Source organism: Stenella coeruleoalba (assembly GCF_951394435.1).
Source record: "Stenella coeruleoalba genome assembly, chromosome: 8".
Taxonomy (NCBI): Eukaryota; Metazoa; Chordata; class Mammalia; order Artiodactyla; family Delphinidae; genus Stenella; species Stenella coeruleoalba.
In genome coordinates, this window is record NC_137154.1 from 6603381 (window position 1) to 6735574 (window position 132194).

A 132194-nucleotide genomic window follows, 5' to 3' on the forward strand; every position below is an offset into this window, starting at 1 on the left:
TCACCCCAGAATTCTCTGTCCAGCTTTCCCATTGACCTGCTGGGTCACCTTGGGCCAGTCCCTTCTCCTTTCTTGACCTCAGTTTCATCCTTTTACATTGAGGAGGTTAGACACACCGACCCTTGATTCTGGACTGTAGCCCAGGAGGAGGCATTTGGGAATTAGGTCTACTAAGAGGCCTGTTTGTGACATCATAGAGGGGAGAATTCCATGAGAAGTCAGGCTTTCCTAGAAGCCCCAGTGCCACGGCTTAGGCAAGAAAGGCAATCCAGGAAGGGCTCTTAGGCCCACATCTTGAGCTTTCCTCAATCCGGGGTTCACAGCATAGTCATGGATCAACCCTCGATGGCTGAAAAGGCTCAAAGTGAGGCAGACACTGATGACTCGGATGTGTTCTCTCACCCCAGTTCACCAACCACACACCACAGGCCAGGCCATGGTGGAGTCCACCGCCATCACCGAAGGGTGTCCCGTCCCCATGGTGAGTCCCACCATCATGGCATATCCCCTCATCGTGATGGATCTCAAGACTTCCATGACAATGCCTTCTCCCGCCATTCCCACCGTTTCCACCGCTCCTCATCCCTCTTCCCGGATACCTCCTGTGGCGCTTTCATCTCCCACCATTCCTATGGTGAGGACCACTGTGATGACGAGCACCACCACAGTAGCAGGAGACATCACGGGAGGCCCCACCAACAGAGGGAGTCCTACCACCATGGGAGACTCCAGCAGCACAGGGAGTCCCACCACCATGGTGGGTTTCACCACCACAGTGAGGTTTCCCACCATAGTGGGCTTTATCACCAAGGTGTGCCTTACAACCATAGAGACTTCTCCCACTCTGGTAGCCCTGCCCAGCACAGTGAGGCCCATCACCATGGCGGGCACCACCATCATGAAGCCCATCACCACAGAAGGCCTGCCTCCATGGGGTCCTACCACCATGATGAGCACCAGCACAGAGAGCACCAGCACGGTGCACATCCTCGTGACTACCTCCACCGAGAGCACCACTATGGGGAGTACCGTCGTGATAGCTCCCAACTCTTTGGCCCACACACGTCCCACAGTGCGGCCTCAGCCTCCCTCGGCTCTGCCTGTTCTCGTCAAGTAGCCCCCCAACCTAGCAAGCCAGATGGACAGAGCTCAGCCTTCAGCTTGGCTCGTTCCCTGAACACAGCGTACTCACACCCTGCCCAGACCTCCAGCAAAGTCCATCCTCAGGGCTCCTCCTCTAAAACCTCGGAAAGCTGGCCCGAAGAAGACGAGCAGATCCAGAAGCACAAAAGTGAGTCTTGGCTTGCCCCCCACCCCCCAACTCCAGCTGCCTGGCCCAGATTCCAGACCTGAGTCAGGCCCTGAACGTCCTTCCGCAGATCACGAGGCTTGCTCTCACCTGCAGGTGTATCCCATTGGCTATTCACTCGCCTGACTGTTCACCATCCAATCTTTTATTCCTGGGATTAGGCACTTCTCCAGACCGTGGATTCTGTTTGTCCATGTTTCCCCCACTGAACTGTGAGCTTCTTGAGGCCAGAGGCTGGAACCAGTGCCTGAATGAGGGCCTGGTTAGAGGGCAGGGAGGGACTTTGGCTGTTAACATATGATCCCCCAAACTTGGCCCCTGGTAGTTCCGTAAACACGGCATCAGCTTCACAAACAAGCAGTGAGGGATGAGTGTCTAATTGTTTGTGGGCAGAAAAGTCAGCCAACAGGGGTGATGTTTCAGCAGAATCTTGGAGGGAGAAGGAGAGTTTACCAAGAGGATGGGGTGGCGAGGAGGATGGGGTCTTCCGTGTGTAAGTTGCCATGTGACTTAAAGAAAAGCATGGAGGTGTAGGAGCGTGAGCTCAAGCAGACCTCAAATCCCAAGCAAGCTGGCACCTGTAGGGGAAGGGGTCAAGCCTGCGGCTCCTATACCAGCGCAGGACTAGCATGGAGGCACCTGAGTGAGCTCATGGCAGGCAGGCCTGGGAGGGAGACCGGATCGCCGTGTCCCCTTCCCCCATGGGCTTGGCTTTCTGGCCCTTTCACAGCTGGCCGAGCCCCACGAACCCACAAGAAGCTGCACACTGTGGACCTCTTCTATTTGTTGTGGGAAAAATTAAGCCACCTCATGTGGGGCCTTTCGAGAATGCTCAGGAAACTGACTGACTCCTTGGCCTTTGAAGCCTTCATCGTCTTCATCGTCTGCCTCAACACCATCATGCTCGTGGCCCAGACCTTCGCTGAAGTCGAGGTCCGGGGTGGTAAGAGCCAGGGAGCCCTGTTCACATGGAGAAGGCCACTGATGTTGTCCCAAGCCTCCCGTGGGCCGGATCAAGTGCCGGGGGATTTATATCGCTTATCCCATTTGATCCTCACCCTGGGAAGTAAGCGGCATTGCCCAGCAGTAGAGTGAGGCTCAGAGAGTTTTGCTGAAGTCAACCAGCCCGCCAGAGGCAGAAAAGCCCAATAAATTTGAGGTTTGCTGTTTTGGACTATAACCACCAGGTGGCGCATCAGCTCTAAGTACGCTGCTTTGCGGGAAGGATGCCCAGAACCCAGGTCAGCTGCAAGGGCCAGGAGACTGTGCAAGCAGGAGGCCCTGGAGGGATGAGGGTGGGAAACCTGGGAAGATGGTCCCTAAAACCCTGGGGAGCAAAGTGAAGGTAAGGACCTGCCACAGGGCCCATAAACTAAGGGGAGAAGAAGAGTGATGTTTCTTGCAAGCTGTTTCAGGCTCCATTCTAAGCCCTTTACTCTGTGAAAAGCAATTTTTTTTTTTTTTTTTTGGCCGTACGCGGGCCTCTCACTGTTGTGGTCTCTCCCGTTGCGGAGCACAGGCTCCAGACGCGCAGGCTCAGCGGCCATGGCTCACGGGCCCAGCCGCTCCGCGGCATGTGGGCTCTTCCCGGACCGGGGCACGAACCCGTGTCCCCTGCATCGGCAGGCGGACTCTCAGCCACTGTGCCACCAGGGAAGCCCGTGAAAAGCATTTAATGCTTGTGAAAATTCTATCAGGCAGACTGTTATTATCACCATTTTATAGGCAAGAAGAGTGAGTCACAGAGCAGTTAAAACACACAGCCATTCGGCAGAGTCAGCTTCTCCCTAAATGGCTGAGTGTGAGGTTCCAGTGGGGAGGAGGAAGGAGAGGCTGGATTGCTGGGGAGACCCCTGAGTGAGACCCCCCTCCCCCGTGTCCCCCACAGAGTGGTACTTCATGGCCTTGGACTCCATCTTCCTCTGCATCTACGTGGTGGAAGCTGTGCTCAAAATCATTGCTCTGGGCCTCAAGTATTTTTTGGACCCCTGGAACAACCTGGGTGGGTAGGGATGGGGCATGTGTGTGTGTGTGTGCGTGTAGTGGGAGCCCCTGAACTGCCCAGGGGCGACAGGAGCAGGGGGTGTTGGCACTGGGAGGTCTGTGAGCCTGGGCAGGAGCCCATTACACCCAGGTGCCCCTGTTTCTGTAGATTTCTTCATCATGATCATGGCTGTGTTGGAGTTCATGCTCATGCAGATCAACTCTTCCTCCATGCGCGTGGTCTACAACCAAAGCATCTTCCGCATCTTCAAGGTCTTCAAGAGCCTGCGAGCCTTGCGAGCTATCCGGGTCCTGCGGAGGCTCAGGTCAGCGGACCCACAGCTGCCCACAAGGAGGCTGCAGACTCCAGCCTGCTTTTCCTGCCATCCACTAGGATCAATCTCTTTATTTTCCAGAGAGGGTCTGGGACACCCCCCGCCCCAAGTCACTAGCAAATCAGGGACCTCCCACCCCTGTAATCAGCAGTCTGAAAGCTGTAATCAGCTCCAACTGCTAGACACTGATCCCCACCCCACTGACTCAGCCTCTTTCTCAACCTCTGCCCACAGCTTCCTGACCAGCCTCCAGGAAGTGACCGGGACCCTGGCCCAGTCCTTGCCGTCCATCACCGCCATCCTCATCCTCATGTTCACCTGTCTCTGTATCCTGTGCCACGGGGGCTGGGGTGGGAGAGTGAGATGTTGCAATGGATGGAGTTGGGGGGAGAGACCAGGAACTGGGGGTGGCAGGGAGAGAGGAAGAAGGGGTGAGAGGACCCTGTGAGCCTGGTTTGGTCCTCAACAGCCAGTCCTGTTCTCTGTGGTGTTCCGGGCACTGTTCCGCTACTCTGACCCCAAGCGCTTCCAGAACATCTTCACCACCATCTTCACCCTCTTCACCTTGCTCACCCTGGACGACTGGTCCCTCATCTACCTGGACAGCCGAGCCCAGGGTAGGGCAGGCCTCAGGCTGGGTGGAGGGCAGGGGCTGGCTGAGTGGGCAGACCCTGAGGGCTCAGTTACCCCATCTGCAAAGTGGGGCTTCTGAGCCTTGCTGGCAGGGGTGTGGTGAGGACCGGCAAGGAACTCACAGCTCGAACGACCCCCTCTCTCCCAGGCGCCTGGTACATCATCCCCATTCTCATGATATATATCATCATCCAGTACTTCATCTTCCTCAAGTGAGGCCCCCACGCCTGTGCTCCCCAGCTTCACTTCCCCCAGCCTAACCCCGGGGCATCCCCTCCCCTCCCCTCTCACCATGGCTCTGCCACGATGAACCCAGAGGAGGGTTCAGGGCCTCCCCTCCAGCCTCCTCCTGTCTCCCGCCCCAGCCTGGTGATTGCCGTCCTGGTGGATAACTTCCAGATGGCCCTGCTCAAAGGCCTGGAGAAAGTGAAGCAGGAGGTAGTGAGGGAGTGGGGCAGGGGGACGAATCAGGAAGACACGGGGAGGGGGACACATAAGCTGGAGGGAAGGAAGGAAGGTGCTCCAGGGATGGGCAGACATGGGACGCTGGCAGAACTGAGGCCTCTTCTTCGCAGAAGGCCTCCCAGGTCCATGAGAAGCTACTGGATGACTCACTGACAGAGCTCATGGAAGCAGGTACCAGCAGCCTGCTTCTTCCCAGGCAGGCACAGAGCTCCAGGCTCAGCCTTATTTATTTATCTACCTATCTACCTATTTATTTATTTATTTTTGGCCATGCTGCGCGGCTAGAGGGATCTTAGTTCCCCAACCAGGGGTCAAACTCAGGTCCCGGCAGTGAAAGCGCCAAGTCCTAACCACTGGACCTACTGCCAGGGAATTCCCGATGCCCAGGTTTAGAGTCTTAGAACCTGACACTCAGGAGAACTTTCAGAGCTTAGAACTTCGGTCCAAAAAGCTCCAGGACTAACCGTCAACAACCAATTAAACTGATAGTCAATTCTTGAAAGACCCATTTGCAAAACAACTAATTAGCCAAATTATGATTCACCAAACGTTCGTTTCTGTTAATAACTTACAAAGTTTGTAGCAGTTGGTCTTATATGAGGTGGCTTCAACTGTTTTTGAGGCTTTTGTCAAGGTGTTATACCCACTTGTCCAGAGTCACTCAAAGTGTCTATAAAAATTGAGTCTACAAAAATGAAGTTTTCTGTACATGTTCATCTTTACACACCTGACTTCCTGGGTAAATAGATTTTGAGCCAATTGCTTTGCCTCCTGCTTAAAGACCTTCAGAACTTTAGAATCTGAGCTCCAGAATCCCAGGATCATCAACACCAGAGGACTAAGGGCCCTCAGGGGTCACCTGGACCCCCACCTGCCCTCTCCATCATGAACACTCAGTGCAGAAAAGCTTAAGCAAAAAGACGAATTAACTGTCTTAAATTATTAGCAACTTGAGAGTTCATGGGCTTTCAGGAACGGCTGGATCCAGGACCCAATGATGGTTGAGATTTGGTCTCCTTACAGTTCTCTGCGCTGTGGCTCTCTGTGTGGTTTTGTGCTTAGGGTGCTCTTCCTTTGTGGTGGGAAAGTGACCACCTGCAACTCTAGTCCCAAATCCTCACAGTTTAAGTATCCCAAGCTCTCCCAGCAGGGGTCCCCTTCTCCCAACGGTTCGAACAACATCCCAGAAATGAATCTCCTTGGCTCAGGTTGGTCACCTGCCTATTTCTGAACCAATCGCTACGGCTGAAAGGATAGGCTATTCTGCTTGGCCAGGCTTGAGTCATATGTCCTTAGAGCTGGGGGGTGGGGTCAACCCCAGCTAGGCAACGTGCACCAAAAGGGGTGGGAGTGGTTCCCCAGGAAAATTGGGAAACTTTTACCAGAAGAAGAGGGAACGCATGCTGGATGGGCAAACAAACAAAACACACTCCATGCCCGGAGAAACAATCTCTTTGGGGTCATCCTGGACAAAAACCCCTTTAGCTCCTGTTTGACTATCTCCATGACACACAGGGTTTCCTCCACCTTCTCTCAATCCAGGCAGCGTCTTGACCTCCCCCTTCTTTCCCTACATGCAGAGCCTGAAGAGGTGATAAGTGGACACACTATACAGAAGCAGCTCATTGAGAAAAAATTTGGAGGCATGACTGAGAAGTAAGGAGATGCAAAGGGAGGGGAGGCCTCAGGTCTAAGGGGAGAGGTCCGGGGGCCAGACCGGTGGACCGCCGTGGGAAAGGGGCATTGCCCGCCTCTCTGGAAGGGCGGTAGAGCCCTAAGGCTTATGTAGAGCCTGTGGGTGGGATGTGGAGGCCTTGAGTGGCTTCTGCTCACTCAGAGTCACCTGGTACCACCAAGAGAATCCCACCAGCAGCACCTGAAGGGCCACGAGAGCCCCTCTGAGGCCGAGGGCCCAGGGCAGGGGCAGCGGACAGAGGCTGCAGGAGCAGGGGTTCTGCTCATCTTTTTGCTCCAGAAGCATCCCTGATCCTTGCTCTGGGCCAGGTTCTGCGAGGACTCCAGAGGCCCAAAGCGGACACAGACTAGCACCTGCCCGTGAGGGCCCCCTCTAAAGACCTTGGCGGGGCCACGTAGGGTGGGTGGACTCCAGCCGGCTTCAGGGATGGGGAGGGTGGGTCGGGAAACAGCTTGGTAAAGGCCTGGGAGGCAGATGTCAACGCGAGTGGCTGGCTGGGCCAGGACAGCTGGGGACTCGTGGCCAGGGGTCCTTGGCACAGACTCCTGCGCCCTGGCTCTCAGGCCTGGCTCCCCAGAGAACCAGCCTGACTGCTGGCACCTTCCAGGCTCTTCTTGGCCACCGACAGAGCTTGAGCGCCAAGCCCTCCATGATCACGGCCCCACCCCACACCTCCAACACATCCTGGCTTTACGTACAGCACAGCACATACTTCTCCACCTTCAGGCCTTTGCCCACACTGTTCTCTCTGCCTGGAATGTTCTCTGGCTGCCAACACCAGGCTCAGGTGATCAAGAGCCGGAAAAGCTGAGGTCCAATCCTGCTCGTTTCATCTCCCGGCTGCCCTCCCAGCCGCCCTCCCGGCCGCCCTCCCGGCCGCCCTCCCGGCTGCCCTCCACGTTCCAGATCCTGGTACCTTTGCCTGGGCTCCTCTGTGATGCTTTCCCTGGGGGTTTCTCGGCCTCCAAACTCTTCTCCACTGGCCCACCTCCACCTCCACTGAGAGTGGTCTTGTTTTTGTTGTTTAGTTTGTTTGTTTGAATCTTTTTTTTCTTCCTTTTTCTTTTTAATGATTTAGAGACTGATCTTTGTTAAAAGTAGTTTTGGCTTTCCCTGCCTTCCCCGAGTTTACAGCCCTACAAGGCCTCCTGTCTCCCTTAGCTTAAGGTCCGGGCGCCCTGCTTTGACCTCCCCTGGATGTCTCCACCTTGAATTCATCCGTCCCGAGGCGCACTCCGGCCCCCAGTACACTCCCTGCTGCTCACAGACCTTGGCGCACCAGAAACCGGGTCTGAGCTCAGCAAACCCTCAAGTGTCTTTCAAGCTCAGCTCAGTGACGCTTCCTCCAGAAGCCTTTCCTGATCCCCAGTACTTGGGTGAGGTTTTCCTCCTCTGGGCCCCTCGATGCCCTCTGTTTATACTTATCACAAGTGTAAACACCCTTGGTTTGCTTTCCTGGCTCTGCCACAGACTGAGCTTCTTAAGGGCAGCGGCTGTTTCTTATTTGTTTCTATGTCCTTGGAGCACCGTGCAGTGTTCATTGATTTCAGGGTTATATGATGGCTGGATTGATAAGACAGGCTGGCAGTGAAGGAGTTAATGAATGGGTAGTGGGTGGGGCTGGGGGTTTAGGTGGATGGCTGACTATGAAGGGGTGGGGGGCGGGGCCGGGGAAAAGCAGGTGGATGGAGGGATAGGTGAGTGAGGGAAAGGGCGGGGCGGCCCCATGGGTGAGGAATGGCTAGATAGACGGGCAGGGATGCGGGTAGGTGGTTGAGCGGGTGCAGGAGTCAGCATGGGGTAGCTTGGACACATGGAGGCATGGGCGGTTTGGAGGTGAACAGTTTAATCGTCAGAACCCTCTATGGTACCGGCAGCTGGTGGCAGCAGGGGCGCGGATATGTGGAAAAGGAAATATACCGTGGAGGGCCACACACAGAGAAGTGGCGCCCGTGGCTGGAAATGGAGGCATGGGGTGCTGTGAGTGGGGGGAGAAGGGGGCTCTGGGGGCTGAGATGGCCCAGCCTTGCCTCCCCCCTGCCCCCTCCCACTTCCCCCCTCGCCCCCCCCCCCCCCCCCCCGTGCCCTCAGGCAGCGGGAGCTCCTGTTCCACTTCCTGCAGCTGGTGTCCGGGGTGGAGCATTACCAGCAGAAATTCCGCTCCCAGGCAGCTGTCATCGATGAGATTGTGGACACCACGTTTGAGGTGAACCAGGCAGGACCGGGGAGGAGCCAGATGGAGGGGGAGGGCACTGGAAGGCCGGGCCTCGGGGGCTTTGCCTGGAAGCCGCCCTGAGTAACAGTGGTGTGGGCCTCTGGGAGGCAGAGGGCTGGCGCCATCACCTGTCACCCACCCCGCAGGCTGGAGAGGAGGACTTCAGGAAGTGATCCCCAGAGTGGCAGCCCGAGTCCAGGCTTCAGCCTCTGGCAGGCTCTCCCCCGGGTCGGGCCAAGTCCCCAACTCTGCTGGAAAGATCACTGGGCCTGCAGGGCTGGGCCCCAACAGAGCTTTAAAACCCCAGGTGGCTCTGTGTCCTCCCTGGCTGGGCCCGAGCCGCAAGGGAACCTGTGGGCCTGCACGCACGTGCATCCTCGAGCATGTGTGTGCGAGTGTTTCAGGTGAAAGGCTCTGTCCTTGGATCCCTCCCTGCCCCACTGGGGCCTGGCATCCTGGCCTGGCAGGGCCTTAACAGCAGCCAGCGGGGTGACGTGGCATGTGGGCCAGGCTCAGTGCTGGAGGGAGAGGGAGCGGTCACCCTGCTTTGGGGAGGGAGGCCCGTCTGGCCCAGGAGACAGGAGAACAAGAACAGGACAGGTGTCAGGGCCCGAGGGACCAGGATGCTCCAGAAACGAGGTCTCGGAGCCCAGGGCTACCGGCACCGTCAGCATCCAGCAGAAGGGCGCCAGCTCGATGCGGGCAGCCTGAGCTCGGAAGGCAGAGGCCATCGCCATGCCCTGCCCTGCCTGGGGTCAGGCTAAAGAGCCTCAGTGAGGGGAGGGAGGGTGGAGGCTGCTCAAGTCCTTGTGGCCTCGGGGTGGGGGGCCGGGTGTGTGTGGAGTGGACAAGCCTCTGTTAGAGGGAAGCAAGGGATGAGTTCCCCTGCTTTTAGCCTGAGCCTGGGCAGGATGCCCAAGACGGCGGCGGGGCACTGAGCACTAAGTCAAGCCCAGCCAGAGGGAGGGAGGCCTCCCACCAGATGGGGAGTGAAGCTGGCAGAGTGAAGCTGGAGGGGATCGGGACGGAACCCAGGAGTGGGAGCTGAGAGGTGACAGACAGTTTTGCCAGCCACCCCCCTACCTCCAGTGCGGACCAGACAGTGGTGACGTCTACGGGCCCCCGGACAGAAGCAGCGCGTCTCCTCCCTGGCCCGGCCGAGGGTGCGGGCTGGCCCAGGGCCCGGGCATTGACTGTGCGGAGGAAATGCCATCTGGGATTTGGGCACAGATTCCGGGGGTGGAGAGGCCACCCGGCCTCACCTCACCCCACCACCTCACACACTGATTCAACAAGCATTTCCTGCCACTTCTCACCCCGTGGCAGCCACCCAGGAGGCTCCTGCCGGGTGGCACATGGGAGCTCTTCCAGCGGCTGCCCCACCGCAGGCCCCCGGGCTGTCTGCGAGGCCATATCCGACAGGCTTGAGCCGCTGGGAGGCTGGAAGTTTTCCCTCCATCCCTCATTCCTGTCACACTCAGCCCCTCAAGCTTCCAGGTGGGAATCAGTTCATTTGCCATCTCCCCATTGCCACCCCATATGGCCTCCCAGGGCTCTAGAGGGCAGGGCCTGGGAGCTGGGGCTGTTCCTCAGTAAGTGCCAGCATTGGCAGGGAGCCAGGCAGGCACGAGGCCTGGCCGGCCGGGCCCTAGGGTACTCTCCACAGCCACCCTGTCCAGCCGCCTGGGCCTAGGGGTACCCACACCTCGTGCTCCCACAGGATCTGCTTCCTGCCCATCCTGTCTCAGGCGTGGGTGTGTGTCTGTGCATCTGAGGAACAGCTCCGGCTGGGGCAGGTGTGTACCTGGGGCTGTGTGTTTTGGGGTGTATTCTCCAGGTTATCCTCGGGATGGGGGTATTGCTTCTGTGTGTGTGTGTTTCCGGTTTGCTAGGTTATGTGTGTCTTTTTCTGGGTATATGTGTGGTGTCTGGGAGCAATCTGAGGGTGCATGGTGGGTTTATGTGTCTGTCTGGTGTCTTGCGAAGTTCTGGATGTGTGTGTGTGCATGTGTAGTGAGCGTTAATTCCAGCCACAAATTCAGGTGCGCAAAAAATGTTCCATCTCTTCTTTAAATGACATTGAATTGCATCTGTCCCCTTATCCCTCCTACGGACAGTGGATTTGACCTCGGTCCCCTTCACGCTCCCTGCCAGCCCCTTGCAGGCGTCTTGCTCAGGACAAAGCACTGGGGAGTCCTTCCGGCATGTGGTCCACAGGGTCCAGCCTTCGTGGTCTCTTGCCCTGCAGGGGCTCTGCCATGTCTGGGCCACATGCTGGTATAAGAATCTCACAGGCTGAGAGCTCAGTGCACTGGGGCCAGGCTGGCTAAAACTCTCACGCGCCACTCTGAGTCGTCCTGGCAACTGAGAGGAAGCAGAACTCAGGTGCGGCTCAGAGCCTTCACTGGCTCCCGTCCCTTTCCAGTCTTGGGGCATCATCCCTCTCCTGTGACTTTGTCTCCGAACCCATAACTCTGCCAATATTGGGAGTCTCTAGAGGTTCGTTTCTCTACGTCTGTGATGCTGGGGTGTTCGGGGGACCCCAAATTTGGGAGCTGAACTTTGCACCCTTAGCACCGTCTGGGCTGAGACAGCAGAAGCTCAGCTGTGGGTGGTGTGGGCACCCTGTCAGGGGGGTGTTGGGAGCTGGAGGGGGGTGTTGGGAGCTGAAGGGGGGTGTTGGGAGCTGCCGAGAGTGGGACTGGGGAACAGGAGAGGGAGGAAGAGTGAGGCACTCAGAAGAGACCAATGCAAGAAGCAGTGCTAGCAATTTATTGCTACATATATGGTCCAGGAACCTGACATGCCCTCCACCGACGCGCTCACTCCTGCCCAGACCCGCCCGCTCCCTCCCTCACCCAAGCCCACAGGGGTCTACTACAGTGTCACACAGTCGTGCTTTAGAAGTTGGAAGGAGTTCTGCCAGGGAACCGTAAGGATCTCAAAGTCACAGAGCAGCTTCTGCAAATAGATCATGAGGAAAGAAGGAGGGGTGAGCCCAGGCCCCAGGCCGCCTGCTGCCCACAGTCAGCCCTGTGCCTGCGGTGCTCCAGGATGCAAGGAGGAACATCAAGTTAGATGCCAGGACCAGAGCCCAGATCTTTCCAGCCCAGCCCCTCACTCCAGGGGGAGCCCCAGTCTGCTCCTCTCTGCACCTCACACTGCTCTCAAGGCTGAGTCATCCAGGAGGCAGGGACAGGGCCAGCCAGACCGATTGGAGCTGTACAACCCGAGGGCCCGGCCGCTGGCCACTGGGTGAGCTGATGCCTGGCTGGGGGCAGGGCTGTTACCTCCTGCTGCACCCCTGCGGCCAGGGGGCAGGTGGTGAGGTCTATGTGGTCTCCAGCCATGGCATTCTTCCGACAGGCCGTGCTCCCCATCTCCACGGTCAGGTAGTACTTGATGCCCGCCACCAACTGAGGCAGAGGTGGGGGCAGGTCAGGGGTGCCGGGGGACAACCTTTGACCTGGACCTCTCACCTCCCTCCATTTGCTCCCATCTCCCATTACCTTCCCTAGGACATATCCGGCACACTGCCTTTGGGATTCAGGTCTGGGAGGAGGGGAGAGGAAGGATGGGGAGGGGGCGGCAGGCAGTTCTGGTGGGGAGCCCTGGGGAGAGGGGCAGAGACTGGGCCACGCAGGAGGCTGAGACCCAAGTCCACACAACTGCCCCATCTCCCTCTCCCCCCCTCCCCAACTCGCCCATCCCGGCAGGGACTAGTGTGAGGCTAGTGAGGTAGCCATGCAAATTCAGGGTTGGATCTTATTCGAAATTTAGATATTCTGTTCCGCAAGAAGTTTTGGCATTAATTGGATTTTGAAAAATATGTTGTATTAAAATGCCATGCTGATTACTCTTGTGTCGCCCCCTCCATCTGCTGCCCGGCTGGGGTCGCGCTCGCCTCCCACGGCCCGGCCCCGCCCCGCCCCGCCGGCCGGGCGCACCTGGCTCTGCGCCCGGAGGATGGTGGTGTCGCGGAAGTAGTAGACGCTGTTGCTGCCCATGTTGTAGCTGGCCATGGCCGCCTGCGTCGCCTTCCGCACCTGCGGGTCGTTGGGCGACAGGTCCTGCCGCTCTCCGACCTCGCGATCCCCCGGCCGGGCCCGGGCGTCGCGGGGCAGCGCCAGGAGGCAGAGCGCGAGCAGGGCCAGGCCCAGCGGCAGCAGAAGGCTCGGACGCGCCATGGTTGCCGGCGTCGGTGTCCAGCCGCGGGCCCGCGCCGCTTTTACGGGCTGCGCGGCCCCGCCCGGCCCCGCCCGCCGCGTGCCTCCACCGGCGGGGAGGGATCGCCGGGCCTGGGCAAGGCCGCCTTCCGGGCGCCGAGGGGGACAGCGGACAGCCCCGAGCACACCTGTGTATCACGACGCTGCGTGCCCTCCAGGCACACCTAGTCCGGTGAGGGCAAGGGCAAGGACAGCCCCCAGCAACAAGTGCCACCAGTGGGACAGTTCACAGAGGCCCATCACGTGTGAAATACCAACAACAGCTACCAGCAAGCTCTTAACTGTCTCCACTGTGTAGCCTTGGAGAAGTTACTTAACTCTCACGGCCTCGATTTCCGCCTCTGTGAAACGGGTTGCTGTGAGGATTCAATAAGTAAAGGGCTTAGGGGAGGCCGGGAGCTGTATAAACAGCAGGTAAGTAGGAGATGTTACTGCGCCGAGCGGGGCAATGTTTAACCCTCACAACCAGCATGACGTGGGGATCAGTAATGTTTCCACTTTACAGAGGAGTGAACAGGAGAAAGAGGGAACGACTGATTTTGCCCAAGGACACCGACTGGCAAAGAGTAAACGGTGACACTGGCTTTTGAGCCCCAGCAGTCTAAGCCAAATCTGTGCTCTCAAGCCAGACTGAACCCAAAGAATGAGAACTGGCCAGAAGGAGGTGTGTGGGTGGTCCCAGCTCTGCCGTTTACTGCCGGGGGGACTTCCAGCAAGTCCCTGGACCTCTGGGAGCCTCAGTGTCCTCATCTGAAGAAATGTGACAACTCTTGTCTTCTAAGGTTGTGCTGACAATAATGGCCTGAGACTGGGTCACCCATAGGTAAACTGGGCCTGTGCTGGAGGTACCAGCAATATAGGGCTATGATGTTTTTTGGAATAATCTGACAATCTATAAAAAACAGCATTGAAGTAGTCAACACGGGAAAAGTGTGGCTTTTGTTGGGATGTTTTAGAATTAGTATTTTAGAGTTCAGGGTCGTTTGTACTTTTAATCACTTGTTGCCAGGGGGAGGTGGGGCTTTTTGCTCCTGGGACACAAAGATCTTATTAGTGCTTAGGGCCTCCAAGGATCTTACCTGGGGTTTGGGACAGGCTGTGGTTTTCAGTACCCAACAAAGTGTTGGTGCTTAAAAGTGTTGGTGCTTAATAAGTGGTAGCTATGATTGTGATGAATATTATGAGAAAGCATCCAGCATGCCCCCCGGCACCCCCACCAATTCTCGGCCTCTCAGAATCCCAGGGCCAGGAAAGGCACTGATTTCTCCCAGGGAGACCAGGACCAGTGTGGTCACTGCCCAGTCCAGCTACTACCCTACCCCCTCAGCCCAGCTGTGAAAAACAATCTTTGGATGCCAAGGGACAGTCTCAAGTTTGTTGTGGGCTCAGGTGTCTGCCTTAAAGGGACAGACCCATTTGTGTGAGAGCTGGCAAGAGCTTGGCTTGATGAGGAGGCCAAGGTCAGGCAGGAGCCCAACCCGAGAGAAGCTGGGAGTGGGGGAGTAAGAGGCCCAAGCCCACAGCCCAGGGGAGAGGTGGAGAGGTAGCCCCAGGGGGCTAGGAGTCTCCTTGGGTTCTCCCGGATCTGCTCTCCTGTTACTTGGAACTCAGCTGTGGCCACACTTAAACTCCAACAGCTCCCTGGGAAATAAGCCAAGGCCCAGTCTCTGACTCACCAAGGGCCAGTGGGTCCCCAGCTCACTTGCCCCTACTCTACCTGTTATTCCTTTGTGCTGACACCAGCAAATCTTCTGCATGCCAACCTAACAATTTTCAAAGACTTTTCACCCACTGGTCTGTTCTCGTAAGCACCCTGAGTAAGCATCATCCTCATTTTGCAGATGAAGAAAGTTAATCAGAGAGGTCAGGACACTTGTCTAAGGTCACTCACTCAACTAGATGTGGTGTCCTGGTGAGAAAAGAGGGATGGGGAAGGGAAATTAACAATTATCAGGCTCCTGATATGAGCCGGGCCTTGCACCAGGGACTCAACATATGTTCTCTCATCCTCATAAGAGCTCTGCAGAAGCAGTGATTATTACTTTTTACAAGGAGGAAATGCAGGGTCAAAGGGGAAGGGTCAGGGGTGGGCGCTGGGGGGCAACCATGTGCCAGCATCCTAGTGTGTGAGTTCTGGACCACTCCACAGGGATATGAGGTCTGCTGTGCAGAGGGAGGCTCCCTGGGGGTGCGGGTGCCCCGGGAAGGGTTTTCCCAGGGCTGGGTCTCATCTGGAAAAGAGTCTTAGCCTGGACTCCATTCATGCTTAGTCTGGACCACTCTGGCTTCCAGAAGGAGGCCTGGGCCAGGTTTGAGCTCGGATGGGCCATCCCCACTGGCCACAGGACACAGCTTTCAGTTTTGCTGTGACCCAGACATCCCAACCCGGGTTGCCCACGGCACCCCTCTCTTGTCCCTGGCTGATGGGTCTTGCTGACCAGGGTGGGCCCTCGATATCCCCTTCACCCCAGGATCATGTTACCCTGGGCCTTCACGCTGCTCCCAGAACCCTCTTCCTTGAACCTTGAGCTGGGCCGCAGTTATTCCCTGCCCAGGGCTCGTCTCCCCTTTCCTGATGGATCATGTCCTGGAAAAGGGGCTGTGTGGCAAGGAAAGCTGCGATCCGACCGTGATTAAAGCTGCCCTCTGGGGAGAAGCTCTCCCAAGTGCCCTGGGTTTTGCGTTCATTAGCTGGTTGAATCTTCACAAACCTGCACCAGCTGACAGAGGAGGAGACTGAGGCTCAAAGCAGTGAAGCAACTTGTTCCAGGTCGCACGGAAGGAACTGAGCACAGAGCCAGGCCTGGTGGGCTCTTTCAAGCTACCATCCTTCAAGGCCAGAAGTGACAGTAGAGAGAGCCCTGGGTCCCTGCAGGGAGGAGGCAACATGGAAGGGGGGTGCATGTACTTCACACCTTCTGGGCACGTACTTCACACGTACGCGTGTGACGGTCACGAGCACGTACTTCACACCTTCTGGGCTGCTACTGGGGCAGGTGGCAAGGTGAGTCTTGGGCTTGGGTTTGCCCTGTAGCCTCTCCCTACTTCCTCCCCAGGGGCAGCAGGACCCCTTCAGGACCCCGGAGTTCATGGGTTGGGTCCACCTCAAGCTTTGGGGCAGATTTGAGAACTCGTGATAGACTGGTTCAGGGCGTCAAGCTCTGGCTCGGGTGCAGCAGGGAGAAGGAAAACTGGGTCAATATTTGCTGATTTCCAGGCCCACCCATGTCTCCGGCCAGGCACATCCTGTCAGGCAGTGCGGGCTGACATCTAGATAACCCACCTCCTACCCATCCCCACCCAGGTCTGCTTTCTCCAACGTTCCAGGCCTCGTTCCCTTTGTCCTGCTGGCTGAGGTGGGGCTGGGTCTCTGAGAGGCTGCTGTCACAAGGAACATTCCAGATGCCATTGGTCTCCTACAGCTCCAGGACTGATGCGGGAAGTTGGGTGCGACGCACGAAGAAGACCAGATTGAGGGTTCGGGGCCCACCAACCTGTCACAGATACTGCCTGGGCCCGAGGGTGAGGTGAGAAGGCAGGCTTCAGCCCCCTCACAGACGAAGCCTGTGCGTGAGGCAGGGAAGCCTGTCCCACAGGGCTCCGCTGGGCGGCCCCCAGCAACCAGCAGGGACAGGAGCCACAGGAAGGGTGTCGTGGAAGAGGAGGGAGTCTCCATTACCTCACAGAGTGCCAGTGACCATGTGGCAGTACCAAGGCTGAGCAGGGAGAGGCCGTGGCCCTGCCCAGCCCCTGCCTAAGCACACCAGGCCTGTGTGACAGCATCACAGCACATGGGTCAAGGCTGAGGGGACTCCAAGGTGACCCTGGACCCAACGAGAGTAACATCAGAAACACAGTATGGCCTGAAACTCCAGGGACAGCCCACATTACCACCTCAGTCTGGTCTTCAGACTGGCACCCTCCCAGGCAGCAGCCTGTTAACACAAGCTGGGCCCAGGTCCGGCCACCTGGTGACCTTCCAGGGGGGCTTCTCACACTTCCCAGACCCAAACTTGCACTGAACCTTCATCTCTACTAATAACCATCATACTTTCTGAGTAATCACCTACTTGCTCTATCCTCAGGTCTTTTTGGTTTCCCTTTTATCTTTCTTCTACTGCTCTGAGACGTAGCTAATGTGCAGAGAAGTACACAGAACGTATCTGATCACCACCACACAGGTCAAAAAGTGGAAACTGCCACTCCCGGCCCCAAGTGCTCCCAGGCATTACACCCGCCTCCCTCCCCCAAAGGCAATCACTCCCAACTTCTTTTTCTTTACCATCGACTTCTGCAATAAGCATTTTTTTTCCCCTCTAGTTTTACCACCCACGGAGATCCCTACATAGGGATCCAGCTGGGGGCCCTTATATACAAAGCTGCTGTGAAGTCGCTCAAGTGCTGGTGCAGGTGTGCGTGTCTTCAGTCACAACCCTGGGAGCGTAATTGCTGGCTCACAGGGTCTTCAGTTTTACTGGCAAACGCCCTTTTCCCCAACTGTTCATACCAATTTACACTCCCACCAGCTGGGTATCTGATCCTGTTGCTCCACTTCCTCATCGGCACTTGGTATCCTCTGACTTACAACTATACGTGAGCGTATGATGGCATCGTGTTTGCATTTCTGACTACGAATGTGATTGAACACCTTCTAACAGGCTTATTTACCACTTGGGGATTCCTCTGTGGCTGCCTTCCACGTCTTTTACCCATTATCCTGTTGTGTTGTCTGCTTTTTCTTGACTGCAGCTCTGAACTTGCTCCAGAGAGTCCTTTGTTGTCGATGTGTGTTGCAAATATTTCCAACCATGGGTTAGGCTCCTCACTTGCTTTATGGTATCTTTAGATGACAGAAGTTTCTATAATGGAGTTGAACTTAGCAACTTTTTCTTAATCTTTCCCTACCCTGAGATCATGAAAATCTTTTCATATTATCGCAATGTTTGTATTTATTATCTGTCATTTCTCTCCTCACCAGACTGTAAACCCTCTGAGGATAAACAAAGCTGCTGTGAACATTCGCTGAGGTGCCAGTGCAGGTGTGCCGGTGTCCTGAACAATTCCAGCACTGCATCTGATCCTTACAGCATCACTTTCCAGGAGGGGAAACTGAGTCTCAGAGAGGCCAAGCGCCATGACCAAGGAACACAGGGCTCTCAGGTTTCCATATTATGTTTTGAGGACCAGTCTTCCTCACCCATAGAAGAGGAAACAGTCACTTGTTATTGTGAAAGAAACAAGTGTTTGCAAAGATCTTAGCTCTGGACCTAGTTCATACCAAATCTTCAACGAAATAAAGATGAAAATATACCAGAAAAAAGTGTATCTCACTCAAGCCCCTACCCCAGTTGTGATGCTCACATTCTTTCTGCCTCCCTAAGAGAACAGGGCAGACTGCAAGAGCCCTGCCCACTCCTCCCAGAGGCCAGGAGAGCACAGGACAGTTGGCAGGTAAACCTTCACCCACATCCCAGCCACCCTTTTCCTAGTAGCTCTGACTGCCACTGACTTTTCCACCAGGTGCTACCTAGCCCAGCTGTTGACCACATGGACATCTGGATCCCAGGAAGGGATCAACCCACACTCTCTCCCACATTACTAAAGGACTGAAACACGCCAAGCCACCTGCCCAAGGCCCGTGTGGCCAGGATGGCTGCCCTCCAGAGTGGGAAGGAAGCTGCCAGTTTCGATCTGCACTGATAAGGAGGGCAGCAAACCTGGTCACTCCCGGAGGAATAGGCCACTCCCAGCCCGCCTGCTTCTCATATACAAAGCCCAGTCATGAAGGCCACTGACTTTATTGATTTAAAAAACTTTACAAGGACAGTGACTGTTTTGCCAGAAAGAGGGCCAAATGGCATAAAACAGACCAGAGGTGGGAGCAGGGGGGCGGGGACAGGGCCAGGAATCACTCAGAAAAGCTGGTAACTGCTGTCACGAAACTGGCAGGGAAAGGAAAAGGGGGATGCATGCAAGGATAAGAATTCCAAAAAAGTTGAAATGGTGAGGGGAGAGAACTCCCAAAAGACCCTGGAGTCCATGGGACGTGCGCACGACAACAGCAATCTTTTCCTTTGTAGAGGACGGGGGAGGAGTCCTCACTTGGCTGCAAACTCTGGAGACTCAGTGCTGGGGCTCGGGGTCGGGGGCTCCCCAGAGAGCATCACAAGAACGCGTCGCACCACTCTCGAAGGCACCCGAAGCAGTCCCGGGACTGCTTGGCGTTCGCACCGCACGTGTCCTTCAGCCATTCCCGGAAAAGATCTTCATCTTTCTTTAGCACCAGAAACTGACCAAGGACCACATAGGCCTGCAAGATGGGCAAAGCAAAAGGCGGGCTGCTGAGCGCTCTGTAGAACTAAGACAAGAAGGCCACTTCCGTGCCGCTCCCAGCACAGGAGCCCAGGAGCCCAGGAGCCGGAGCAGGCGCCAGCCTGCGGGCTCTGCAGATCTCACACCACCGCCCATCCCCAACAGGTACACGCACTCTCCTCACTCCCCAGCTGCGGGGATGCACTGTAGTCGGCCACCCCCAGCCCTCCCCGGCTGCACGCAGCCGCCCCACACCTTGTCAAAGCCCCTTTCCTCCAGCTTCTTGCCCAGGACTTCGCCAATCCCGGCCAGGCTTCCCACTGGCTTTTCCCCCATGGGCTCTGCCACGAAGTCTCGGTGCTTTTGGGAGGTTGTCATCTTGATCAGGCTTAATCTGGGAATCCTAAGAAAAGGGAAGTTACGGCTAAAAACCCGGGAACTCTCGAAGGCCCACTGGCAATCTCACAGTAAAAGACAGCTAGAGCATCCGTTAGGAAGGCTTTCTCCATTTCCCCCAGTTTACCGATGAGAAAACAGAATCAAGAAAAGTCTTTTCCTCACTGTTCAAGAGAAAGGTCTCTGCCACTCCCTGCGGGAGCTGCGTTTTCATACCGCCCCACAGAAGAAACTATCCTGCCCTAACAGGTGGCGCACGCAGGACAAAGAGCGTCGCTCAGTACCCAGAGCCCATCCTAAAGCTGTCACTGCTCTGTGACCTTGGCTGGGCAAAGGCGGCACTGACCCAGAATGGAACGACCACCTGGCCCGAAAAGCAAATGAAGGGCTCTCCCACCCGCCCCACTGGCTGTTCACAGAGCGAAGGCGTAGCGAGAGCGCACACACCCGCTCAGCCAGCCCCTCAGCCTCCACGCCACCAGCCCCCTCCGCGTCCCACGCCGCCGGGCCCGCCCCAAACGCGCCGCGCCCCGCCCCCTCCCCGTGCCGCAGCGAGCCCTCCCACAGGGCACGTCCGAAAGCGCATCCTCTGGCCCGTCGCAGCACTTGCGGCCCCTCCTCTCTCCCTCCTCCCTGCGCCTCCTCCGACCTCCAGCCCGGGCCTTGCTCCGCGGCTCGCACTCACCCACAGCTCCGGTTCCGTAACGGGTTCTCCCGCCACCCGGCTGCTCCCGCCGATCCCTCAACCCACTAGAACTTTCTTCCACTTCCGCTTCCGGGTCGCTTCAAGGGCCGCCTTAAAAAAAAAATCTACATTGGGCACTTCTAGCCGCTTAGAATCACCGAGTTGAGGCACCACCCCCCCCCACCACCCCGGACCTCGAGGGCGCCCTTAGTAGGCGCTCCTTTCCGGTTCCTTCGCGGGAGGCCGGGCTGCCTTCTGTGGTCTCGCTTCTCGGGAAGCATTTCCGGTCTCAGGGAGCAGAGGTCTGTGACAAGAAAACTTTATTTCTCTGCTGCACGGCATCCGGAACCTAAAGGACTTACCCTTGGCCGACCTGATGGTGGGAAGAGTTAGAGGGACGGACAAGGAGAGAGACGTGGCCGGGAGACTTCCGGGAGAGCGCCGGAAGTACGGTGTGCGACTCAGGCTGACACGCGCCGTTCTCCTCGCCGTCGGGCTTGCGAAAGTCTGACGGGAACCGGAGGCGTAGGAGACCCGAGTCCAAGACGACTCCACTGTCGTGACCGCCGACAAGTCCTTTTTCTGGGCTTTCATTGGCTCAGCTGCGAAGTGAGTCGTGGACGAGTCGATCTCAGCGTCCAGCCTGGAGAGCGGGGTCTTTTCAGGCAGCGCCCGTGGGATTCGAGGGCCAGAGAGTAAGTATGGGGCTTTCTCTCTGAGCGTTTTTCCTCCGTAATAGGGAGGCAGGAGGGCAGGTGTCGGCAGCTAGGGATGACACGTCGGAGTTTCCTTTGGAAGCCATCAGTCTCCTGAGTACGCATTAGTCCTTGTTTTTTCAGTACCCAAGTCAGAAACAGTAGATGTCGAAGACCAAGCCAGCCTACCCTGACCTTTAATTAACTCGTTCCTGACTTGGATTCTCCTAACTTGTCTGTGTCTGTACTGTGCTGAGAGATTGAGCATCTGTGTTGTGAGGTTGTGCTGCACCTGGGATGTATAAGCATGTTGAGGAAGAAATGGTTTATCTTACTCCTTCCCCAAGTGGTTGCCAGAATGATTGATTTTTCTAGAACACGTATTTATTTTTTGTGGTTATGTCAGTACTTAAGAATAATACGAGTTTTTTTACGTGCCTCACACTGTGCTAAGTGTTTTGCTTACGATTATTTTTTTTTAATAACTGTGTTCTGAGTTAGCTACTGCTTTTCTCTGAGGTCTAGAGAAATTGAACAGCCAGGAAATAACCAAGGTAGGGTTTGAATCCAAGCAGTTGGATTTCAGAGCTCATGTTCTTAACCAGGACACTGTGTCACTCCTCAGTAAAAGGCCTCTCCCCATCTTCAAAACAGTCGTGCACTCTGAGCCTGCCATCCAAGAAACTCAGGAGGAGGAGTTGATAGTCTCTGCATCCCTCACCGCCCTGGGACAGGACCCAACATGTCTCAGGCCACCAAGAGGAAGCATGTGGTGAAGGAGTTGCTGGGGGAGCACATGGTGCCCTCCGACCAGCAGCAGATCGTGAGGGTAAGTGACATTGGGGACCAGCTGCTCTGCCCCCGCTCTCCACTCCTGTTGGGCCCCTGGGGTGGGGGCAGGGTGCACCACAGCTCAGTGGGTGTTGGAACCGGCTGATGAGGCTGACTGGTAATTGGTCTCTCCTGGACCAGGTACTCAGGACCCCAGGGAACAATCTGCATGAGGTGGAGACAGCCGAGGGGCAGCGCTTCCTGGTGAGCATGCCCTCCAAATACCGCAAGAATATCTGGATCAAGAGAGGTGAGAGGGGCAGCCCTTTTGGAGACAGAACCGTTTCCTATGGCCTCAGCTTCCACCACTGCAAGCAGGACTGACTGTGCTTTTTCTCCTCTCTACCTGCAGGGGACTTTCTCATTGTTGACCCTATCGAAGAGGGAGAGAAGGTGAAGGCCGAGATCTCCTTTGTGCTCTGCAAAGACCACGTGCGCTCTTTGCAGAAGGAGGGGTTCTGGTAGGATGGTCCCCTTGGTCACTGGCTGCCCTACTTCTCTGGAGAATTTACTTCCTAGTTGTGGATTTGGGGGAGGGAAGATCATGGCATCTCAGGCAGGAACAGCTGGAAACAGCTTTTTTGCTGAGGAGTTTCTCTGTCCTTTCTTACTTTGGCTCTTCTCTTGGCACAGGCCTGAGGCCTTCTCCGAAGTGGCTGAGAAACACAACAACCAGAACAGGTGAGGCACAAGTCCTGGGGTAGGGAAGACAGAAAATGGGGCTTCAGGCCTTGGTACCTTGAGGGGAAATAGAACCTTCCTTCATTCCTACACAGGGTGCCTGGTGAGAGCTTCTAAATTTGTGGTTGAAAGTATGATTTAAAAGTCAGATCCCCTGGGTTAAAGTTTCGGCCTTGCGAGTTATAACTGAGTGACCTTAAGCAGGTTAACCTATAAAATGGGAACTTTGTAAGGGTTAAAGAGAATAATGCTTGTAAAATTGCTGAGCATAGTACCTGGTAAGCAGTGTGGGTTCATTGAGTGTTGGTTGTAGTAGAATCATTATTATTAAAGTCAGTAGCTCTAGCAAATTTTTTTTTTTTTCTAGCAAATTTTTGAGGTGAGGGTGAGGAGGAGGTAGTTTCTTGCCGCTTTTTCTTGGCCAAGTTTCCTGCGATTCTCTCTGTGTCTGACTCGCTGAGCCCTGACTGCTTGGCCATATGGTCCTCCTTTTTGTGGGGCTTCTTGGTTTTCCCAGAAGGCCTTGGGCTAATTGTCCTTTCCCCCCACCCCGATGCAGACAGGCTCAGCCAGAACTCCCAGCTGAGCCACAGTCATCGGGAGAAGAGTCCAGCTCTGAAGGTGATGCTGACCTTTTTGTTAACACCAACCGCAGACAGTGTCATGAGAGTGAGGAGGAGAGTGAAGAAGAGGAGACAGCCTGAGACCCCGGGACCCTCTTCTCCTCCTGCTCAGGGAATAGTCCTTGGCTGCTCTGAGCTTGGACATGCCCAGGAGCCTCTGTGGATCTTTCCCCCTGGATGGGGACAAGGCAGGGCCCTTCTCTGAACTGACTTTCTGACATAGGAGAATTAAACCCCTGGTGGGTGGTGACTTACGCTGGTGTCGGAGTGGCTCTTTGGAGGAAGGAGGAACATGTGATAAAGTTAAAAACTGCTCCTAGGTGGTGTCCTCATGGGCAGGTGGGCTGAATGGGCAGGAAATGGGAAATGGCTGGAATCTTTCCTAGTTTCTCCCTCTCTCGTCGGGCACTTAGTAAGTGCCAGGCCCTGTGTGCTTCCTTGCATGTACTTAGTAAGTGGGAGCATTTCCACCTCATTGCCTGCTTGCAGTTAGTACTGGTTCAGGCATTCAGGATCACAGTGGGGCTTAGTGCCCATCTGCCTTTACGAGACCCTCAGGATGAATTTCACAGTGCCTCGTGAGCTGTTCTCCCTGCCTTTCTAGTCACTTGTGACTGCAGGAGCGCCCACCTCCATGCTGCTGTGTACATCCCCTGGTTGGTGGCCTCCTCATGGCTACTCAGACCGTCAGTCCTCAGCCCTCGTGCAAACCACACCATCCCACTTCTCCTTAGAAGCTTTTTACCTCTGACTGTGCATTCTCCCTCTTCATTGCTGGCATTCACCTTTTAGTCACTGCTCAGACGTTGAAGTTTACCTCCTGGCTTAGAGTCTTCTACTTGTGCTTCCATCACTGTTTTTCTACATCCCATGGATGGGCCCGTTCAACACTGTGGCCACCTAGGTCCTTGATGTCCCCATCACTAATGCCCTTGTCTTCTATTTCAGGCCTGTTGCCTATATCTGTAGTCACTCTCTGGACCCCTGACGTCACTAGAAATTGCAACGCCATTTGAATTCAAAAACCTGTACAATCACCACCTCCAGGCCTCCTTGCTCAACTACCACCCCTCCCGCCCCCCATAGAAATTCTTTATCTTCATCTTCCAGCCCTGCCACATTCTCACCATCATTCTCCTATCTTCACTTCCTTCCCTGTGCAGCATCAATTCCGTGGTCTACACCCTGTACTCCCTTTCTTCCTCCATCGTGTTCATCTAGTAAAACCTAACCTTGGGTCAACCCAGTCATTCACCTCTGTGCCTGTACGCAAGTAAGTGTCAGAGAAAATAGCCAACCTGGTTCATTACGAATTTTTACCTTAAATTCGTAATTACAAACCTCAGATGGCCACGCAGCACTGCCTGGCAGATCTACCCTGGGATGTCGTATTAGAAAACTTTTTTTTTTTTTTTTTACCAAATCCCTCTTAGCCTGATAGTTACAGACTGCAGCTCATTCTTCATTAAGAAATAGTAACCATTGGAGGGAACTTTTACCTCTCTGTTACCAACCCTACAACTGTGCTCATGGATCTTCCTGTCATTTTACTGCCCATTGTAATCCAGTGGGACTTAAGCCTTTCCTCTCGTGCTTTGGAGCCTGTCTCTCTTTACTTAAGGAGTTTTGGTGAGTTTTGGTTTTTGTCATCCTGTGTACTGGGTATGTTAGCATCAAAGGTGCTATACAATCTCCCATCTGAAAAACAACCAGAAAAAAAACCTGTCCCTGATCCCACATCCTCTCCAGCTACCACTTCATTTACCTGCTCCTCATTCACTCTTTTACGCTTGCTTAGTGTAGTCTTAAATACGTATATACACGTGTGTGTATGCTTACATGTGTATATACGCACGTATAGAAATGTGTGTATATACATTCGTGAGCAAAAAATTAACCAGGTAAGTTGAAGATGTGAGTGTATTTTTAACTCATCTGAAGTTTATTTTTGTATGGAAGATGGCTAATTTTTTTCCCTAAAGGGCTAGCCACTTGTCCCTATACCATTTATTGAGTGGTTCATTCTTTGCTCACTGGTTCAAAATACCTTTTTTAAAATAAATGAAATTCCCGCATATATATGGATCTCTTTGGAATCTGGCACACTGATTGTGTGTGCACACGCCATATTTTATAGCATGATTGATAACTCATTCTCCCTCACCCTTGCCCCATCGTTCCTTGGAATTTTCCTGTTTTCTTTTACATAAAAACTTTAGGATGAACTGGTCATTGCATTTAAAAGTTCGGTTGCAATTTCCATTGGCGTGGTTTTAAATCTCATAGTTTGATTTGGAGAGGAGTGGTACTTAACGGTTGTTTTTGATCTTCCTATACAGAAATTAGTTATGTGTGTTCTTTTATAAGATGTTATCTTTTGGGAATTCCCTGGTGGTCCAGTGGTTAGGACTCTACACTCCCACTGCAGGGGGCACTGGTTTGATCCCTGGTTGGGGAACTAAGATCCTGCAAGCCATGCGGCCAAAAAAAAAAAAAAATGTTGTCTTCATATGGGTCTAGTTCAATGTAGTCTTAAGAATTTTAGAGCTATTTGTTGTTATCGATGTGTTCTTTTGAAATTACATTGCCAACTATCACTGGCAGGTAGGAAAGCTGTTCATCTCTGTGTGCCCACCTATTTATCTAACTGAATTCTCATTAGTTCTAAGAGTTCTTCAGTTGATTCTCTTGGCTTTCTGGATAGAGTGTCAAATCATATTCTACCAGCGGCAGTTTCATCCTCTCCTTTACACTCATTTCTTTTCCTTGTGAATTGTGGAGGCCAGGACTTCCAGTATAATGTTGAATGCCACCCTTGTTTGTTCCTCTCTTAGTGAGAATTGTTCTCATGTTTCATCATGAAATATTATTCTTGCTTTGAGTTTCTGGTTGATAAACTTCATTAGGCTGAAGATGTTTCCTTCTGTACCCAACTTACTGAGTGTTTTTTTCCTGTATTCAACAGTGATGAATTTTGACATTTATGAAATAGTCAAAAGATTTTTTTTATTATTGCACTGATTTACATGATTAGGTTTCCTGGTGTTGAACCATTCTTGAATTCTGATGTAAACTCTGCTTAGTTTTATATTTATTTATTTAGGATTTTTGTGTCTATCCTTGGGCCAATTTCATTTTTTATTTTAATGATTTCTGTGTCCCATTTTGACAACAGCATTATGCTAGCCTTGTAGAATGGGTTTGGAGACATTTAATCTTTTTCTTTGGACTGGAGTAATTTATAGAAAAGGAGTTGTTTTGGGACTTCCCTTGTGGCACAGTGGTTAAGAATCCTCCTGCCAGTGCAGGGGACACAGGTTCAATCCCTGGCCCAGGAAGATCCCACATGCCGCGGAGCAGCTAAGCCCATGCGCCACAACTACTGAGCCTGCGCTCTAGAGCCTGCGAGCCGCAACTACTGAGCCCTCGTGTCACAGCTACTGAAGACCGTGGGCCTAGAGCCCGTGCTTCGCAACAAGAGAAGCCCCTGCGACGAGAAGCGTGCATACCGCAACGAAGAGTAGCCCCGCCTCGCCACAACTAGAGAAAGCCTGTGTGCAGGAATGAAGACCAAATCTAGCCAAAAATAAATTTATTAAAAAAAAATTTTTTTTTTAAAGAAAAGGAGTTGTTTCTTCAGGGTTTGATTGAATTTTAATTATAAAATCTGTGCTTGATTCCTTTTTTAAGGGTAGATCTTTGCCTTGTAATTTTTCTGTGGCATTTTATTCAAGTTTTCTATCCTTGAGTCAGTTTTGATAATGTATATATTTTTAGAATTGTGTGTTTTTTGTATATTTAAGCCTTTTTTTGCAAAACATCATGCGTACTATTTGTATCATTTGGGACTGTCTTACTTAAAAGTGACAAAAGTCTAATTCAAACCAGCAGAAGCAAACAAGAGCTCATTGTTCTGCAGTCTCAGGGCAGAGCTTTAGGCAGAGCTGACCTAGGCCAGCATAATTTCGTCAGGGCTCTCATTTATTTCTTGGATTGTCTGTGCTCCTCTTGGTTCAGCAATCTCTTTCTCCCTATAGGTTTTTTCTTCAGGAAGCTCCAGTTTGCACTTGGTCCTGACAGACAAAGAGTTACTTCTTCGGGATCCATGAACTTCAGGGAAGACCGACTGGTCTTGCTCTGGTCACTTGCCCTCTCCTGGCAACCACTCTGGCCAGGGCTGAGTAGGGGGAATAAGGGGAGGCGAGATGAACCTCCCTGATCCATATGACATGCGTTTCCCAGGGAAGAGAGAGGTTCTTTTACCCAAAAAGGGGGCAAGGGGTGAGAGCAGATAAAACAACAAACATTTGTGGCTTTTGTTTTGGGGAGGGTTTTTTTTTTTGGCCATACTGTGCAGCTTGTGAGATATTAGTTCCCCAACCAGGGATTGAACCCCAGGGCAGTGAGAGCACCCCGGAGTCCTAACCACTGGACTGCCAGGGAATTCCCAAAACAACAAACGTTGTCCTGAATTCTGTGTATTTTGTTTTCTTTGACTAGCTTTGCAAGATACCTGTCTACTTTATTAGCCTTTTCCTTCTGTTTCTTTGGGGTTATTTGCTCATTCTGACTTCTTGGGTTGTATGCTTAGTTAATTAATTTCAGACTTGTTTTCTAGTACATTTAGGGCTAAGAATCTTCTTTTAAATACTCCTTTGTTTCCTGCTTTTTTTTTTTGGCCGAGCCGCATCGCTTGCGGGAATCTCATTTCTCCGACGAGGGATTGAACCCAGGCCACGGCAGTGAAAGCACTGAGTCCTAACTACTGGACCAGCAGGGAATTCCCTGTTTCCCACTTTATCGGGTGTACTTGTGTGATTTGGGGGGGCATTGTATCTAAGCATGGCCTTCTGTTTTTCTCCAGCCCTCAGTGATTCTGTGATCTACCTAATAACCTCTTTTTTCTTCCTAAAACCTTTTAATCTCGACTTCCTCTCTTATCAGCCATTCAACTCCTGGGGGTCATACCTAGGAATTCTGATGGAGGTAGAGTCCTTGTATTCTGTATACTGTTCCCCTTTGTCATTCTCCAAAGTTGAATTCCACCTCTATTCTCCCAACTTAGTAGTGGAGTCCAACCATATATGTATAGATGTCCCCGAATGAGCTGGCTTTTAGGAACCCTCCTTCCCCAATGCCAGTGCCAGTCCATGTGATCTGTTGCCTAATAGTACTGACCCCTGCTGCAGTTAGGTTTAAGACTTGTAGCCCGCCAGACTCCGCACGTCTATCACTTTACAACCAACCTTTACAGCCAGGTCATGTCCATTGGAGCCCCCCCCATGCAGCCCAGCTCGCTTTCCTCCCTTGTCATCCAGCCACACATACATGTGTGCCAAGGAGCACCCATGGCACTCTGAGCTAGCCGCATGGTTTTTCTCTCGTAATATGTAAACGTGGTGAGATATCTTGACACAGTTTCTCATGTTGAGACATCCTTGCATTCCTGGAATAAAATAGCCATGATACATTTTTCAGTGTATTGCTGGATTTGGTTTTCTGATGTTTGGGAGGATTTTGGCATCCAGGTTCATAAGTGAGATGGTTTAAGCTTTTCCTTTCCTGTGTTGCCCTTGTCTGGGTGGTTTTGTTTTGTTTTGTCAAGGTTATGCCAACCTCGTAAAGTGAATTGGAGAATGTTCTCTCTCATTATTAGTGTTTGTGTAAGATTGGGATTTTACACTTCTAAAATTTTTGGTAAAACTGCCTGTGCCTGGCATTTTCGCGGTAGGTTTTTTTTTTGTTTGTTTTGTTTTGTTTTTGTTTTTTTTTTGCGGTGCGCGGGCCTCTCACTGTTGCGGCCTCTCCCGTTGCGGAGCACAGGCTCCGGACGTGCAGGCTCAGTGGCCATGGCTCACGGGCCCAGCCACTCCGCAGCATGTGGGATCTTCCCGGACCGGGGCACGAACCTGTGTCCCCTGCATCGGCAGGCGGACTCTCAACCACTGCGCCACCAGGGAAGCCCTCGCGGTAGGTTTTTAACTCTAGATTTTTATTGAGTGTAGGATTGCTCGGGTTTCTGTTCTTGAGTCAGTGATATTTTCAAGAAAAAATATTTTCTTATTTTATCTGTGGCACAGAGTTATTTGTAGAATTGCCTTTTGTTCATAATCTTGACTGTATCCAAAGTTATATCCCCTTTTTTATATCTAATACTATTTTTTTGTGTTTTTTCTTTTTTAATCTTGTCGATCTTGGCAGAAGTTCATTTATTACTCTCTTCAGGGCACTGGCTTTTTTTTTTTTTTTTTTTTTTTTGCGGTATGCGGGCCTCTCACTGTTGTGGCCTCTCCCGTTGCGGAGCACAGGCTCTGGACGCGCAGGCTCAGTGCATGGCTCACGGGCCTAGCCGCTCTGCGGCATGTGGGATCTTCCCGGACCGGGGCATGAACCCGTGTCCCCTACATTGGCAAGCGGACTCTCAACCACTGCACCACCGGGGAAGCCCAGGGCACTGGCTTTTTTGTTATCATTCCTCATTGTTAGTTTTTTTTCTATTTCATTAATTTCTGCTCTTACCATATTTCTCCTTATACTGCCTTCGGGTTTATTCTGTGGTTCTTTTTCTAACCCTTTTGGTTTGGTCCTTAACTCATTGATTTTCAGCTCTACCTCCTCCCTCCCCACAAAACTAGTTAGGGAATTTTCAAATCTGAAGAAAAAGTAAAATAATTACAAAATAAGTACCTGTGTACCCTTCAACAGGGTCACTAATTTATAACATTTTGTCATGTTCTACTTCTCTATACATACAAAACACGTAGGTTTTGCATTTAGTTGTTACATCTCTTTGGCCTCTTAATTTAGAATAGACTTCTTAACATTTTTTTGGTTTATTTTTCATAAAATAGACTTTTTAACAAGTTCAGGCCAGTTTTCTTAGAACAAATGTCCTGGGTTTGGATTTGTGTGATTATTTTTGTATGCTTAGATTTGAGTTAAACAATTTTAGCAAAAACCTAGAGCTGATGTGCTTTGACCACATCACCAGGTACAGAGATGATGTTCATCTATTGCAGATCACAAGGCACGTGATACAGGATGTCCAACTATTGGTGATGCTAATTTTGATCACCTGGTTAAAGGGATGGCTTCTAGGTCATTTTCTTATGAAGGTATTATTTTCCCTTTGTAATTAGGTAATCTGTGGGACAGTCTTACCTTTTAAGGCTAAAATTTCCCTTAATGCAGCTCTATAAGTATTTGTATTTGGTTTTGTTTGTTTTGTGTGTGGAAATTTTTTTGTGTATGAATTTTTCATAGCCGTTAACAACTCCCCATTTGCCCTTCCTCCAGTCTCTGACAACCACAATTCTATTGTACCTTCTGTTTCTTTGTTTTGTTTTTTTTTTCTTTTCTTTTGGCTGTACCACGTGGCTTCAGGATCTTAGTTCCCTGACCAGGGATTGAACCCAGGCCCTTGGCAGTGAGAGCATGAAGTCCTAACCGCTGGCCCGCCAGGGAATTCCCTACTTTCTGTTTCTATGAGTTTGACTAGATACCTCAGATAAGTGGGCTCATTCAATAGTTGCCTTTTTGTGACTGCCTTATTTATTTCACTTTGTATAATGTTCTCAAGGTTTATCCATGTCATAGCATATGCCATAATTTCCTTCCTCTTTAAGACTGAATAATATTCCATTGTTTGTATGTGCCACTTTTTTTTTATCCAAGAGTCGGTGGACTCTTGGATTCTTTCCACCTTTTACCTGTTGTGACTAATGCTCTTATGAACATGGATGTACAGATCTCTCTGAAACCTTGCTTTCAGTTCTTTTGGATATATACCCAGAAGTGGAATTGCTGGATCACAGGGCTATTTTTAATTTTTTAAGGACCCACCGCCATACTGTTTTCCATGGTGCACAAGTTTGCATTCCCCACCATCAGTGCACAGGGGTTCAAGTTTCTACACTTCCTTGCCAATGCATTATTTTTTATTTGTTTGTTTGCTAGTAGCCATCCTGATAGGTGTGAAATATCTAGTATTTTAATTATACTTTAGTTTTGAGTGTTTTTAAATTTCCATCATGATGCCTTTTTTGATCCATAAATTTTTAAATTTTTTTTTAATAAATTTATTTATTTATTCTTGGTTGCATTGGGTCTTTGTTGCTGTGCATGGGCTTTCTCCAATTGTGGCGAGCGGAGGCTGCCCTTCATTGCGGTGGCTTGTCCTGTTGCGGAGCACGGGCTCTAGGCCCGCGGGCTTCAGTAGTTGTGGCTTGTGGGCTCTAGAGCGCAGGCTCAGTAGTTGTGGCGCACGGGCTTTAAGTTGCTCCGCGGCATGTGGGATCTTCCCGGACCAGGGCTCGGACCTGTGGCCACTGCATTGGCAGGTGGATTCTTAACCACTGTGCCACCAGGGAAGTCCCCGCACCTTTACTTCTGTCTTCCATATCTCTTAGCTTTTCTTTTACATTTTAAAAATTCTCAGTCCTTCTTTGAAGATTTTCTCAATCTGGTCTTCCAATTGACTGATTCCTAAACTGTGTCCCTTCTATTGTGTATCCTGTCTATTGTGTTCTTTATTTCAGCTCAAGATGAGTTCTCTAGCAGGTTTAAACTACAAGTGACTGTACTGGAATTTTCCTTTATAGAGAACTCTGGGATCCAGTGTCTAATACACTTTAGCAATAGCCCCCTGGGGGAGTGAGTAGACCAGGCTTCAAGGCCACTGAAATTTGGCCAGCACGCACGTGTCTATCATGTTCTGAGAGGATACGCGTGAAATTCTGGAGTGTGCACTGCTCAGCAGCAGGAAGAAGTTCACAAATGCAAAAGCCCTGGGGCCAATAAGTACTGGAGGAATATAATTTCCAAAGCTGAGACGAATTCCATGGGGCTGAGTGTCAGGGCCCCTGCACACTGGTCTCGTCTGGTGACCCAGTTTAAAGGCTTTAAATGTGGAATATGCTGCCTCCAATGTACAAAGAAGCCAAATTGGTGTAGGGCCTCTTTGTAGTTTGAGGAAAAGGACAGCAATTTGTCCTTAGTAGTTGCCCAGATAGCCCCTTAGGAAATCCCTTGGGTTGCGGGACCCTGGATTTTGTCTTCATTCAAGGCCCAACCAACTCTGCTTACCTGTGTCTGAGGAGCACGTAAAGCAGCATGGGCAGTTTCCTCAGTAGGAACCACTCTCAGAATATCATCAGTGAGGGAAAGTCGGGACGCCAACAGTGGCTCATGTGCTCACGTGTGATGCATTGATGACATACTTGGGGGAATCCAGAATCCCTATGGAATGTGTCAAGGCCCATTGTGCACCTTGCCTGGCGACATAGAGGAATAAACCGTTAGCAGTGCCCAAGGCTGTCTCCCAGGTGGCAGCAATTTCTTCAGTTATTGTTACGATAGAATCTGGTGATGCTAACTTCTTTAGGTAACCTTTGCTCGTTCACAGTGAGGTGCCAAGCACCCGAAACCCTTGTTTCTAGCCAGCGCAGCTTGTTGAGCATGGAGACAGCGCTGTGTATCACTCCGTTGTCATGAATTTCTGTATGAGAAGGGTACTCTTTTTCTTCCTGGGGTTCGAACTGCATGACCTTGGCCAAAGTGAGAGGGGTGTAATCAGTTCCTGGCTCCACATTCAGTCAACGTTCATAGAAGCTGCCAGCAGGGTCACAATAAGCACGTCCACCAGTAAGTCAGCACTTGCCCTGGGTTGCAGGAGCCCAACGGGTCCACTCGGATGATACAATCCAGTAACACAGTAGCAGTCTCAGTCCAAGCATAGGGTGCGAGGGCCCCAAGAGCAATTGCGACTGGTTAGCCACTGGTAACAAGTTCCACAACAGAAGAGGGGAGTTCACTTACCCAGGCGTTAGTCTCCCAACCCTCAGCACACAGACTGGAGTATGTGCTCAAGAGCACTTGGCGAGTGGTGGGGAGCTGCCCTAGTCCTCTTTCAGTTCTAAAGGACCCAAATCAGGGTGCAGAGGAATTCATACAGCAGTATCTGCCCGGACTGATCTGTCTCACACAGAGCTTTGCGGGAGGGGGCCTCTGCAGGGAAATCCTCCCCTTTTTCAGTTTCCCTTTCTGTCGAAGGCTGACAAGTCAGACACATTTTGGGACCCCCTCCTGTCTCCGCCCACGCCCGCAGGGGAGCATATATTGACACAGAGGGCAATTTTGCCTTTCTTAGTGTCCCCAGAGCAGGTGTACAGAGGAGGGAAAGGGCAGGGGTCTGAGGAAGGGCAGGTAACGTGGTCTCACTGGGCAGGGCCATGTTGTCTGGCAGGTACAGGCCTGGAGTGCCAGCCTAGGGGGTTTTGATGGGAGTCACCTGAGATGGCAGGACCTGGTGCGTCAGGAGTCAGAGAGGGGGAAATGGGTGTCACAGGAAGGGCTGGGACCCACCGGAGTGAAGACCCCGAGTGAGGCTGACTACCCAGGGCATTAGGGCCTCGCAGAAATGGCCGTGGGGGAGTGACTTTGGCTCTCACCTCCGCCCTGTGAGCGAGGACAGCCATCTCCATCCTATACCAAGATGAAGACATTCAGAGCAGCAGAATATGGTAGTTTATCACTAACAGACAGAACTTCTAGAAGACAAACTTCAGAAAAAATTGAAAATGACTCCAGAGGAGAGATCTGAGCGGCAAGAAGGAACAAGGAACAAGTTCATTAATGATGATGATGTCTGACTAGGGGGTGGTTCAAGATAAGGTCCTGGAGGATAAAAACACCTAAGAATAGGGACTTCCTTGGCGGTCCAGTGGTTAGGACTCTGCGCTTGCACTGCAGGTGGCACCAGTTCCATCCCTGGTTGGGGACTAAGATCCCGAAAGCCATGTGGCCAAAACTAAAAAAAAAACAAAAAAACAAAACCCATGTAAGGATAGAGAGGGAGCAATCATAATTAAAGGGTTCTAAAGGCCTGTATAGTTTGAAGGGAGATAGATCTATTGACCAAGTTTAGACTTTAATACACACGTTGAAACGTTAAGGGTAATCTCCAAAATAGGAAGAGTGGATAACTTCCAAGCCAGTAAGAAGAAAAGGTGTTAAACACTCAATCACTCAAAAAGAAAGCAAAGGAGAAAAACAAGAGAAACAGGACAAAGTATTACTTGTATAGAACAGAAACTACTGTTTAAGCAGAAAAGGGATTTTCTAGACCATTTTAGGTGACTGTGATAGTTAATTTTGTGTGTCAACATAACCGGGCTCAGGGATTCCCAGATGGCTGGTAAAACGTTACTTCTGGTATGTCTGTGAGGGTGTTTCTGGAAATTAGCATTTGGAGCAGTAGACTGAATACAGAGGCCCCCTCGCCAATGCAGGTGGGCCTCACCCATTGCGCCCTGAGAGCCTGAGGAGGACGGGGAGGGGGCGGTGAGGGCGAGTTTGCTCCGTTTGAGCTGGGACACCCGTCTCCTCCTCACTCCTCAGGCCTTCAGGCTGACTTGAGACTCACACCACCGGCTTTCCTGGGTCTCTAGCTCGGAGATGGCATATCTGGGGCTTCTCATAATCACGTGAGCCAATTCCTATAATAAACCTCCTCATACATGTGCATATCCTAACGGTTGTTTCTCTGGAGAACTCTGATACACTCACAGAATCCCAGGGGGTCAGAGAACAAATCTCGGAAGGGTGCCTGAACTGGCAGGGCCCTACCTGGGCCTCCAGGGTAAGAACTGGGGAGGCTTCATCAGGCAGCCCTGGGGAGGGGGAGGGGAGAAGGCAGGGGACACCCTGCTGCTTCCCAGTGCTGTGGGGAAACGACAGAACTGGACCATGAGCTGACAGGAGCCACAGCCTGGGTATGGCTGCTGGGGCTTGAAGGGGTTCAGTGGACCTGGGCAGGGTGTGGGCACAGCTCAGAAGGAGAAGGACCACCTGAGTGAGGAGGGGACCCATCCTGCCCGTTTCACTTGCAGGCCACACCCACTCCGGATAATCAGCTTTTGGACCGAGGTTCCCATCACCAGGCCCAGAAGAAAGGGCCTTCTTGGGGGCTGGCCAGGGAATGAAGCGGCTGGGAGTGGTGAAGGGGTCCTGGGCAGGCCTTTATACCTTGGTGAGGGTGCCACGTGGGCCGGTGGCAGAGAGGCAGATGTATGGGCTTCTGTAAATTAAAGCTGGGCTCTCTGAGCCCCTTTGAAGGCCTTGTGTCACGTGGAAGGGCATGGACTCCCCCCATCCCCTTCACGTCTGGTGGTGTCCTTGCTCGACGGCTGCTCACCCATCAGATCCTCACGGGCCCAGGCAGCCAGTCTGGCCCTGCTCCTTACCCTCAGGCCCAGCAGCCCTGATGCTCAGTAAACATTTGCTGAAGTAATGAAAGGATGAACGTTCTTAACTCTGCTTTACACCAGCCCTGGAAGTCTGAGATGAAACACGGACTCAGTGGTAATTCGCCCGAGGTCAGACAGCTTGTGAATAGAAAAGCAGTCCAGATGAGTTAGTGCCCCAGCCAGCTTGCCCCCAGGCCCTGGCTAAGACCTCAGTGACCCTCACACCAGCCTGTGCGGAGGCATCACTGCCTGCAGTTCCTGAGGGGGAAAGTGTTGCTGGCAGGGCCCCACCTTCTCCCATGGTTCTTCCTGCGCTGGGGGCTCAGGCCTCAAAAGATTTGGTGGCCCCCAGCCCCTCCCACCTCCAGGGAGCTGAACTGACGCCTTGCTGCTTCCCAGCCCCCGGCAGGGGCAAGCACAGCCTGGGGAGGGGACTAGCTAGCATGCATTTGGGCCGGGAAGGGCAAGCACGGGGCCTGGGGACCAGAGGCCACAGGATGTCTCAGAGGAAGCAGACGGCCAAGCAGGGAGGCTTCCTGGAGAGGCCCCTGCGAGTCCCTGGAAGCCCCTCCTAGCCCCTGGTGCACTATTTACTGTCTCCTCAGTCACAGGGTCAGCGTTGGGAGGCATCCTGGGCCAAACCTGGTCAATTTGACCCTGGTCCACCGTTGCTTTAGGCCTTGGTCGTTTCTGGCTCTGATGATGGTGACAGCCTCCTAACAGGCTGCACAGCGTACGGTGTGAACTTTGACAAGAGCTCGGCCAGAGCTGGTGCTATGCCACCAGGGACACTGGACTGCCCATCCGTAACACCGGACGTGCCTCAGAGGCTTCCAGGAGAAATGGACTGAGAATCCCCAAATCCCAGATCTGGGCTAGGCATCCTACGGGGACCCTCCATGAGGAAGCAGCCCAGATGAAAATTAAATCAGAATCAGACCTCAAAACGAGGAGATGAGCGCAAGAAAGCACGAGGGGCTGGTGCTTGCTGGGTCTGCCACGCAAAAACTGTCATCAAAGGCAATGTGCTAAGCAACTGTATTTTTGTCCCTTGCTTACATTTCTCTCACCCTAAAGTTATCCACTCTTTTCTTCGTTTCATTAAAAAAAAAAAAATCTGTGAAGCGTCTGGAATGCATCCGGGTGTACGTCAGGGTGGGCGCTGGTTTGGTCGGACTCCCATGGGAGCCAGCTGTCACCATTCCCTTGATTCAGGCTCTTGCTCGCCCCTCACAGAGTTCTTCCCTGCTTAACTGGACACAGCTCCCAGGAGGTGCTCCGAGGAGCTCTCAGCCTCTCGCTCCACACACACCAAGGCGGTACAGGATCACGGAGCAGCCTCGGGTAGCACCTCCGCCCTGCGCTGCCCCCAGTCCCTGCCCCGCCTGTCCTGGCCGGGGAGGGCAGTGCCACTTGTGGCTCTGGAGGCTGGGAGAGACCAGAGTGACTGAACTTCTAAAACACCTTCCACTTCTTACCCAAACCTCTAAAACACCTTCCACTTCTAGCCCTGCAGAGGATAAGGCACGGCCTTCAACAGACGGCCAGGACCCATGCAACCACACCGGGGAGGCCAGGGGAGGGGGCGAGAAAATGAACCAGCTGGCTCCTCTTTAGCTGGCTGGGGCCCAGGGTGGACTGGACAACCGCCTTAGAGGATCCAGGCTAGCTTTCTCCCTGCATCTCCGTTGTTATTTGTGTCACCTACGACCAGGTCTCACCTGGCAGAGGCCATCACTCTAAGCCACCTCTGAGGGGTCTTGCTCACCTTCGCACTGCAGGTGAATGAACGAATGAGTTCATTTAATTGTCACAAGACATCCTGTGAAGCAGAGGTGTCTTGATGGTACAAATGGCAGAATTAAAGCCCAGAGAGGTTCAGTGACTTGCCTGAGGTCACAAAGGTGGTGATGGAGCCTGAGGGCAGTGTCACTGATGCTCCTCCACCTGCCCTCCTCCCAGGTCTAACCCTGGAATCTGCACCATGACCAGGGGGGGAAAAAATAAGGAGGGAACTTTATTTAATATTAAAGTCGGGAGGGGATCAGAAGGGAGGTCGGCTTCACTTGGTAATGGTGTTCCTGCGGAGAGAAGAAGGGCGTGAGGCTGCAGAGCGGCTGCGCGCCTCCCCGACCCCATACGTGCACCGCGAGGCCCTGTGCCCACCCCGCCTCCCCACTCACGCGTTCATGCTCTTGCCACTGCCGCTGAGCACGATGTACGGTGTCTTCTGGGCCTTCTGCTTCTCCTGGAGCAAAGCCACGGTGCCCAGGGGCGTGTCGCTGGAGCTCATCTTCTTCAGGAGCTGCGGGGGCAGGGTTGGTCAACACGGGTGGGAGCGGGCCTCGGCACCTCAGCTGCCCGCCATGCGTCCCGAGGCCCCCCCGCGACCCCTCGGGCACCCACCGCCTCCTCGTCCAGCTTCTTCATCCGTCGCTCCGTCTTCATCTTGCCCGAGCCCTTCCCATGGAAGCGGTGGGACAGCTGCCGGAAAGCCTGCGATGGGGGAGGGGGGCAGGACCGTGTTGGAGCCGCCCAAGCCGCACAGGATAGGGGAGGGGCAGCGCTAGGCCCAGGGTGGGGTGGGGTGGCTGGGAGGGGATGGGAGAAGGCCAGCGGCCCCAGCACCCTCTGGGGCCCCCAGCAGAGTGGGGGGGATGGACTTCGTCGGGGCACCGGGGCTGGGGCTGGAGCGAGGGGGCAGCACACCCAGGGAGCATGTGGGGAAGAGTGCTGGCGGGTGGAAGACAAAGAAAAGATGGGAGAGTCGGCCGCCCCGCGAGGGCCGCCGGCGGTGAGAGTGAAGGGTCAGGCCAGCAAAGGCACCCTCCCGCCAGGCCCGCGAGGGGGACCACCGGGCCTGCCAGAGACACAGACACCACCAGCCCCCAGCCCAGACCCTGGGGTGCGGCTCTGCCTCGCGGCCCCGCCTCAGAGGCCCCGCTCACCTCCTTGGGAGTGAGTTTCCGGCCCGTCTCGTCCACGTACTCTATCTTGACGTCAGGCTTGTAGCCATCCTTCTCCTTGAAGTCCTGGGTGAAGCCTCGGTACTCCTCCCGCCGGCTGTACTTGTCATCGATGGCCCTGCCCGAGACGGATAGGGATTCAGTGTGAGCTGCTGCCCCCCCCGGCCCAGGCTCCAGGCAGTACGGCCCCGGCTGGTGCCCCACTCACATCTTGTCCTCAATGCAGTACACGGCTGACGGCAGGGACTTGTTGGGCGCCTTCACCCGGGCCACCTTCTGCACCGTTGTTTCCAGCAGCCCTGAGGACAGGGGTTATGAGACTCCAGGCTTCCCAGCACCCGCCAACAGCACGGGGCCACTGGGAGACCCTCAGAGCTGTGCTGTGGGAGTGGACAGACATCAGGCCCATTGTGCAGATGGAGGAAACAGAGACAAGAGTCAAGTCCTTGTCAGGGGCCACTGGCCAAGTAAAAGGCAGGACTGGGATCCTAATGCCAAGGCCTCTGTGCCACAGCCTGGACTGTTTCAGCTCCCCACACTCCTCCCCAGAGGAGACACCAAGCCTCAAAGGATGCTTTGCAGGGGAATACGTGAGCACGGGCATTGAAAATGGGGTGATGCAGCACAGAAGGCCAGCTGCTACTAAGACTGCCCTGGAACCAGGGTGCAGGGGAAGGAGTGGCTCATGGCATCAGAAACGAGGAAGAGGCAGCAGAAGGGACCAGGGGAAGCCGCGCCAGCACCTGCCTCGCCTGCCCTTCCCGCCACAGCACCCAGGCCCCAGCAAGGCTGCCCCGAGCCCCTTACCTTTGTTCTGACACAGGAGCAGGGCGGCTGCCAGCCCTCTATTCACGATGGGCTCCTCGTCCAGGATGGTGGTGGAGGAAGCAGAGAACTGGGGGTGGCACAGAATGATGGGGGTTGTAAGCCACACGGGCTCTTCTGACCCTCCAACCCAACAGTCACCCCCCACTGGACTGTGGACCTCTCTATGCACCAGGCCCTGCATGACAAGACGTCTCATTTAATCCACAATAACCCCGTGAGGTTTATACACTCCATTTACGCATGAGGAGACCAAGGCTCTGAGACATGGAGGCCCCACGGCTAGGAAGGCACAGAGCTGGGCCTCCAGCCCAGCTCCTGACCCCAAGGCAGCGGGGTCTCCACTCCCGTGTCCTCCCGGCCCCAGCCCCGTTCCTCCCTGTCCTCACATCTTGCTGCTGCTTCTCCTCATCCAGGTTGACTGTGCTCCAGCCAATGTTCTCCTCCCCATCAGATTCGGAGCCGCCGTTGGCCGATCGCTCCTCATCCCGTTCAAAGTCCTAGAGGACAGCTCAGGCTCAGCCCAGGCGGCCCAGCCCTCAGCCGGCCCGTCCCACCTGAGCACTGGGGCTCAGCACTGAGGACCGGCAGGGCCGACACTGCCGCCCACGCTGCGCCCCTGCCCCCGGAGCAGAGCAGGCCAGGGGAGCGTGTGGGCGCTGGGCTGCCGAGGACCCACCATGAGCTCTTCCTGCTCCTCCCGGTTGCCGGCCAGCCCGTAGGTGGGGATCTCCCCCAGCGTGCGGCAGAACTCGGATGTGGCGTTGAACACGATGGCCCCCTTCCGCTCCGGATCCTCCTCCTCCTCCCAGCCCCGCTGGCGACACTCCAGCCTCCTGACGATCTCCACCACCTGAGGGAGGGAGTGGCTGTGGGCAAACCCGCAAGTTTCTGGGGTGGGGCCCAGGAACCCAAGACCCTCCGTGGTGGCAGTATGACAAGCCATTCCCACTGCTCACGGCAGACCAGACCGGTCTCTACTTCTCCCTGACCCCCGATCTGCTCTGCGCTCTGCACCGATCTCACTGGCTCGCTTCCCTCCTCCAAAGTCGTCAATGGCTCCCCACTGCCCTTTGAATTAATATCCAAAATCCCACACGGCCCTTCATGACCGGGCCTGGGCCGACCCTTCTCCAGAGCCCCTCAGCTCACTCCTGCAGCCTCACACGCACGCCTTCCTCCAGGGCCTCTCCCGCCACTCCTCTGCCACCCACTCTTCACCTGAGAAACTCCAGTTTTAGGACTCGGCGTAAACATCCCTCCCCCTGGAGCCCTGTCCCTGAGGCTGCAGGCTAGATGCTCTGTTGACCTTCCACCTGCTTCTGGCACTGAATCCACCAGCTACCCACCCTGCCTGCCCTCCCATCACAGCAGACGCCCAGCCCTGCTCCCACCTCAGGCCACCTTACCTGGCACGGCTCCAAGGGCCCTCAGAACTCTGCTCCTGACACTACCCCCCTCCTGACTACACTCACTGTCCCCTCTATTGTGTCATTCCCACAAGCACACAGGGATGACCTAGGATCTCCCCTCTTTTATTTTTGGCTGCGCGGCATGTGGGATCTTAGTTCCCCGACCAGGGATCGAACCCACGCCCCCCGCAGTGGAAGCACAGAGTCTTAACCACTGGACCGCCAGGGAAGTCGCTCTCCCCTCTTTTAAAAACTCCTCCTTGGACTTCCCTGGTGGCACAGTGATTAAGAATCCGTGCTTCCACTGCAGGGGACACGGGTTCGAACCCTGGTCTGGGAAGATCCCACATGCCGCGGGGCAACTTAAGCCCGTGCGCCACAACTACTGAGCCTGCGCCCTAGAGCCCACGAGCCACAACTACTGAGCCTGTGCACTTAGAGCCCATGCTCCACAACAAGAGAAGCCCCCGCAGTGAGAAGCCTGTGCTCCACAACGAACAATAGCCCCCGCTCGCCACAACCAGAGAAAGACCGCGCGCAACAAAAACCCAACACAGCCAAAAATAAATTAAAAAAAAAAACAAATCTCCTTTCAATACCACAGCCCTCCTGCTCTGCCCCCTGACAGCAAACTCCTCCGAGAAGTTTCTAGTCTCCATGTCCACTTTTGCAACCCTTTTCATTTTATTATGTTACATTTTTAAATGAATGTCATCCTACACAAAAAAGGGTTATTTATAATACATTCATATTTTTAAAAATAACAACCACCAAACAAACACCCATGTCCCCATCACCTGGCTGAGAAACATTATTAACCTCAAGTGTCTCTTCCCCACATATCTGTGGCCATGATTCACTGGCTTTCCTTTATAGTTTACCACATAAAGACCTATCCACGAACAGTCTGTTATTTTGTTGTGCATTTTTCAAACATTATGCAATCTGAATCGTACTGTATGATTCTACTATGACTTGTTTATATATATACATAAGTATATATGTATTTTAAGGTTAATCTTGACACGAGCGGCTATATATAGTTCATTAGCTTTGAACTACAGAATCATATTCCGTGACACGATCATACCTCAATTTAGTTCTAGTGCACTAAGGATGTTCTTCTTCTGTTACCACGAGTAACGCAGCTGAAGCAATCTGATGCAAGCATTTCTCTGGGGCACACGTGAGAGTGCGGACCGGTGAGTTGCACGGAACACACTCACTTTCATTCTGCAAGGTTCGTCATTGTCTTCCCACTGATTAGACTCGTTTACACGTCCATGAAAAGTGTGGCTAAGAATTCTGGCTGCTCCACATCCTCACTGACATTTGATGTTGTCAGACTGACATTTTTGCCAAATGATGCACATGTGACACAGTCTGTCATTGTTTCAGCTCACCTTTCCTTGATCACTACTGAGGTTGGGCCTCGCGGGGGATTCTAGTGGTCATTTATCCTTCTAATTCTCTGAATGCCATTCTGCATATGGACAAATATCTTCTCCCTCTGGCCTGTCTTTTTACATTCTTTATGATGTCGTTTTTCTTCTTTCCTGGCCACGTATCGAGGCATGTGGGATTTTAGTTCCCCGACCAGGGATGGAACCCATGCCCCCTGCAGTGGAAGCGCGGAGTCTTAACAACTGGACGCCAGGGAATTCTCCTTCATAATGTATTTTAAATAAAACAAAATTTTAAAATTAAAATTAAGGGGCCTCCCTGGTGGCACAGTGGTTAAGAATCCACCTGACAATGCAGGGAACTTGGGTTCGAGCCCTGATCCGGGAAGATCCCACATGCCACGGAGCAACTAAGCCCATGTGCCACAACTACTGAGCCTGCACTCTAGAGCCCAAGAGCCACAACTACTGAGCCCATGTGCCACAACTACTGAAGCCCGTGCACCTCGAGCCCGTGCTCCGCAACAAGAGTAGCCACTGCAATGAGAAGCCCACACACCACAACCAAGAGTAGCCACTGCTCGCCACAACTAGAAAAAGCCCACGTGCACCAACAAAGACCCAATGCAGCCAAAAATAAGTAAATTTTTAAAAAAAATTAAAAATTTTTATTTCTAAGTAAAATGTCTGTTTTCTTCTTCATGGGTTATGCTTTATATCTATATTGTAAGAAATCTTTCTCTTGAAATAATCCAATCACATAAAAACAAATACTCTATGATTCTACTTATAGGAGGTCCCTAGAGGAGTCAAGGTCATAGAGACAGACAGTGGAATGGTGATTGCCAGAAGCTGGGGGGAAGGGAGAATGGGGAGTTAGGGTTTAATGGGGACAGAGTTTCAGCTTCACAAGGTGAAGAGAGTTATGGGGATGGATGGCGGTGACGGCTGCACACAAGGTGAATATACTTAATACCACAGACCATACACCTAAAAATGGGTAAGATGGTAAATATTATGTGTATTTTAACACAATAAAAAAAAGAATCTCTACCACGAAGTCATAAACGTAATTTTTTTACTTTGGCCTCAAATATTAAGTTTTTACTTTTAAGTTCTTAATCTAAGTGAATTTGCATAAGGTGTGAAGTACAAACCCAATTTCACATTTTTCCAAATAGGTAACTGACTGTCCCACCACCACTTATTGAGCTGAGCACCTTTCACACTGGGACATCACGTGTCCTGGCTCAGTAGTCTGTTTCTGGGTCCCTGTATTCAATCTCAGCCCTATTAGTCCACACTTATGCCAATATCCTGCTGTTTCAATTTCAACTTTCTAAAAAGACTTGATATCTGTTACAGCAAATCCCACCACGTTATTATTCCAAAGCGTCTTGGCTATTTTGGTCCCTTTGATCTTCTGTGTAAATTTTAGAATCAACTTGCCAGCTTCCACAAAAATCTCTATTGGGATTTCTGCTGGAACAGCATTTAATCTATAGGTTAATTGGAGGAGATAGACATCTTTACAATGTTAGTGGTATCCATTAACATGGTTGTTATGGACTGAAATGTGTCCCCCCCAAAATTTGTATGTTGAAGCCCTCATCTCCAGTGTGGCTGTGTTTGGAGACAAGGCCTTTAAGAAGATAAAAAAGGTCAAATGAGGTCATAAGGGTAGGCCCTAATCCAATGGGCTAGTGTCCTTACAAGAAGGAAAGATGTCAGGGAGTAACACACAAAGGCCATGTGAGGACACAGTGAGAAGATGGCCATCTCAAGGCGAGGAGAGAGGCCTGAAGAGAAAGCAAACCTGCCAACACCTTGATCTTGGACTTCCAGCCTCCAGAAGTGTTAGAATAAATTGCTGTTGTTTAAGCCACCCGGCCTGTAGTATTCTGTTATGGTAGCCCTTGGTAACTAAAACAACACGTCTTGTTTAATGCTTTTCGAAAACGGACTATAATTTTCCCCATATAGATCTTACGAATCATTCATTCCTTTTTATTTTGTTGCTATGCTGATTACTCCTTTCCCACATTGCCTTCTCTTGCTTATCCACATTACTTCACCATCTATATCGCTTTCATAAATGGTGTCCTTTTTAAAATTACATTTTCTACCTATTGCTGGTGTACAGAAACACAATCAACGTTCATCTATTAATCTTGTGTCCAGCAACCTTGTTAAAGCCTGCATGATCTAGTCCCCATTTCCCACCACCCCACAGAGCTGACCTGATGGGAGCATCAGTGACCTCTGTGCTGCCCGATCCCAAGGTCAGTTCCCATCCTCCTGATACCCAAACTCTCCGGAGCATGCGCCACAGCTGCTCACACGCTTCCACTCCAGACCTTTCTTCACATGGCTTCCAGGACGGCACCCTCTCCTCTTTACCCTCCTCGCTTGGAGCCCTACGTTCTCTTCCTTATTTATACTCACTCTCCTGGTGATTCCATCCAGTCCTCTGGTTTTAAATCCCAGCTACACAGACTTCCATGCTCGTATCTCTCATCTCAGCCTCTCCCCTGAAGTTCAAAGTCATATATCCAACTGCCTATTCAATACAATCACCTCCAATAAGGAGGCACCTCAAAGCTAACTAAACCAAAAGGAAACACTTGCTTTTCTTCCCCACACCTGTTTCTCCCCTAGTCTCCCCCATCTCAGTAAATGGCCCAGCCAGTAGAAAACCCAATCGTGATTAATCCCACCGGGCCACGTAACCTTTACAATCCTTTCAGCCGTAGACTCTGGGACACTCGCACATAATTTTTAAATATTAACGCTATTCCGCATTAACTATGAAAGAGAAAAACTTCCCTCAACTCGCGCCCCCTTCAGCTATTGCCCCATTTTCCCGTCCTCTATCAGAGTGGGGTTGGGCAAACTGGGGCCCACTGCCTGTCCTCGTAAAGCAAGCTGTATTGGCATGCGGCCATGCCCACTGGCTACACTGGCAGAGCAGCTGAGCAGCTGCTGCCAAGATCGAAGCCTCAGACGTTTACTCTCTGGCCCTTTAACAAAAAGCCCTCACGCTCCTGCGCGGAGGAATCATCCCCAGCTGCTGCCCTCACCTCCTTGAGTCCCATCTCTCCTCAATCCTCCAGAAGCTACTGTCTCTGCCAGGGCACTGTCTCCACTGGTGCCAAATCTGACCTGCCCCTCAGCAGTGTTAGATGACGCCGCCCTCTCTCTCCTCGAAACCCCTCCTCGGCTTCAGGGAGGCCTCACTCTCGTGGCTCCCCTCCTACGCTACCCCCCACGGTAGGCACCCCAGGTTTGCTGCTGCAGCCTCTGTCTCCAGCCCCACTTTCTCCCTCGGTGGGAGGTGCAGGGTTACAAGTGTGGGCTCTGGAGTCAAGCTGTGCAAATTCCAGCTCGGCCACTGACCAGTCACGTAACCTTAGGCAACTTGCCTAACGCCTCTGTGCCTCAGTTTTCCTCAACTGTAAAATGGAGAAAACAGAACCTTCCTCATAGGGTGTTGCTGTGAGAATTAAATGAAGCAGCACATGAAGCACTTAAGCAGTGCCCGGCACGTGCCAGTGCCCCGTTGAGGGTCAGCGATGACCACGGCCTCAAGGCCCCGCTGACCTCTCTGCCTCAGCTCACACCACCAGCCCTTCACTCTGCTCCAGCCTACCTGGTCCTCCAACATTCTAAGGTCGTCTATCCAAAGGACATCTGCTGTCCCCAGGGCCTGAACGTCTGTCTACGCGACCTCCACACTGAATCTGCGCAAGATCGGCTCCTTTGTGTCATTTCAGTCTCAATTCAAATGTCTCCCCTTGAAAGGTCTTCCGTGAACACCCGAACCAAGAGACCAACCCTCCGGTGACTCCTGTCTGGTCTGCTCAGCTCTAGTCACTATGAGAAATTACCGTTTGCTCGTGTTCACAAGTTCACCGCCACTTCTGCCTCCATGCAAGGCATAGGCCTTTGGCTGTCCTGTTCTCCAGTGACTCCCCAGCCCTGGGACAATGCCTCACACACAGTAAGGCATGCAATACACACTCCAGAAGGAAAGAAGGGAGGGAAAGATCCAACCACTAAAGCATCCCCTAGTGGAAACGCTGCAGAAACCTAGAAATCTACCAATATCTACCAATAACACCATATGAAACAAAAGAGAGGATGCAAATTGAAATGCGGGTGCTGCCTACGATGGCGCAGGAGCACGTGCTCCTCAGGACAGGGCACTACAGACACACCTGTCACCAAAGGGCCCAGCGCCCACCCACGCCTCAGGAGCCCCCCTACCTTCTCACCGCTGTCCCGCAGCTGTTGTAGCTGCCGCAGGCGGCGCCCCTTCTCCAGCTGCTTCTGCAGCTCCAGCTCCGCCTCATCCTCTTCCAGCACCTCGGGTGACCCAGACCACGGTGCTCTGCCCTCCTCTGGTGGAAACACGGGAGACGCCGGCTCAGATCACTTCCAGGGGCCCTGGGCTCCTGTCCCTGCTTTTCCACCCCTGCCCCCAACTCCCCCTCTGCCCTCCCACCCCCCGAAACGGGCTGGCTGGGCCCTTACCCTCGTCGCTGATGTCCATGTTCTCCACGCGGGGGTCATCTGACTGCAGGGGCTGAGACACAGGCTCCTTCTCCCCCTCCTCCTGGGCCTCCTCGTCTGCCTGAGGCACTCGGCGCCGACCGCGGCCCCGCAATCTGTGTGGAGAGGCCTCTGCGTGAGCCCTGGCCCCGGGGCTGGCTCAGCGCCAACACCGACCCCTGGCCCCACACCCACCTGGAACCGAAGTCCTCATCTTGAGTCTGGTCCCCAAGGGGCAGCAGGTCATCAGCCTGTATTACCACCTCCTTCTCCTTCTTGCGGATCTTCTTCACTCGCCGCTTGGTCTTTTTAAAGGTCACCTGAAGGGGAGAGAGAAAGAGAAACGTGAAGGCCGGGGTGGCGCTGGGGGGAAGGCAGGCAGCACAAGCCCACGAGAGCGAACGCTGCCTTAGCGTTACTCTGCGCTGGCTGTGGTCATACGTAGCTCACGTACATGGGCAAGACATGAGGTGTGGGCGATTATTCTCCCGCCTGTGAGATGAGGAAAACCGAGGCACAGAGAGATTATGTATCTCGTCCAAAGTCAGCTAGCTCCTAAGCAGGAGAGCCGGGATTGTGAATCCCAGGAGTCTGGCTGCAAAGTCTTGCTCGTAACCACAGAGCCAAGCAACCTACTGAGCCAGCGGTCTACCTGCGAATTCACACAGCCATCCCAAAGGCGACAGCCACGCGCAGCTGTAGAATGACCACTTACCAGATCACCACCCATCCTTGTATCATCCCCCAAGAGCTGGCTCCCGCCATCCCCATTTCAGATGGGGCGCCTGGTACTTACGTCACTCACCCCAGGCACAGGCTGGCTAAGTGGCAGGGTCTGAACACCAGTTCAGGGCCACCTGGCTCACGGTCCTTGTTCTGTCTACACCAACTGCCTGCCCACAGCTCCTCCTCGGGGCTGCCAATGACTGCGCATCCCCAGGGACCACGCACCACATGATCACCTGATCCCCCTCCTTAGCTCATTCTGGCAGCCTGTGACCTCCGAGGGGAGGGAGGGTCACCACCCTAGTCACAAGTGCGGGTGGAGGCCTCGGGGCTCACCATCTCCTCGGGCGTGAGGTACTCGGAGGCGAGCCGGGGCCCCGCTGCGCTCAAGGACTGAGCCTGCAGCCGCAGCTTGGCCCGGATCTCTTCCAGCTCCCGTTCCCGGAGGCCATCGGCCACGCCGCCCTGCTCCAGACGGAAGGACTGCAGCCGCTCGCCCTCGAGCTCCTCATCGTACTTGGACAGGATAGAGCGGGGTTTTTGCTGCAAGACAAGAAGTACAGGTTAGGACCCAACCCAGCTCCTGAAAAGCCACCACCGTCTCCGCCCAGAGCCCACACTGCCGGCCTGCCTGTGCCAAGTCATCCACACTCTCATCCTCTGCGTACGGCAGGTAGTCAGGCTTCTTCTTGCGCAGCTCCACGTTCTTCTCTGCCCGCTCCTTATCCACCAGGTTCACGTTCACCAGCACATCCTCCTCCTCCTGCAGCACTCCTGGAGCCAGGGCGGAAGCAGTGGCCGGTCACGCTTGCCCTCAACTCAACAGTGCCTGTGGCCCCAGCCAGAGCACCCCAGTTCAACCCACCTTTGTCCTTGAGGGTGAGGATGACAGTCTCCCCCTCTTGGAAGGCGTCAATGGCATGCTCCACGGTGAGGCCCTGCAGGTCCCGGGCACTGTACAGGACCTAGAAGGGAGGCAGAAGGTCCAGCCGGGTCAGGAGCCCGACCCACCAAGCCCTGGGATCCCAGCACCAAGGACAGCACCCCCCAGCTGCTGCAGCTTCACCTGCCGCCTCTGCCCGAACTCCTCCTCCACCAGGGTGCTGACACCAAACTCTTGGTCCATCTCCTCCAGCAGCTTGGCCTGTGGGACAGGGAGGGGGCGACGTCTGACCTCAGGCTGTTCAGGATCAGCAGAAGGTGCGGGGCCTTACTAGATGTGAGTGCAAAGAGCACAGGACTTGGAGGCGCGCTGCTGAAAACCCAGCGCAGGCACTACTGACCACTCCTACAGCCCCGAGCCCAGCCTCACCTCCCTAGGGTCCATGTTCTGCCTCACCAGCCGGTCAGGCCACCAGAGGCACTGAACGACACCCCAGCTCCCAGCACCTCACCCTCCTCTCTGCCAAGTCCTTCTCCTTCTGAAGCTGCCGGGTCCTCTCGATCCAGGCTGCAGTGTCATCCAGCCAGGGGTCATCCTCCCCCAGGGCCTTTATCTTCCTGAGGAGGGAAGACAGTGATGCTCCGGGAGCCAGCTCCTGCTCCCCCACCCCAACTCCAGAGCTGCTTGGCGCCTCCTCGGGCCCTCCCCCTGCCTGCCCGGCTGGGACCCTCACCCCAGCTTTTGGTTCAGGAGGCGCTTTTCTTTGGCAGCCGCCAGCTTCTCTCGTAGCTCTTCTCGCTGTCGCAAGGCCATGGGATTGATGACATCGGCGGTCACGGGCTCCTCCTTGGTGCCCGCCTCTGGAAGGGAGGCCCAGGCGTGAGGCTATGCCTGCCCAAGGCTGGTGGGGAGAGGAGGGAGCCACTCACGCTGCCCCCGTCCAGCTCAGGGGGCCAGAGGGGCCAGGGGTGGGGGAAGAATCCGTGCCTCCCTACTCCCACGCGACCCCACCCTCCCATGTCTCCCCACGGCACAATGGGACCCTCCATGCCTTCCAGAGTCCCTCTGATCATACTTCAAAAACAAAACAAAATGAAAAAACTAGCACCTGCACAGCCCAGATCCGTTTGCAGGAACTGTGCACATCTCTCAGCCCATCTAATGCTACCTCACAGCCAGACTGAGGATGCAACGCCAACTGCTCAAACTACAAGAAGCAGCTGAGTCCCAGATCCGCCACACAACAGCAAGGAGGGCCCCGCGCCCACTGCCAGCACACACACAGGACCGCTGAATGGTGCTGAACCTGTGCCCACTTTCTTCAAAGACCCCTTCAGATGGCCTCTCTCCTTGGTCCCAAATGCCCTCCCTTCCCCCACCCTCAGCCCCACACTCACCCTTCTTGACGGCATTGACCTCCAAGGGTTTCAGCCCCAACTTTGCCCGGAGTTTACTGAAGGCAAGAGATACAAGTGTTAGGAACTGTCAAAGAAAGAGCACCGAAGCATTTCTGGACAGACGGGGTGAAAACATGAGGGGACTGAGTGGTCCTAAGGGTCCCAAACCTAGGGCCTGACCCAGCATTGGGAAGAGCACTGGCCTCCCAATCAGGCGGAAGGCCTGGCCTGCCTCTAACCAGTGAAATGCCATCCTTCCTCTTGGCTCTTAATTGCCCACTTCTGTAACTCAAATGGTTGGCTAAGATGATTTACGTGGCAACTTCCAACTTCAATCAGAACGTGTTACTGTGCGAAAGCCACCCGAAACAGCTGCCCCTGAAACTGCTTGTAAGAAAACACAGAAACATAAAGGAGACGGTACTTACTTGGTCTCCTCGATGCTGAGTGACGAGGCATCACCTGAGCTTGCTTTGGAGCTGGCAGCTGGAACAAGAAGCAGCAAGGCTCAGGAGCTGAACACAGGGCCTGCAGCCACAGCCTTGGCTCCAGCTGCAGGGCCGAAGACGAGAGGCCCTCACCAGCACCTGGGCCTGCTTCCTCCTCCCCAGGAGCTCCTTCTACCTGAGTCCCAGGCTCTGAGAATGCCACCTCTCCACACACCTTCCTTTCTTCATCCAAAAGGTCCAGCTTTCTACATCCTTCACTTTGCCGCCTCTTCACTTTTGTACATTCTGTATTTTCAACCTGCACTGCCCTCTCTGGCCTCACCCTGATTAACAAAATCCTATCCGAATGCAACAATGAAATGTCACTTCCTTCGTGGTGTCCTGTTCGATTATTGATCAGCATGAACTGCTCTCCCCTGCACTGCATAGTACGGTCAGTCATTTCTGGGTCTGTTTCTCCTCACAGGTCAGGAACCACCTTGGCAACATAACTGTGTCCTCTATGTAATTCGTGCAATCAAGAAACACACTTATTGGTGCCTGTTCTATGATGATACCGGGGTCACAGAGATAAAGGGGCATTTCGGACCTCCTCCACCCACCTCACAAACAGCAAATAACTTCACCGAACACCAGAGACAACAGCCAGACCCCATCAGGCGGAGCTGCCCCAACTAGCTGCCACCACGTGCTCATCCGTCCGGCAGGCCCACCTCACAACCTACCTCTTTCCCTCTTTCCCTTTTATCCCACCTGGACCCTGCATCCCAACCCTTCTAGGCTCTCTCCAAGGTCACCAGCCTCCTTAATTCGAAATCCCATGGATTCTTTTCAGCTCTGGTTTTCGCCTGATCTCCTGTGGTGTGTGACATTGTTGATCACTCCCACAGATCCCATGACACAAGATTCTACGGTTTTCCTGCTTTGGAGGATAGCCTACCTCCTTTTTCTAGTCTCCTGCTCTGCCTACTACTAAAACATTGGCATCTCTCAGGTTCTACTCCCAACCCTGGCTTCTCACTCCTCAGTCTCTCAAGGGACTTCATTTGCCACCTGAACTCTCATGATTCCCAAATTGCTCTATCTGGCCCCAAAGCTGGGTTGCTCCATGCACATCAAATGCAACACTCTGCAAAAGCGAATTCGTTGTCTCCCTCCAAAAATCTGCGTCTCTTCCAAACTCCTCAAGTTCAGTCGACAGCACTCCCACCCACCTAATCGCTCAAGCCAAAATTCAAGGAGCATCCTCAATTCCTTCTTCTCCTTCCCGTCCTCTTCCAAGTGCTAAGCTCTGTCACATCGTCCTCCGAAACACCTTTCCAATCTCCCCTCCATCCCACTGCTGCTGCCTTGGTGCAGGCCACCATCAGCCTTCACCTCACCTCCAATCTTCACTGCCCTTGACCCAGTTCTCAACACAATGATCTTTGCAAAATATGAATATAATCAGCGCACTCCTCAGCTCAAACTCATGGCTCCCTACGACTCTCAAGACAAAGTTCAAATTTCTTAACAGGGCCTATCTCACAGCCTCGTGTCTCTGCTGTGAACTCCACAACTTGCACAATATCAGGTTTCTTCTTGCCTCTGCACGTGCTGGCACCACTTCATTCACTCACTCAACACACTTAGGGAGAGCCTGAGATATGCCAATTGAGGAAAACAGAAAATTTCTACCCTCACGAAGTTTAACAGAGAAAAACAACCTTTAATTCCAAATAACCACAGGAAGACCCGTTACAGTACTGACGAAGAGAGTGTGGCGATGCCTCGGCCTGGTGTGCTCGGCCTCCAAACCCAGAGCCCACCACCCCCAGACACCCCCCATCGCCCCGCCCCCTGCACAGGCCCCGCCCCTCACCGGCCTCGTAGCCGTCCTCCCGCTTCTCCCGCTTCACCCGCCGCTCGGAGGGCTCTGTCTGGTTGCGCTCCCGCCCGTGCGCGCCGCTGCGGGCCTCAGCTTCGGCCCCGCGTCGCCCGCTCCCGCGTTCGCTCCCACGCTCTCGGCTTCGCTTCCGTCGTTCGCCGCCGCTGCTGCCGCCGCCGCTGCTCCGGTGCTTGTGTTTTTTGTGTTCCCGGTGCCGAGGCGGCTGTTCGGTGGCGCCCCCGGTGCCGGCCGCTGCCGTGGTCCCGGCCGCCTCCTTCTCCCCACGGTGCTTCTTTGACGACCCCATGGTGGTGTGTGCACCCCAGGCCCGGCTACCGCCGAGCCCCGACAACGCAAAATGGGAACACTTCCGGGTCGCCAGACAGCCGGTGTCGTATTGCCGGAAACCAAGAGCGGCTGCTTCCGTCGCTTGCCTCGGAGCCGGCCCCAAAGGTTCATGGGAAAGCCGGGATCGGAGCCCGACTGCGCAGTCGCGGCCGCCTCGGGCGGTGGTGCAGTCTTTGAGCAGGTCGCCCAATTGCGCATGCGCGCCTCAAGGTACTGTGCGACCGGGTCTGGGTAAGACGGCATCCCAGAACTTTAAGGACTTAGGGGCCATCAAAGTCAGCACCGCCGACGCAGAAAAGCCCCTCTCAGGCTTCCCTCCGCTTGCACACCCTCAGTCACGGGACAGTCACTGCCTCACGGACTTTCCGTGGGCAGTGCCCACCGCTGCAGTAGGCGTCCTCCTAGTGAACTCCCCGGGGTCGTGGCTCCATCAGGTGTTCAACGACGAGCGTGTTCTCCTGAGACCCCCCCCAGCTCCACATTCCAGCCTCCTCCCAATCCCTACAACTAGTACTGTCTGCAAACGCTGCCTTCCCCCGTTCCTTGGATCGGATTTTTTAACCTGCGCCCTGTGACTGCTACGGAGGTCGAGATGAACTTCTGCGTGTCTGAGTCCCCTGAAATTGAATGTAAAGTTTGGCACGTCCGTGTGTTTGAGGTTTTTTTTTTCCCCCTTGAGGAGAGGGGCTCTAACCTGAAGTTGCTTAAATGTAAAAGCTCAGACCACACAATCCCTCCTGACACCCCCGCCTCACAGTTGATCGTTCTGGCGGCCCGTTTGTTACACCGTGCGCCCCTTTAATGGTCCGCCCCCCTCCCCAACAGGACTGGGAGTTCCCAAAGGCGGAAGCCATTGTGTCCTATTCACTCTTGAATTCCAGCACCCAGCAGTTTTAGGGGTTGCAGCTCTCGCTCTTGGAGATGCCCCACTCAGTCCTCAGGGCAGAGGCAGAGCCGTGTGTGCTGGGAGGGGGCAGCCAGAACAGCCAGAGTTCCTCGTCCTGGGAACCAGCCAAGAGCGCTGCATACCCCACCTGCCACCACCTACTCCCAACCTGCAGCCTCTTTCCACTACCACCAGGAATCCCACAGTGTATATTCCACAAAGCATTTAATTTTTATCTCAGGGACTGGACTCTCGGTCTGGGCTTGGGGCGGAGTGCTTGTCAGGCTGGCTGCCAGTGGGTTCTTTCTTTGGGGGACTCTTGAGAAGAGTGCTCCATTCTCACTCCCACTGACCTGTGGCTCCTTAAAGATAAAGACACAGATAGAGGCCATTGGGCTGTGCAGCTCCCCACTCCCATAACCAAGGAGACCTGGGCTGTAGAAGGGGAAAGGCCATCATCACAGATGTTGTGGATTCAAATCTGGCTCCTATGCTGTGTGACCCTGAGCAAGTGACTTCCCCTCCTCAAGCCTCATAACCCCTGCTCTGCACCAAGTTGTTCTAAAGCATGAGGGTAGGTGGAGTGACCAGCGTGGCACCAGCCCACAGTGGGGGCTTGATGTGTGGCCACTCAGGTGGCTGCAGGTTCCCAGACAGGCTCTGCTGCTTATTCATTCCTGTGTCCTTGGGCAAGACCCTACCCCTGGGGTCCTTAGTTTCCTCATCGGAAGTGGGGAAAATAACCCTGGCCCCGCCTTCCTTGGGTGACATGGAGGACAGCGCCTGGGGAAGGCCCTGCTGACTGCGAAAGCTAGACAGAGTCCTCCAGGCCAGGGGGTGGACGGGGCAGGACTGAATTCACGGTAGATCCATGTGGCTGCTCAAGGAGTCCCCTCGGCCTTTCCCCAGGGCAGGGTGACAGGTGGATGAGGCCCTGCAGCGCAGAGTGCTGGTGACCATGCCCTTCCTCCCCACAGCTGGGCCTCACCTGGGTTTCCTGGGGGTGCCCTCCGTATCCCCCTTTCCTGCCTCAGCCAGCAGCCGCTCCTCGTCCAGTCCCAGTGCCGACAGCACCTGGGAGAAGCGCCGGGTCACAGTGAGCCGGGCATTGGCCTGAGGAGAGAGAAGCGGGGTTCCTCTCTCACCTGGGCTGCTGAGGACACAGTGAGCCTCTGCTTACCGAGGGGGTCCCAGGGCTTCCAGATGGGCAGCAGCCCAGGGGTCCCGCTAAGGGGGCCCACGCCCACCTCATCTCCCCACCCACTCGGCCAGTGAGAAGCTCTGGTCTTGGGGAGCCACATGCTTGCCCAGGTGCTAGCCTCACCTGCATGGCCTGCTGGAACAGGTAGGGCCGGGCCTGCACCCGCTGCTGGATACCTTGCAACTCTGCCTGGTACTCAGCAAAGCGCTGTCGCTCCTGGCGCCTGCAGGGAGACGGGCCTCTGGGCGGCTAACTGTGGACACGAGCCGGCCCCCTCCTGAGCCCACTTGTCCTCATTAAGAACTTTCGGTTTCTGTCCTCCTGCCCTTAGCTTTACAAAACCATTTGATTTCCATCCTTGCCCTGGATTTCTCCTGAGGTCAGTGGGGCGGGAATCATCTGTCCCATTTTACCCATGACACGCCTGAGGCTCAGGAGGGTCAAGGGACTTGTCCAAGGTTGCACAGCTGGGAAGTGAGGGACTGAGCGCTGAACCCAGGTCTGCAGGCGGTGCCAGGCTCGCCCCTCCTCCTAGCCATCACCAAGGGAGAGGGGCCAGCACTGACTTCTGAGCAACTGGACATCTGCATGCACAGCCCTCCCCTCTCTGCATCCACCCCTGCACCCTCTCACACTCTGCCTGTGAGGAGACGCTGTGACTGTTGGCTGTGACTTTGGGCAAAATCCCAGTCTGGGCTCTGGGTTCAGTTTTCTTCTCTGTGCTATAGCCCGAATGGGACAAGCTTGCCAGCATTCTCTGTGGATCTTATAAGCCGATAGTTTAGAAAATGGGACAGAGGAACTAAAGAAATGTACTGCAAATGAAAGAACACATCCCAGAAAGATCTAGGTTCCACTGGAGAAGCACAATCCCATTTACAAAAACCCAGTCTGTGCGCTTGTCGGAAATCTGTCTGCTCGCAAGCCGTGCATCCTGGCAGTGAGGGGCCCTCTGGCTACGCCACACACGGGACCGGGCATCCTTCTGAAGAGCACACGAGAGAGGCCGAAGGGCATGGTGGCAGCACCCACAGATAGAACGGGACAGGAGAGGCACACAAGACTCCAAAACTCATGCTGGGACTTCCGGCAAGTATGCTGAGCCCTGTGGAAAACACTGGCTTGCTGGGCCAGGCCCCTTGGCTATGTGCCAGAGAAGGAAACTTCCTCCGTTCGAGAAAAAGGTGGACTTGAAAACCATGGCCAGGAACAGAAGTCACTGCAAAGAGAAGTCTTCACTGTTCAAGAGGGGATTTTACAGCAGTTACAAGGAGTGGGGAGTGGGGGAAGCATGAGCTGCATTCAGTCTCGGTCTTGCCCGTGAGGTTGTGTACATTTTTCCTGCTTGGTTCTTGATGCTATTTCTGTTAGAATTGAGAGGAAGCCCATGTCTTGGAGCTCTAAGCGAGAAAGGAAGTGATGTCAGTGGATGTCAGCCCTGTCTCAGAATAAAAGTAAAGTACGGAGCTTCCCTACCACAGGGAGATATCTTTTGTGCCCACCCTCCCGGGAAGGGCAGAGTCTCCCATGAAGCTCAGAGCAAAGTTCATGTGCTGGAAGGGCTGAGACACCCCGTGGGAAATATCCTCTCCCAAGTCGAAAATGAAAGGAGTGCGTTTGGAACGCTCCTCTCACTGACATCTGCCACTGGAGTCTGGCCTTCCACTTCCTGCCATGTGAAGAAACAATGAACTTGAGGTCCGGCAGGGAGAAGGCATCTCCCCGATCACTGGCCAAGGATTCCTTTAAAGTACACGCGACCTCTCGAGTCTTGGTTTCCTCATCTGTAAAGTTGGGAGTGATGAGGCTGAGCCTCAAAGAGTAGGTGATCAGAGCCCCCCTGAGTCCTCAGGGGCCCCATCGCAGGGCAGGAACCCTGTAGTCTCTCAGCAGCGCCCAACTCACCTTGCCCTAGCGCTTCTCCGTGGATGAAAGGGCTGCCTGGGTGCCAGCTGCACCCCGTAGGTCCACAGTGTCAAGGGCATCGGTCATCATATTTACTTGAGTTATCTCCTTCCCTAGCTTGGGCTTTGGGGGGAAGATCCTGGTGCACTTTATCTGAAGATTGGGCATTTGAGCTCTCCGAGGCAGCATAGCAGGGCAGATGAATGGCTGCCTGGGTTGGAATCCCAGCTTTGCCCCTCTGTTGTGACCTTTGACAAATTATTTAAGCTCTTGAAGCCTGACTTTCCTCATCTGTAAAATTATGGGAGTGCTGATGATACCTACTTCACTCTCCTCTTATGAGTCTAAGAAAGATTTGCTTTTAAATATGAATTTGCTTTTTTATGATCAAAATATAGGAAGAAAATGAAACAGATGACTCTTCCCCTGACCACGAACAATGGCTGTTTCCAGGAGCCGGATCACAGGCACTATTCACATTCTCCATGAACTATTTCTGTAATATTTGAATTTTTATAGTAAGCACGCCTGGCATTTGAAATCAGAAAACAAGATTTGAAAGTGTGATAATGCAAGAAGAACATTTTAAACTTCAGCCTTCGACAGCTGCAGGAATTGTTATTATTAACAAGGTGATCCTGGCCCAGCCCCTTCTCCTCCCAGGCCTCAGTGTCTTCATCTGTAAAGCGGCCCGACCTGCCCACCTGGTGGGGAGGCTGGCCCTGGAAGCTCAGCCCGTGGGAAGGTGAGGGCAGGTTCCCCTTGGTCCTTTGGTCTGACACCCAGCACCGCCTCCCTGCCCTCTCCCCTCCAGGCCCCCCGCAGCTCCGGCCTACCTTAGCTCCTCCAGCTTGCGCTGGGCGGCCCCCGGCCCCCGGCTCCCTCTGGGTATGTAGGCTGCCAGGCACTGAGCCAGCCGCTGCTGTAGCCGCTGCTCCCGGGCCCGCCGCAGCTCGGCCTGCTGCCGCTTCTCCTGCTGCTGCTGCTCCCAGGCCTGCAGCCGGTTTCTTGGGTGGGGAGAGGAAAGGAAGAGGGGTGGGAGAAGTCTGCAGGGAACCAGGAGCCTCATGGAGGGCCAGGGGCAGGTAGGGGCGTATGGGGGCCTGGAGGGAGGGACTGCTGCAGCCCAGAGATCCAGGGGCCTGGGGAATGGGGTTTGTTGTGGAAGTTGGACAGGATGCAGGCTGACTCTGGGGGCTCAGCCCTCAGGCCTAGCTCAAGGTCTTTCCCTACGCTTCCTGGAAGCTTCCTGCCTACTCCAGCCAGGGATGTACCCCAACTCGGACAGTCCTTAGCCTTGTGGAGCTCAGCACACACACCCATGACCTCACCTGTATCGCCAACTTCCCCTTGCAAAGCAGCTCTCCTTGAGGGGAGGGCCCAGATCTTTTCTTCTCTCTGACCCCTATATCTGGTAGGAGCTAGGGTAATGCCTACGGGTTTGAGGGACAGACGGATGAATGGATGGGAAAAAGAAACAAATGGTGATCAGTGGGTGGATGAAAGGATGAAAGGATGGATGGATGGTGTGGACGGTTGAATAGACAGCACCTAGATCCACCTGGAACATTCTTCCCCCAGATGTGATGGTCAGTTCCTCTGGTCAATCAGGTCTTTGCTCAAAGGTCAGAGAAAATGAGACCTCAGCACCCCATCTACCTCCCAGGGACTTGCTATCTCTAGCTATACATTCTGTTCATTTCTTTATCAATTATCCTCCTTCCCAAGTAGAATGTGAGCCTCATGAGAGCAGGATCCTTTGTCTGTCCTCTGCACCACCAATGTATCCCCAGCACCTAGCACAGTGCCTGACACAGACAGAAACTCAGTATTGATGAGTTCATGCACAGCTGAATCATGGTCAGATAGAAAGATGGACAGATAGGCAGACATACACTCAGCACATGTTTATTGAGCACCAACTATGTGCCAGGTCCTTTTAGGGTGCCAGACGGGGGCTGTGATCAAAAAGATCTGGCACCAGGACTTCCCTGGTGGTCCAGTGATAAAGAATCTGCCTTCCAATGCAGGGGACGCGGGTTAGATCCCTGGTTGGGGAACTAAGATCCCACATGCTGCGGGGCAACTAAGCCCGCGTGCCACAACTACTGAGCCCAGGCGCCTCAACTAGAGAGCCTGCGTGCCACAAACTACAGAGCCCACACTCTCTGGAGCCAGCACGCCACAGCTAGAGAGAGAAAACCCTCACACCACAACTAGAGAGCAGCCCACGCGCCACAACAGAAGATCCCACATGCCGCAACTGAGACCCAATGCAGCCAAAAACATAATAAATAAATAAAATAAATATTAAAAAAAAAAAGAGCTGACACTGTCCGTGGAGGAGCCCTCAATCTGTACAAAGGGATGGACAGACAGCCCAACACCTTACCAAGGAATCTGGGCTTTGTCCTAAGGGCACTGGGAAGCATGGAAAGGTCTCAAGGAAGGATAACAGGATAAGACTTGAAGGGTGCTATCAGGATGCTGAATGGGTTCTCACCTACCACTTCTAACTTGTCACCAAGGCCCACTGTCACCAAGGCCCACTCCAAATATCTTTTAAATAAATCCCCCTCTCTTTACTCACATGGCCACCCGGTCCAAGCCCTCATCAACCCTCACCTAGACACTGTCAACAGCCCCCATCTGTCTTCCTCTCTGCTCCCACTGTCTCTCGTTCAAGCCCTAAGTATAGTAATGATCTAACTCTTCTGCCATTGTCGCTGTTTTGCCCATCTGTCTCCTTTTCCAGCCGACCTTGAGCTTCTTAGGGCTGAAACCAAGTCTTTTTACCTTTATATCCTGAGGACCCATGAGCAGATACCTGATATATGTTGCATTAATCACTTAGCTAATAAATTAATGAATGGATAGAAGATGGGAAGTGAATGAAAACTGGCTTGTGTCAATAAACAGTTGGCCAAGCAGACAGATGTATGCATGGATGGTGGATGGATGGATGGATGGATGGTGGATGGTGGATGGATGGACAGATGGTTGGATGATCAGAAAGACTGGTGAATGGATAAATAAAGGAATGAATGAGAGGATGAATGACTGTCTCCTGAAGAACTAGCTCCTTCTCTAGTCCCTGTGTTTTGCTCCCACCCTTCTTCGTCTCCACCTCACCTGGTGGCCTCCTGTCGTTTGTGGAAGGTGCGGTTAGGGAAGTGTGCAAACAGGCAAGTCTCATCAGCTCCCAAGGCATGGGCCTTCCTGTTCCAGCGGGAGGCCTGAACAGCAGCCCGCGATGGCTCCCAGGGCAGCTTTTCGGGATCTGTGCACAGAGGGACAAATCAGGCACTGCCGTCTCTCCTGGCCCCTTGGGCAATCCCTCCCCGCACCTGGAGCGCAGCCCAGCCCAGCCCAGCCAGGTGGCTGGCTCCAGCCCCTCTCCGCACTGTGCGGCTTCGTGGGGGAACCCGGGCCTTGAGTCCCACGCTCACCACAGTCCAAGTCCTGCTGCAGCTGCCTCTGCAGCTTCTCCAGGTTCCTCGGCCCCTCCAGCTCCCTGGCCCTTGGCCTCCTCCTCTGTGGTCCTCGGAGGTTGTTGGAGCCAGAGCCACTCCCCTGGCTCCGCAGTTCACTCTCGTCCCAGGCCTCCTCGCCAGAATTCCGCCCCTTTCTTGGAGAACTAGCCCTCCTTCTCTGGGGGACCCTGTGCTCCCCCTCCTCGGCCTCGTCTGTGGCCTCTGCAAATGGCTCCTCCTCCAAGATCGACCCCCTTCTGGGGAGCTGGGGCGGTTCCCCGGGGCTCAGAGCCCTCTCGGCCACCTCAGCGCCCAGGCCTTCTGGCTCGGCCTCCGTCCCCGATCCTGAGCTCTTCCCAGGCAGCTCCGGCTCTTGGCCCCCCGCTTTGCCAGGAGGGATGGGAATGCATCTACAGGCCCTGAGCTGCTGTCTCCTCTCCGGATCTGGCGCCTCTGTCTTCCAGCAGGAGCCACGGGCCTCTGGGTTGTTGGCCGTGGACTTGCGCCTGGACTTGTGCCGATGGACCGCTGGGGGCAAGGGCAGGGCTTGGTGGCCAGGGGCCGAGGCGGAGCCCGGCTGAAGCGGAGCCCGGCCATCTGTGGTGAAGCTCTCCCAGACCCACTGGAAGGGGAAGGAGGGTTTCCGAGGAGGAGAGGGGACCAGACTGAGGAGGGAGAGGGCAAGGGGCAGGGGTCAGGGTCTGTGCGCTGGCCCCAACTGGGGCCTGGCACCCAGCAGCCCCCCGGCCCCTCCGCAGCTGCTTACTCCTCAGCCTCAGCAGAGCCTTGCCCCTTCTTGTTCCGGTCCCTGGGCCTCCGGTCCTTCTTTGCCATCTGCCCTGCGCTCACAGACCTCTGCTGCTGGCCCTGAATTACACCATCACTGCTCCCAAGACTCCCCTGGGCAAAGACAGGAGAGGAGGCCCAGCTCTGAGTAGCTCCCCCAGGGGACCCTCCTGTTCTTTTGTTTGTTTGTTTTATGGCTGTGCCACACGGCATGTGGGATCTTAGTTCCCTGACCAGGGATCGAACCTGGTCGATCAGTGGAAGCTCGGAGTCTTAACCACTGGACCGCCAGGGAAGTCCCAGGACCATTCTTTTCTGTCAGGCTGGCCCCTCTGGGCCCTTGTTACCACTGAAACTGACTGATCATGACCTGAATTATTAATATTAAAATAGCAACAACTGCTATTTACTGAGCATCTACGGGGTGCTCAGGACTTTCAAGTATTAACTCGTTTAACCTTCCCAAGGATCCATGAGGTAGATATTCGCTATCACCCCTGTCATGCAGATGAGAACACTGGGGCTCAGAGAGGTGAAATCACTTGGCTAAGGTCACACAGCCGGTAAGTGGAGCCAGGACCTGAGTGTGTTGAGTCTGTCTCCAGAGCCCAGATTTGTCACCATTGCACTGTACTGCCTCTGGGCTCCGGATAGCTCTTCTGAATGCCCCACAGGGCCCTGGACTTACTAAGCCAAAGTGGGAAAAACGCATTGTCTTTCCCGAAATCCTGATCCTCCCGCAGTGTTGCAGAAGTTGCTCCATCAGAAGCCTGGGAGTCATCCCTGGGCATCATCCTTTTCTTCATCCGACATCCTGCAGGCCTCCCTGTAGTCCCTGCCCGCCTGGGGCCTCCCTGACTCTCACCTGGGCCTCAGCTCCAGTCTCGTGGCTTCTCAAGGGCTTCCCTCAGCCCTAGCCTCCCCACCCCAGAGAGCCAACCTGCCTCTGGGCCGTTGGCTATCCCCCCAAGGAGCCCCCCTCACCTGCTCAGCTTGGGGGATGCTTGAGAGAAGCTTGAGCAGACATGGGACCGTCCCTGGAGCCTGCTGTGGTGTGTCTTGCCCTGGTCTCCCCGATGCGGTCCTTACCAACTGTTGGTGGGCGTTTAGCATGTTGGTGTCTTGTCCCATCCCCCGCCCCGCCCCACATCTGCCAACCTTGGAACTCCCTGTCCGACCGTCTCTATGGCAACCAGTCCTCAGCCAGTCTCAAGGGCTCTGGCAAAAGCAGGCCAGGAAAGGTATATATATAAGTCCTACTTCCTTCCGGAGGGGAGAGTTGGGCAGGATGCTGAGAAAGAGTCCAGGCCTGGGAGTCCAGAGATCCAGGGCCAAGGCCTGCCTCTGCTCCTGAGTCTGCAGGACTCCCCGTTGACCGAGTACAATTCCCCCCTGCCCTTGCTCAGCCTGTGTTTCACCATCTATTTATCAAAGGGGTCTCAGGACTCTCCATCTCAAAGGGTCCTCACACCCTACGAAGATGGCAGACGGCGCCTGCCGTGTCCCTCTCCCTCTGCCTGCCTCCTTGCTGCCCCTCAGCCCCTGCTGAGGCCATGTAAGGGGCAAACTGAACCCTCGCAACAAGATCTTGTTCAAACCACTTACCCTCCGAGGCCCTGACAGGACAGGAAAGGCCAGGAAGTTGAATACCACGTCCAGGAACAAGGCAGCAGGCAAACCAGAGCACTGAGGAGGCTCTGGAGGAAGAACATGCAGCTCTCATTCCAAAGTTCTAAGCATCGCCAAAAAGCCTTGACACGGTAAATCCCCGTGAGATGCCGGGAGCTGACCACTGTGACCAGCAGTATAGGGACCTGGTGCCGAGCTGAGGCCCTGGAGATGGAGTAGCGTGGCTTAGCCTCTCACCGGTCTGTGACCTTGGGCAAGTCACTTCTCCCCTCTGCCAAACTGGAATCAGAGGCCCATCCCGTAGGTTTGTTGCAAGGATTCGATGAAATCACAAAGGCAACACACTCGGTAAATGTTGGTTAAAACTGCTAAAAATCACTGATGACTATTGGTAGGCAGCAGAGTACGATGGTCAGGAGTACAGAGGAAAGGGACTTCCCCACGGTCCAGTGGTTAGGACTCCGCACTTCCACCGCAGGGGCACGGGTTTGACCCCTGCTGGGGGAACTAAGATCCCGCAAGCTGCAGAGCATGGCCAAAAAAAACCCCAAAAAACAGAGGAAGCACGGGGGTTGAGATCCCAGCCCCTCCACGTGTCACGTACCTTCTCTGTTTCCTCATGGGCAACGTGGGGCTGGTTATAACAGTGTCTACCTTCTAGGGCTGTGGCAAGGATTAAATCAGTTAATATATACACACATGCATCATGGAACATTTCCACAGCTCGTCACAACAGCCAGGTGAGAGTTGTTATTAATCAGTCAACAGTGCGGCCCCGGTGAGACTGCTCGTGGAAGTAAATCCCAGCAGATGCCCTACGGGTGTGTTTTGCTCAGAGCTTTGTTGCTGTGGACCCCTGTCTGCTTGCAGACTCCATCCCAGTAGCACCTCTGCAATGAGCACATTTCACTGAACAACCTAAGTAACGCTCCAGGGAAAGATCTTTTCCATTCAAAATAGGTCAACTCTGCTCTTTCTGGTGGGCCGCCAGCCCCGCGCATCCACCTCCTCTGCTGAATGTCACCCGTGGGACCCCAGGGGAAGGGCAAGTGTGTGGGCTGCTCCATTTTCAGAGAGCAAGTCCCCTCCAGACCCCCATCGAATTGATTTTTTGGACAAACTCTGGGCTACTTCCTTCCTTGGCAGAGGACGGGTCTGGGCTCCTCAGGTAAATATTTTCACGAGGTGTCTACAGACCTTTCCAGCCACACTCACTCCTCAAGTGAGCTCCTCCAGTCTGCTGGCCTTAAAAGACATCTATCACCTTCCAGGTCTGCCCGAGTTTACATATCTCAGGACTGACCTCTCCCGCAAAGTCCAGACTCGTATCCAATGGCCCATTCGACAACTCCACTTGGATGATGAATAAGCATATTAGTTAATTTGACATGTTGAAATTCAGACTTTCCATCTGCCCCATCTCAGTCAAGGCCACATCCATCCTTCCTGCTGCTCACGCCAAAATTCTGGTGTCATTGTGGACTCCTCTCTTTCCTTCACACTCCACACCCCACACCCCAAGCACTAGCAAACCCTGCTGGTGCCGCCTTCAGAATACACACAGAATCCAGCCACTTCTCCCCTCCACCACCATTAGCACGCTCCCCCAAGCCCCCACCCCTTCTCATCCGGATCACTGCAGTAGCCCCTGCGCCCAGCTTCTGCTCTTGCCCCAAGTCTGTTCTCTACTCAGCAGCCAGAGTGATCCTGTTAAGACTGGAGCCTGTCCTGCCTTTGTTTAAAACCCTCCAATGGATTCCCACCCCCTCTCTTTTTGGCTGCGCCGCACATCTTGCGGGATCTTAGTTCAACCAGGGATGGAACCCAGGCCCCCTGCAGTGGAAAAGCCGACTCCCAACCACTGGACTGCCAAGGAATTCCCGGGATCCCATCTCTTGAGGAGTAAAAGAAGAAGTCCTTACCATGGCCTACTAGGTCCTGTGTGATCCATCTGCCCCATCTACCTGCAGGTCCCACCACAAGCACCTGCTTCGGAACACGGGAGCCGTTGCACTGTTGACTTATGCTTGGCCTTCGATGCCAAAACAGACCTGAAACCATGGACCTTTTTAATGTCTTGTGATTTTGCATGTGTGTGTGTGTAATTTCTCAACAAAAGTGACATCATACTTCTTTTGCTTAATAGTATATTATGCTTATCTTTCCATGTCAGTACATGCAGAGCTACCTCAGCCTTCACACTGGTTGTCACCATATGTCTGACATGATGTACTAAACTCATCTCCTCCTGTCAGACACGCACACAGCTTCTGCTAGCTTCCCTGGGACAGACATTGCAGCAGTGACATCCTTGGAAATGCGCCTTTGCACGTGAGGTATTTCTGCAAGATAAGTTCCTTTAAGCAAACTTGCTGGCTGTCAGCAATTTAATTTTGATAACGCTTAATCACTGTCCCCAAATGCTCAATCAATATAGATTTCAATCCACAGTGTTTACACTCTCGCCAGCAAAACATAGTATAATTTAAAGAAATCTTTGCTGTGCTCACTTCAGCAGCACATATACTAAAATTGGAACGACACAGAGAAGATCAGCGTGGACCCTGTACAAGGATGACATGGAAATTTGTGAAGCGTTCCATATTAAAAAAAAAATCTTTGTTAATCTCATAGGTGAAAAAATACGAACTCGTTGCTATAACTTGCATTCCCTTCATTATTTGTGAGATTCGTATATTTTCCTATCTTTATGGGCCATTTGTGCTTCCTCTGTGAATTCCCTGTTCGCGTCCTTTGCACATTTCTCTTCTGGTCCTCGGGCACAGGGCGCTGAGTTGATTATGTTCCTTATTTCACAGTGTATGAGAATCACCAATGGATACAAGGTCAATCTCTTGTTTTGGTTTAGCATTTTTTTCTCCTTTATCTTTGCTCTTCATTCCCATCTCACTTAAATAGGAATGGCTCTGTGAAGTATCTAATATCATGTTTATGCATTGGTGGTTTTAGTTTATATAAATGTATTATGCTGTCGACCTCATTTTTGTTCCTTACTCTTCTCTCTGAACGCCACGTTTTGAGAAGCTGTCTGTTGTTTCTGACTGTTGCCTAAAGTTCTGTAGTTTGCTTCCATTACGCTTTACTATGCATTCCCCTGAGGTTGGATGCCAACGTTGCCCCCAACTTCTGTTTCCACACAGGACACTGCAGTCAACGTCCTCGTATACGCCTCTTTGTACATCTGCACGAGAATTTCTGGGGCTTATTTACCAAGGATTGAGAGTGTGGGATCTTGAAACAAATGTATATCTCTTTTTAGATTGCTTGAAAAAGAAGTTGTACCAGTTTATATGCCTGCAAAAGTGATAAGGAGTTCTGTCGGTCCACACCCTCACCAAACATCAGTATTCACCTGATGAATTTTTACTCACCTGATGGTTATAAAAGGGTATCTCCCTGGGATAAACCATAATGGAAAAGAATACAAGAAAGAATGTATATATGGGACTTCCCTGGTGGTCTAGTGGTTAAGAATCTGCCTTCCAATGCAGGGGATGCGGGTTCAATCCCTGGTGGGGGAACTAAGATCTCACGTGCCATGGGACAACTGAGCCTGTGTGCCACAACTAGAGAGAAGCCCATGCGCCCTAACAACAGATCCTGCATGCTGCAACGAAGATTCCGTGTGCCACAACCAGGACCGATGCAGCCAAATAAATAAATAAATATTTTTTTAAAGTATATATGTGTATAACTGTGTCACTTTGCTGTACAGCAGAAATTAACACAACATTGTAAATCAACTACACTTCAATAAAAAAATAAATTTTAGGGACTTCCCTGGAGATCCAGTGACTAAGATTCCGTGCTCCCGATGCAGGGGGCACGGCGTCGATCCCTGGTCAGGGAACTAAGATTCCACATGCCACGCGGTGCGGCCAAAAGAAAAATACATATATGTATATATAAAATGAATGAAAAAAAAGGTATCTCATTGTAATTTTAACTGAATTGTGCTGATTACTTCTTTGACCCCATCTTCATTAATTTTTTGCCTTTGGGCCAGTTCAGTTCAGTTCAGTTCAGGGGTACTTGTTTCTGCTCATGGCCATTTCTCTATTGTGTTTCTTGGCTTTTTCTTATTAACTTGCAGGAGTTCTTCATTCACTAGGTTGCAACCAGCTATCTATCAACATTATCTCTGATGGCCTTTGTGGAGCAGAAATACTTAATTGTTTTGTTTGTTTGTTTTTGTTGTTGTTGTTTTTGCGGTACTCGGGCCTCTCACTGCTGTGTCCTCTCCCGTTGCGGAGCACAGGCTCCGGACGCGCAGGCTCAGCAGCCATGGCTCACGGGCCCAGCCACTCCGCGGCATGTGGGATCTTCCCGGACCGGGGCACGAACCTGCGTCCCCTGCATCGGCAGGCGGACTGTCAACCACTGCGCCACCAGGGGAGCCCGAAATACTTAATTTTGATGTGCTCAGATCCATAAATGTTTTGAATGAGGGTTTGCATTCTGGATGTCTTAAGAAGTCCTTTCCCTACCCCTAGGTGGGGCATTCTTCTCTATTTTATGCTATTAGATCATAATTTAACATCTGTGTTCAGAGTGAAATGCTCTACACTTTTCCTTTTCTGATACTGTTCTTTTCTGGTTTGGGAGTCACCTGAGGAAGTGGGCAGCCTTTTCTCATTCTCTGTTTTCTGGAACAACTGGTATAAGATAAGGACCATCTCTCTGTTCCTTGAAAGTCTGGTGGGCTCCACTGGGACCCTTTGGCGCTGGAGTCTTAGATTATAATCTTCTTTACTGGTTATTGATCTATTGAAGTTTTTGATAGTTTTGTACCAATTTTGGCGTTTCACACTTTTCTGAAAAGGCCTTCACTTTGATTAAGTTTTTATTTTGGGTGACATACAATTATTTGTAACATTCTTTTTTTTTAAATTGGAGTATAGCTGTTTTACACTGCTGTGTCAGTTTCTGTAATATTCTTTGATATTATGGCATTTTAAATTCTCTGGGGGCTCGGAAGTCGGGTCATGTGGCCCAGTGGCCACGGGAAGGTCCTGGGATTGGTCCTAAGCATGATGGAAAGTGTGTGAGGATGTTAGAAGACCCATTTTGTCACGCGAAACCCCCGGTCTACTTGAAGATTATAAAGGGTTGGGAGGGTGGATTCTGGAAGGAGAATTTTGTGATGAGATTGATTTAGAAAGGGAGTCCCAACACTCCCCTCAGGGACTAGGGCTGGGGTCTGCCTTCTAATCCCAAATCTGGGGAGAGGTGTTTCAAGAAAGCTGCCTGGAGAGCTTGAGATGGGCTGCCTGAAGTCGTGGCAGCCCAGTGGATCAAGGGTACAGGAGACTTCCAGAAAGGCTGCGGAGCCACGGTGGGAACTGGCCAGCACTGTGGAGAAACATGGCACAGAAAGTCACGACTTCATCTGAGGGCATAGAGACAAGTTTCCTTTGGAATTTTAGAGGGACATTGGGAGACAAATTATCCTTTATTATATCCCGCGCATCTTGTATTGTCACAGTAGCCTCACAGTAGAAGATTTTGAGGGGAGGAAGTGATGGGGGCTGATTCAGGGCCTTTTTTTTTTTTTTTTAAGATTTTTTTTGATGTGGACCATTTTTTTTAAAGTCTTTATTGAATTTGTTACAATATTGCTTCTGTTTTATGGGGGGGGGTTGTTTGTTTGTTTTTGGCTGCGAGGCATGTGGGATCTTAGCTCCCTGACCAGGGATCGAACCCACACCCCCTGCATTGGAAGGCAAAGCCTTAACCACTGAACCACCAGGGAAGTCCCTGATTTAGGTGGTTGTTGTTTTGTTTTGTTTCTTTGAGGCAAGGAGTAGTGACTTTATTCACAACACCGGCAGACTGAGAAGATGACGGGCTAGTGTGCTCAGAAAACCATCTTATCGGGGTCTGAATGCCAGTTTCTTTTATAGAACAGAGATGGGGAGCAAGTGAGGAAGTAAAGTAAAAAGGCTATTAGCTTTGCGTGGCTTGGCCAGCATCGGGGAGGGGACGTGTTAATTTCTTCTTTTCTGCAGCCATTCACAGGTGGACAGTGGGCAGCATGGACGAATATCCCTCCCTCCTGGGGCCTCGATCTGTACACTGTGTAACTTTCTTTCCACAAGTGGAGACATCTGAGTTGTTCCCCCGATGAGAAAGACTGCCTGTGTCCAGCATCATCTACGAAACTTCATCAGAGATTCCACGAAGCCCCTACTGTGTCCCAGCCCCTGTCAGGGTCTGGTACAACCAAAGTGCTCAATAAATATTTGTTGGGTGAATGAACTAAATTCACCTCTCTCCCTGGCAGTGTTAGTCAAACTTATTTGCCCAGGATATATTCAAAAGACAAGCAAGGGCTTCCCTGGTGGCGCAGTGGTTGAGAGTCCGCCTGCCGATGCAGGGGACACGGGTTCGTGCCCCGGTCCGGGAAGATCCCACAGGCCGCGGAGTGGCTGGGCCCGTGAGCCATGGCTGCTGAGCCTGCGCGTCCGGAGCCTGTGCTCCGCAACGGGAGAGGCCACAACAGTGAGAGGCCCACGTACCACAAAAAAAAAAAAAAAAAAAAAAAAGTAGGAAACAACCCAAATGTCCGTGGAGGGATGAATGAATCAACAAAATATGGTATATACATTAATAGACTAGTGTTCAACCTTAAAAAGAAATTCTAACACATGCTACAACATGGATGAACCTTGAAGACTTTATGCTAAGTGAAATAAACCAGACACATATGGATAAATATTGTATGATTCCACTTATATACGATGCCTAGAATAGTCGATGACATAGAGACAGGAAGTAGCACAGTGGTTACCAGGGGCTGTGGGAAGTGGGGAATGGGGAGTTGGTGTTCAATGAGAATAGAGTGTCAGTCTGGGACGATGAAATAAATTCTGGAGATGGAGAATGGTGATGGTTGCACAACGTGGCAGTACTTAGTGCCACTGAACTGTTCACTTAAAACTGGTTAAGGGAATTCCCTGGCGGTCCAGCGGTTAGGACTCCGCGCCTCCACTGGGTCAGGTACACGGGGACCAGGAACTGGTTTGCTCACAGCCTAAGGCCAGCACCTAGCACAGCCTGGCACTAAGCAGGTGGTCAGCAGATCTCTATAAATATCTCTGTTAACAACGCTTTTATGAGGCCCATTTTATACTAAGGAAACTGAGGCACAGAGAGGTGGGGTTATCTGCTCAAAGCCACAAGGCTGGTAAGGGGTGGTGCCAAAATACAAAATACATACAAGGAGTGTCGCCCGGAGCCCAGACTCCTTGGTGGGGGTGAGGGCTCTGCTCCCTGGAATATGGTAGGGAGGTGGATCCTGACGGGGAGATGGGACCAGGTAAGTGATGAAGTGGGGCCTTTGGGGGAGCAATGGAGGCCCCGGCCCCTACCTCATCCTCCGTCCCCCGCCCCGAAACTGTTTGGCTTCCCTGCTACTTCAGATGTAACTTCAGACAAAGGTGGTGCGCGGGGGCGGGGAACCCACAGACAGAAACAAAACTCAGAGAATTTAGGGGAAGGGGAAAGTGAAACCAGCCCTGGGCACAGGGCAGGGGTGGGAGAGAATCAGTGGCTGGAAAAAAGGGCAGCACCCCAGCCCCTCACAGGAACAAGGAAGGGTGAGGACTCCAATGGCCAGGGTCCCTGCATACCTGCTGGCTGCTGCCTCCGCACACCGGCCTCACTGGCACCCCCCACCCAAACTGGTTGTTTGCACATTTGTTCATCGGAGCAGGTTGACCTTTTTCTTTTGTGCTCTTCTCGCCAGAGCCCAGAGCAGTGCCTAGCACAGAGTAGGTGCTCAGGAAATATTTGTCGAGTGAGTGAAGGAAGGAAATACCTATGACCCCAAGAGCACTGCAGGGCCACTGTTTACTTGTCCTTATAGGACACTGTCTAGGAGGATCAATTCGTTTGGCCCATTCTGAAGATGACAATTGACAATATTTTTTGGTTTTGCTTTAAACATGGAGTGCATAGACTTAGCTGTTCATCTCTTTGGTTTGAGCACTTCAGGCACCACCAGGGTCCTGAAAAGCCTTCCTTTAAAATGGACTTTGCTTGGGAATTCCTTGGTGGTCCAGTGGTTAGGACTCCGCACTTCCACTGCATGGGACACAGGTTCGACCCCTGGTCGGCGAACTAAGATCCTGCAAGCCGCGAGGCGTGGCCAAAATAGATACATTAATTAAATAAAATGGACTTTCCCTTTCAGCCCATCCCCGTTCCCATTCTTGCTCCCCACAGCGCCCCACTCTTGTGCGTCTAGAGCATGTCCTTCCAGTCTGCCTTCCAGGCATTGATTTCCATCTGTGTCAATTACAGGCACCACTTATTGAGTGCTTACCATGTGCTAGGCACTGTGCTAAGCACTTTATATGTCACGTCTCATTTATTCATCATACGTCCCTGAAAGAGGTGCTATTATTTTCTTTTATATATAAATTTATTTATTTTATTTTTGGCTGAGTTGGGTCTTTGTTGCTGCACGCGGGCTTTCTTTAGTTGCAGCGAGTAGGGGCTTCTCAATGCGGTGGCTTCTCTTGTTGCAGAGCACCGGTTCTAGGTGCGTGGGCTTCAGTAGTTGTGGCATGCGGGCTCAGTAGCTGTGGCTCACGGGCTCTAGGGCGCAGGCTCAGCAGTTGTGGCCCACGGGCTTAGTTGCTCCGCAGCATGTGGGATCTTCGACCAGGGCTCGAACCCGTGTCCTCTACCTTGGCAGGCAGATTCTTAACCACTGCACTACCAGGGAAGCCCAAGAGGTGCTATTATTGTCGCCACTTTACAGATGAGGAAACTGAAGCACAGAGAGCTTAAGTCACTGGCCCAAGGTCACAGAATAAATGGCAGAAATATACGGCATTGCTGTGCTTGTCTGTGTTTTGACTTTCCATAAAAACTGCTGTGCTATAGATCTTGTTCTACATTTTTCTGTTTTTCTGATATGTTGAAGCTTTGTCCACATTGCTACCTGCCATGCAGCACCCCAGTGACAGACAGCTTGGCAGCCTGTAATACTTCACCACTTCTAACCATGCCTAGGGCATGTCTTTCTCTTTGGGAGAGGTTTTACCCACGAGTGGAACTTCCGGAAGTCACTTAGCCATCATACTGACCTTTCAAACACGCCAGAAGCACCTGACTTCTGTGTACCCACCTCCCCACCAGCCATCAGTTTTATCTTTCTTCCTTTTTTTTTTTTTTTTGGCGCTTGTGGGATCTTAGTTCGCCGACCAGGGATTGGCCCTGGCATTGGAAGCGTGGAGTCCTAACCACTGGACCGCCAGGGAATTCCCTTATCTGACTTTCTGTTCTTGCCAATCTGACGGGTCTCATGTGAGATCCTGTGTTTTCCTTTGTAGCTTTCTGATTACTGGGGTGGGTGCAGAAATCTTAGCGCTTATTCCATTTCTAAAAATAACATTTGAATACACACAAGCACACAAAATAGGAAGGACATGATTTCAGAATAAAGAAAGCTCACTCTGGTGATGGGAGGTGAGTGTCGCCCAGGTCCTGCCCCACTCCCCAGCTACAAGGAACCCCCTGAGAGAGTCCAGAGCTACCTGCCACTCTCACCAAACACTCTGCCAAGGAGAGGAGGGACCAGGACCCTGGTGGAGCACCTGGATCACAGGTGTCACTCCCTTGCCGCAGTTCCTATAGCCTAGAAGAGTGGGAACTTGGCCCCATCCACGTCCTGGAGACAAGCTTACCACACCCAAGAAGGAATGGGGGGACCTCAGAACTCCACCTCCCCACACTCTGGACCCCTAGGCAGGCCAGTGTACAAGCCCCTGCCCATCTCTGTGCCAATGAGCAAACTCGGGGCACTCGTCCCACTTCCTGAGCCTCAGTCTCCTCCTCTGTAAAATGGGAGGTGATGGGAACACCTCTCCGAGAGAGTGGACTCAGATACAACGCTGGGTCATGCTGCACTCAGATACACAGCGCTGCAGATCAGTCCACCAGGCCAGTGGGCGGTGGGTGAGGTCACTCCCACCCCTTATCTCTCCCTCCTTCCCCCTCACCTCCTCCTCCAGCCCCTGGGGACTCCAGGTGTGCCAGCCCCGGGGGGCGGGGGGCAGGTGTCGGGGAGGAGCCCACACCACTACCTTCTCTCCCTCCACGAAGCTTCTGGGACCCTGAGGGGCCGTCAATGCCAGAAGGACACCCCTTAGCCAAGGTGGGCTGAGTACAGGGCTGGTGCCTCCTGAATCTGGGTCCCGGGTGGTGGATGAGGACGTGGGAGCTGGGGGAGACCACAGGGAAAGCTGAGCGGATCAAATCTCAATCCTGGCCTTTGCTCTCACTGTCCCCTCTGCTCTTTCCCCACCGATAGCCTGTGGCCTGCACACTCCTCACTTAAGAGGGCTTTCTACTGAAATCTCACCTTATCAGTCTCCCCTGAACGCTGCATAGAATGGCTGGGGCCACCCGTCCTGTCCTGCCTGGGATTCCCCACTCCTTTATTATGCTTCCTTTTCCCCAGTACACGTTATCGCCATCTGACATACTATTTATCTTCTTTATTGTCTGTCTCTCTCCATCAGAAACGAACTCCAAGAAACGCTTTCTTCGTGTAATCACCACTACCTGGAATAGTATCTGGTGTGCAGTAGGTTCTCAATGGACATGTAGATAAAATAAAGTTTTTATGTTGTATCATAAAGGTGTGTGTATCGTTAAGTGTGCAGCTTAGTATATTTTTATATATAACCATCACCCAGTTCAAGCTATGGAACATTTCCAGAAGGCTTCCCAGTGACCACCCCCATCAGCCCCCAGCCCAAGGTAATCGTTACACTGACTTCCATCACCATCGGTTAGTTTCACCTGTCCCTGAACTTTATTTAAATGAATTATGTCATAGCGTGCACTCACTCTTTTGTTAGGTTTCTTTTGCACAACATAATGTCTATAAGATTCGTCCTGATACTGCGTGTCACAGTGGTTTGTTCTTTTGTGTTTCTGTTTTATTATATATTATCCTATCATTTATTTATTCATGCTCTTGTTGATCGGATTTGGATTGTTTCCAGTTGGGGGCTATGAACATTCTTGTACGTGTCTTTTGGTGGCCGTATGCCTAGGAGTGGCATCGCCGTGTCACACGGAAGCGTATGTTGATAGACTCGATGAGAATCTGCAAAAGCGTTCTCTTTCTTCTTTTTTTTTTAATTTATTCATATTCATTTAATTGCAGCAGGAGGGCTCCTTAGTTGTGGCATGCAAACTCTTAGTTGCGGCATGCATGTGGGATCTAGTTCCCTGACCAGGGATCGAACCCGGGGCCCCCTGCATTGGGAGTGTGAAGTCTTATCCACCACGCCACCAGGAAAGTCCCTTCTTTTTTTCCCTCCAAACCGTTTTCTAAGGTGGTTGCACCCACTGCCATTCACCCCAGCAGTGTGAGTTCTGGTGTCGCCACCTCTACCCTAGCATAGGTGGTATCAGATTTTATTTATTTAATAAAAGAGCTTTTTGTTTATTTATCTAATTTATTTACTTTTGTTCCCCACCCAGGGATTGAACCCGGGCCCGCAGCAGTGAGAGCGTGGAATCCTAACCATTGGAGCACCAGGGAATTCCCAGACTTCTTAGTTTCTGTCTTCTGGTGGGTGGCTGGCAACTCATTTCCCTGCTGGGTGATGATGTTGGGTGCTTAATAAACGTTTGTTGAATGGATCCTTAAATGGGCTGTGGAGGGGGGGCTTTCCACTTGGCAGGGAGGGGTGGGTCTGTACTCTTCACATGAAGGTCACAGCTGCTCCCTCTTTCACACACTGGTCACACTTACACCCTGGGGCACAGTTGATGCCGGGCTGAGGCATTCAGGCTCAAGGCTCCCCAGTGGACAGACAATAAAGAATGACAATCATCTGGTTCCCAGGAAGAGCTCTGCAGATGGGGTAATGAGAGGCTGCCCCTCCCTGTGCCCAGTGGTACCCAGAGGGCAGGGCAGAGCCATCTTTTCCCATTCCCAGGAGGCACCCAGAGGCCAGGCCCCGCCAGAAGCACTGTCTCCCTGGGGCCCCTGCCCTCTGCCTCAGGAGGCCACACTCCTAACACTCGTCAAAGGCTGGGTCAGGCCCTTCCCAATGGCCCATGAGGTCCTGCGGCAGAAGCTGGCTGGTCACCCAGGTTGGCTAGACCACCTTCCCCAGCCTCCCTCGGGTGGGACCCTGTGACAGGTCCAGTGGGAAAGTAAACAGAGGCAATGGGACCACTTCCAGCCCTGGCCCAGGAAAACCTCCGCAGGCTGAGACTCCCCGTTCCGCAGTGACTTTGAAAGCCATGAGTTGAGGGTGGTGGGGCCACAAGATGGAAGGAGCCTGGGCCCAGAAGTCCCTCTTGGAGAAGCACGGCCCACTGAGCAGAGAAAACCCGTTATGAACCTTACGTGGGCAAGAAATACATTTCTATTGTATTTCAACCTACACATATTGAGTTTGTTACATTAACCCTTTACCCTAACTAATAGGTATAACTCGTACATAGAGTTTAGTACATATGACTAACACAGGTAATAACTAGGCCCCGTTTTACAGATGAGAGAACTGAGACAGAGAAGCTGAGAACTCGTTCAAGGTTAATAAGTGGAGAAGCCAGGATCTGAATCCGGGACTAATGAGGTTCTACTCATAAGCACCCTGTCAAGACTGAGTCAACAGGCTGAGGATGCAGAGACCCAGGGCAGCGGCTCCTGGGCGTCTCACTCCCACCTGCACCTCCTGGATGAAGGGAGGCTGCTCCCTGCACCCTTGCCTCCTCGCCTTCCCCAGCCATCGCCCACCCTCTCCGTGCAAAATCTCACCTTTTGGACAGATCCCAGCAACGGGCTCCCAGGGTCTCTTTGTCTCCCACCCACGTGCCTTGCATGGCTTGGCAGGCCTTCGGCTCCGTGGACCCCAGAAGCTCACCCTCCCTGGGACTGTGCCCAACTTGCTGCTGGAGAAAACCGCTTGCTCCCTCTCCGGGGCCAACAGGAAGCACCTCCCATGCACAGTCCTTGCCAGCCAGAGCTCTCTTAGTTACAAGTAACAGAAAGCCAGCTGGCTTCTAGGGAGAAAAATTTTTTTATTGGCTCACGTGACTAGGAAGTCCAAGGTATACAGGCATCAGGGTCCAGGTTATCAGATGTTACCAGAAGATGGTGCCTCTGAGCCTCCGGGCACTGCTGTGCTGGCCCTGTGCTCAGTCAAAATCACCCTTTGGGGTGGGAAGCAGCTTTCAGCACCCACCAGCCTCCATTCCGCCAGCCTTGCTACCCCAGTGTGGCCACTGTCATCCTCACCTGGACTCCTGAGAGGGTTCCCTGCTGCCACCAGAGCCACGCGGAAGCCAGCGGCGATCTTGTCAAAACCCTTTCCCAAGGGTCCCACCTAAAGTCCCAGGGCTCAGGTGTGTTGCCCACTGGGGTCATGACACTGCCTACGTACTCACGGCGGTCAGAGCCTGTTTGATTGGCCAGGCTGGCGGTTCCCATGCCTCAACCCCACGGAGTGCAGTCAGCTGCACACACCACAGGCTGAGTAGGGATGTTTCCCCAAAAGGAACCGGGGGCTTTCCTTTCTTACACCTAGAGCAGGAGCAGATGAGAAGCAGACAAGACCCATGTGCCCTCAGGCTCCAGCTGCCCTGGGCCCACCCAGGCCTGCCATGGTGCCTCCCACTTCGCAAAGAAGTCATACGCCATCAGATAAAAACCGAATACCTCAGTCCCCCACCAAAACCTACTCAACCCCTCTCCCCAGTTAGGCTGGGGTTGGCTTCGGGCAACCCCACCTCACTCCATCAGTCCCCCCTCCCATCCCTTCAGCCCCTTCAGTCTGCATTTCTGCCATCTTAAAAAATAACCCCCCCGGGGCTTCCCTGGTGGCGCAGTGGTTGTGAGTCCGCCTGCCAATGCAGGGGACACGGGTTCGTGCCCCGGTCCGGGAAGATCCTGCATGCCGTGGAGCGCCTGGGCCCATGAGCCATGGCTGCTGGGCCTGCGCGTCCCGAGCCTGTGCTCCGCAGCGGGAGAGGCCGCAACGGTGAGAGGCCCGCATACCGCAAAAAAATAAAATTAAAATAAATAAATAAACCCCAATCCGTTCCTCCGTCCTCACTCTGAGCCACTGCCCTCTCCCACCTCCCCTCCACGGTTCTGAGTGTTGCTTCCACTCACCTCCAAGTTTCTCACCTCGCTGTCCCGTCCACAACCCCCAAGCCACTGAGGCATCCGACAGCTGAGTTCTCCCTCCTCCCACATGCCCCTGGGTGGGCACCGCAGTGGCTCCTGGGGGGCCCTTGGGCTGGCTGCTCTTCAGTCTATTTTGGTGGTCTGCCCCAGCCCTCCCCTCTCCCCGATGCTCAAGGTTCACACACCTGTCTTTAGCCCCCTATGTCCAAGCGCCCACTCCACTCCTCTCCTCAGTGGCCTCACAGGCACCCCAAACCCATCACAGCCAAACTCGAGATCTTGCTAACCCTCTTCTTCCTATTCTCCCCCAGCCCCACCCAAAGAAACCTGGGAGTCCTTGAGGATCCCCTGCCCCTGATGCAGTCAGTCATCAGCGTCCAGGATTCCCGACAGCACGCCATGCCTCCCCGCCCGCCTCACCAAGCCACTGCTCCCTGAAGACACACATCTACCTCGCGCCCGCAGCTCCAGGGTCTGCTCAGGGTCATAGCCTGCTCGCTCACAAGCCAGCCTTCAAGGCCGCCACAACCCCACGTACCTCTGCTCCCACTGCCCCTCCCCACACGCCCTGCAAGGCAACTGGCCCAAGCTCTTGTTTACAAGAGTGTTGCCGTTTCCTGTCCCGTCTGTCCCTTTGCAGCAGCCCAGAGTGAGCAGAATGGTCTCCATTAGACAGACAAGAAGAGGCCACTCACAGAAGGGCAGAAACCTGCCCAGGCTCACACAGCACAATGAGACAGGTTGTCTCCCAGCATGACCGGCACCAGCTGGCTCAGGCCCTCTGCCACTCTGATCCGCCTTCCTTCCATCAGCCCCCCGGTCCTGCTCTGGCAGAACCGTGGCCTCCGGCCCCTCCCTTCAGTCAGCTGCTGTCCAGACCACCACGGCTCCTGGCCCCAGCTCAGCGTGGGGAAGGAGGTGGATGGACAGGAAGGAGGCCACAAAGCGCTGGACACAAGCTGGGACAGACACTGGTGCTCCCTTTTATTGTTGTTTTATTAATAAATTTAAGAACAGCTCTAACTTCTCTCTCCCCCCAGAGCAACTAAAACCAACTAAAAGGGGGTGGGGCCTGGGGGGCAGAGGGCGCTAGGAGTCATAATCCTCTTCATCCTCTGCGTCAGGTGCTGAGGGGCCTGGGGGTGCTGGGGGTAGAGGCAGAGACGAGGTGAAGGGCATGAAGGGTGTCGGGGGGCTGCAGGGCAGAAAGCAGGAAAGGAAGATCAGGCCACTCTCTGGTGCAGTTTCCTGCCCACTCAGCCCCACCCGGTCCTCCACACAGGCAGCTCTGGAGCCCAGCGCCCTCTGTACCAACACGGAGCCAAGCCGAGAAAGGGGAAGGATCCAGGGCAGGTCACACAGCCTCACCCAGGGGGAGGGGACCTTCTGAGAGCACAGTATTCAGCCTTTAAGGTCTCCTCAGTTCCTCCCCTCCTATCCCTGAAATTTGCTACAACCAACAGAACCAAGTGGCCAGGGAGGCCAGGAGGGACAAGTCAGCCTTGGGGTCGGCTAGCCCTCTCTTGGTGCCACTGAACTGCTTACCTCTGAAAGTGGACAGGGGGGTGGCTGGCCTGGGGTGGGGCCTGTGGTGTCTCCTCTTCGCCGTCAGTATCTGTATCCTCAGACTCATCCTGCGAATAAGGCAGGAATGAGAAATGACCAGAAAGGCATGGGCTCATCACTGGAAAGCAGAAATAGGAGATGGACCTCCGTAGCCCCAATTTACAAGCAAACAAACCAAAACGAAAAGCTCACAGGTGAGGTTGGGACCAGGCCTCCAGCCAGCTTGGCCTGGCCGGATGCAAGGCTGCCCTGCGGGGCAGGACGGAGGGCTGGGGCCGCACTCACCTCCTGCTCCGAGTCTGTGCCCGACAGCTTCTTGTCCTTGCCCTTGCTTCCCATCCCACCATTCTTCCGGTTGCTGCTCCCTGGCTTCCGGCCCCTTCAGGAAGGTATAGTGCATCTGCCCAGAGGTCTCTCCCCTCCTTTGCCACCCGCCAGCCACCCCCAACCCCAAGGGCCTTGGCCTTCCCCACCTGGACACTGGACCCTGGCTCCCCACCTGCGGGGACCCTTGTCCCCATCCATGTGATTTTCTTCCCCGTCCCCCTGCATGTCAGGCACAGATGCCACCAGGTCCTTCAAGAAGTCAAATTGCTGCTCCAGCTCAATGCACTGCTTCCTGGAAGAGGTGGGGAGGGGATGGCACTCAGGTGGGGCACAGCCATCTGCACCCTCAGCAAGGGGCTCTCTGGATGTCAGGGGAATGGAGCCTGGAAAATTTCAATCCCAACCATCCCCCCCTTTGCTAGAACACTCAACCCCTCCTCCCAAGTTCAAACCCACTAGTCTTTGAGGCCTTGCTGATCTCCCAGCACCTCCTACCTCCCGCACTATCAGGGCACAGCCTCTCCTAAGCGTGTGAACTCCTGGAAGAGGACCCCAACCGGGCCCTCCCAGAGCAGAGCCACTCACAGGTGGGACGTGGTCATGGTCTTGGCGTTTCGGGACTGGGTCACTTGGCAGGCCTTCTTCAACAGTGACTCCAGGAAAAGCTCGAGCGCCCGAGCTCAGGGGGGTCAAGGAGAACGCCCGGTGGTGTACCAGCCCACACAAAGCGACCCCGGGCTGCCGGCCTCCCCCACCTCCCTCAATCCGACCAGCCCCCAACAGGATACAGATGATGACAGGCACAGCCGCCGCCACCTTCCCAATCTCTTCATCCGTCTGCATGATCTTCTTGATCCGTGCCTGGGGAGGGGGTAGAGAGCTCGGACCCCGTCGCCTCCGTCCCGGAAGGGGTGCTTAAGTGGGGGGAGAGAAAGGGAGCATCCCAGGAGAAAGGGGGCGGGGGACACCGACGCTGAGAGGGCACGGAAGGGGGCGGGGCGTCCGGGCCCCCGAACATCGCGATGCGCCCTACTCCCTAGCCGGGCCTGGGCCGGAGCCTCCCGAGAGCCCGGCCCGCTCCTCCGGGGCCTGGCCACGTGCTCACCGGCGGGAACCGCGCGTTGTACTTCTTCTTCTTGCTCGGCATCTCGGGGCCTCTCTCGCCGCGCCGGGCCCAGCGCCGCCGCCCGCAGCCTCCCGGCCCACGGGCCTGCTCGTCGCCCGCCCGCCGCGGTTCCCCCGGGTCCTGGTGCCGCCCGCTCCGCCCCCGCCGCTGCCCACAGGGTCCTAGCGCCGCCGGTCACGACACCGCCGCAGGGCCCGAGCGCCCTCGCCTTAGAGCCTCCCAGGCGGTGCGCGTCTGTCGCGGACTGGACCGCCACTCCCGCTCGCCCCCAAGGCCAGAAGAGAGAGCGTTAGCCCCGCCCCCCGCAGGCCCGCCTCTCCTCGCGTTCCCTGACTGCCCCGCCCCTACTGCCCCGCCCCTACTGCCCCGCCCCCTACTGCCCCGCCCCTTCCCCCGGCCCCTCCCTGTGCTGCGCTTGTCTATAAAGTTGTTGTTGAAGCGGCGGGGCGCTAAGATGGCGGCGGCGGCGGCGGCAGCCGTGGCGGGGGCGGGGCGCGGCGGCGGCGGCGCAGATCCCAGGCAGGAGCGGAGCCGGGCCCGGGGCTGGGCCGGCGCCGAGCGCAGCGAAGGCCGGAGGTGACCCCGGGCGGCGGGAAGGGGTAGGGCGGGGCGGGGCGGGGGCGCAGCTAGGGCCGTGGGCGCTAATGGCGGCGGGCGCGGCGGGGCGGGAGGCTGGCCCTCCTGCAGGTTCTATCGACTGTGGGTTCGAGTCCGGACACCGTCCCGTTGGCCTCGGATCGGTCACTGCCGTCTCTGGCCTCAGTGTCCTCGTCGTTAAATGGGCTGGATAACGCCCACCTGGAGGCCTGGCGCCATGGGGCCTGCCGCGGTGCTGCGCGAACGTGTGCTTTGCCTTCCTCCATTAACTCCCGGCGCCAGGGAAAGCTGCCATCCTCTGGCAGGGCCGGGAGGTTCCCACGCCTGAATTCACATTTCGGCCCTGTCACTCACTGCAGGTGTGACCTTGGGTGAGTCCAGTCTCTCTGAGTTTCGGTTTCCTCGTCTGTAGGTCAGGGAGAGTAGTAATAACATTAACAACATCTTCACAGCTTTTGTTCCACTTCAGGCATTTAATTCTCTACAGCTGTTTGAGACAGGAACAGTTGTTATCCATTGTAAAGATGAGGCAACTGAGGCACAGCGACATTAAGTTTTGCCCCAGGCCACACAGTTAATTCAGTGTCTGGCACCCACTAGGGCCCAGCAAGTTGGGTCTGTCGTGGACCTGCCCTAACTCAGTTCCCTACGGCAGGATGGAACCAGGTGAGGAGCTGGAGGACGAGGACTCTCCAGGTGGTCGTGAAGATGGCTTCACTGCTGAGCACCTGGCTGCAGAGGCCATGGCAGCTGACATGGACCCCTGGCTGGTGTTTGACGCCCGCACCACACCTGCCACAGAGCTGGATGCCTGGTTGGCCAAGTACCCACCATCCCAAGTTACCCGCTACGGGGACCCTGGCTCGCCCAACTCTGAGCCCGTGGGCTGGATTGCAGCATACGGGCAGGGCTATGTCCCCAACTCGGGTGATGTGCAGGGCCTGCAGGTAGCCTGGGAGGCTCTGCAGACCAGCGGGCGGCCCATCACGCCAGGTACCCTGCGCCAGTTGGCCATCACCCACCAGGTGCTCTCTGGCAAATGGCTGATACACCTGGCACCTGGCTTCAAGCTGGACCACGCCTGGGCTGGCATTGCTCGAGCCGTGGTCGAGGGCCGGCTTCAGGTGGCCAAGGTGAGCCCACGGGCCAAGGAGGGTGGGCGGCAGGTCATCTGTGTTTATACAGACGACTTCACGGACCGCTTGGGTGTACTGGAAGCAGATGCAGCCATCCGTGCAGCAGGCGTTAAGTGTCTGCTCACCTACAAACCTGACGTCTACACCTACCTGGGCATCTACCGGGCCAACCGCTGGCACCTCTGCCCCACTCTCTATGAGAGCCGTTTCCAGCTTGGGGGCAGCACCCGTGGTTCCCGTGTGCTGGACCGTGCCAACAATGTGGAACTGACCTAGTGGGGCCAAATGGGGGAGACCACCCTCTGCCGCCCCTGCTAGGGATGGATCCTCCTGTCTGTCTTCCCCCTCCTTGTCCCAAGGAGGCTGAGCGTCCCCAGCTCTGAGGACTGGGTCACTCGGGAACTGCCTGCATCTACGAACCCTTTGAACTTCTGTCCTGTGTTCAGGGCTGACTCAAGTCCCCACTGGCTGGAGGCTCGGGCTCCCTGAGTGCCAGACCTTCAGCCTCTCTATTTGCTGCTGCGCCCCTTGGTCACCCAGGACTACAGGCTGGGCGCGGACACCAGCAGGAGAGCCTTCCTTGGCCACACCCTCAGTTTTGGCTGTACCTCCCCCTCCTCCTGCATCCTCCCCTTCTCTTCCTCCCTCACAGGAGAGAAAACCTAGTGCTTCCACTCCCTCTCCTTGGGGCCTTCACAGTCCAGCGGGCAGAGGCCCTGCAGGCCTGAGCATGCCATTTTGTTGGGGGTGGGTGGGTGATTGTTCCACTCAGCTCCTGGCAGAGACAGGGGCTGCCAGGGCCATGGATACGGGGCCTGCCCCTCCCTGCCATCTCATAGCCCACACCACCTTCCTCCTTTCTTCAGCTACCTTGTCACATGCCTGCTCCTGGCATTTCAATAAAACCCAGCTTGGGTCTGTGTCTTGAGTGTTTTTGAAGACACTGTGTTGGTGGTTACCTGCTTTGGTTGCTGGAGAGAGGCAGGGCCAGGAGAGACTGCCCTTCTGTTCTGACTGGGCCCCCCCGACTGCCTCCAGTAGTAAGATATGCCTCACAGCCAAGGCTGGAGCCTCTCTGAGAGCCTCTGCAAAGCCGGCCCTGTTTCCCCTCCATCCCAAGAATCAGAATTAGTTTCTCAGTGACTTCCCATAAATTCAAAGATTTGGCCCAGCAAAGTCTGAGGGGCTACTGCTAGCTCAGAGGGTATATTTGTGCCCACTAGAGAAAGGTACCTCCTTGGTCCTGGCAGTTCTAGGCCGGGGCACATGGTCTGGTGAACAGAGGATGGGTTGGGTTTCAGCCGCCTAGGCTGGATATCCTTGTGCAGTGAACAACCTGCACAACCTCAGGGAGCCTTGGAAGTCCTCCCATTTCTACTCACCTCTCCCGCCTCCCTGACCATCACAGAGGCCACTGGACTGTTTGCACATCACTTCCATATGGATTATTTAATTCTCGCAACCTAACAGGAGGAGATTTGGGCCCAATTTATGGTCAAGAAAATTGAGGCCAAGAGGGGAGAGAGATGATCCCTCAGGGTCATGCAGTGAGTTGGGCAGAGTTGAGACTTGCACCCCAGTTCTCCTCAGGCAGAGTGGCGTCCCTGGCCTCACCTGCAGTTAGCTTTTTGCAACCCAGCAGGCACATTCACTCAACATGACCTCCCTGGGCCATACCGCTCAGCTGAGGCTGCTATAGCTTCTGGGAGGGCCCTGGGCTTGGCTGGCGGCTCCTGGCAGGGAGCCCCTTGGGACGCTGCTCTCGTGCCGTGCTGGAGCTGACTCAGCCTCCAGCAGCCTCATCAAATTGGAATTTGGAGCAGGGGAGCGGAGATGCCACCAGGCTGACTGGGTGGAAGTAGGTGAGTCATAAGATGCTGGCTCGGCCCCCTCCCCAGCCTCCTCCGCACCCGGGGCTGAGTCCCCTTCAGCCCAGCCCTGGGAAGTTCCCAGGGTTGGGTGGTCTCCAGGTCAAAGCCTGGTGCCCCTCAGACTGTCAGTGCCTTGCACTTACCCAAATGGGGCCAAGGCTTGGGAGGATCCTGGCCAGGCCCTTGTGGGTCCCACAAAGATGCCCAAGTGGTGTCAACACCACCTGGTTCTTCCATAAGTAGCCATTTCACACACTTAGCGCCTGTCCTCCATCGTCATGGTCCTGCTTTAGCCCCTTCCTCACTCTCTCTCCCAAACCATTACAACTTGCCTCTTCTGCCCCATTCCCCCTCCCTCCCCCCACTGCCAGCTGTCCTGCAGAGCGGCCTGTGTCCATCTGCTACTCAAAGCCCTTCTGTGGCTCCCCACAGCCGGCAACTTAGAGTCCCCTCTCCTGAGCCCGTTATGGCCTAGCCCCCGCCCCCAGCTGCCCCAGCTTCCCTCAGGCGTCCCTTTCTGCCCCTGCTCACCCCCGCCCCCCAGCCCGGAGCCAACTGGCTCTCCTCCCTTCACCCCTGGCACGCAGCCCTGGGCCTCAGGCTCTTCCTTCTGCTTGAACACCTGCCTTGCAGTGAGGATCGAGGGGTTACTTATGTAACCACTGGATTAATGTCTCTCTCCCGCTGCTGGCCCCTAAGCCACGTGCCCAGACTATGCTCAGTGAAGGCAGAACAATGCCTAAATCTCAGCCCTGTCCCCAGAGGGCCTAGCACAGTTTGTGGCCAGAGCAACCTTTTCATAAATTATTGAATGAATGAATGAGTGACTCAAGTCCATCCCCTGCCACTGCCTGCAGCCTCATCTCCTCCACTCCCTGCTTCACTGCTTCTGGGTCCAGAACCATGAGCTGCCTGTGTTTTTCCTGCACACCCGCTAGCCTCCTCATTTTTGTGCCTATTCTCATGCTGTTGCCTCTGCCTGGTATACCTGACCCTCACCCGCTTCCCTGGCTGACTCCAGATCTCAGATGCACATGCTCAGGTGTCATCCACTCAAGAGGTTCCCCCTCCCCCAGCCATGCACACCCCAGGCTCCCGTAACGCACACGCACCTGTGTCTCTCATCGGCGCATCGGAAGCCCCTCAAGGACAGTGGCTGCGCTTTATCCCCCAGCGTGTCCTCAGCATCCAGCATAGTACCTGGCTTAGCATAAGTGCCAAATAAACATGATTGAATAACTGAGTGACTGAATGAAAGTTGCCCTCTGTCTCTGGGCCTCAGTTTCCTCATTCCATTCATAACAAGAGCAAGGCACTGTGCTAAGTGTGTACCTACGTTATCTAAGCCTCACCCAGCTCTACTATTATTGCCATTTTGCAGAAGAGGAAACTGAAGCCCAGAGTGGTTCAGTAATTGTTTCAAGGTTACAGAGTTCAATATTTGAATCCCGGTCATTCAGCTCCACAGCACCCAGTGCACTGTTGAGCCCCCCACTATGTGAAAGTGCTGTGGGGAGGGGGGCTGCCGAGGTAATTGAGATCCAGCAAGGACTTAGGATCTGATTTGGAAAGCACACAGGTTCGGCCCTCAAAACCACCTGAGAGAGAGGCTGGGCCAAGACTAAGATTCCCATTTTACTGTTGGAGAAACTGAGGCCCAGAGAGTAGAGTGACTAAGCCTACTGAGCAGGAAGGATCTCCCGGGCCTACAGCGGGGACTGCTCCCCTGCCAGGGCAAGAGCTCCCAAGACACACCCACTCAGGCTGGCAGGGAATTGTGTCCTGTTTGTCTGGCCCGTTCCCATACAGGCATCAGGGAGCAGCCCTGACCCGGGGTAGGCCAGGCTGGATAAATTTGGACAAGCCGCTGTGCTCTGCTCCCTTTTATAAAACCACAGAAGGATGACTGAGCCAGGAAAAGGAGGACACCTGCACCGCATCTACTCCCGCTCGCATGCACCGCGAACCCCAGCCCCCAGGCAGGAGGCTCCAGAGGGGATAGCCTGTGAATGGGGAGAATCTCTACCCACCTCCTGATTCCGGCTAGGGTGAGGGGCTGAATCGGGGAGGACAGGAAACAGCTGAGTCGGGAGAAAGCTTCAGCCAGAGCTTTGGCGAGGTTTGGGGGATTTTCCCAGCAACTGCACCCCACTCCCGCCCACTGGGAGGGGCCCTGGCAGAGACCAGGCTTGGGTCACACAGCTGATTCATCTGAGGAGGGAAACTCCCCGTTTCTCTGACGCGCATCCCCCAGGTGCTGAGGAGTAACCTGAGGGCACCTAGCCCAGAAACCTACCTTTCCTTGATTACTGGCCTCCTAGTAGGGCTTGAAAACCCCCCAGGCTGGACAGAGGGACAGAGTTGGGCAGGGTGGCAGGGCATCGGGGCAGCTTCCTAGGGAATAGAGGCAGAGACTGGAACCAGAGCGACGGCTGGACAAGGGGCACCTCAGGCATTTTCCCCCCCTTACCCATTTTTCAGATGAGAAAACTGAGGCTCAGATAGCAAGAACAAACACACATGCAGACCTGCTCTGTTCCAGACACTACTCTAAGCAGTTTGTACGCATTCACCCCTTTTGGTCCTCACAGCCCTCGTTTTACTGAGGAGTAAACTGAGCCGAAAGGGGGTAAGTAAAGGCCACAGTCAAGGCTGGAAATGCTCCGGAGGCTCTCCACAACGCCCGAGCGCTGTGCACACCCCTACGGCAGGGTGCTCCCCCCTCTCCCTGAGCACCTCTGGCCCCAGGGGCCAGAGACCTCCCTGGGGTGAAGTCTGAAGTGGTCTCTGGGGACCCTTTATCCTCACGTCCCAACTCAGGCCCCTGGGAACCTTAGAGGACAGGCAGGTCACCCACGGGACCCTGGCTCCTCCGAGGCTAAAGGGAGAAAGCTGGCTCCTGCAGAAAAAAAATCAGCCAAACCCACAGAGGGCAGGAGAGGGCAGCGAGGCGTTCCCGCCAAAATCTTCCTCTGGAGGGTTTTGACTCCTTTCCAAAGACCAATCCTTTCCCGCCCCCCCATCCCTGCGTCAGAGCCTCCCTTTCCTGTCTGCCTGCCCCCGGCCCTGACACCACACACACTCATGCCCGCACACACAGGCACACACGTGCACACCGAGAGTCCAGCCTCCAGGCCACTGCCCCTCAGCAGGCCGGCCCTGCGCCCTCTGTCCTGGGCCAGGGGCCCGCTGGCTACTCGAGGGGAGCTGAGGGTGTGGCTCTGTGGAGTGTAGCCCAGGGCCCCACGCAGACAACTCTGCCCATCTGGCTCCCACTCACAAGCGGATGACTCACCCCCTTGTCCCCCATGACTCAGTTTACACGGGTGCCCAGAGGTCCTCCCAGCGAGGGTGGGGCGGTTTATTAGCCCAGCCCAGGCCCACCAGCCTTTCATCCCTGGATGAGAGTTTCATCCCCCTCCTGGCCCACAGCCAGAGCTGGCACCCGGAGCCTGGAGCCTGGAGGTGGCGGGAAGCCTCAGGCCTGGGAGGGTAGGAGAGTCCAAGAACTGAGTGACAGTCCCCAACTTCCCTGGACCTGGGTCTGCAGGGAACAGCAGCTACTCTAAGAAATAAGAGGCCAGGCTGAGCGGGCAGAGCGCCATCACGGGCACCAACAGCAGAGCCCTCGATGTCCTGCATTCAGAGGAAATGGTCCACGTGGCACAAAACATAACAGCAAGAAAACCCTCACTAACGTGTATTGATCGCTTACTGTGCCAGTCCTGTGCTAAGTGCCATCCACACCTTGCCTCATGTACTGAAGGGCGCGTACAATCATTATGATCTCCGTCTTAAAAGTGAGGAAACAAGCATAAAGAAGAGAATGACCCAGGTCACACAGCCAGGACTCAAACCCAGGCCATCCAACTCCAGAGCTCACGTTGCTATCCCTCCTGCCTCCCTGAGCCGCGCTGGTTGGAAGAGGGATGACGGCCCAGTCTGCCCTGCCCCTTCCCCCAGCTCACCTCTGCGGAAACCTCTGGTTTTAGGGATCACTGTATGTAAACCACTAATCTGCAAGAAGGAAAAACTGAGGCTCCCAGAGGGAAAAAGACTGGCCTGAGGTCCCATAACAAATCAGAGGTGCAGCCAGAGCTGGGACCATGTAGTTAACACTCTCCCCAGCGCCCTGGGATGGAGAGGTCTGCCCCGCACAGACTCCCTGTAACCCTTTAGCCCAGCTCCTTTCCCTCTCTGGAGCCTCATGTGCTCCTCTGCATCATGGGGACAGGACTGCCTTCACAGCAGGGTGGCATGAGGCTCAAAGGACAGCAGAGGGACCAGTGCTCAGTGGCATCTGGGGAATGAGGAGGGTGATACCTAGGCCCTGGAAGCAGCAGCCCAGCCCCTTCTCATCCCACCCCGTTCCTCGGCCCGGGCCCCACCAAATGGCTCCCTCCACCCCACGGGCCAGAAGACCTTCCCATAAGGGACTCCAGCCCCCTCCTCCCCAGACTCCAGCCTCAGTAAAGTGAGCATAGGTCCCTTCCCCGTTCAAACAGCACTCAGGGGTCCTCTTGTCCTCTAGCCCAAGTCAAGCCCCTCACACGGGACTAAGGGCCCTGGCTTAGGCCTCACTCAGCCCACCCTTCCCATCGTGGTCCCAATACACATTCTACCACATGCCCTAGACAACAGGGAGCCAGGCCTCGCCTCTCCCAACCCCCGGGCCTTTGTAAAGCCTACTGACTCCAAATCCAGAAATATCTCCTCCATCTTCAGATACCCCTCAACCAGGAAACCTGCTGCCCCTACCCTCACAATAGGAAAGCATCCTTCCTTCCTGGGCGCTCCTGTAATTCCCCCGGCACTCTCCAGCTCCTGGCCCCAGCACTCTCTACCTTCCACCAGGGATGTTTTCCTCAGCAGCTGATCCCTTTTTTGGGCTGTAAACACCTTGGGGCCAGGACCAAGTCTGCTTCCCTACCTCCCCGACTGCTGGTTCCATTCGACTTTAACTCTGTTAATTCAGGAGAATGGATAAACTTGTCCATCATGCAACGGGACCAGACTCAGAAATCAAAAGAAGTGAATTACTGCTACCCACAACCTGAATGAATCTCACAGACATAATGGTGAGAAACGGAAACCAGACACAAAAGAGCACACACTGTATGATTCCACTGATGTGCAAATCTAGAAGAGACAAAACTGATCTATGGTGATAGAACCGAGATAAGTGACTTTCTGGGGTAGGGCGGATTGACTGCAAAGGGGCAGGAGAAAATTTGCTGGTGGATGGAAATATTCTATATCGTGACTGGAATGTGCTTACATGAGTGAATACAAATGGTCAGACATAAGACCGGCACATTTTTTAAAATGTAAATTTTACTGAATGTAAAATATACCTCAACGAAGTAGATTTTTGTTTGATGGGGCAGGTCTACATATACTCAGTGGAAGGATTTCCAAGATATAAGAAAACAAAAAAGCAAGGAGCAAAACAGGGTATAGAGCAGGCTAACTTCTGGGTAAAAAGATAGGCAAGCGACTGAATACACTAGAGAGGGAGGCTTTTCACTGTACACCCTTGGGTGGCTTCTGGATCTTGAAGCATGTAAATGTATTACCTAGTTGAAAAACAAATGCAATGAAAAATTTTAAAACATAAGGCAAAGTAAAAAATAAAAATCATGTTTTAAAATAATTTTTTCTCTTACATGCACTATATATATATATATATATATATATATAGTGTTTTGTGTTTGTCTCCCCCAAACAGAAAATCTTTAAAAATTATTCTGAGCAGGTTAAAAAAAAAATGTAATACCCTGCATAGTGCTATGGGACTCTATTACATGAGGGATTTAACCTAGGTTAAGGACTCATGGGACTTATCTGGTGGCGCAGTGGTTAAGAATCCGCCTGCCAATGCAGGGGACACGGGTTCGAGCCCTGGTCCAGGAAGATCCCACATGCCGCGGAGTAGCTGAGCCCGTGTGCCACAACTGCTGAGCCTGCACTCTGCAGCCTGCAAGCCACAACTACTGAAGCCCGTGCACCGAGACCCCGTGCTCCACAATGAGAAGCCCGCGCACCACAATGAAGAGTAGCCCCCACTCGTCGCAACTAGAGAAATCCCGAGTGCAGCAACGAAGACCCAATGCAGCCAAAAATAAATAAATATATAAAAATTAAAAAAAAAAAAAAAAAGGACTCATGAGGACTTCCCTGGTGGTCCAGTGGTTAAGAATCAAAATTCCAATTCAGGGGACGCAGGTTCAGTCCCTGGTCGGGGAACTAAGATACCACATGCCGTGGGGCAACTAAGCCCAAGTGTTGCAACTACTGAGCCTGCACGCAACAACTAGAGAGAAGCCCGCGTGCCACAAAGAAGAGCCCGCATGCCACAAAGAAAGAGCCCACATGCCGCAACTAAGACCAAATGCAGCCAATAAATAAATAAATAAATAAAGGACTCATGGACTCATGGAAGGCCTCCTGAGGAAGTGATGGGGAAACTGAGACCTGCAAGATGAGAGTTGCCCAGGCAAGGGGATGAGGGAGGGCATTGTGGGCAGAGAGAATAGCCTCTGCAAAGGTGAGAAGCTTGGTCCAGTAGTAAGCCTGGTGCAGAGAGAGTAACTGGGTGCTGCTGAGGGAGAACCCTGGGCAGGTGGCCCACACCTGGAAGGGCCTGGGATGCCATGTTAAGGATTCTGGCTGTTTTCAAAGGACAGACCAGTAAGGCAGTGAGGAGCTCAGGCTCCGGAGACTGACTGCTTAGGTTCAAATCCTGGCTCCACAATTTCCTTGCTGTGTGGCTTTCAGCTAGTTGATTAATTTCTCTATGCCTCCATTCCCTAATCTGTAAAATGGGTATAATATTATTATCTGTCTCTACAGGGTTGTTGTGAGGATTAATGAATTACTTTGAACAGTGCCTGGTTCATAAGAGCTACATGAGCGTGAGCCACTAGTGTGACCCTTTTGGCCCTCCAAGTCCCCCAATCAACAGACAACCAAAAAGAACACAGAGTGTATCAAGCATCCTGACCCCACCCCTTCCCAAACCTCAGACCCTCCTGTGTAGCAGCAATCTGAAGCGTGGTGGCTCGGAAGGGTCCAAGTCTGAGGGTGAAATGGTCAGAATTGTAAGAGATTTTTCTGTAAACATTGTCAGGATTTTAAAAATTCCTCAGGCTGCTTGTGGGAAGTGGAGGGGAGGGAGCAAGCTGGAGGCTGTGGAGAGTGTCCAGAACAGATGGAGGGGACTAGGACCAAGGGAAAAAAATCTTTTTGTTGAAATGAACTGAAATGTCACCTCCAGATGTGGGGAGACTGGAATTCTGACCCACTGCTGGTGGGTTGGAGAACTGTTGGAGAGAATCAAAGCCAAATTTATAGGTACGCTATGACCCACAAATCCACCCCGGGCACATATCCAAGAGAAGTGAGTGCAATTGGCCACCGAAGGACATATCAAGAATGCTCACGAGGGAATTCCCTGGCGGTCCAGTGGTCAGGACTCCGTGCTTCCACTGCAGGAGGCACAGGTTCGATCCCTGGTTGGGGAACTAAGATCCTGCAAGTCACGCGCAGCACAGCCAAAAAAAAATGTTCACAGCAGCCTTATTCAGAAGAGCCCCAAACTTGGAGAGCCCCCAATATCATCATCAGAAGAATGTAGAGAATGATTATGGGATATTTGTGCAATGAAATGCTACACAGTAATGGGAAAGACCAAGCTACTGCTTTACCCAACAATGTAGACGAATCCCTCAGACATGCTGTGTAAAAGAAGCCAGACCCCGGACTTCCCTGGTGGTCCAGTGGTTAAGGCTCCGTGCTTCCAATGCAGGGGGCGCGCAGGTTCGATCCCTGGTCAGGGAAACAGAATCCCACATTCCGCATGGTGCGGCCAAAAAAAAAAAAAAGAAACCAGACCCAAGAGAGTACATGCTGTATGTTTCCATTTACATGAAGTTCAAGAACAGGCAAAAACTGATCTATGACTCTAGAAGTCAGAATAGTGGTTACCTATAGATGGGGGATGGTGAGTGGGAGGAGGCAGAAAGAGGTTCTGGGCTGTTGGAAATACCCTACACCTTGATCAGGGTGGTAGCTACATGCGTTTACATACATGTAAAAAATCACTGACCTGAACATATTGGATGAGTGCACTTTACTGTAGTTATGTTAAACTTCAATTTCATCAACAACCTAAATATAAGAATCAAAATTATAAAACTATTAGAAGAAAACATAGGGGTGAATGTTCATGACCTCAAATTTGGCAATGGATTCTTCAATTGGACACTGGGAGCATGAGCAACAGAAGGAAAAATAGATGAACCGAACTTCAAAAAAATTATAAAAACTTTTGGGCATCAAAGGACTTTATGAAGAATGTGAAAAGACCACCTACAGAATGTTAGAAAACATTTGCAAATCATATATCTGATAAGCATTTGGTAGCCAGAATATATAAAGAACTCATGTAATTCAGCAACAACAAAAAGAAAGCAACCTAATTAAAAATGGGCAAAGGACTTAAATACACATTTGTCCAAAAAATATATACAAATGGCCAACAAGCATATGAAAAGATGTTCATTGGTCATTAAGGAACATGATTGGTTATTAAGGAAATGCAAATCAAGACACAATGAATAGAGAACAAACGTATGGACACCAAGGGGGGAAAGCGGCGGTGGGGGGGGGGGTAGAGGGTGGTGTGATGAACTGGGAGATTGGGATTGACATATATACACTAATATGTGTAAAATGGATAACTAATAAGAACCTGCTGTATAAAAAAATAAATAAAATAAAATTCAAAAAAGAAAAAGAGACACAATCACTTCACACACTCTAGGATATATTTTAAAAACAGAAAATAATAAGTGTTGGCAAGGATGTAGAGAAATTAGAACCCTCAGGCACTACTGGTAGGAATGTAAAAGGGTACAACCACTGTGTAAAACAGTCTGGCAGTTCTCACAAGATTACACAGAGAGTTACCATATGACCCAGCAATTCCACTGTTAGGTATATGCCCAAGATAAATGGAAACACATGTTCACACAAAAGCTTGTACACAATGTCCACAGAAGCATTATTCATAATAGCCAAAAAGTAGAAACAACCCAACGTCCATCAACTGACGAATAAATAAATTGTGGTAGAGCCATACAATTGAATACTATTCAGCCATAGAAAGGAATGAGGTGTTGCTACTTGCTACAGCACTGATCAGCCTGGAAAACATTATGTTAAGTGAAAGAAGCCGGACACAAAAGGTCACAAATTGTACAATAAATTTTCCATTTATATGAAATGTCCATATGAGGCAAATCTGTAGAAACAGAAAGCAGATTAGTGGATACCAGGGGATGGGAGGAGGGGCTAATTGGGAGTCATTACTTAATGGATATGGAGTGTTTTTCTGGGATAATTTAAAAGTTTTAAAACTAGAGAGAAGTGGTGGTTGCACAACATCGTGAATGCACAAAATCCCATTGAAGTGTACACTTTAAAATGGCTAGGAAGGGGCTTCCCTGGTGGCGCAGCGGTTGAGATTCCGCCTGTCGATGCAGGGGACACGGGTTTGGGCCTTGGTCTGGGAAGATCCCACATGCCGTGGAGCGGCTGGGCCCGTGAGCCATGGCCGCTGAGCCTGTGCTCCACAACGGGAGAGGCCCATGTACGCAAAAAAAAAAAAAAAAAAGGCTAGGAAGGAACTTCCCTGTTGGCGCAGTGATTAAGTATCCGCCTCCCAATGCAGGGACACGAATTCGATCCCTGGTCCGGGAAGACCTCACATGCCGCGGAGCAACTAAGCCCGTGCGCTGCAACTACTGAGCCTGCGCTCTAGAGCCCACGAGTTACAACTACTGAAGCCCACGCGCCTAGAGCCCGTGCTCCGCAACAAGAGAAGCCACCGCAATGAAAAGTGTGCATACTGCAACGAAGAATAGCCCCAGCTCGCCATAACTAGGGAAAGCCCATGTGCAGGAAGGAAGACCCAACGCAGCCAAAAATAAAAATCAATTAATTAATTAAAAGACTAACAAAACATTAATTAAAAATGGCTAATTGTATGTTATATGAATTTCACCTCAATTTTAAAACTAAATAAACTTCAATGTAGAAAGTGAACGCAAACTGGAAAACAAACATCACCTACAATGCCCTGGGAGCATTGACAGAACCTACTGGGCGCAAGGCACACTCATCCACCACCTCCTTTCACCTCATTGCAGCCCCAGGAGGTGGGGATTGTCAGGGACTCAGAGAGGGAAGGTGATTGAGCCAGTCTCACACAGCTGCCAAGGGACAATGCCTGGATCTTTCAGACCTCCCAGCCCCCAGACTCCTGAAACCACTGTGGCCCCCTGGGATTCTCACCAGGCCTCCCTGGGTGGGAGCCGGTGAGGTCAGGGGCCAGGAACGTTACTGCAGCCACGAGGCGGGCGTTAGTGACTGAGGAGCTTGGAATGTGCTGCCTCTGAAAGGACCTCCTTGTGGCTCCACTGACGGTTAGAGCAGGAAGGGACTTTCAGAGTCACGTAATCACACACACACACACACACACACACACACACACGAAACCTGAGCCCCTGCTCAGTCACTGTCCCAGGCTGCTTGGGGAGTGGGGGTAGGGTGGTGTTTCTGGAGCCGGCAGACGAATGCAGTCAAGGCTGACCTGTGTTAAGCCTCGCATGTGCCACAACCTGGCTGCCTGTGTCACTCCGACCTGTCCTGCTTGGACTTAGCCAAGGAATTCAGATATCAGTTAGTGTGTGTGCATGCGCGTGAGTACCTTAGCATGCAGAGCCCCCAGAGCTCCCAGCCCTGGGGCTTTTTATTAACACGTAATTATTTTTGCTATTTGTCAAATGTTTACTATATGCTGTATGAAGCATGTGACATCATTTTATATCTATTCTCCGACAACCCTGAGACGTTATCACTATATAGTTATCGTTATGTCTTCATTTTACAGATGAGGCTCTGAGAGACTGTATGCCTCACCCAGAGCACACAGCTGGCGAGCAGCCTAACCAGGATTCGAATTCAGACCTCAGGCTTGTCTGATTCCAGCATATCTGTTCTTTTCCGTGAATCACACTGCCTGAAAAAATCTCTCTCTCTCTCTCTCCCCCTCTCTCTCTCATGCACGCACATGCACACACACACGTGCACACACACACACACACACCCATATATTTCTCATTCTGGTAAACTGCTGGTGGTTCCTCTTCTTTTTAGAGAATGACAAGCATTGAGTAGAATAAGGGCAAGGGAGAGGCACCAGGCTGGTAACCACCTTCTGAGTGCACGTCACTTTACGGCCTACAAAGCACTTTCACATTTGTGATCTCATCTGATCCCATAGCAACCCCATGAGGTCAGCAGGAGGCTCAATTATTTCCATTGGGAGTGGGACTTAGCAGGAAGGTGACCCGCCCAGGGTAACAGAGACAGAAAATGGTGGTACTGAGACTGGAAGCCCAGGGCCAAGCTGGCCTCTTGGCTCTAAGTCCTGAATGTGTCAACTGACCCTGACGTCTGTCCCCAAGTAAGGCAGCCCAGGTCCCCACCTTCCTGAAATCTTCCCTCCCTGAGGACAAAACTGGAGCTGATCAAAAGGAGGTACCAATGGAGGGCCTCCCTAGTGGCACAGTGGTTAAGAATCTGCCTGCCAATGCAAGGGACACAGGTTCAAGCCCTGGTCCGGGAAGATCCTACATGGCGCGGAGCAACTAAGCTCGTGCGCCACAACTACTGAGCCTGAGCTCTAGAGCCCGCAAGTCACAACTACTGAGCCCACATGCCACAACTACTGAAGCCTGCGCGCCTAGAGCCCGTGCTCTGCAACAAGAGAAGTCACGACAACGAGAAACCTGCGCACTGCAACAAAGAGTAGCCCCCGCTCACCGCAACTAGAGAAAGGCCGCGCACAGTAACAAAGACCCAACACAGCCAAAAATAAATAAATAAACAAATAAACAATTTTTTAAAAAGGAGGTACCAGTGGAAAGCAGGAGAGCCCAACTCTCTCTCTGTATAGTTGTGTGACACTGGCAGCTCCTTGTTCTCTCCTCAGTTTCTTCATCTGTAGAATGGGAAGAGGCAAAGAAGAAGTTTCAGGGTGGTTCTCTCAGCACTGATATTGTGCATGTGTGAAAACATGTCTGTCTGCGAGGGCTTTGAAAACCCTTGCCTGAGCCCGGGCTTGGAGCTCCCACAGCCCTGATTTGGCAACCTGCTTCAGCCACTGGCTTAGTGATCTTAGGCACCTCATTTCAACATCTCTCAGCTTCAGTTTCCCCATCTGTAAAATGGGGATGATAACGACACCTACCTCCCATGGTTGTTGGTCTTTGGTTGTTGACATTTGGTCCTGGCCTCACATTCACACAGACCTTTGACATAATCCCCAAACAAGGGTGGTGACTATGCAGTCCTGGAAGAGCAGTTACAGTATTTAAAGAAGATGGCGTTTATCAGAGCACAGGACAACTGTGTCCCACCACAGGCTCTCACTGCTTATAGGGGCTCTGAATTAAAATTTGTTATAGCTCCTGAGATTATCCTGAGAGTAGTGCAATTATATTGCATTGCATTTGTGGGTAGTTCAACGCATTATTATGTCATTGTGAGCATTTAAAATATACACCATTTTGGTAACCCTGGTTTGTCATTTATTCACTTTTTAGTATACCTGAACCCTAAAACAATGCAAGTGAGTGGGCCTCACCCCAAGACTTGGATGGTAGTAGCACGGTCCCTGGCAGTAAATGATGATGATGATAATAATTACATCAATCACATTTATAATCCGATTTACAGTTTCCAGACCACTTTCACATTCTTCATTCCAACTTCCCACGCGTGGCAAGCTCGCTATGTGATTATTCCGTCCCATTTTACGGATGCAAACACTGAGGCCAGACCAAGCAGTGAGAGGCTCTGGAGTCTGGCGGCGGAGGTCTAGGTCTGCGCTTGAGGCCTGGGCGGGGCTGGGTGGGGCGGGGCGCCCGGCTGCTCTCAGGTGCGTCTGTCCGCGGGGGAATCCTTCGCTCCACCTGGGCGCGGCGAGGAAATTGCACCATGTATGGGCAGCTACGTCAGAGGGGGCGGACCCGCCGCTGTCTCTGGGGGCCGCCAAGTCCTCCCCTTTTGCCCAACAAAAGTCGGCTACTGGATCGTAGGAAGCGATGAAAAGTTCAGGGCGGACTGACAAAAGGCAGTGCGTCTGGAGAGGTGGAGCCCAGAGTTGTCCAGAGCCGCTGCGATACGCCCGCTCTCCGCTCCCACCCCCAGTGGAAGTGGTTCAGCCCGAGGACTTCTCATTCATAAAAAGAAAAGACTCCGCTAGGAGCGAGTGAGTCAGAACCGAAGCCGCCGACGCGGACCCCACAAAGCAGCCAGCCCAGGGCATGTTCCGAGACTACGGGGAACCCGGGCCGAGCTCCGGGGCCGGTGGTGCGTACGGCGGCCCGGCGCAGCCCCCGGCGACAGGCCAGCAGGTGAGAGGAACCCGACGCCTGGGATCCCCAGGTGGACAGAGCCTGGGACTGTGCGGGCCGCTCCCGCACACTCGGGGACTGGGACCGGGAACAAGGAGCAGGGAATGGGTCTCGGAGCAGTGGCAGCGGATTATGCCCATTCTCCGCTGTCTAAGGGCACTTTCTCCCCCACTCCCCAGCGGAACGGGCGCGGCGGGCGGAGCAAACATCTGCGAACATCCCCTCTCGCGCTCGTACCCCTTCCCGTCTCTGTCTGCTGTCTATCTGTCCCTCCGTCTCCGTTACCTTCTTTCCTTCTTCCTGTTCACCGCTAATTTCTTTGTCCCATCTACGTCGGAAGGGGACCCCTTAGTCCGGGATTAGTCCTAGCCCCGACAGGATCAGAGAGGGTCTGATCCATCTCGGACTCACTTTCCGAGGTCCGGAGTCTGAGCCGCGGCCGCCGAGACGTCCCTACGCACGGGATCCACCGCCAGGCTAGCCCCGACTGCGAATCCTCGGCAGTCTGTCTGTGATCATCCGTGTGCCTGACCGTTTGTTTGTCCCTCCCCACCCCGTCGCCAAGTCCTCATCCCCATCTCGGCGCAGTGGAGCCTGGTGGGCCCCGGGAGACTGGCCCTTGACCCTTTTACGGGTTGGGGCCGGTGGAAACCGCGAGGTGCCGGAAGTGCGCGAGGTCCTGCAGCGGCAACTCCCGCGCCCCCGACTCTCGGCACCGAACGGCGTCCGCTGAGGGTTGAGGGGGGACCCGGGAGGCTGCAGGTGTCCATTTCCTGTCGAGGGGCCGTGAGCACGTGTCGCTAGGGGAGGGAAGGAGTGGCGTCCGTTCCGCCGAGTCACGGCGGCGAGTCACGGTGGCTGACTCACCCGGAGCGCCCCTCCCTTCCTGGCTCGGAGCGTCCCGGGCCCGGACAACCTCGGGAGCGGGAGATGCCGCCGGCGGCACCTCGGCCCGGAACTGGGGTCACTGGGTCACTAGGCCCGCAGCGCTGAGCCGGGGACACTGCTGTCCAGACTTGCCTGGGCTTGAACCCAGTTCTCCTCCGGAACACTGAGCCCCCATCTCAACCCATTCCTCACGTTTCTGGCTGAAAGTATCATGACAGGTAATACCTGGAGCGCATACTGTGCAGCCTTGCATTGTGATGGGCAGTTTCCACCTCATTTACTTTACCTCACAGAATCCAAGACCCCACTGATTTTAAAACCCACCATTATTTTGTGCCACTAATTTTTTTTTTAAAGTTACCAATTCAACTATGATTTCAGAGCTACTGAAGGGAACTTGTTAGCATCAGTGAAATGCTGTAATCCTCACCTATGACAATATTAAAAACAAGGAAACGGAGGCACATTGAAGTTAAATAATTCGCCCTGACAGCCGGTAAATGGCTGAGCTAAGATTAGAACTGGGCTAGCTTGAACTCAGAGCAGTGGCTCTTGCCCACCATGGCCCCTGTGTGTTGGGCACCTGCCAGTTACCAGGCTCTGTCACACACACATTCTCTCACCTGATTCTCACAGTCACCCTCGAAGTTAGGGGCTGTCATTATCCTCTTTATGTAGATGGGACTCAGGCAGGGTGCAAAAGTGGGTAAGAAGAGCCTGGCTGCCTGGATCCAAACCCCACTTCCCACTTATTGGCTGTGTGTCTAGGGACAACTGTTTTCCTGTCAGAAAATGAAGATACTCTTGTGCAAATTATATGAGTCAGTATTTGTAAAGTGGTTGGGACAGCACCTGGAATTCACACTTTATTACTGGAAGCCCCTCAATCCACAGAGACCTTATCCCTGGCCCTCCATGTCTTATCCCTCAGAAGTTCCACCTCGTGCCAAGCATCAACACTGTGAGTGGCAGCCAGGAGCTGCAGTGGATGGTTCAGCCTCACTTCCTGGGACCCAGCAGCTACCCCAGGCCTCTGGCCTACCCCCAGTACAGTCCCCCACAGCCCCGGCCAGGAGTCATACGGGCCCTGGGCCAAACTCCAGCAGTGCGTCGCCGGCCCTGTGAACAGGTAAGAAGCAGTGGCGTTTGCACGGGTTCTTGTGCCCACAGGGATGCTGAGGTGCAGAGCATAAGCTCTTGCCCAGAACGCAGGCTTAGAAGGGGCATGGGGAGAACAGACCCACTGGTGACTACTGGCCAAGACAGAAAGTGATGAGACCCCCTGGGGAGACCCAGAGGGCAAAGCAGTCACTTCTGGATCAAGGAAGGCTTCCTACAGGCCTAGAAGGATGGGTAGGATTTGAATAGAGAGAAAGATGAAAGAAAAGACATTCCAGGAAGAGGGGATGGCAGGAGAAGGAACGGAGGTAGCAGTGAGAACATGCAAGGTGTATGTGTGGAAAGTTGTGTGGACAGTAGAGGGTCTCCAGCTGCTGACAGGTATGGAGAGGGCGGGCTTATGCTGTCTATGTTGCTGGGAAGAGAACAGAAAGAGGAGGGTTCCCTTCAGCTACTCTCTGAGGCTCTGTTTCTTATCTCATTTAATCCTCACGAAAACCCTCTTGGGAATGAACTCTGGTATTCCCCATTTTACAGCCAAGGAAATGAAGGCACAGAGAGGTAGTCACTTGCCCAAGATCACACAAGTACTGAGTAATGAGACAGGTCTGTCCAATTCTAAAGTCAGATCGTAACCACTAATCCACACTGTCTCACCAGGAGGTTAAGAGAAGGCTTGAAGCTTAGAGAGCTGGGAACTCTTACCTCCCAAACCACGGTTCTTAGCAGCACACTGCTAATAAACTCCGTGCCAAAATAAATGAATAAGAGCTAGAGGGTCTTTAGGGAGTGGTTCCACTTTCCTCTCCCTGGGGCATTTTGGTATCTGAGACTATAGTGGGTGAGGTCTGCACGTTAAGGAGCTTGCTCTGACAGCAGGGTAGAGGATGGGGAAGACGTCAGGATCCTAACAAAGATGTGCCGTCGGCCAGGGGTGACTTCCCCAGAAACAGAATGGCTGGCTTTTGTGACCAACTGGAAGGAGACCATGGTGTAAGCCCCAGAGGCAGGCTCCTGGACTTCCTTCAGCCATGATCCTGGGTACTCCTAGACTGAGGCTGTGAGCTGTGAGTGGGGTCCTTTCGGGGGAGGTGGTCTCCATCAGCTGGCCTCTTTCTCAATGTTAAATAGAGTGAGTGGATTTTAATTTCTGCTCTGGAACCACAAACAAGTTATTCTTTCTTCTCTGGGCTTCAGTTCCTTACACGAAAAGTTGGGTTAAGAATCTTTATAAACAGATGTAGAGAACAAACGTATGGACACCAAGGGGGGAAAGCGGCGGGGTGGGGGGGCATGTGGGGTGGGATGAACTGGGAGACTGGGATTGACATATATACACTAATATGTATAAAATAGATAATAAGAACCTGCTGTATAAAAAAAAATAAATAAAACTTAAATGATTAAAAGGAATCTGTGTAAAGCTCTTAGCTGGCACATAGTAGATTCCCGATGAACAACTACTTAGCAGCTCTCATTAGCCCCTCTTGGTGCTTACAGCCCCTGGGGAAGAGGAGACTCGGTTATCAAGAGACTGAAAAGAATGAGGGTCCTTTTAAAAAGAGTGGCCTGGTCCCAGAGGCTCATGGGAGGAAAGGCCACTTATAGCTGCGGAATGAAAGAAGCTTCCAGGAACGGCCGGGGTCGGGTGGGGAATCTTAGCTGAGCCTGGGAGAGGAGGAGGGTTAAGGTTTGTAGAAGGACGGGAAGGGCATTCCGAGAGGAATCATAGGAGGCAAAAGCTGGGTGCGAGGAGGAAATATGACTCATCCAAGCTTACTAAAGCGGGTAACCGGTCGGGGTGCAGAGGTCCCAAAACGCAGCCTGAGGGTGCCCCTGCGCTGCCATGCCCTCGGCCAGGCTCCTACCACTGGGCCAGCAGCACAGGGTCCACCTCACTGCTCTCTCTACCCTCCCCAGATCAGCCCCGAGGAGGAGGAACGCCGTCGAGTGAGGCGCGAGAGGAACAAGCTAGCCGCGGCCAAGTGCAGGAACCGGAGGAAAGAACTGACCGACTTCCTGCAGGCGGTGAGCACCGGCGAGTGCGGAGGGTGCCCAGGTCCCGGCCCACCCAACCTCAAAAGGCCCCCAGTTCCCAAGAGCCCGCGGGGCCGCAGGGGGCGCCGGTATATGAAGTCCCCTGCCCCACCCCCGGCTCCCTGTCGGAGGCGCACTCCGACGAGGAAAATGTGATTAAAAATTAATTGCAGCGGGTCTCTCTCTGAACAGAGAAGAGCTGAAGCTGGGACCGACAATGTCCTTCGAAGATGCCCCCCGAGCCTGATGGGAGTCGTGCCCATTTTCTCCCATCGACTCATGGGAGTTGTAGTCCAGACTTGCTGGAGACTCCCCACTCCCCCCCGCCCCCTCGCCACCACCACCCACCTTCCGCGCCCCAACCTTCCAATCACTACCACAGTGGGAGGCTCCGCGGTATTCAGCCCTCATCCTCCTGACTCCTCTCCTGATCGTCCACAGGAGACCGACAAACTGGAGGACGAGAAATCCGGGCTGCAGCGAGAGATTGAGGAGCTGCAGAAACAGAAGGAGCGCCTGGAGCTGGTGCTGGAAGCCCACCGCCCCATCTGCAAAATCCCGGAAGGGGCCAAGGAGAGCGAAACCAGCGGCACAGGCGGTACCAGTGGCACCAGCAGCCCACCAGCCCCCTCCCGCTCTGTGCCTCGTATCTCCCTTTCCCCAGGGCCTGTGCTTGAACCCGAAGCATTGCACACTCCCACGCTCATGACCACACCCTCCCTGACTCCTTTCACCCCCAGTCTGGTCTTCACCTACCCCAGCACACCGGAGCCCTGTGCCTCAGCCCACCGCAGGAGTAGCAGCAGCAGTGGGGACCCCTCTTCTGACCCCCTTGGCTCCCCAACCCTCCTGGCCTTATGAGGCACTCCAGCCCCCACTCCCTGCGGGTGCTACCCTCACCAATATTTCCCTGCCCATTGGTCCAGCTGGCCTGGACCATATCTCATGTCCAACCCCAGCAGATTCTTCTCCATCCCTCCAGATGAGACTGGGCATATTTTGCTTCCTGGTAGTGCCAGCTTGGGGCTACCAAAGCTGCCCCCTCTTTCTCTAGAGCTGGCCTCTCTAGCACAATTTGCACTAAGTCAGAGACAAAGTGGTTCCTGTTTGTTGGAGAAAATTCCGGGCAGCTCCCAAGGGACTTTGTAGATTCTCAGAGGTCCTCTGGAGCCCTAAATCCCTGCAGATCACCCCTATAGTCACCATCACCCTCTTCCTGTGATTCACCCAACCCTACCCCTGACAGGAGGTGATGCTCTACCCGCCGAGAACACTAACTCACCCAGCCCCACTGCCAGCAGCACCAGGTTATTGAACCAGGACACTCTGCCAGCCCCTCATAAGTGGAACAGCTCAGGAGGTGCCAGAGGTTTCTATGATGAGCTGACCTGCAGCCCCAGCTCTGAGAAGACTTTAGCTCCAAGCCTCCACAGCGTGGGCAGCTGCTATTTATTTTCCTAAAGAGAGTATTTTTATACAAACCTGCCAAAATGGAATAAAAGGCTTGCAGCTCTAGCCTGCTCTCATTGGACCCAGAGGCTAAAGGGAGAAGATTTGGAGCCAGAAGCCCTAGGCTCCCATTTCAGCTCCACCAATTCACTACATGACCTTGGACAAATTCTTTGATATTTCTGGACCTTGATTTTCTTATCTGACAAGTGAGGCTACGTCTGTTCTGCCTCAGCTCCAGGACTGAGAGAAGGCACAGAAGTGCTATGAGGTGCCAAGCCAAGAGGATTACCATCCTCCTCCTGGTGGGGGCCCACAGTACTCCCACAGGAGGGCACTGTTATGCCCCTTCCAGCCTCCCGGGAGGCGGCTGAGTGGGTTTCAGGCCCCCAACACCTGCTTCCTGCCCCATTGTCTTGGACAGGAAGGAGCCGGGAAGGGAGCTGGAGCCACTTCAGGGGCTGGATTACGGCCTGTCCTGGGGCCTGATGGGGGGAGCCAGTGGCTTACCACGGTCCCACATCCCGCCCCAGGATGCAAGTAATGGGGGAGTCAGACACCTTAGTTCTGCAGTCCCTCCAGATGGGAATGGTACCCAGTCTCAACGTCCCCGCCCTCGTCCCAACGCCGGCGAGTCCCAAACAGACGCTGCCCCAGCCATGGGCTCTGCTTCCGCCTCAGTTTATTAGCCTCCACCCAGCCCCCAGCAAGTCCCTCCGCTCCAGCCTCCAGTCCCCCTCCTGCCCCGCCAGCGAGCGCCAGGGGCCCTCCTCAGTGTTAGGGTTTCTAAGTCCATGCCAGCGGCCCCTCGTGCGCAGCGGGGGCGGCGTCCGGGTGCCGAGGTCCACCGCAATCTCCGCGCTGGAGGAGCAATCCGGGCGGGCGTCGGCGCGAAGCTGTGCCCTCAATCATCTGGGGAGCAGGCCAGGGGCAACTGATCGGGGCTGCCCACGCTGCCGGTACTGGAGCTTCCATCGCCCAGGTCACGGGGACCGCAGGGGGGCAAGGCCAGCTCGGGTGTCGGCCCAGGGCCAGAGCCCCCCGAGCCGCCGGTACCGCCGCGCGGGCCCCACTCCTCGCCCAGTGCCAGGCAGAGCTCCTTAAGGGCCAGGTTCTCCCGCAGCAGCTCCTCCTGGCGGCCTTCCAGCTCGGCCAGCTTCTGCCAACAACCGCCTAGATCCTCGCGCACGGCTCGGGATGCTTGGGTCCCGAAGAGCTGCCACTGGCGAGCGGCTCGCCGCCCTCGCTGGCGCTCCGAGTCCAGGAAGCAGCAGAGGTCGCGCAGCTCGCGGTTCTCGGCCTGTAGGCGCCGGTTGAGCTGCTTGAGCTCGCGTATCTCGCCCAGGTGACCCTGTAGCTGCCGATTCACCTCCTGCATGAGACGGCCGCGCTGCACCAGAGCCGCCAGACGCGCCGCCTCCTCCCGCCGCAGGCGCCGCACCAGCTCCTCCTTGCCCAGAGCCGCCATCTCTTCATCCGTCAGCTCCTCCAGGCCGCCCGTCTCGGCCTCCATGGCTGCTCAAGCCTCTGGAGCATCGCCTGCCCGCCGCCGCGGCCCAGGAGCCCCACGACGAGCTCCTCGCCGCTGGGGCTCAGGCACCCGCTCCGCGGACAGGCTGTGGTAGAGATAGCTTAGGCTGCAGCAGCCGCGCGTGGGTGGGCACGCGGCGGGGCGCGCGCCGGGTCGGGACTGCATGGCGTCAAGGAAGAACAGCCAATCCGAGCCAGCTCCCTCGGAAGGGGCGGTGCCTAGGAGCCGGGAGCAAGGCCCTTCCCCGCCCACTCTGGACCGCGGAGTCCCCGACGCTCGCGGACACTCGGTACCCGCGTCACCGACCTCCGCGGCAGTCAACAGCAAACTAGAAGCTTCGTATCTTCCAATTCGAAACCTCCTCAAGCTCGAGCTCCCTCTGAGAACCAAGATTCGGGGGTCGGCCCCCGACTTTCCTGCCCACCCCCGGGCGAAATCCAGACGGATCGCCTTTTCTTCCTTCCTAGCTTTGCTCGAACTCAAGAGTCTCGGCTCACTGAGCATCGCTCCCAGTCCACGGAAACATAAGTCCAAACGTCCTGGCTCACCATCAGCCTATTCTCCTTCTCACGGACCGTGTCCTGCCCAGTGGGAGGGCCATACAAGGGATTCTTTTGTTCAATAAACTATTATTGTATGTAAGGCTTATAGAGAAACAAACTTGATCAATATCCTTATACTGTCCTTAAAGAGATCGTAATCTGGCAGAGGAGACGAGCTGCGTTAAACAAAAAGCAAATGGAAGAAGAGCACATTTTGAGGGACCGCCCCCTACCTGCAAAAGGTTTCCCAAAAGGGGTGATATCCGAGGGGCCCTGAAAGATGCATAGGACTTTGGCAAGTAATGAGAGAGCTATTTCAAGGAGAGGGAATAGCATGATGAAAATCGCTGGGGTCTGAAAGAGGCTTGCTGCTTTGGAAACCGTGAGAGTAGCTTGTTTTTTGGGTTTTTTGTTTATTTGTTTGTTTTGGAAAGGCAGGTGCTTAGAGAAAGTGGTAAGAGAGGAAGGGAGGTAACAAAGGTAATCAGAAGCCAGATTTTTAAGAGTTTTCAATACCAGGCTGGAGCGTTTACACAGGCCAGTAAGAATTTAAGCAGGAGAGTAACATTTTTAAATATGCATTTTGTAAAAAAGGTTGTTTGGACGGCTTTGTGTGGGATGGACCACAGGGAGGGGATGTAGGCAGAGAGATTACTAAGAACACTGTATCAATGGGCAAGGAGAGCTATGCAGAAGGAGTGGGCTGGGACAGTGCCAGTGGGGGTGGAGAGGACAGAACAGATACTAGAAATATTCAGGAGGCAAATCGGCAGAACTGAATGTAGGGAGAGAGGAGTCTGGGAGAAAGCCCAGGTTTCTGGTATGAGAACCGCGTGGATGGTGGGGCTGTCACCAAGATAGGAACGCAGGAAAGAAACAGATTCGGGAGACCGACAGGTCTGTCTGGCTTTTGAAGGTCCTGTGGGGGACAGAGTGGAGTCACACATAGGTGGCCGTCTGGATGTGGACTTGCAGACAGAGCTCTAAGCTGCAGAATAAGAGAGGTCATTAGTGTGGGGGGGGGAGGTGGTTAAAACCATGGGAACAGGTGCCCCATGTTCAGGAGAGGGGCTCGTCTGCAGGATGGACTGAGGGGCTCCCACCCAGCAAGGGCCCTTGAGGATGAGCCAGACACCTTTTTTTCAGAGAAAAGACTTAGGATAGAGCCCAGTGGAGACCCTAAATTTAGGATACAGGTCAAAGTAGGGAGGCCCCGAAAAGGGCAGAGAAAAACCAGAAGGATGTGAGGGTAGAGGTTGCCGGGATAGGTCAAACTGGCCGGAGAACTTGGTTCTGGACGCCCTCCCGCTAACCTGGCCGGGGTGAGGGTGGGGTGGGGTGGGGACTGAGAGCCTGAGATTCCCCCTCCCGCTGAGAGGAGGGCGGGGCTACTCCACTGCCTCCGTCTCCGCCTCTTTCCTCGCCGCTCCTGCCCCGACGCGCTCTGTCCCGGAAGTGGTCCTTTTCTGGCTCCGGGTGCCGGGAGCCGAATGCCTGTGCTCACGGAAGCGGCCCGGCGGCGGCGCGCCGGGCCCGGGCAGTGCTTGCTCCTGCTGGGGCGCTGCGGTAGCGCCCGGGTCCCGGCGTCGCCATGGCCAGCGAGCTGGACATCTTCGTGGGGAACACGACCCTCATCGACGAGGACGTGTATCGCCTCTGGCTGGACGGTTATTCTGGTCTGTGGGGGACCGTCTGTGGGTGCCGGTTTGGCGGAGCTGTTGTTTTGGATGGGAGAGCGGGCAGAGCCAGGAGTAGGCATCCTATAGGGCAGTGGGCAGAGGCCTGGGAGTACCGAATACCTAGGGGTCGGGGCTGGAATCCCTGAAGGGCCTCTGGGGTCGGCGGGGCGGAGCCTGATGCTAGCGCTCACTTCCTAGTGAGCGACGCGGTGGCCCTGAGGGTGCGCTCGGGAATCCTGGAGCAGACCGGCGCCACAGCAGCGGTGCTGCAGAGCGACACCATGGACCACTACCGTACTTTCCAAATGCTTGAGCGCCTGCTACACGCCCCGCCCAAGCTGCTGCACCAGCTCATCTTTCAGATCCCGCCCTCTCGACAGGCGCTGCTCATCGAGAGGTGCTCACCTGGCGGGATGGTGGGGACGCCAACCAGTCTGGCCATATACCCATTTTGCAGGCTGAAAATGAGGCCCAGGGAGGGACGGGGCTTATCTAGGCCGGGAGAAAGTTGAGAGCAGAAGGGGCCAAACCCAGGTCCTGCCAGTTCTCCTTTCGCCTCCTTTATGGAAAGTCAGCAGTGTCCCCTGACTCCTCACAGGTACTATGCCTTTGACGAGGCCTTTGTGCGGGAGGTGCTGGGCAAGAAGCTGTCCAAGGGCACTAAGAAAGACCTGGATGACATCAGCACCAAAACAGGCATCACCCTCAAGAGCTGCCGGAGACAGGTGGACACCACACTCATCTGCAGCCCGCCCCTTCACACCATCCCTTTGGTCACTGCCCCACCTCCAGGCTCCTCCAGCACCTCGGTGGCAGTGGCTTCATATCCACTCTGCTCTCTTTTTGGCCCTTCCAAGCCACTCCCTACTCTTCAGCCAGAGCGGCCTCTCGGAAGCCCAGATCTGACCTTAGCTTTCCTGGGGCTTAGCCAGGACGGTCAGTTTCAGCACAAATTAGTGAAGAACTGGAGAGCATGATGCTAAAATGGGGGTGAATTTATTGATAAGAGTGAGGAAACATGTATCCAAGGCAAGATGGCAGAAGCTGGTGAACACTTGTTGAATTGATAACAGGTATTAATAATTAATAGTTTGTTGAAGGAATAACAGATGCTCCCTCAGTGTCTGTTGACTGTATAGGTGGGTAGGTGATAGAGGGACGTTCACTAAACAGCTTATTGGGTGAGCAACCTCTGACCAGTCCTCTCTCCTCCTCTAACTGCCCTGCAGTTTGACAACTTTAAGCGAGTCTTCAAGGTGGTGGAGGAAATGCGGGGCTCCCTGGTCGATAACATCCAGCAACACTTCCTCCTGTCTGACCGGCTGGCCAGGTGAGGGGCTAGATGAGGAGCCAGCTGCCTCCCCCTCCTGCACACTCCTTCCTTGCCCCCTGAGGCTGGTCCATATTCCCCACACCAACCCGCTTGACCTCCTGGCTGGGCTGGGGGGATGGTTATCCCACTCCTGGTCTGCACTTTGGATCAGACTGGCCTGGGTTTGAATCCCAGCCCGGCCATTCACCAACTGGGCTGTTGCGAGGTGCCACATGGAAAGCCCATGACGGCACAGCCCCTGGGGCTTAGTATGTACTCAGTGAATGGTAGCTGTTACCCTGTGGTCTCCCACTGTGTCCCTTAGGAGACCTGGGCTGAAACCTTCTCTTTCCCCAGATGAGGAGGCCCAGAGAAAAGTGACTTGAAACACATCACACAGTGAGTTAGGGTAGAGAGAGGCCAGAACTCGGATGCCCAGCCAGTGTTGCAGGTGGGAGCTGCTCGCTAAGAAGGAATTTCAAGCCCTGATGGGCCCACTCTCCCCTCCCTGCAGGGACTATGCAGCCATCGTCTTCTTTGCCAACAATCGCTTTGAGACAGGGAAGAAAAAACTGCAGTATCTGAGCTTTGGGGACTTTGCCTTCTGTGCTGAGCTCATGATCCAGAACTGGACCCTTGGAGCCGTCGGTGAGGCCCCCACCGACCCAGGTGCCTGGACACCTCCTCACCTTCTCAGGGCCTGGCTTCCCACCAGCGGTTTCTCCTGCAGGCCCCCGTTCCCAGCATCCTTTCTTCTTCAGGGCCCCTCCCCAGCCACTTCTGCTCCCAGTCCGGTGTTCCCACCCACACGTCTGCAGACAAAGGGCCCACGGCTTCCCTATGGCTTGGGGCCAGTCACTCCACGTCCCTCACACTCCACTTGCTCTTTTGTCTCATGGGGCGCAATGAGGTGGTGGGGGAGGAAGGCTCGGGATGTCACAGGAGGGGTTTTTATCTCCCACCCCAACTCCCTTCATGGACCTCACTCAGACCCCCAGGCGGATGACATGGACATGGACTTAGACAAGGAGTTTCTCCAGGACTTGAAGGAGCTCAAGGTGCTTGTGGCTGACAAGGACCTTCTGGACCTGCACAAGAGGTGACCCTTGGGGTCTATGGGGCGGGGCCTGAAGTGGGGGCCCAGGCGACTCTGGGCTTGACCCTGTCTCCCTGCAGCCTGGTGTGCACTGCCCTCCGGGGAAAGCTCGGGGTCTTCTCTGAGATGGAAGCCAACTTCAAGGTCTGTGGCCCAATCCAGCCTCTGTCCAATTGGCATCGTCAGCCTCCAGAGCACTGTCCCCTCTGGGCAGCTCTGCTCATGCCTGAGATTGACCGGCAGGTGGCGCTGCTGCTCCCTCTGCCTGCCTGTGAAGGGGGAGCCAGCTCTTAAACAATGGGGAGTTATTTGATGGAGGGAGGTGGATAGATTTGGGCTCAGCCCCCAGCCTCTTGGGCAGAAGGCAGAACTCCCAGGCTCCCTGCCCCACAGAACCTGTCCCGGGGGCTGGTGAATGTGGCCGCCAAGCTGACCCACAATAAGGATGTCAGAGACCTGTTTGTGGACCTTGTGGAGAAGGTGAGCTGTCCTGCCCGCTGCCCTCTGATCCCCATCCTGGCCTGTCCCTGGGCTGTACCAGTGCTAGATGTTACCTCGGACCCACAGTTCGTGGAACCCTGCCGCTCCGACCACTGGCCGTTGAATGATGTGCGACTCTTCCTGACTCAGTATTCGGCATCGGTCCACTCCCTGGATGGCTTCCGGTGAGACACCCCAGGCTTCCTCACTCTGCCGGCCTCCTTCTGGGGCCTAGCCCTCCTGCAGACTCAGAGTTCCCTGTTCTGTCGCCCTGGAGGTGGAAGTCTGTGTTGACTAGAGTCTCAGCTCCACCTCTTGGAAGCTGTGACCCTGACTTTGGACAGGTTCCTTAACCTCTCCCTTCCTCAGTCCCCTCGTACATAAGCTGGGGGTGATAATAATGAGGATCATAGGAATATTGTGAGGATCAAACAAGTGAGGGTGTAGAGAGCACTTAGAGCAGTGTCATGACACGAGGGGCATACAGTAAACGTCAGCCGATCCCGTTACTGTTACCATTGCAGGCACCAGGCCCTCTGGGACCGCTACATGGGCACCCTCCGTGGCTGCCTCCTGCGTCTCTGTCATGACTGAGGCCCCCTCCCCCTGCCCTGCCCACATTGACAATAAAGTTGCCATGACTTTGGAGGAGGCTGTGAGTGGGTACAATTATGGGTCCGCGTGTGGGAGTGTGTGCAGGTTGCACGCGTGTGTCTCTGAGTGTCACAGTGTCTAAGGATGTATGTGTCCATTGGCCCCGCAGGGACTAGGACATGTCAGAGAATGTTATCTATGTACTCCCCATCTATTTCCCCACCCCAGCTGAGTCCACTCCGAAGACAGGGGTCTTGTCTAGGTTTATTCAATCCGTAGCAGAAACACTGGGAGGATAGGCAAAAGCCTTGGGGTGGGGTGGGCAGGGAGGTAGCTGGCACAGCAGGAGAGAGCTGGGGGGCAGCCAGGTGGGCTCAGGGAGGGCAGGAGACTTGGTACTTCTTAACGGGTTTGTCCACTCTGGCAGTGAGCGGGTACTTGGTGATGCCGCAGGTATTACTCCCTCGGTGCAGCCGGAAATAGCCCTAGGAAGTTAGGGGACATCAGGGCCAGTCGGCGGGGAGAGGTCTGTCCGGCCCTATCCTCCCGCCCCCAGTAGATCACACTCACCTCCTCACCCCAGTTGGCCCCCCAGGAGTTCTTCAGGATCCAGTATGGGATGGAGTAGCGAGGATGAGGAGGAGACCGGGATGAGATTGCCTCTGCCTGCCTCCCCTCCACCGACTTGCTTTTACCAAAACCCACCAGCAGGACAGAATGATCCACAAGCTGGGGGTCACAGGTGGTAGATGTGGCCTTGATCACACCCTTCTGGTATTGCTGCAGGGGCAGAGAGGCTGAGTCGGGGGCCACCTCCCCTATATACCCCTCCCCCCAGTTCCCTACCTTATCCCACCTGCAGTAGCTTCATGTTGATGGTCACAGTGATGGGGCCTTGGGTGGCCAGGTACCTGGCGATGCCTGGGGGTGGAATGTGCCGTCAGGCCCTGCCTGTCCTGTGCCCCCTGCTCTCGGCTCATGGGTGTCTCTATCTCTTTCTCTTTCCCACGCCCAACCCCCCGCCCCCAAATCCCTCCATCTCTGTCTGTAGCCCTGTCTGTCCTGGTCTGTCTGTCCCTGTCATTCTCCCCCCTGGGCCCGCCCATGTGTCTCCATCCTGCCCGTACTCTGCTCGCAGGGCTGCAGCATGATGAAATCCTGGATCCAGGCCACCTTCTTGTGCTTCTTAGCCTGGCATCTGTGGGGTTTGCTGTTCCCCTTGAATGGGTAGTCCTTATCACTGGCCAGGCCACCTGGACATGAGCAAGGCCCCGGAGGAGACTCGGCTCAGCTGCGGAACATCCCACCCCCCCCCCGACACACACACACACACACACACACACACACACACACACACACACACACACACACACACACACACACACACACACACACACACACACCTGCCCCGAGAGACAGAGAGACAGGCACTCACTGTTGTTGAGGACAGTTATGAACGCATCCCAGACGAAACCGCCCTTGCAGCCATTCCCACAGCGGTCACAGTCGAGCAGCTCTGGTGCAAGCAGGGACAGTGTGGGTGCCCGGGCCTCAGGCACCCCCGCCTCAGTCACACAGGTCCCCTCCCCCAGCCATACCTTGCACAGAGACTTCCAGAGATTGATCGTTTTTGATGGCCCACAGGGCCTCGATGTTGCCCGCTGCTGCCATGGCCCAGCAACAGTTGCAGTTTTGCTAGTGGTAGAAGGATGGGGGTGGGGGTAGGGAATGCAGGCCTTGCCCCTCCCCTCCCCCTCCCGCCACCAGGGCTGGATTGGGCCAGGCCGCATGGGGGCAGATACCTGATTCCTGATGGGTGAGATGATGCCAGCCTTCTTCCGCCAGTCACAGGTCAGGGGCACTGACTGCCCCCACTCTTCAGACCCTACCTTTTGGCTCACACTGGGGACCTCTCCAGCCACCCTCTGATGCCCATAAAGCTGGCCAAACTCCTCCTCTGGGAGACAGATGGGGCCCCCAAATTTTGCAGTTTTTACCCCCTCTCCCCCACAGTCTGCCTCTCACTTCAGCCATCCACATCCTCAGCCATCTGAGTCCCCCTAATACCCTGGGAGACAGAAAGGCAAGGGTACTGAGGCCTAGAGAGAGGCCAGGTTCCTTGCTGGGGTGCACTCCCCTGCACCTGCTGCCTCCCCCTGAGCTGGGTTGCGACCCCGGCCTCCGGAGTTCCTGCCCCTGATCTCTGATTTGGGCCAAGCACCCAGGCCTCTGGTCCTCAGAGTCCCTCTGGGAAACAAAAGCCAAAAACCTGCCCTGTCCATCTGCTAGTATCCCTGGAGAAGGTTCTGCTTCCCCACCTACCACCTAGGGGCCAGGAGGGGGTCCCGGTACCTGTGAGGTCACTGAATGGAGTCACCCCAAACTCAGCTGTGCCCAAGTCCTCCTCTTGCAGCTGCTGAGCCTTGGCCAGGTTTCGGGCAAAGATGTCCAGGCGGCGAGCATGCTCTAGACCAAAAGGAGGTTGTCCTAGGCTGGCTTCCAAGCCCCCAGGGGTAGGAAGTGGTCACTGGCTTGGCTTCTCATCCACACTCGCCCAGGTGAGCACTGGCTGTGTTTCCCGTGGTCCTTGCAGGCCCTGCTACAGACACCTGGGCCAAGGAAGTGGCTCCCCAGCGCCCCTAGGGTTGGGTTTTCCTAGGAAGCCAGAAGACGGGTATCTCCGCCCACCTGGGGGAGAAGCCAAGTAAAGGGTCGGAAGGCAGAGTGACTCAAGGGAAAAGTGGATGGTTAGAGATCGGCATCCTGCCAGGTCATCGCTCTCTGTACTTCACATCTCTGACCGCAAGTCTGTGGCTGGAACGAGGCGGGGGAGGGTGGGGTACAGGTCCATGGCACAGGAAGTCTGGGCTGAAAGGTGCTCACAGACTATCCCCCTATAGGAGATGAGATCCAGAGGGCAGGGGCAGGGCTGGCAACTCCTGGGGGTGGAGAGGGAGTCCCCAGCTTGGGGACAAAATGGGTATCCTTGGGTGTTTGCTGAATGAACTCATGACTAGATGGCGGCCTCCTGCCTGCTGCCTGCAGTCACAGGAAAGTGGCTCTGGAGGTGAAGGATCCTCTTGGACCAGTCAGACCCCCAACAGCTGCTGCCTCCCTCCAGGTTCGTAACCAAGGATGATCCTGTCCCCACTTGTGCATTTGGGAAACCAGGGAGTACACCCCCAGCCCTGTCACTGTCCTGCTGAGTGGCTTTGGCCAAGCACATTCCCCACCCTGTGGCTTGATTTCCTTGTCTCTTAAATGGGAGAAGGGGGGTTGGACCGGAGACATTTGCGCCCCGTGATACCTGCTGGGTGTGAGTAACTCCGGTTGTACTGGATCTGGAACAACGTGAAGACCTCTTTCAGCTCCAGAGGCTGGGGACCTGGGTCCTGGAAAAACAACCAAGGGCAGTGGGGAGGCGGAGAGGTGAGGAGTCATTGCTGGGACCACACCTCAGCTCCCAGATGTGCCAGGACTGGGTTAGGGGAGCAGCCGGTTCACCCCCTCTTCTCCCTGTGTGGGCCTGGACGCGTCAATCACCTCTCCAGCCTCAGTTGCTCCCTCTGAGAAGTAGGAGCAAAGCACTGTTTCTGAGGGGGTGAGCCCCAGGCATGGGGAGCAGGCTGGGGACGCTTACCTGGCCCCTGAGGGAGCTCTTGATGCCTTGGGCCAGGCCTGCCACCAACAGGGCCAGGAGACAGGAGAGATGGACAGTTAGTGACATGACGCCGCAGACCAGAGTGTCAGCGGCAGGAAGCTATGCAGACCAAGGTGGAGGGGCTGAGAGGGTGGAGCTGGCGAAACCACAAAGGGGAAACCAGGCTGCGAGGGGGAGGAGGACCCCCGAGCACAAGAGGCCTTCAGGCTTTTGTCCCTACATGGCCCCCTGCCTTCCTGTACCCCGCTCCTCCCCTTTATTCAACAGAGGCTCTCTGCCCATGCTGTTCTGGGCGATTCTAGGGATATGGAGATGGATCTGTCCTTAAGGGGACAGGAGGAGACAGATCCTAAGTGGGCAGTGACAATGTAAGGCCATCAGTGCCTTGAGCGGGAAACAGGGGGCTATGGAAGCCACAGGCCCTGATGACTGGGGGGATGGGTGGTGGTCAGTGGCCCCCGGAGAGCATTCTTGTTCATCCTATTACAAAGCTCAGTCGGCTCAGAAGTCACCTCCAAGCAGCTCACCCATCCTGTGGTGTAACCTGCAGCTCCTTGAGCCCCTGCTGTGCCTGTGCCTACTGGGCGTCTGCGTCCCAACCGCACCGGAGGTATCTGCCTTGCTTGTGTCCTCAGCACCCAGGAAGGGGCTGGGCACAGAGCTGGCTCAGTGGGGATTTGTTGACTGAGCAATTGGTCGTCATGGGTTTTAAACAGAAAAGTTCAGGGTCCGGGGGACAGCAAGTGGCATCTACTACCTCCTTCTGTTCTTCATTCCTATCAGTCTGGGGATGGGGATGAGGGGTGTGGGTGGGCCTGAGGGGGCGGAAAGATAGCAGGGTTGGCATCTCAGACAGAGTAAGGCCGGAGGCTAAGGGCTGGGCAGGGGTGTTCACACCTGTTACTTCTGCCTTGGTTTTAAGTGGGTCCTTGGGCTAGGGAGCTCCCATATGGGCCTCCAGGCTGGCAACCAGCACCCAATACAAGAGATGGGTGAGAAAAAAGCTGGCTTTCTCGGGGTTCCATGGGGATGGGAGCGACGGGAAGGGATCCATCCACTCATGAGCTCACCACCTCTTTTCTTCATTCATTAGGAATCTTCCCAAAGCTGTGAGATCCCGTTTTGCTGCACCCAGCCCCCGCCCCCCCCCCACCCACACACCCCGGATAGTAAGCCAAGGGACTCCTCTATTTGGAAAAAAGAGTGATGCTGCCTTTATTAAAATACAGTAGACAGACCATCCACAGAGGGGTACCTGGCTTCATGATTCTAGATCCCAGGCATGTGTCCCAAGCTGCTTCTGGCTGTGTGTGACCTATGGCTAAAGCCCCATGTCAGCCCTCAGAGCTGGAGGTTCACATAACAGCTTTATTGAGGTATAATTCACATACCATAAAATTCACCATTTATAAGTGTACAATTCAGCGGTTTTTCACGTATTTGCATAATGGTGTAACCATCACCACTGTCTAATATCAGAGCATTTTCATCACCCGAAAAGAAACCCCATACCCATTAGAAGTCATTTCCCCATTCCCCTTCCCCCGGCAAACACTCATCTAGTTTGTCTTTCAGATTTGCCTCTTCTGGGCGTGTCATATAAGTAAGTGGAATATGTGGCCTTTTGTGTCTGGCTTCTTTCAACTAGTGTACTATTTTCAAGATTCATCCATGTTGTAGCATATATCAGTACTTCATTCCTTTTTATGGCTGAATAACATTCCACCGTGTTACCATTTTTTGCTTATCCTTTCATCAATTGATGAACATTAGATTGGTTCTATATTTTGGTTCTTATGAATAGTGTTGCTATGAACACTGTACAGATTTCGTGTGTGTGTGTGTGGATTGTGTTTTCAATCCCCCTGGGTATATACCTAGGAGTGAAATCGCTGGGTCACGTGGTAACATTTCTGAGGACCTGCCAGACTGTTTTCCACAGTGGCTGCCCCATCTTACATTCCCACCCACAGTGTATGAGTGTTCCAATTTCTCCATCTCCTCGCCAGCACTTGTTACTGTCTGTATTTTTGGTTTTAAAGAACTATTATTTTTAGGCTCCTTCCCCGCACGTTGGGGGATGGTGCTGGGAAGGATTTGGGGGTGGCGAGGTGCTCTCCAGTTCACACTGCACCCGGAAGGCTCACCCCAGGACCCACCGTTAAGTCCTCTCCTCTCCCCCGGCGGGGCGATAGTGAAGATAAACAGGGGTGGGAAAGGGAACCGAAGGCTCGGCAGTTCCCACACCCTGTCTGCCTCCAGGCAGGGGACCCCTAGACACGCAGCCCTTTCCCGTCTGGCCCCGCCCTGAGACGTGGCCAGGGCAAGACCCCAACCCCTTCCTGGGAGCCAGCTCCGCCCAAACTCCTCCCCTTAGGGCTCTCCCTCTGCTTGGGAGAGGATGCAGAAACCCGGGGACTGGGGGCGGGGTGTGTGTGTGGGGTCGGGGGACGCTGGTGGGAGGATGGCCAGGAAGGCGATGGCACCGGACCCTGGCGTCCTGCACGCCCGAGTTCGGCCCTGCCCGCCTTCTCAGGGGCTTCCATTCATTCTGGGCCAGAAGTGAACTGCCGCCCCCGCCCCAAACTGAGGTAGCCTCTCGGACTGAGGGCTCGCAGGAGGCCGTTCTGGAGTGAAGGGACCGCCTGGCTGAAGACAGCCCTGGGGATGGAGAGGAGAAGGGACCGAGATGGACAGTTCTGGACCTGGGAGCGTCTTTTCTTAGGGCGAGGGTCTGGTGACCCTGGACGAAGTTCTGGTATTTCCAGAGTGACTGTCCGCGTGCACAGAATAACATTCTGGAGGCTGCAGAGTGAGGATCTGGAAGTCCCAGGATTAGGTGGGGTCTAGGTCCCCAGGATGACATTCTGGGAGGCGCAGAAAGAGTCTGTGGGCCCCGGCCTTAAGTGCACAGGAATTCTGGGGGCGCAGATTAGGTAGGGTCTAGGTGCGCAGGATGACATTTTGGGGTGCGCAAAGTGAAAGCGTGGGGGCTCCTAAGTGAGTCGGGGGCCTGGCATCAGGGCCAATGCCCCCAGGATCGGGCGCTAGGGGACCCTGGCCCGGCGCCGGGAGGCGGCTCCGGGAGGCGCCGCGGGGGACCGGGTGGGGGCCTGCGGCCGGCTGGGGGCGGAGAAGTGGGGGGTCGGGGTCCCTCCCCCTGGCACGGGCTCAGGAATCCGCTGAGGGGCGGGCGGAGGCGCCGGGGTGGGCCGCGCCGCGGCGGGCGGGCGGGCGGGGGGCGCTTCCTGGGGCCGCGCGTCCAGGGAGCTGCGCCGTCCGCCTGTCCGTCTGCCGCAGGCAGTGCCGAAGCCAGCCGAGCCGCCGGAGCCGCGGGCCGCGGGGCCGTCGCGGGCCCAAGTGAGTGGCCGTCCATGGGGGGAGGGCGCGAGCCAGAGTCTCGGCCGAGTCGCGTCAGCAAGGAGCCGAGAGGCCCGCGCTCCTCGGCCGGAGCCGCTGGGGGACCGGGCGGGGGCGGGGCGGCCCCGGGCGGGTGGGCCCTGAACCCCGGCCTGCGTGAGGAGTCGGCCCTCGGCCCTGGGAGGCTCCGGTGCCCCAAGCACGGTTCCGGGCAGGAGGCGACCGGGGCCACGGCTCTGAGTCCTGGTACCGGGAATGCGGGCTGCTGCGGCAGAGGCGCCCTGACCCCCGCCCACCATCCCCCAGCCCCAGGATGCTCCCCTTCGCCTCCTGCCTCCCGGCGTCTCTACTGCTCTGGGCGCTGCTGCTGTTGCTGTTGGGGGCAGCGTCTCCCCAGGATTCTGAGGAGCCCGACAGCTACACGGTGGGGACAGTGGGGTCACTGGCCTGGGCTGGGCTGAGCAGGGCAGGGACACAGAGACCAGGATCCTGGGGTGGCTGCTGCTGGGGAAGATTCTCCCCTCCCCTGGTTGGTGGAGCAGCTGGGGCCATTGTTTGGAGCAGGCGGGGAGGGTGGCCAGGCTTGGGCCCTGGTCTTGGCCTGGTCAGCTAGAGGCGGCCAGGGGTGACCACTGGCCACCTCTGGTCCCCTTGTAGGAATGCACAGACGGCTATGAGTGGGACCCTGACAGCCAGCACTGCCGGGGTGAGGATGCTTGGGGGACTGACTCACCCCCGAGAACCGGGAAGGGGATTGCAACCCCACCTCCAAGAGCTGCTCTGTCTCCTGCCCAGCTCTGCCTGGCCGTGGCCAGCTCTGATTCTCAGGGGGCCAGCTCGGCTAGGGGTGGAGAAACCATCCAGGCCCCTCCCTCTCAGAGAAACCCAGGACACCCTGCCCGCCCCCCTCCCCACCCCCTCAGGAGTCTAGAGAGCAACAGGGCGCTGTCCTGGATACCTCCTCTAATCACTGTCCTATCCAGCTTTGTCCTATCACGGCTCCAGGAGAGCAGTGCCTGCGGGGGTGGGTAAGGAGGCCTGCACATCACTGTTAGGCTGAGTCAGGGCCAGGGCTTTGGGGAGGGACAGAGACCCTCTTGGGGGCAAGAAAATGGGGGTGACTATAGGAACAACTGCTCCACCATCAGCCCTGGCAGCCCTGGGAAGGGGTCCTGGGCAGGCAGCCTTAGCTTCTTGAGTAGAGAGGGAAGGCCCTGCCCGGGTCACTCAGCTTAGAGAAGGCTGAGATGGGCTCCTGCCTCCCACCCCCTCCACGGCCGGCCCAGGAGACTGGCTGTGCCCAGCAGGCCCCTCTCCGCAGATGTCAATGAGTGCCTGACCATCCCGGAGGCCTGCAAGGGGGAAATGAAATGTATCAACCACTATGGGGGCTACTTGTGCCTGCCCCGCTCTGCTGCTGTCATCAGTGACCTGCATGGCGAGGGACCACCACCACCAGTGCCCCCTGCTGAGCACCCCAACCCCTGCCTCCCGGGCTATGAGCCCGATGAGCAAGAGCGCTGCACGGGTGAGTAAGGGTCACCCTGGCACTGAGGCTTCCAACCCTTCTACCGAGCGTCTCTCACTGCATCTAAAAACTTACACCTCATGTTCCTCCCTTGCTCAAGAGCCTCCTCAGGGCCACTAGGATAACATCCAGACCCTTGTCCAGACCCTCACTTTGCGTGGGGCCTGCCGCAGGGGGCCCCAGCTCCTGTTACACTGCCCAGCCAGCCTCTGGGACCCTCGCCTTGACTGCTGCAGACGTACTGCAAGAGCTCTGCCTCTCAGCCTCTGCCCCTGCCCCTTCCTGGTCTGCACCCCACCCGTGGGTGCCTCGGACCTTGGAGGAAGGCCCTGGAATCTGTGCTCCTGGGAGTATGGGCAGGGCCTTATCCTATGCTTCCCTGGCATGAGGTCTCCCAGCGTAGGGGTGCCGTTCTCATTGGCTCCAAGCTGGTAAACTCTTATTTGTGCTGTTGGGCGGGTCCACATGTTCCCGTTGTGGGTGCATCAGTCACCCACACATCCATGTAAGTGGTACCTGACCTGTGTGCTCCCATACTGAGGTGTCTGTCGTGTCGGGTGGTGCATGGGCTGCCAGGCGGGGGCTGAGTGGTGTCTCCTGCAGACGTGGACGAGTGTGCCCAGGCCCTGCACGACTGCCGCCCCAGCCAGGAGTGCCATAACCTGCCTGGCTCCTACCAGTGTACTTGCCCCGACGGCTACCGCAAGATCGGGCCCGAGTGTGTGGGTGAGTCTGGGGAGCGGCCTTTCTGGTCCCTGCTCTCGCCCATGACCTGGCTCTCACTCTAGCACCTGATCCCCATTCCAACCCACCCCCAGGTTTCACCCCAGTCCCCTGCCACCTCTGCCTTACTGTCCCCAGACACAGGACTGTGTGCATGTATGTGTGAGTCCTGGATGATCTGGCCCAGCCCAGACACAAGCAAGACTATGGGTGATGAGTCCCAGCTGGCCTGGGCCGCACCTGACATTTGCCCTCTGCTGTCCTCCCCCTGCCTCCATCCCAGATATAGATGAGTGCCGCTACCGCTACTGCCAGCACCGCTGCGTGAACTTGCCTGGTTCCTTTCGATGCCAGTGCGAGCCGGGCTTCCAGCTGGGGCCCAACAACCGCTCCTGCGTGGGTGAGGCCGGGCTGGGCCAGGCTCCTGGGTCCTGCGCAGGGTGGTGTGTGGGGGGGGAGCTCCCTTCCTGACCAGCCCAGGGGCAGCGGGGGCTCTGGGCTGCTCCTCGGCTTTCACCCCTCCCCCTCTTCCTGGCACCCCCAGATGTGAACGAATGTGACATGGGGGCTCCGTGTGAGCAGCGCTGCTTCAACTCCTATGGGACCTTCCTGTGTCGCTGCCACCAGGGCTATGAGCTGCACCGGGATGGCTTCTCCTGCAGTGGTGAGAGCTCCACCCCTGCCGCGTGTCCCTCCACTGGTCCCCCAGGCCCTGTATCATGCTGCACCTCCTGCCACACAGCCCTCCCCTTGATGCCTCCACGTCCCGTCCATCCTGCACCCATGTGCCTCCTGGTACTCCACCCCAGCTGGTGGCTGGGCACCTATAGAGCTGCCCACCTGGTGGGGAAGGCACAGAGGGGAGCAGTCAGATCCCCACCGAAGCTCAGTAGGGAGACTGAACGAAGATGTAGGTGCCCCCCTCCCTGGGAATCAGGCTGATGTGCGTGCGAATCCTGGACCAGGGCAAGTCACTCTTCTCTCTGAGTCCATTTATTCTTCTGTAGAATAGGTTGTCTTGAGAATTAAGTGAGAAAACGACGACAGACTTTTTCAAGTCCCAAGCAGCAACGCTTTAAAGTGAATTAGCATTTATTGAGAAACTGCCCTGTGCAGTATGCTTTCCTTACATATTTGGCCTTATTTAATCCTGTCAACAATCCTATGAGATAAATAGCAGTTTTTCCTCCTCTGCAAATTGACATAATACTTCCCTCAAGTTTTGTTGGGAGGATTACAAAAAATAAGATAAAATACTTCAGTGAAGAGAGATTGAGTGACTTGCCCAATGGGGCCAGGGCTCTATCTCACTCCATGTCAACCGGCCACGTGCCCTGTTTCTGTTATGCTTTGTGCTTTGCTGGCGAGGAAGCCCGCATTGGTACCTGGCTAGGTGCCGGGCAGCATAAGGGGCACAGAGGAGAAAACCTGGCTCCTGCCTCTGCTGCTCGCAGTTGGCAGGAGGTGACTGTAATTGGGCGGATTGTAGGTTGCAGGATTCGGGCAAAGTACTGAAACCCAGAGCAGGCTGGGATGCCTCGAGGGCTCATCAGTCTAAGCCACTGATTTTATTGACAGGAAAACTTAGGTTCCCCAAACTCAGTCAGTAGGATATAAAGCCAAACCTCTAGATTCCCAGTGCTCTCATTTAGTATCACCTTATAGTCCTGGGGCAAAGACAGATCTGTGAGCTGGGCAGGCCTTTCTTTTTTTTTTTTTTTTTGCCATGTGGCTTCTGGGATCTTAGTTCCCGGACCAGGGATGGAACCTATGCCCCCTGCAGTGGAAGCGCGGAGTCTTAACCACTGGACCGCCAGGAAAGTCCCCTGGGCAGTTCTTTCTTGAACCCTCTGTCCGCTGCTGAGTTCCGCAGGGCCTGTCTCTTCTGCTTCTTTCTACACTGAGCCTAACCTGGGGCCAGGCTCAGTCGATGAGATGAGCATGTGTGGGGCTGAGCTGGAGGACTGCGGCAGCCCAGTCCTCAGCCCCGCCCCCCTCCCCCTCCCCCCTCAGATATCGATGAGTGCAGCTACTCCAGTTACCTCTGCCAGTACCGCTGTGTCAACGAGCCAGGCCGCTTCTCCTGCCACTGCCCGCAGGGCTACCAGTTGCTGGCCACGCGCCTGTGCCAAGGTACAGGTTGCCCCGGTGCAGCGGGCAGGGTGGTGTCAGGGGCTGGTGGCCTGGTATCCGGGTTCCAAGCCCCTCTCCCCCGGCACAGACATTGACGAGTGTGAGTCGGGTGCGCACCAGTGCTCTGAGGCCCAAACGTGTGTCAACTTCCACGGGGGCTACCGCTGCGTGGACACCAACCGCTGCGTGGAGCCCTATGTCCAGGTGTCGGACAAGTGAGTCAACTCGACACCAGGCCATAGCAGAAACTACAACTCCCAGAGGGCTCTGCGGCTGACTGGCGCCTGTTCGGGCTGCCGAGTGCTCTGAGGGCCGATGGGAGTTGTAGTCCAACTAAACCACACATGCTGTTACAGCAGGAGTGGGAGGATCCTTTTGGGATCCCTAATTCTGGGGGTGGGCCAGATTTGGAGGATGGGCTATGACCTCATTCGTGTTCCCATCTCGGGGTCTCCAGTCGCTGCCTCTGTCCGGCTTCCAACCCCCTGTGCCGGGAGCAGCCCTCGTCCATCGTGCACCGCTACATGAGCATCACCTCGGAGCGGAGCGTACCAGCCGACGTGTTCCAAATCCAAGCGACCTCCGTCTACCCTGGCGCCTACAATGCTTTTCAGATCCGTGCTGGAAACTCGCAGGGAGACTTCTACATTAGGGTAAGGCTTTCCCTTAACCCCATCCCTCAACTGACTTGCATAATCCAAAACTGAATTCCAGGAAACCTTAAGTGGGAGACGCAACTATGCCACCATGCCCCGCCTCTTCTCTGTGTCCCTCCCCACAGGGGTCAGAATTTCTGTAGCAAGGTAGAAGTGTTATAAATTCCCTTGGTACAAACTACAGATTGTTAAATACAATTCTAGCAAGGCACTCAGACACTGGGGTTTGAGTCCCTGTGCTGGTCTGCGTATCTGGCTTCAACTGCTTCACCCTTAGGACAAAGGACTAGCATGAGAGGCTGGAGGTAACAGACACAGCAGAGTCTGGGAAGGGCAAACAAGTGGAGCTGGATCTTGGAGACAGAGGCAGCAGGGGTTGGCACAGGGGCCTGGGGTCTGAGAATCCAGCTCTCTGCTGGTGGAGATGGGAGGAGGGCAGGGTCTGGATGTGACACAGTGAGAGGGGTGTTAAGGGTTTGTCTGGTACCAGTGCTGGTTTTCTCTTTCTGGAATTGAGTGCTTTGAAGGGGAGTCTGCCTGCTCCAGGTCACCAAAGGCCCCACTGCTCCCGAGTCTCACACCTGGTCCTGAATCAGTTGACCGTGGTTAGACAAAAGAAGAACTAGCTGGAAAGGGTGGGAAGAGCACCAGTGGGATGTTTCTGAGGGCAGGAGCCCGGGTGCAGATGTCGAGGGAGTCACAGGTCTGGATGAGCGCCTGGGGTCCCAGGCTGACCAGGGCTCTCTCCATTTCACAGCCAACTGGTCGTGGATACCAGACTCAGGGCAGGGAGGTGATGGCGGAGTAGGGTCCTGCTGCGTAGGTTGACGCGATCTACATGTCCCCCCACCCACTGTACCCTGCAGCAAATCAACAATGTCAGCGCCATGCTGGTCCTCGCGCGCCCTGTGACAGGCCCCCGGGAGTACGTGCTGGACCTCGAGATGGTCACCATGAACTCCCTCATGAGCTACCGGGCCAGCTCTGTACTGAGACTCACCGTCTTCGTGGGGGCCTACACCTTCTGAGGAGTGGGCGGGGGAGCTCTCAGGGAGGGGGAGGTTCCCTGTAGCCGAGGAGCCTGGGGCTCAGGGATGACTGTGTTCTGCTAAAAAGGGAAGACGCTGTTGTGAAGGGTAGAGAGAGAAAGGCAATAAAGGGAGAAAGAAGGAGTCCTGGTGGCTGAGGTGGGTGGGTCACACTGCAGTGAACCCCAGAGTGGGGAAAGGGCAGGCTCATGGGAGGCGGGCCACGTCCACCTAAAGGCGGGGGGTGTCTCTGTCCAGGCTGAAGGGCTCCATTGACAGGAGCTGGGAGCTGCATCCCCAAGACTGGAACTGGCCTATATACCATGGGCATCAGAATCACCCTGAGGAGGCAAGAGGTAATGAGGCTGCAGACTCCAGGCCACAGCCCAGAAACGTGGGCTTGGCTGCTCTGCAGTGGCACGAACAATCCTGCTCTAGACAGTGCCAGGAGGCCCTGGGTTTCCATCCTAGCTTGGTCTCAAACGATCGCTCCCTGAGCCTCAGTGTTCCAATCCATAAAATGAGGCAACTGGACTGTCAGCGCTTTATAAACTTTTCTTTTCCTAGCTACAGAACTTCTTCTCAAAGGAAACTTTATTTGATCAGAGAACTCTGATGACATAAACTAGATTCAAAGTTGCAACGCCTCACTGACTTCATCTCCCTGGCAGTCTCAGTGCCCTGCCAGGGGACCCCACGGGTCCTGAGGAGCTCAGTTTAAAAACTGGACCCAATGGTCTCCCCAGTTCCCACCTGGATATCTTACAAGACCCCTGGGGCCTGGCATCTCCTCCTAACACATAAAGCTGCAAACACTTAAGATTTTTATTGTAGCCCAAAGATCCCGGTTAAAAGGCTGCGTAGCCTGGGAAGATGGGGGCGGGGTTCTGTCTTGTGGCATAGCTCAGGTCAGGGGGCCGTGGCTGCAGTAAAGCTGTGACAAGGTCCTGCTCAGAGCTGGCCCCAGATTCCTGCACAAAGAGAAAGGCACGTAAGGGTCAGGCCTGGGTGAGGGTAACCGCACCCCACCTACTCTCTCCAGGTTCTGTCTCCTGCCCTCACCTCTGCAGGGGTCCGCACTTGATGGTGCTCAGCAGCATTTCCTTTTCCTTCGGCGTGGCACAGGCGTCATAGGCGGCCAGCAGGCTGAGGGTGGGGTGGGGAGTATGAGTTTCTAAGTTTTGGCAATGGCTGACTGCTGGCCCATCCTGAGTGGCTCAGGCCAGTGTCACGGGAGGCGGGCCGGAAGAGGTTGGCATGGGTTAGAGGAGTCAGGACCATGGCCGCACTTCCTGAACCTGGCATTCAAGGCCCTGCTCCATCCTGCTCACCCTCCTTTCATGTTTCTGCAAATGTTTCCCAAGTATGGCTGTTCTTGGCCCAGTCTTCATGGCCCGCCCACTCCTCCAGGAAGCCTTCTCTGCTGCACCAGGTACAGGAAGTCCCCTCCATACGAACCTTCAAGTTGTGAACTTTCAAAGATATGAACATATGTTCGCATGTCCAATCACGGAAGTTAGTTCATGTGTCTGGTGTACATGCTCACTCACGTGCATCCTCTACAGGTGGCTGTGCTTTACTCTACAGTACTGTACAGAGTACAGTAGTACAGTACCTTTACTTCAAGCCCAGGATGTCCAGAAGCAAGCGTAAAAGCAGCGGTATATAGCTGACTGTGTTAGTTGGGTATTTAAGCTAACTTTGTTAGACTTACGAACAAATCGGACTCATGAACGTGCTCTTGGAATGGAACTTGTTCGTATGTAGAGGACTTAACTGTAGAATGTCTCTCTCCCCCTCCTCCCAATGCCTGAGATTCTGTCTGGTCTTGGCTGGCTCTGTCTTCCTCACCACCGGACCTCCGTGAACTCCTCAGGTATCAGCTGGGTCTGTCCAGCCCTCACAGAGCCAGACTACTCGCAAGGCACTGGCTGAGTTGACGTCCACGCGGTGTGGGCGGGGGCAGAGGACAGGGGCTCTGTGGCCGCCTACCTGGCAGGGGTGCTGTACTGATCTACCAGGGCTGCCGCCTTCTCCCCGCTCACTCCGCGCACCTGCATCAGCTGCCTGGCAAACACCTCCCGCACAGACTGGGCCTGGGGTCGGGGGAGGACCATGTGAGGAGCGGCCCAGGGCTGGACCTCGTAAGGAGGGGCTGGGCAGAGGCAGTACCTTGTTCTTGATGGCTCCGGCGTTGAAGTCGTTGAAGGTGAGGAGTGAGCAGAGAGGGTTTGGGGAGGGCCCAGCCCTTGATTCAGGGTCCCCTTGGGTTCCCCAGGGGCGACTGTGGAGGGTGTGGCCCTGAGGGAAGAGGGAACTGAGGCCAGGCCAGAGCTCTAGGGGACAACCCCCAGCCAGGCCTTGCCCCATCCCAGGCCTCAGTGGGCCAGCCTGAGAAACAGGGATCTCACTCACCTCGCCTTCCCTGAGGGAACACGCGACCTAAGTAAGGGGCCAGTGCCGGATGGATGCACCTGCTCACCTGGTAGAGTCTCTGCAGGCCCCTTGTCAACAGGGCCAGGTAGGCTGCTGACTCCTTAATATCTGCTGTGCGTTTCACAAAGAAGCCATCGATGACCTGAAGAAGACGATCCAAGGGAAAGAGAGTGGCTCCCGAGCAGAGCCGTAGACCACAGGGTCCCTGCCAGCCTGGCCCTGCCCTCCCGGCTCACCTGAGTGTTGGTGACAGCCTGCAGCAGCGTGCCCTCGGGAAGGCTGAGGTTACGCACTGAGCCATGCTCTTCCACCAGGTATACTCGACGGCCCAGGCCGCAGCGCTTCAGCCGGAACTGGGCAGGCAGTTGGGGAGGGTGAGGTGGGTCAAAACCTGGATGCTCATATGCTAGGTGTCCATCAAGTCACCCTCAAAACCGTCACAAGACCTTGGTCCCACCAGTTCGCCTCCTCATCCTCCCTAGCTTCTCCACCTGCCTCAGAGCGGCCTCCACACCTTTGCTCACGCTGCTACTCTTGCACAGAAAGCCCTGCCACCATGTGAGCGATGCCCATTCTTCAAGCTTCCCTTGGCCTATACGTGGCCTATGGGGTCAGCCTAGCAGCCGGCACTGACACATAGCTGCTGCGGTTCCACTCCTGGAGGGGTGAGCCTTGGTTACCCCAGGCTGCAGGGGCTGGACACCCTAGGGGTCCTAACATGCTCCTCTGCCCTGCCCAGAGACCCTGCATACCTACTGTGCGCCTGGAGGGGCCCGAGGGGAGTCTGATCTCGGGGCTGCCCTGGAGCAGCTCTAGAGGGGGTGTGGCTGGAGGTGTGGGAGCTCTGCCTAGACACCACCCAGAAGTGCCCCTGAGTGGGCCCGGGGCAGGGAGGGTGGCGAGGCCAGTGAAGGAACCTTTTGCTCCCGGAAGCGGCCGTCGATGATGCTGCTGCACAGGTCATCCAGCCGCTTTCGTTCCACGATGTGGTCCAGGACTAGTTCTCCAGGTCGTGCTGCCGAGAGGCCAAGAAGTGTCCCGTTGGCTCGCGTCCCCTCACCCTCCAGGCCCTGCCTCTGCCCCCCACCTGCCCATCCACACCCCTTACCCGGGTCCCTGGGACTGGTCTCTTGGGCCACCCACACGAAGTCCCCGACGTGCAGCTTGCGCACCGTGTGGGTCACGTGCAGCCGCTGCAGCTCTCGGAGCAGCTCTGGCCTGGATCCCGCCCTGGAGTTGCACGGTGGGAGGCCTGAGGGAGGGCAGGCCAGGGCCCTCGCCGCGTCCTCTCCCTCACCTCCCCCCACCTCACTCACCCCTTGGTCTCGCCAACGTCCACGCACAACAGCACCCTGTACTCTCCAGGCCCCAGCTCCAGCGGTGGCTGTTGGACGTTCCCTTCGCTGGCGCCACTACTGGGGAGAAGGGGTGGAAGTCGGTGTGTGCAAGGCCCGGGCTGCTGCTCCTCTAACCCCTAGGAGGTAGGGCAGCCACAGCTCAGCTGGAGCTGATGGAGACAGGGTGGGGTCCTGGCCTCATTTTGGGGACGATTCCTGCTCCCCTGTTCTCCCCCCTCCCCCTCCTCACAGCTCAGCTGAGGCCGCTCCTGGCACCGCAGGCTCCTCCCCAGGGGGCTCCTCTGGCCCACTGCCCACACTCAGCAAGCTCAGGCCCTCCGACTCAGCCAGCTTCTGGGCCAGCTCCAGACCCTCTGGGGTCAGTGAGTACCTGGTGGGTGGAAAAAGAGAACACAGATCTCCCTTCTTCACTCATACTTGGCGGGCTCCCCTGCCTGCCCCCAGCTAGGCTGGTCTCACCAGCCTTGGCGACACTTCACAAACAAGGCCAGTGGCTGCCCAACACCCCTCCTGCTAGCCACGTTCTCGCCCCTCAGATCAGCTGCCTCTGGACCTGCCCAGGGCCACTCCTCTGGTCGGCAACAAGTACACATCAGGCTGCAGGGCCACCTCAGCACGGCACGCCTACTCCCCGGCCCTGCCTCCTGCATCTCACGTTGTTCTCCCCACCTAGCTGGCTGCTGCGTCCTGAGGACGAGATTCCTGTGGAGGAGGGAGCGGAGGGCTGGCCAGGGCCGAGCACTTCCAGGGGCCACCTGTTCGTACGGGAGGAGACCCTTAGAGAGCTCCCAGGGCTACCACCTGCCCACCCCCTTGTCTCACCCCGCTGCTTGCTCCCAAGAAGGGCAGCCTGTGGTGGGCTCAGGGTCAGATCCAGAGCCACTTGGCTCCCTCCTTCCCCCTCTCAGTGCTCACCCTTGGAGCCTTCTGGGCACACCTCTGCAGCAGCTCATCCTTGGTTAGGAAGCCGTGGCTGCTAGGATTCTGTAACCAAGGCAGAAATGTAACCAACTTAGGTTCAGCGCCCGAGCAGCCTGCCCCAGGAGCCGCAGGCCCGTGGCCTCAGTTCCCCGGACTCCCGATTTGGTCAGGCGCTCACCAGGTGTTCCCGGTACAGCAGCAGCAGTACTGCTCGAGCTCCCGAGTGCCGAGCTGGCCAATACTTGCCAGAGCCTCCTGCTTTGAGCTGGGTTGGACCCTGAAAGGTACAGGGGGCCTTTGAAGCCAAAAGCCAGCCAGCTGTTGCAGACGCAATCCCTGGCAAAGCTGAGGTTCAGGTTCTATCTCAGCAGACTAAACGGCCCCGAGCAAATTACTCAGCTGCCTCTCTAGCTTCTGTGTCTGTAAAATAGGCCATGTGATAGTATGATCTCCTGCAAACTTGGGATGAGACGGTGGACAGTTTCAGGGGGTGGGGGGTGGGGTAGGGGTGTAATCGGCCTGGCCCAGCCTCAGTTCTAGCACAGGACAGAGAAGGTAAGACAAGAAGACTCAACAGCAAATCCCATAACTTACTGGGTTTGGCCCCCTAAATAGCTTGATCATGGAATTCTCTCAACTGACTCTATTATAACTCACTATCTACACCTACAGATAAGAAAATTAAGCATCAGACAGAATAAGTCATTTGCCCAGAGCCAGGTGTCACTGGTGGGATTTGGACCCAGCCCAGCTAAGTCCCCCAAGCCAGAAAATCTTACTCCTGGTGCTCCCGCTTTCCCTTCTACCCCCCTGCCCTCTCCTCACTGGCATGTAAGGATCCTGGACTTTGGCAGGCCTTTCCCGGGCTGGACTCTTCGCTCCAGGTGGTGAACATGGGGCGTGGTCACCTGCGGGAGTAGAAGAGAGTCAACCCTGGACCCTGGAATCCAGCAGGTAGGATGGTCTGTGACGCGGCCAGCTCAAGTGGTTGGTGAGAGCGGTGAGGTTCTGAAAAAGTCAACCACTAGCCCGACGTCAAACAGTAACTTGGACAGGAGCAGGGAGCCTGAAGCCAAAGTATCCCAGGTGGTTACAGAAGCTGCATCTGAGGGAGGCTCAGGGGACCACAGACCCCTGCTCCCAGCGTTCACCACCTGATGCCTTGTGCTGCTGCAGCCGCCGGTCCAGCATCCGGCAGAGCCCGTCTCCGAAGTGCTGTAGGATCTTAGCTTCCTTGCCGCTGTGCAGGGGCAGTGGGTACCGCCGTAGGGAGCGCAGTGCCTGGCGGAGTAGGGGTACAGTACCGGGTCAGGGTGGACCTGGCTGTCTGGCCCGGCCAGCACCTGTCCCCCATCAGGCCCGGCCAGAACCCACCTTCTGAAACACGAATTGCGTGCGGCGCCCTCTGCTGGCTGCCTCGTCCCGCCACTCGGTCAGCCAGCGTACGAAGAGCGGGTTGGCGCAAACGGGCAGCGGCCGTTTCCGGCCCAGGCGGACCGGCGCTGCCATGAGCCCCAGGGCGTGAGCCCCAGCCCTCACGCCGGCAGGACTGAAATGCCGCTAGTTCTGGAGACGGGATTCGAACACCTGGTTCCGGCGGAGGAGGGCGGGACCTCTCCAATCACGTGGTCCCATGCGGGGAACTAACCAAGAGGACTGATTTCTGCTGCCCTCCCCGCCCCTGTACTACTCTAAGTGGTCGGTGCCAAGCACAGTCTCTACCGCCTCTCGCCTTCCCGCCGCCCCGGGACAGGACGAGCCTTTCGGACGCGCCCCGCCCGCCCCAGGCCTTGACCCGCCCCTTCCTCCCACCCCAGATTCGAGAGCGGGGGTGGAGGGGTGGGGGTCCTCTTTGTGCGGGAGAGAGGAAGGTGGACAGCGCCGCCCTGTGGCTGGGAGGTCTGGTTGGGGCGGTGCATACCGAGTAACCTAAGGCTGTCAGTTTCGGGCTCGCTCTAGCGGAGGACGGTATAGAGACTGGGCTTATGAAGAGTCCGGGGGGGTGGGGGAACAAATGGGTTGCAGGTAGTTTCGTCGGAGGGACATTAGGAATGGGTACAGGGAATGAGGACACGAAGGTAACGCGAGAGCAGCTGAAAGACCCTCCGAGGAAATGGTGATCCCGAGCTGGGGCCTCCATGGGGGAGGGGCGCGAAGTCGGGGACACGCAGGGAAGGCCAAAGCTTGCAGGACGGGGAGAGGGGGACAGAGGACAAGTAGAGAGGGAACAAATAGGAGGTACTGGACATCGGAATATGTGGGAGGGGCTGAAGTGGTCGCGTTGTTGGATTCGGGGTAGCAGCCTGGGAGTAAGAAGCCCGGACAAGGGGAAAACACTTCATCGTTTTTGTTTTTTTTAAAAATTATTTATTTATTAATTTTTGGGTCTGTGTTGGGTCTTCGTTTCTGTGCGAGGGCTTTCTCTAGTTGCGGCGAGCGAGGGCCACTCTTCATCGCGGTGCGCGGGCCTCTCACTGTCGCGGCCTCTCTTGTTGCGGAGCACAGGCTCCAGACGCGCAGGCTCAGTAGTTGTGGCTCACGGGCCCAGTTGCTCCGCGGCACGTGGGATCTTCCCAGACCAGGGCTCGAACCCTTGTCCCCTGCATTGGCAGGCAGATTCTCAAGAACTGCGCCACCAGGGAAGCCCCACTTCATCGTTTTTGAGACTCATTGGAGGTGGGGGACCCTCAGGGAGGTTAAGATGGGAACTATGCAGAGGGGTCCCAGTTGAGCACGAGAGTCTCGCCAGCAAATTAGAGCAGCCCTCATCTGCTACACCGGAAGTGGCGAGGTGCGGATCTGAGGCCTTACTGGAGCGGAGAGGCGGGCGCCAGAGCTTCCAGGCCCGCCCCTTCAAACTCCGCCCCGCCTCGATCCCTCACCCCCCCCAGCCTGCTCCACACTCCCGCCTCCCGCCCGACGCTGCCTTATAAGGAGCCTCCAGCGGGCGTTCGGTTTGGCCCCGCCCCCTCTAGCCTCATGTCCTAATAAGGACATCTAGGGCATCCCGCAGCTAGGGGCGGGCGGGAGCGCGTCTCCAGGGTAACTGCGAAGTCTCCCTCCCCCTCGTCGTTGCTCTAGGAAACTCCGAAGCTCAAAAAAGGTGGAGCCAGCCTCCTCTCCAGGCAGGGCCGCTTGCGCGAGGCGGTAGAGCTGTGGCCCCCGCCTGAGGCTCCCGGGAGCTCGGTTGGTGGGCGATGCGGCGGAAGGTCCCCGACTACAACCCCCGGCATGCTCTGCGACGTACCCCACTCTCGGGAGTCGCTCCCCGGGTCCTGAAGCCCAGCCTTCTGGCTCTTCATTTACACCCTTTATTCTGCATATGGGATCAACGCCCCCAATTCTCTTGTTTGCGACCCTGTCTTCTCTTCCTGCAGAGAAAGAGGGCATGGCCTTTGTTCGAGGCCAAAGAAATCTTCCCGGACTCCCCCACTCCAGTTTCTTTTTTTGAAGGTTATGCTCCCACAGAGTTTCTGTCTCAATTTCTGCCGGTACTAATTAACCATATGCCTGGTTACCAACTCGAGAATGAGACTCAAGTTTGGTTTAATATCTATTTCCGCTTTTCACTGTTTAGTAAAAGGCACATAATCCTTGAATTGAATGCACAAACCCCTGTCTCATGATTTTGGCTTATTACCTCATGATTTTGCCAAACACCCTAAAAACAAGTACAAATCTCTATTTTCAAAGATTTCCTCGTAGCCTTTCCCTTGCGTTTTTTTCTCTTATTTTATTGACGTTGCATATGGCCTTTTCTCAGTAGACAAGAGTGGCTTTACACATGGAGGATGCTTAATAAATGTTTATTGGATAGAAGGTGCCTTATACTGGCGATTCTCCTTGCTCTAGGGCTGGATTCCAGGCCAATGAATAGGTGCTTCAATTCGGAAAACCAAAATACTAACTCACTGAAAATTTTCAGACCAAAGGATCCAGATAGTGCCAAGCTGGATCTTAGGAAAACCGTTTCCCTCCGAGGTAGAGAGCGCGAAGTCGGGGCTCATTTTCAGGTCATATTACCCAACGCCGAGGCCTTCGCTCAGCTCCGAGCATTTCCTGGGAAATTCGACCAACGGGTGCGCTCTCCGTGCCATAGCCCCGCCTCTCTCGGCTGTTTTGAACTACATTCCCCAGTATGCAACGTGGAGCAGGGAGGCCGTCAGGTGAAAAAGACTCTGTTACCCAGCGAGCCCGAAGACGGCGCAGGACTCTCGGACTTCATTTCCCGTCGGCCCGCGGGGGGAGCGCCGGAAGCCCGCCCCGCCCCTCATTGTGCGGCTCGTACTAAACGGAAGGGGCCGGGAGAGGCCGCGTTCAGTCGGATCCCGGCAGCAGCTGCAGCGGCTCTTGTCTTTTCTGGCTCTCCTTGCTATCTCCTTTTCTCTTCCGGAAACATGGTGAGCGGCAGGCCATGGCGCCGGAGGGGAGGCGGCTGCGGGTCGATCATCTGCGCGCGCTAAAGGGAACGGGGGAGCGACGTCGGCATCCCCTCCCCCAGCTCCCCGGGCGGGATGAGGGTCTCGTGCTGAGGGGCGGGCGGCGCCGGGACGCGCGTGCGCGCCCGCGGGCGCCGGTGAGGGCCGGCTTGGACGTCGCTCGCGCGCCCCCTGGACTCCCTTCCCCTCCCCCACCCCGCTGTTGCGCCCGCGCGGACAAGGGCCGTGGGGGAGGGGTCCAGGGCGCGCGCGCCCGTCCCTCGCTGAGCAGCCGGTGTCGCGCGCCGCGGCGGGGCCGAAGAGAGTCGGCTCACGGGGGCGCGCTCGACGGGAGCACGCGGCATCCAAACCTGGCCCGGGGGCGGCGAAGGAAAAGCGCGCGAGCGGTCTCGGCGCGCGCGCCCCACCCAGGGGCTGTTCCTATCTCCGCGTCACCCTCCCTCTCAGGCGGGTCTGTCTCGAGAGCAGGTGGCAGGGATGCTCGCAAGGGGCGGGGGCGGCGCGGCTAGCGGGGATGCGGGGGTGTCCGGGTCCGGGCGCAGGCGCCTGGGATTAGAGACTTGCACCGCGCAGCACAGAGCGGACAGCGCGGAGATCACGGCCGTGCTCGGGAGCTAGCGAGCCCACAAGGCGAGCTGGGTTCGCAGACTACACCCGGCGGAGGCTGGAACGGCGCTGTCGGCCGGCGCGTGCGCACACGGTCCGGCCTGGCTGCTGGGCCCGAAGCCGTGGACCAGCGGGGCTGTCGGCTTTCCAGGATGGGGCCTGAGGGTGGAGCCGAGTTTAGGGAAGTGACCCAGGCGGGCACCGCCCGGAAACCACCCCGTCCCCTGTGTTCGGCCCGAGGGCTGCGAGAGCCGAAGGTTGGGTAATTTGTCCAGGCCCGCAGCGC

General features: G+C 54.9%; 15 protein-coding genes across 28 annotated transcripts in view; 7 read left to right on the forward strand and 8 right to left on the reverse strand.

Annotated features, from left to right (window-relative positions):
• Positions 1-330: 330 nt before the first annotated feature.
• On the forward strand, positions 331-9214 carry CATSPER1 (cation channel sperm associated 1; the record flags this gene model as incomplete). Its single annotated transcript, XM_079928349.1, has 12 exons — positions 331-1291; positions 2040-2252; positions 3198-3311; positions 3462-3618; positions 3862-3953; positions 4101-4244; positions 4409-4472; positions 4626-4698; positions 4836-4896; positions 6306-6381; positions 8513-8627; positions 8783-9214. The coding sequence occupies 12 exons, from the start codon at positions 331-333 to the stop codon at positions 8807-8809; spliced, it is 2097 nt and encodes a 698-aa protein (XP_079784475.1). The 3' UTR covers positions 8810-9214.
• Positions 9215-11455: 2241 nt separating this feature from the next.
• On the reverse strand, positions 11456-12976 carry CST6 (cystatin E/M). The gene is made up of 3 exons (XM_079929279.1): positions 12584-12976; positions 11927-12052; positions 11456-11597 (listed from the first exon to the last, which is right to left on the reverse strand). The coding sequence occupies exons 1-3, from the start codon at positions 12821-12823 to the stop codon at positions 11514-11516; spliced, it is 450 nt and encodes a 149-aa protein (XP_079785405.1). The 5' UTR covers positions 12824-12976; the 3' UTR covers positions 11456-11513.
• Positions 12977-18641: 5665 nt separating this feature from the next.
• On the reverse strand, positions 18642-20581 carry BANF1 (barrier to autointegration nuclear assembly factor 1). Its single transcript, XM_079928974.1, has 4 exons — positions 20450-20581; positions 20256-20366; positions 19430-19577; positions 18642-19172 (listed from the first exon to the last, which is right to left on the reverse strand). The coding sequence occupies exons 3-4, from the start codon at positions 19550-19552 to the stop codon at positions 19026-19028; spliced, it is 270 nt and encodes an 89-aa protein (XP_079785100.1). The 5' UTR covers positions 19553-19577; positions 20256-20366; positions 20450-20581; the 3' UTR covers positions 18642-19025.
• Positions 20582-20818: 237 nt separating this feature from the next.
• On the forward strand, positions 20819-30026 carry EIF1AD (eukaryotic translation initiation factor 1A domain containing). Of its 2 annotated transcripts, none has more exons than XM_079928972.1 (6): positions 20819-20950; positions 21605-21779; positions 21923-22031; positions 22134-22242; positions 22415-22462; positions 23022-30026. In XM_079928972.1, the coding sequence occupies exons 2-6, from the start codon at positions 21693-21695 to the stop codon at positions 23164-23166; spliced, it is 498 nt and encodes a 165-aa protein (XP_079785098.1). In that variant the 5' UTR covers positions 20819-20950; positions 21605-21692; the 3' UTR covers positions 23167-30026. The 2 variants fall into 2 exon arrangements, with proteins under 2 accessions (XP_079785098.1, XP_079785099.1); XM_079928973.1 differs by having other exon boundaries at positions 20822-20950; positions 21576-21779.
• Positions 30027-37334: 7308 nt separating this feature from the next.
• SART1 (spliceosome associated factor 1, recruiter of U4/U6.U5 tri-snRNP) lies at positions 37335-52406 on the reverse strand. The gene is made up of 20 exons (XM_079930202.1): positions 51804-52406; positions 49922-49979; positions 49494-49549; positions 48830-48956; positions 48608-48713; positions 48280-48357; positions 48079-48178; positions 47845-47987; positions 47550-47756; positions 46683-46807; positions 46470-46603; positions 46203-46336; positions 39801-39974; positions 39511-39621; positions 39104-39191; positions 38505-38595; positions 38279-38414; positions 37737-37826; positions 37514-37635; positions 37335-37411 (listed from the first exon to the last, which is right to left on the reverse strand). Exons 1-20 carry the CDS (start codon positions 52114-52116, stop codon positions 37393-37395), a joined length of 2412 nt encoding a protein of 803 aa, XP_079786328.1. The 5' UTR covers positions 52117-52406; the 3' UTR covers positions 37335-37392.
• Positions 52407-53323: 917 nt separating this feature from the next.
• TSGA10IP (testis specific 10 interacting protein) lies at positions 53324-61539 on the reverse strand (the record flags this gene model as incomplete). The annotated part of the gene is made up of 8 exons (XM_079930457.1): positions 53324-53405; positions 54032-54156; positions 54368-54467; positions 56986-57156; positions 59282-59429; positions 59599-60287; positions 60389-60522; positions 61393-61539. The coding sequence occupies 8 exons, from the start codon at positions 61537-61539 to the stop codon at positions 53324-53326; spliced, it is 1596 nt and encodes a 531-aa protein (XP_079786583.1).
• Positions 61540-77194: 15655 nt separating this feature from the next.
• Positions 77195-79440, reverse strand: DRAP1 (DR1 associated protein 1). The gene is made up of 7 exons (XM_079930421.1): positions 79224-79440; positions 78907-78979; positions 78704-78797; positions 78291-78410; positions 78077-78170; positions 77771-77859; positions 77195-77420 (listed from the first exon to the last, which is right to left on the reverse strand). The coding sequence occupies exons 1-7, from the start codon at positions 79263-79265 to the stop codon at positions 77315-77317; spliced, it is 618 nt and encodes a 205-aa protein (XP_079786547.1). The 5' UTR covers positions 79266-79440; the 3' UTR covers positions 77195-77314.
• A 251-nt stretch (positions 79441-79691) lies between these two features.
• On the forward strand, positions 79692-81889 carry LOC307189734 (UPF0696 protein C11orf68 homolog). Of its 2 annotated transcripts, XM_079928151.1 has the most exons (3): positions 79692-79820; positions 80008-80212; positions 80497-81889. In XM_079928151.1, the coding sequence occupies exon 3, from the start codon at positions 80498-80500 to the stop codon at positions 81251-81253; it is 756 nt and encodes a 251-aa protein (XP_079784277.1). In that variant the 5' UTR covers positions 79692-79820; positions 80008-80212; position 80497; the 3' UTR covers positions 81254-81889. The 2 variants fall into 2 exon arrangements, with proteins under 2 accessions (XP_079784277.1, XP_079784276.1); XM_079928150.1 differs by lacking the exon at positions 80008-80212.
• Positions 81890-96242: 14353 nt separating this feature from the next.
• Positions 96243-101237, forward strand: FOSL1 (FOS like 1, AP-1 transcription factor subunit; the record flags this gene model as incomplete). Of its 5 annotated transcripts, XM_079929280.1 has the most annotated exons (4): positions 96243-96332; positions 98152-98349; positions 100260-100367; positions 100818-101237. In XM_079929280.1, the coding sequence occupies 4 exons, from the start codon at positions 96243-96245 to the stop codon at positions 101235-101237; spliced, it is 816 nt and encodes a 271-aa protein (XP_079785406.1). The 5 variants fall into 5 exon arrangements, with proteins under 5 accessions (XP_079785406.1, XP_079785407.1, XP_079785408.1 ...); XM_079929281.1 differs by lacking the exon at positions 100260-100367; XM_079929282.1 differs by lacking the exon at positions 98152-98349.
• Positions 101238-102500: 1263 nt separating this feature from the next.
• Positions 102501-103528, reverse strand: CCDC85B (coiled-coil domain containing 85B). 2 transcript variants are annotated; one of them, XM_079928153.1, is made up of 2 exons: positions 103281-103528; positions 102787-103125 (listed from the first exon to the last, which is right to left on the reverse strand). In XM_079928153.1, the coding sequence occupies exons 1-2, from the start codon at positions 103336-103338 to the stop codon at positions 102926-102928; spliced, it is 258 nt and encodes an 85-aa protein (XP_079784279.1). In that variant the 5' UTR covers positions 103339-103528; the 3' UTR covers positions 102787-102925. The 2 variants fall into 2 exon arrangements, with proteins under 2 accessions (XP_079784278.1, XP_079784279.1); XM_079928152.1 differs by having other exon boundaries at positions 102501-103528.
• A 1811-nt stretch (positions 103529-105339) lies between these two features.
• FIBP (FGF1 intracellular binding protein) lies at positions 105340-109113 on the forward strand. 2 transcript variants are annotated; one of them, XM_079929342.1, is made up of 10 exons: positions 105340-105574; positions 105776-105974; positions 106176-106302; positions 106807-106907; positions 107404-107558; positions 107880-107988; positions 108066-108129; positions 108379-108465; positions 108553-108650; positions 108990-109113. In XM_079929342.1, exons 1-10 carry the CDS (start codon positions 105490-105492, stop codon positions 109057-109059), a joined length of 1095 nt encoding a protein of 364 aa, XP_079785468.1. In that variant the 5' UTR covers positions 105340-105489; the 3' UTR covers positions 109060-109113. The 2 variants fall into 2 exon arrangements, with proteins under 2 accessions (XP_079785468.1, XP_079785469.1); XM_079929343.1 differs by having other exon boundaries at positions 105342-105574; positions 107404-107537.
• Positions 109114-109241: 128 nt separating this feature from the next.
• CTSW (cathepsin W) lies at positions 109242-112941 on the reverse strand. The gene is made up of 10 exons (XM_079929512.1): positions 112700-112941; positions 112367-112451; positions 111412-111525; positions 110862-111016; positions 110658-110754; positions 110495-110575; positions 110187-110312; positions 109916-109980; positions 109630-109839; positions 109242-109544 (listed from the first exon to the last, which is right to left on the reverse strand). The coding sequence occupies exons 1-10, from the start codon at positions 112784-112786 to the stop codon at positions 109434-109436; spliced, it is 1131 nt and encodes a 376-aa protein (XP_079785638.1). The 5' UTR covers positions 112787-112941; the 3' UTR covers positions 109242-109433.
• Positions 112942-115977: 3036 nt separating this feature from the next.
• Positions 115978-122656, forward strand: EFEMP2 (EGF containing fibulin extracellular matrix protein 2). 2 transcript variants are annotated; one of them, XM_079928196.1, is made up of 11 exons: positions 115978-116080; positions 116387-116504; positions 116738-116786; positions 117402-117608; positions 118212-118334; positions 118615-118731; positions 118876-118995; positions 120345-120464; positions 120553-120679; positions 120922-121117; positions 121987-122656. In XM_079928196.1, the coding sequence occupies exons 2-11, from the start codon at positions 116394-116396 to the stop codon at positions 122146-122148; spliced, it is 1332 nt and encodes a 443-aa protein (XP_079784322.1). In that variant the 5' UTR covers positions 115978-116080; positions 116387-116393; the 3' UTR covers positions 122149-122656. The 2 variants fall into 2 exon arrangements, with proteins under 2 accessions (XP_079784322.1, XP_079784323.1); XM_079928197.1 differs by lacking the exon at positions 121987-122656 and adding an exon at positions 121878-121984.
• A 111-nt stretch (positions 122657-122767) lies between these two features.
• Positions 122768-128703, reverse strand: MUS81 (MUS81 structure-specific endonuclease subunit). 5 transcript variants are annotated; one of them, XM_079929858.1, is made up of 16 exons: positions 128238-128703; positions 128018-128144; positions 127689-127771; positions 127042-127140; positions 126858-126926; positions 126612-126697; positions 126172-126312; positions 125901-125996; positions 125693-125814; positions 125502-125599; positions 124821-124937; positions 124631-124726; positions 124321-124449; positions 124141-124244; positions 123211-123294; positions 122772-123119 (listed from the first exon to the last, which is right to left on the reverse strand). In XM_079929858.1, the coding sequence occupies exons 1-16, from the start codon at positions 128370-128372 to the stop codon at positions 123053-123055; spliced, it is 1653 nt and encodes a 550-aa protein (XP_079785984.1). In that variant the 5' UTR covers positions 128373-128703; the 3' UTR covers positions 122772-123052. The 5 variants fall into 5 exon arrangements, with proteins under 5 accessions (XP_079785987.1, XP_079785985.1, XP_079785984.1 ...); XM_079929862.1 differs by having other exon boundaries at positions 125901-125999; XM_079929861.1 differs by having other exon boundaries at positions 122768-123119; positions 125502-125814.
• Positions 128704-131109: 2406 nt separating this feature from the next.
• CFL1 (cofilin 1) overlaps positions 131110-132194 on the forward strand; it is a 3585-nt gene continuing 2500 nt past the window's right edge. Inside the window, exon 1 of the mRNA XM_079929724.1 lies at positions 131110-131263. Coding sequence (XP_079785850.1) covers positions 131261-131263 — 3 coding nt within the window. The 5' untranslated portion in view covers positions 131110-131260. The remainder of the gene's footprint in view (positions 131264-132194) is intronic.

What these genes read in the sequence shown, in the direction of transcription:
- CST6 (XM_079929279.1), bottom strand. Translation starts at nt 12,823, where the DNA reads ATGGCGCGTCCGAGCCTTCTGCTGCCGCTGGGCCTGGCCCTGCTCGCG. An exon ending in TCCTCCGGGCGCAGAGCCAG is followed by an intron (nt 12,053 to 12,583) that starts GTGCGCCCGGCC and finishes CCTCTGCCTCAG; the next exon opens with TTGGTGGCGGGCATCAAGTA. An exon ending in CCGCAGGGGTGCAGCAGGAG is followed by an intron (nt 11,598 to 11,926) that starts GTAACAGCCCTG and finishes ATCTATTTGCAG; the next exon opens with AAGCTGCTCTGTGACTTTGA.
- BANF1 (XM_079928974.1), bottom strand. Translation starts at nt 19,552, where the DNA reads ATGACAACCTCCCAAAAGCACCGAGACTTCGTGGCAGAGCCCATGGGG. An exon ending in AGGAAAGGGGCTTTGACAAG is followed by an intron (nt 19,173 to 19,429) that starts GTGTGGGGCGGC and finishes CCCATCTTGCAG; the next exon opens with GCCTATGTGGTCCTTGGTCA.
- EIF1AD (XM_079928972.1), top strand. Translation starts at nt 21,693, where the DNA reads ATGTCTCAGGCCACCAAGAGGAAGCATGTGGTGAAGGAGTTGCTGGGG. An exon ending in GAATATCTGGATCAAGAGAG is followed by an intron (nt 22,032 to 22,133) that starts GTGAGAGGGGCA and finishes CTCTACCTGCAG; the next exon opens with GGGACTTTCTCATTGTTGAC. An exon ending in TTGCAGAAGGAGGGGTTCTG is followed by an intron (nt 22,243 to 22,414) that starts GTAGGATGGTCC and finishes CTCTTGGCACAG; the next exon opens with GCCTGAGGCCTTCTCCGAAG.
- SART1 (XM_079930202.1), bottom strand. Translation starts at nt 52,116, where the DNA reads ATGGGGTCGTCAAAGAAGCACCGTGGGGAGAAGGAGGCGGCCGGGACC. An exon ending in GGAGGACGGCTACGAGGCCG is followed by an intron (nt 49,980 to 51,803) that starts GTGAGGGGCGGG and finishes TTCTTGTTCCAG; the next exon opens with CTGCCAGCTCCAAAGCAAGC. An exon ending in AGTTCGGGCAGAGGCGGCAG is followed by an intron (nt 48,179 to 48,279) that starts GTGAAGCTGCAG and finishes CCTCCCTTCTAG; the next exon opens with GTCCTGTACAGTGCCCGGGA.
- DRAP1 (XM_079930421.1), bottom strand. Translation starts at nt 79,265, where the DNA reads ATGCCGAGCAAGAAGAAGAAGTACAACGCGCGGTTCCCGCCG. An exon ending in ACCATGACCACGTCCCACCT is followed by an intron (nt 78,411 to 78,703) that starts GTGAGTGGCTCT and finishes CACCTCTTCCAG; the next exon opens with GAAGCAGTGCATTGAGCTGG. An exon ending in GGGGACAAGGGTCCCCGCAG is followed by an intron (nt 78,171 to 78,290) that starts GTGGGGAGCCAG and finishes ACCTTCCTGAAG; the next exon opens with GGGCCGGAAGCCAGGGAGCA.
- LOC307189734 (XM_079928150.1), top strand. Translation starts at nt 79,699, where the DNA reads ATGGCGGCGGCGGCGGCGGCAGCCGTGGCGGGGGCGGGGCGCGGCGGC. An exon ending in GAGCGCAGCGAAGGCCGGAG is followed by an intron (nt 79,821 to 80,496) that starts GTGACCCCGGGC and finishes TCCCTACGGCAG; the next exon opens with GATGGAACCAGGTGAGGAGC.
- CCDC85B (XM_079928152.1), bottom strand. Translation starts at nt 103,338, where the DNA reads ATGGAGGCCGAGACGGGCGGCCTGGAGGAGCTGACGGATGAAGAGATG.
- FIBP (XM_079929342.1), top strand. Translation starts at nt 105,490, where the DNA reads ATGGCCAGCGAGCTGGACATCTTCGTGGGGAACACGACCCTCATCGAC. An exon ending in CTTCTGGACCTGCACAAGAG is followed by an intron (nt 107,989 to 108,065) that starts GTGACCCTTGGG and finishes GTCTCCCTGCAG; the next exon opens with CCTGGTGTGCACTGCCCTCC. An exon ending in AGATGGAAGCCAACTTCAAG is followed by an intron (nt 108,130 to 108,378) that starts GTCTGTGGCCCA and finishes CCTGCCCCACAG; the next exon opens with AACCTGTCCCGGGGGCTGGT.
- CTSW (XM_079929512.1), bottom strand. Translation starts at nt 112,786, where the DNA reads ATGTCACTAACTGTCCATCTCTCCTGTCTCCTGGCCCTGTTGGTGGCA. An exon ending in AGAGCTCCCTCAGGGGCCAG is followed by an intron (nt 112,452 to 112,699) that starts GTAAGCGTCCCC and finishes TTGTTTTTCCAG; the next exon opens with GACCCAGGTCCCCAGCCTCT. An exon ending in GAGTTACTCACACCCAGCAG is followed by an intron (nt 111,526 to 112,366) that starts GTATCACGGGGC and finishes CTTTTGGTCTAG; the next exon opens with AGCATGCTCGCCGCCTGGAC.
- EFEMP2 (XM_079928196.1), top strand. Translation starts at nt 116,394, where the DNA reads ATGCTCCCCTTCGCCTCCTGCCTCCCGGCGTCTCTACTGCTCTGGGCG. An exon ending in AGGAGCCCGACAGCTACACG is followed by an intron (nt 116,505 to 116,737) that starts GTGGGGACAGTG and finishes GTCCCCTTGTAG; the next exon opens with GAATGCACAGACGGCTATGA. An exon ending in GATCGGGCCCGAGTGTGTGG is followed by an intron (nt 118,335 to 118,614) that starts GTGAGTCTGGGG and finishes CCTCCATCCCAG; the next exon opens with ATATAGATGAGTGCCGCTAC.
- MUS81 (XM_079929861.1), bottom strand. Translation starts at nt 128,372, where the DNA reads ATGGCAGCGCCGGTCCGCCTGGGCCGGAAACGGCCGCTGCCCGTTTGC. An exon ending in CGCAATTCGTGTTTCAGAAG is followed by an intron (nt 128,145 to 128,237) that starts GTGGGTTCTGGC and finishes CTACTCCGCCAG; the next exon opens with GCACTGCGCTCCCTACGGCG. An exon ending in GCCGCTTCCGGGAGCAAAAG is followed by an intron (nt 124,938 to 125,501) that starts GTTCCTTCACTG and finishes CTGCCTGCCCAG; the next exon opens with TTCCGGCTGAAGCGCTGCGG.